General features: G+C 50.7%; 4 protein-coding genes and 1 long non-coding RNA gene across 7 annotated transcripts; 2 read left to right on the forward strand and 3 right to left on the reverse strand.

Annotated features, from left to right (window-relative positions):
• Positions 1-538: 538 nt before the first annotated feature.
• DARS2 (aspartyl-tRNA synthetase 2, mitochondrial) lies at positions 539-31,155 on the reverse strand. 2 transcript variants are annotated; one of them, XM_078865660.1, is made up of 18 exons: positions 31,074-31,129; positions 30,804-31,030; positions 26,728-26,827; positions 26,222-26,288; positions 25,381-25,482; positions 24,160-24,255; positions 23,592-23,715; positions 22,705-22,751; positions 21,554-21,660; positions 20,848-20,917; positions 19,165-19,344; positions 18,812-18,919; positions 11,548-11,610; positions 9,889-10,041; positions 7,591-7,815; positions 5,886-5,996; positions 4,134-4,209; positions 539-2,826 (listed from the first exon to the last, which is right to left on the reverse strand). In XM_078865660.1, exons 2-18 carry the CDS (start codon positions 31,018-31,020, stop codon positions 2,651-2,653), a joined length of 2,022 nt encoding a protein of 673 aa, XP_078721786.1. In that variant the 5' UTR covers positions 31,021-31,030; positions 31,074-31,129; the 3' UTR covers positions 539-2,650. The 2 variants fall into 2 exon arrangements, with proteins under 2 accessions (XP_078721786.1, XP_078721785.1); XM_078865659.1 differs by having other exon boundaries at positions 30,804-31,155.
• Positions 31,156-31,295: 140 nt separating this feature from the next.
• On the forward strand, positions 31,296-68,416 carry CENPL (centromere protein L). The gene is made up of 7 exons (XM_078865213.1): positions 31,296-31,365; positions 59,991-60,154; positions 60,515-60,766; positions 60,923-61,180; positions 62,066-62,212; positions 65,684-65,812; positions 67,400-68,416. The coding sequence occupies exons 2-7, from the start codon at positions 60,017-60,019 to the stop codon at positions 67,469-67,471; spliced, it is 996 nt and encodes a 331-aa protein (XP_078721339.1). The 5' UTR covers positions 31,296-31,365; positions 59,991-60,016; the 3' UTR covers positions 67,472-68,416.
• Positions 68,417-81,530: 13,114 nt separating this feature from the next.
• On the reverse strand, positions 81,531-83,903 carry LOC144937774 (uncharacterized). Its single transcript, XR_013637777.1, has 3 exons — positions 83,611-83,903; positions 83,181-83,367; positions 81,531-82,315 (listed from the first exon to the last, which is right to left on the reverse strand). It is a non-coding gene; the product is annotated as an uncharacterized LOC144937774 (long non-coding RNA).
• An 8,611-nt stretch (positions 83,904-92,514) lies between these two features.
• PDSS2 (decaprenyl diphosphate synthase subunit 2) lies at positions 92,515-106,340 on the forward strand. Its single transcript, XM_078865661.1, has 8 exons — positions 92,515-92,851; positions 95,047-95,196; positions 100,261-100,459; positions 100,964-101,038; positions 101,571-101,735; positions 103,202-103,330; positions 104,017-104,052; positions 104,288-106,340. The coding sequence occupies exons 1-8, from the start codon at positions 92,547-92,549 to the stop codon at positions 104,441-104,443; spliced, it is 1,215 nt and encodes a 404-aa protein (XP_078721787.1). The 5' UTR covers positions 92,515-92,546; the 3' UTR covers positions 104,444-106,340.
• Positions 106,341-107,897: 1,557 nt separating this feature from the next.
• IMP3 (IMP U3 small nucleolar ribonucleoprotein 3) lies at positions 107,898-119,249 on the reverse strand. 2 transcript variants are annotated; one of them, XM_078865662.1, is made up of 7 exons: positions 118,450-119,249; positions 116,810-116,917; positions 112,235-112,309; positions 111,241-111,320; positions 110,367-110,418; positions 108,928-109,000; positions 107,898-108,159 (listed from the first exon to the last, which is right to left on the reverse strand). In XM_078865662.1, exons 1-7 carry the CDS (start codon positions 118,602-118,604, stop codon positions 108,133-108,135), a joined length of 570 nt encoding a protein of 189 aa, XP_078721788.1. In that variant the 5' UTR covers positions 118,605-119,249; the 3' UTR covers positions 107,898-108,132. The 2 variants fall into 2 exon arrangements, with proteins under 2 accessions (XP_078721788.1, XP_078721789.1); XM_078865663.1 differs by having other exon boundaries at positions 118,468-119,246.
• Between the last annotated feature and the right edge of the window lie 13,301 nt (positions 119,250-132,550).

A 132,550-nucleotide genomic window follows, 5' to 3' on the forward strand; every position in this document is an offset into this window, starting at 1 on the left:
GCGACGTCAGCTCCCAGCAACCTGCACTGCCTTCCAATGGCTCGAGTCGAATGTTCTCGCTCTCACACACGCAGTCCTAAATGACTTGCTGAAACCTCAACCTCAAACATCACCTCGGGCCCTATGCTCAGTTTTCAATTTACAGCCCTTTTGTCAACCCACTGCTGGATGAAGGCCTCTCCACGCCGTGCCGGTTGTGTTGGGTTGAAGGGGTGCAGTAACCGGCCTTGATACATAATTGAACTCTGGTTGCCGGGGTTCGTAGTGCATGCTCAAACCAGTGTGCCACCACCCCACTCCACCTCAAGTCTCGATGTAGCACCACGGACTCTTGAGATCCTCTTGAATGGCAATCGTCTCAAGTCCCCAGACGCTTCCTTAGTTGAGAGAGCCAGGATTCTGCAACTTCCTGCCAGTTGTGATGAATATATTACTGAAACCAAAGGCAGACTTTTTGGAAGCAATGCAAGGCCGTTCTGTTAGCCCGCATTTGCGATTCAGACGGTGCTTGACTTGTGTGTATGAGAGTATTGCAAGGTTCTCTGGGCGACCACAATGAAGGCAAAATATGCCAGGAAAAGAACAGAAATGCATAACTCGTGTTAACCATTTTGTTACAGTATGTACATTTATTATTAAAAAGGCCTTACAAAGTACAATGAAGCTGTGAAAGACAGCCCACATTTGCCCGATTTTAAACCACAAAACCCATCTAGAAACCGTTTATCAGAAGTTCCAAGCTAAGGTCGGAGGAAAAATATGGGAGCATTGTCCAGCATGTTCAGCGCCTCTGCCATCCCTAACTCGTACCAAAAATGTACTTTAAAAAAACTCATCCAATTAGATCTCACATCTAAACAGAATAATACTAATGATCACCTCTACATTGATATGGCGCTTGCTGGCATGGTCCAGCAACGCAAAGTGCCTGACATCACATTCCATCTCAAACATTTGAAAGGGAACCCCCAGTGGCAGCTGCCCCTGTGTGGCAGGTGACTCATTACCAGACTGCCCCCCCCCCCCTCCACTGAAATTAGTCTGCTAGTTGAAGGTGACTGTGTGCTGTGATAATTCCAATTTCGTAATTTGTGGATAAATTAGCTAATTTTAACCACGATGGCAGCACACAGTGGCCCTGCTCTCTTCGAATGACATCAGATGATTTATTAGATGGTCCACTGTTTACACACCAGCCATATTCACCAGGGCGGCCTGTTGGGTTTGGACCACAAAACCTCTGCAACAAGGGGGGCAAACATGCTATAGATGTGTTGTCATGGTTTTGCCACTAACTCAACCATTTATTTCTGCTATGAGACCTCCTTTAGCAGTGGCAAAATATAGTAATAGCTTTTTACCCTTTCAACTGGTACAAAAACTGACACCTTTATACAAGGCATCATGTTTGCAATAACCACGTCTGTAGCCACCAGTCACAGCAGGGGGCTTCACCGCTCAGAACCTCATCGACGTTGGATGGTCAAGGGTTAACAATGAGAATTTAGGCATGAAACTACCACATGCCCCGAGCCAAATAAAATACCAGTAATGTTGGGACTACTCCAACTACAGCGCCTACAGATGCTGATGGTATTTAGGTGCTGTCTAAATTAAAATCGTTCTGATTAAAATAATATATTTTGGAACATTCTAAATTCATATTCTTTGGGTCTTTCGGTAAGGCCACGTACATAGAAAAAATAATAAAAATATCACAACGTTTCGATCGCAACACAAGCAATCGTCATCAGGTGAAAAAATAGCGAGAGCTGCTGAGGCAGGATGTTATAAAGGTTTGAGATGGGTGTAGCCCAAGGGTCATAAGCAAAGTGGGCGGGGCGAGTGATGACATTTTCAAGTAAATGTAAGATCGCAGAGCTGAGCTACCTCCAGGACGATAAAGCTGCGGAGGTGGCCATTGTATTGTGAGAGACAGCATGTCAATGTAAGATCGTAGAGCCACCGCAACATCAAGGAAAATAAGCAACGGTGGCTGTGTTAGTGAGACATTTAACCTGTTAATGTAAATACATTTAACCTTTTGTTTGCATTTTGACTGCTTGTGTTGTGATTATTGCAAACATGATGCCTTGTATAAAGGTGTCAGTTTTTGTACCAGTTGAAAGGGTAGAAACCTATTACTATTACCATTTATTTCTGCTTTCGTAAATTTTCACGTGGAAATTAGCAAGAGTCCTCTCTAGTTCTTCCTTAGTGGCCAGCCCAATAATGATTAAAATGTATTCTCCTAATCTATGCCCTGTGTTGTTTGAAATATTCCTTCCTTTTCACCGATGTAGACCTAACACCTGTGCCACTGTCTCAATTGCAGCCATTTAAAATCCTTCCCATAGCATTTGCGGTTCTGAGTCGAGTTCTGCCAAGTGCTGGTTTGATTTCCGTCACTAGTGTTGCCAATCTGAATTGCGTCGCCCTTTGGGGATCATCAACTCCACTGTTTGAGTGTCCGCGTGCATCTCGCGCTGGTTTACCTGCTAATTCCTCACCGCATTCACAACTTGCTTGCCATCTGAACTAATTTCCCCAGCCCTGCACACCTTAATTTTGAAAACCCTTTCCTCCGTACCCTTTTAGTGGTCATCACACATGGTCTGTCAGCGGCCTTAGCGTTAGAGACCGGCGATGTTCACCGCCCGACTCCATTTTCAGAGTTAACCTTTATGTGGTACTGTGCCAGCTCCTCAGCGGAAATTACATCTGGGGCACCGCTCATAAGGTCGTGACCACGGAAGGATTTGGGAAAGGCGATGACATCTCGAATGCTGGCAGATCCCACGACGATGGCCACCAGTCGATCGAGACCTGGGACGGAGACGCGGGCAGTCGTTACTCAACACGGTTGAAAACAAACTGCACACACCAAATCACGCGCGGCCGAGCGGACTGCATCAAAAAACATTGCTGTGATTAAAGCACGTGCGTTAAGTGGTTTGGTCCGTAATTGCAGGGTGTTTTGGATGCAGAACCCGTTCTTCCTTAACTATGCTATTCCAACCACAACACATTTACACCTGCAGACGGGTCTGCTTATGGACACGTGCCAATTGAGGCGATCACTTCCTGCACCACATGGTGGCCAATCGGGCGTGACCAGAGCTAAGGTCCCATACTGTGTAATCCCTTCTTGCAATTGTTGCTGCATATTTTATATCTAACGAGGAGATTAAATAAACCCACTGAGATGCACAAAACACCTTTGCCTCGAATGCAAGGGTGACCTGGGAGCACGACACTCTGGGAGACCTGGACATTATCATTCTCTCCGCTCTCTTGTCAATTCGTTGGGATTATCGTCACCCTTGGGTTTGCTGTCGCCAGGCAAGCAGCTCCCCGCTTATGAGGAGAGACAACGGGTGGATTGTGCCGTGACGAGCAACCGAGCGGCGCCGTGACCGGACGGATGGCTCGGCGCTACAGTGAACGGCACGCAATCGGAAGATTGCGGAGTTCAATTCCTGGTCGGGGATTGAATCCGGCCAATCATCCCTCCGTGGTAGATAAAATAACTACCGCGGTGCTTGCCTTTATGGGTAGATTCGACCCCCACCACTGGAATGTGGAATTTCCACTAACGGCCCGGGAGCTGTAAACGGGAGATTCCTCAATGCCCACATGAGCAGGACATGGCTGCCACCTCTCTGACGGGGCGCGTCTGCTCCGCACACACTGCTCCGCACCACAGGTTTCTCCAGTTTCCCTGACGCAACTTAAAACCCCCACAACAATGGAACTAGTGTTGGCCACACATCCCCATGCTGAACAACGATCTGAGAGTCACTCATTTAGGATTACTTGTCGCAACATCGCCCCCCCCCCCTGGTGCGAAAACTTGGCAGGTATTCTGAATATTCCTCTCGGGACTCGGCGAGACTTTCCGTGGTAAAACAAACATTCTGTATAGTTGCACAGTCGTCCCTCGGTTCATGCGACGACTGGATTTGTTTGGCTGCCGTCAGCCGAGAGAGGATGTACGATTGCGTTGGGCAGGGAGGTACGAGACGCCATCCCCACCTTCACCCCCCCCCCCCCCAATCATACGGCACGCCAGATGGGGGGGCTGCACGCGAGTGAATGCGACGTTCCGCGTCGTCCCGGCACACGGAGCTTACCCAAGGCGATGCCGCCGTGAGGCGGCGCTCCGGACTCCAACGCCTCCAGCAGGTGCCTGAGCAGCTCCACGTCCTCCTGCGCTCGACCACACGGCAGTCGCACACAGCCACAGCAGTCAGCCATAGCAGTCACACACAGTCACACACACGCAGTCACACACGCAGTCACACACACAGTCACAAACACAGTCACACACACAGTCACACAGTCACACAACAACAACAACCGCCATTCGCCACTAAGTGGCGGTGACGTCACCACGACGCTTGTGCCAGGCCAAGTGCACCTTGAAGCCACGTGAAGTGTCGAACGCCCGTTGGCAGGAGGTCACGGAGCAGTCTCACACACACAGTCACACACACAGTCATACACACAGTCACACACACACACAGTCACACACACACAGTCACACAGTCACACAGCCACAGCAGTCGTGCTCACACTCCCAATATAGGACCAGAGAGTGTGGGAAATTGTTGGTGGGTTCTGGCTGCCTTCCTTGTCTGTGGTTTCCCATGCTTTTGCATGAAAACCGTATTTTGACATTAAATTTGAATGAATGACATCAGAGGATATGCAAATAAGATTATTGTAATTAACGGAACAGTATTTACCTAGGTGGAATTACATTTAATGGTAACGGCCATCACAATGCATGCATGTCACGTCAAAACCGCCTTCACACCCATGGCAGTGTGTGGTAAACACAGCCATAGAATCCGGCACGGCACACCCACAGGCAGAACCTGGAGCCAAAACACAAAGTGGGCGTGCCGCCGTGACGTTGCCTCTGGGTTGAGTCCCTGCCGTGCTGCTCGCCAGCCCGCACACTGCGCATGGAACAGCCCCGTCAGGAGATGCAATCCTCCAGGCCGGCTCGCAGGAACGAGAAGCGCGCGAGGAAAGGGTGCTCGCACCGCGACGCTGGAACACGCGGCGCCGGTGAGAGCGTTTTATCGGAATGCCTTTTGTGCCGGACCACGCGGCAGCGGGCCGCACGTTGCTCCCCTGGCCAGAGCTCCCGGCCGTCGGACCCCGCATTTCTCACTGCACCATGGCGCACAGGGCCACGGATCATTGGATCCGTATCAGAGGCCGCCGTACGTCCCTGCTCACGCAGCACGGGGCCCTCCAGGCGGCGGAGTCGTCCGAGCAGCCCGCGGTGGAGTGATTCCCATGGCAGAAGCGGCAAACAAAAGCACGCGGCGGTTTGCCATCGATACCGCCGAACCTCATCACCGACGCGTTCTATGCTCCGCCAGATTCATCAGCTGCTGCACAAGATGGCACGTGACCTCCCTGACCTGCCCTGACAGTCTCCCACCATCCGGTCTTAGGTCTTCCCCTACGACTTGCAGAGACCGCTCCAACAGTTGACTTAAGAATAAGCCTTCCCCGTCACGTGCACGCGCCTGACCCAGCGCAATCGTATCGACAGCACTCGCCAACCACGTTCACCTTGCAGACGTCCGCATTGCTTAATCCCATCTTTCCAATACACTTCCAGCCTCAAGACACCTGGGCTCAAATGCCAACAACTCTTTTTCGGATCCAGATCCTCAATGCATAAAGTAACAAATAAAGCAAGCACTTCTGCAGCATTCAGTAAGTGAATAAATGTGGCAAGCCCACTCCTGTACTTAGATGAATACTAACAGCAGTAGCTACCAAAACTGGTCATTTCAGACAGTTAAAAGGGGGCACATGAAGGCCCGGCCGTGCCCTGCGTGCTCTCCCATTCTGGGACCGACCTTGAGCACGTCGTGCAGGACGTGCTTCTGCAGAGCGGCGTCGTGGATGCGGATGGAGCCTCCGCCAATTTCGCTGCCGTTCAGCACCAGGTCGTAGTGCTGACCTCTCACCTGCAATGGCAGAAGTCGCACCGTAGCCATGCCATCAGTCGCACAACGGAATCAATATATCGATCGGACCTTTTTTCCAGTATCAAGAATGATGCTGACAAAAAAGTCCCATAGATATAGCTGCTCGACCCAAGCAAGAAATGCTCCGATACCTTGCATTGTCTCTGCACTGTTCGCCTTTTGGTGTTCTCTGGTCTGACGCTGGTGACACGAGGCGATAAAGAAGGCTCTCTGGTGGAGCCCAATCAGTTTCAAAGACAATGCATATATTTTCACATTTGTTTGCATTTTTTGCCACAAATGTGTGGTTAATGCAGACTTGATGCCTTGAAAAAGGTTTCTATTTGATGTTTAAACATGTTAAGACAATTCCTGTCTTATTGCCAGAAAGGGTAAAATCTAGGAATCAATGTAAAGTTTAACACATAATAATCGTGCCCATTATAAATATCGATGCGCTCTTTATCGTGTAATTTGTCTCATATGTCCTGTCTAGCTCATTCCCGCTTGGTGGAGCGGCGACGTGGTGGTCCGGCGGTAGCGCTGCGTTCACCACTCGTCGCACAGGTTCAACGCTTCAAACCCAGCGGCCGCGCCCCCCATTATTCCTGCAGTGTGAAGTAGTCACCGTACAAATACTACGCCGCCACCTGCTTCTCAGCGGACGTTAAAGATCCCCTCACGTTGTTTACAAGGGGGGAGCCCATCGAGTGCCGGGGTCTGGGGTCCAAATTTGCCAAATAAAAATAATTCAACTGCACAATTACCCAGTTGCTCAATTGTGATGGCACACACGGCAGCAGCGACCATCACCCCCTACCGGTAGCAGACCCACACCCCCAGCTTGCTCGTGCAAATGAGACGCATCCTGGTCAATCAAAATTAAGTTGAACTTGTACCATTAGTCTGAAGGTAATGCCTGCATGTTACTTTGTGGTGAGTTGAGGGAAATTCCTCAGACGAATCCTAACTACGGTGTTACGACACTGGTGATATCATGGTCGTCGAACTGAACATGCAGTTCCTCTGCACACGCAATATTTATCAGACGCCGTTGACATCCGTTCTTACAGAGCTGCGTCCCAGCCAATGCGTTCATCACGCTTTGATTCATTCATTGATTCACGATTCTTATGCTCGTAATACGACCATTGAATCATGCGTCGAAGAATTCAATCATCTAGGGCAACAGGCTGGCGGCGTAGTGATGACACTCGCGCCGCACAAGAAGCACGGCCTGGGTTCGATTCCCGACTCAAATGCCTCTCTGTGTGGAGCGTGTATTCTCTCTCTCCCTGTTCTGAATTAATTTCAGAACAGGGAATTTTCCAGTTTCTTCCCATAGCTAAAAAAAACCCACAAACACTGTGACTGGCATTGGTGAAAAAAACATCTCAATTCTAAAAAGTTACCAGCAAGTTATTCAGCTGGGAATGTACACAGCAACATCGCCCCCTAGTGTGTGAACTTGGCAGCAGAAGTCTCCTGAAGCAAGAGTCTTGAAAGACTCGGTGAGGCTTTCCTGGGTTAATGGTATTTTACAAAAAATATATTGAGTAATACGTGGGTGTGCTTTGCAGGGGCTGGGACGTACATCCTGAGGCCTGGCGTAAATGAGGTCCGCGTCGTCCGGGTGTGGAGCTGTGAACGGGTGGTGAGCAGACTCCAGCGAGCCGCTGCTGCGCTCCTCCTCTCGTGGCAGGAAGAGAGGGAAGTCCACAACCCACAGGAAGCGCAAGTCCTTGGGGTTACGCAGCACCTGCCCCTTCGCTTCCAAGATGTTGGCACATTTCAGCCGCAGCAGTCCCAGCGCCAAACACTGCCGGGAGACGGAGACCAGAACGAGGGGCGTAAACATAAATGAATGTGTCAGGTGGTGGCAGGTTTAATGTGTCGTTAAATCCGGCACCACTCGACACAGCCAGCCAATTAGTAAGTTTTGTCACGTAAACAAAACATTAGTAACGTTTGTTTAGTGACACATTTACATTTTAAGCGATCTAATACACAAACAAACTTTACTAATTGGCTGTGTCAGGTGGAAGCGTGTTTAACGACACATTTATAGTTACACAATCGAACACAAAAAAACTTTTATGATGGATAACATTGGTTGCGAAAGCATACTACGTGTTGATCTATTATTAGTCTAGCAGGCTTGGGTGTTTAGGCAAAGAGAACATAAAGCGGCTCGGGAAAATGAACATTCGTCATGAAAATAATTTGGTTGTGTTTGCTGCGATTCCTCTTTGCTTCACGGCTTTACTTAGTTGTCATAGAATTACTTTTGTCATTGGTGACCGACACGAGCCACACTATATCCTGCCCACTCGAGTTCTCACCCGGTTAAACAAAATATACTTGATACTTTATTTGTTGAAATATTGGTAAATATTGATATTCAAATATGTTGAACAGACGCATCGGGTTTGTACCACGTGCAAATACTGAATTAGGAAATCTGCCAAACATTCAAATGGCCCTCTTGAAAAAGCACTGCCACTCAGATAAATGTGAATGTCTACATCATAAAGCGGCTGTTCAGTAAGTGCGCGAGTGCCTAAGAACTAGACCGCTCCACAAATCCCAATGACTGAGGAGTTATTCGAAATCTTGTGCTATTTATCAGAATATTTATTTATTCTGGAAGAATCCGATGAGCTATAAAAGCTCTCTTTCACAGATGCCCAGTAGGGGCACTGAGTAATAACGTTACAACAACAAACAATAAAAAAACATAAGTAGTGCAAAGTACAAGAAAGGTAAGCAAGTCACCCAAACACATACAAGTAAAACTAAACCATCCCCATACTCTCCCTAATCTCCCCCCATTAACACAACTGATGTGCTTGCGTCCGGGGATGGAATTCCTTTCCAGCTCAGACCCCGCTTGCTTGCCCATCGCCACATATATAACCTCTTGTTGTAACAGCTCTCTCGCTGGTTCAGCAGCTCCACTGCTGGATTATTTTTCCGCCTGAGGACGACCGCTTGTGTTGCGATTGAAGCGTCGTGATTTATTATTTTTGGTTTTATTTAATTTTATTATTTTTCTACTTAAATTACTTTACCGAAAGAACCAAAGAGTATGCATCCCCATACTACCAGGCAAAACCCTATGAGATATTAACTTATTTTTGAGAAGTTAGAAAAGATCTTTGATGGATAATGCAACTAATTCGGCCAAATTATTAACAGCCCTTGCGTTGCTCATCTGCTCTACCATTTACAATAACCTTGCACACGCAACACAAGCCCATGTAAGAATTATACGACAGAAATGCGTGCGTTCTGTCAGCATCAAGGAATTTACATGAAATGTTAAAACGATGAAATTGCGATGGAGAAATGCGTGAGGGCTAAGTGAAGCTGAGCAGCGGTTGTGGTCTCTAGAAGACGCACGGTCAGTTGCTCACAAGCGGAGAGAGCGGGAGCTAGGGACCACCATCTCCACCGCCTGGCTCAACACCGCCCCTGCAGCTTCACCGAACAGGAAACCAGTCTCAGTGCGTCCACTCACTACAGCTGTCTAATTTAAACTAAAACACCCCACATCTCATATGCAAGCTTTCACGACCACTTTTGTTTGGGGGGGGAGGGGGGCCTTGGCCGACACCCGTTAACTAAACCTGAGAACCTACTTTATCTACTTTGACGTTGCATAGCTCCCCAGATTCAAACCGACAATCTCAGCAGCGCGGATTCACTTGGACATCGCCCCACCTCGGCCGAGGGCTTGATAATCTTGGATTTAAATTCAAACCGTGCGGGTAAAGGCGGATCGCAACAGTCCAGCGCACGGTGGTTTGTCGCGTGGCACGAGATCATTTCCTACAGTTGCCAAACGTTTTGATTCTACAGCTGGATTGTGCCAGACACGGTGAATACGTACCACAGAGAGTGTGTTTCCTGCAGCCACGATCACGACATCTCCTGGCTGAGCCCCGGTGAGTCGAGATATTTCCTCCTTCTCCGAACTCGATACAAACTTTGCCAATGAAGACTTCCAAGTGCCGTCAGCGTTCAATGTTATCACATTCACCCTCTGCACACAGACATGGGCAGAGAAACCCACAAAAGAAAAATAATTCATTGCATGAGGATGATGATGATGTTCCAGAATGAGTTCGATTTCTTCTGTAAAGCACTTGTTTTTGCTCCAATTGTTGTTTGGTTGTTTTTGCTTCGATTTTTATTCACTTCACAATTGTACTTGTGTTCACAATTAGCTTTTTATACTGGAAGAATCTGATGAGCTATGAAGCTCTTTTTCCCAGACATGCAGTAGGGGCGGGTAAAAACGTTACAACAACAAAGAATGCAATAACACGATAGGAGTGAAAAGTACAAGAAAGGTAAACAAATCACTCAAACACATACAACTTAACCATCCCCATCCTACCAGATAAAGCCCACTGAGGTATTAACTTATTTTTCAGAAGTGACCTGGCCACAAATGATAGCTCAACAAAGTTGGCTGGCCATCATTTGGACATTTATAGCACCTTGGTTGACCCAGGTCATTCTTGCAAATTAAAACTCTATCGTGGCACCTCGAATCCCCAGGTAATTAAACGAATTGACTTGAAATTTGAGGCATCACACCTGAAGAGCTAACCACGGCCCTGAGCTGCATAACATGAAGAGAGCCCCTGGACTTATGTGAAATACCGTATTTTTCCCGCATATAGCCCGCATACGCATATAACCCGCATACGCATATACCTCGCAAAAATAGCGTTTTGTGTAAAACAAATTTCAGATAGTCCGCATCGTCATATACCCCGCATGTATTCATATCTTTAACGTCGTTACCGCAGTTTAATTTCATCATATTAATACAAAGTTTACATTTGTATAGTGCTCAGCTAATAGCAGCGGCCAAAGGGACTCAGCAATTATGATTCCACGTCTGGTAGACGCTTGTTAAGGCCCTTCCTATTGTGCAATATAAACATTGTACAAACAAATCGAATAATTTGAAACGTGATAACATGTGCAATTTTAGTGTTAGTGGTTTATTCAGCAGTGCTTTAGTCAAAGGTAAGTGTTGCATAGTGGATAGTCCTACCATGAAAAAATGTAACGAGTTAAGACAAATCACGGCCAAACAGCCACAGGAGCAATCAGATGTTTAAAAGGTTCCTCTACTATTGCCCACAAAATAGACCTAACCACCACACACTCTAGGATAGTCTACTGGGTATCAGTTTTGCTGTGAAGGAAGTGTTTTAAACTCCGGTACAGGTGTTGATGGCAAAATAAATTAACCTTTGTACTGGTCGCCTTTTGATGTTCTCTGGTCAAACAATGGTGAGACAACGCCGTAAAGAAGGCTGTCTCTGGTGTAAGCCAATCAGTTTCCAAGACAATGCATATATTATAAGAGCATGGTTGTTTTCATGTTTTGTTGCCACAAGTATGTGTGGTTAATGCAGACTTGATGCCTTGCAACAGTGGTGTTTGAACATCTTAACACCTCCTGTTATATTGCCAGAGAGGGTAAAAGCTATTCACATTTTTCATCATAAATTAACCTCTTTGTTAGTACCTGGCCAAACTGGCTCTGCGCCGTATCCATGAACATTTCAATATCTTTACGGTTCAGGAAATCCTGCAAATACAAACATGAAATACCAAGCGTTAATAATTATTCTGTGAGTGAATCAGAAACAATATTTTTAGGATAGGCCACGTAATGATCTGGCCAAATCTGTGTGGTGAAGACCCTCCACCACATGACAACAGCAACAGCAAAAGAAACTCTCACGGGTTACAAGCGTTTAACAGCGCGCCGATTATGATTGTGTCAGCTGCCAGCCGGTTATTGTAAGAGCGATTCTCAAAACCAGATTTAGCAGCTGTGGGATATATTTGAGTGCATGTGTAAATGTCACTCCTGACACGCACATGAGAGGAACAAATAAGGTACAGGGACAAATAAACATTGAAACTCCTCTCTACAATTGCATTGCTTCAAAATTAAACCGTGATGTGTTAATTTCTATAAGATTGTCTGTGTGCATGTGAGAGTGTATATGCGGCGGGCGTGGTGCTGGCCACCAACCCCCTCGTGTGCCGTGCCAGCCTTAATAGGTGCTCGCTAACAGCACTTGCCCCAAAAGTATGTGAAGGCTATACGAGGGATCTTTGTCTCTGTTGTGTTCACAGTTGGTGCATCTGTAATGTAGTAACTTGACGGGAGACGACCTTACGGGTAGCACACTCTTTATTAACACCAACTTATTACACGGGTGGCTAACTGCAGCCTAACTCACAGGGTTCCCCTGGCTACACCCACACGGGCTCTTACGCCCCGTAGCTTCTCGGAACCCACCCGGCTGGGGTATCCGTCTCGACTCTGGGTCCCACAGCCTCGTCCCACATGGACGTCAGACCACGGGTCCCACAGTCTCGCCTCCGAGCCACACAGGGTCCCGGCCCTTACAAGGACAGCGGGACTAGGGGTCTCAGGGCCCTACCTCTTCAACTCCGTCTTCGATCTTCAACTGGTTATCAACTCCCCGAGTGCTCCTGCGCGTCCCCCTTTATAGTCCCTCATGCGGACGTCGCTGAGAGCACCCACCCCAGTTGACCAATCACTGCGCGCTGCCCACGATCCTATTTCCCACCTTGTGTCAGCGCGCACAACCACGCACCCTGCGCCGCCCCGTGATCTCTCACTGTCGGCGCGCGTCAACACCACCACTACATCACCCCCTACCACATAGCTCGCAGCCGACCCGGCTGCTATAAAAAAAATATTTATTACCCCCCCCCCCCGTGTGTGCCCCGTAACACAAGCAACAATCACAACAACACAACACAACAATAACTCCGCCATCCGCAAGAATCAGAACATGGCACCGCAACAACAAGAACAATATGTACAATATGTACAACCCGGCGAGCGACAACAATAAATGTGTATGCAAAAAAAAATTACTCGTGCAGCGTCCCTTCATTTCCGAGCGCCCCTTGAACGGGACACTATACCGGGCAGAAGAGGAACGCGGCGGCGAGCTGCAATCTCGGGCCCTCCCCTCCTTTTTTTTTTTCATGAAAAGTGTCGTGTCTTAGCACGAGACCGTCTGGCCGGTCCGTCGTACGGCACCAGACGCGGTTGACCGTCCGGTGGTGCCGGCAGTCCAGGAAGGCACGGGGCAGGCATCGGAGATCCGCGCGTGCCTCGGGGTTCCGGTTCACGACGGTCAACAGCCGTCAAGTCCGAGACACCTGGGAGTGGGTCAGGTGGAGACACGTGAGGATCAGACTGCGACACATACCCCCCCGAGTCGACGGCCACATCACACGCTCGGTCGTTACAGCACAAAAGGAGGTCATGCGATGCCGTGAAGGGTTTCAGCCGGGAGGGGTGTACGTACCAACGGCGTTTTTCCCATTTAATCTGGATACTCTGGGGTCGTGCAATACGCACGATTTCCACGGGTCCCCTCCATGGTCTCAACAATTTAGGGGACGTAGCCAACGGTGCATGTGGGCAGTGCAGCCAGGCCTTATCGCCTGGTTTCCAATCGTGCGTATACACCTTTCGTGCATGCAATCTTTCGTTAGCGATCTGGCGAGACCTTGAATTCAACCTCGCAGCCTCTCGCGCTTCAGCCAGTTTGGCGATATTAAATTTGATGTGGTCGGCCAATTTAGATTTCGCACGTGGCTGGAAAATCCCCAGTTGGACATCCATGGCCGGATCGGCCTCCCGCCCATACATGAGAAAAAATGTGGAAAACCCCGTCGCCGCATGGGGGGCCATTCGATAGGCCGCGAGTACCCCAGGTACCTGTAAGTCCCAATCAACCTGATCGTTGCAGACCTGTTGGCACAGCATAGAAGTAATCGTCCTGTTTAGACGTTCAACCATTCCATCAGTCTGCGGGTGGTACGGGGAGGTACGCACTTTCTTCGTACCCAACAGGTCGCACACCTCGCGCAACAAAACGCTCAAAAAATTCTTTCCTTGGTCCGTCAGCAAGCGTTCGGGGGCGCCTTTGTCCAAAACATAGCCCTGGACAAAGGCGTCCGCCACTGCCGCAGCCGACTGGTTGGCGAGTGGCCACGCCATGGGCCATCGGGTGAAGTATTCGACGCCAACCAGCAGGTACTTGTTACCCCTAGGTGTAGTGGGAAAGGGCCCCAAGATATCGAGCGCAACCAGTTCGTTCGTGCGCGAAACCTGAATGGATTGTAGCGGTGGATTAGCCGCTATTTGTGGCGGTTTTCTTTGAGCGCACCCCACACATCCCTTGAGGATGTTTGCCACGTCGCTCCCCATACCCGGCCAAAAAACGATCGCTAGCAATTCACGACGTGTTACACAGTAGCGTTGTTCCGCAGGTGACAAAACTCTGCTACCGTAGGCGACCACCCGTTCGACCCCCCCGACCACCTGTGAGAGCACTCCCCCGATACCCGTGTTACTGGCATCCGTGTCAAGCAGGAACGGTTGCGTGAAATCGGGGTAACACAAGGGAGGAGCCCGCACCAAGGCGTCCCGAAGGGAGCAGAACGCAGCCTCCTCTTCCGGCCCCCAGTGAAACATTACCCCTTTAGCCGTCAAAGCGTGTAGGGGCCTGGCTATGGTGGCAAAATGTTCGACAAAACGGCGGTAGTAGGAGGCGAATCCTATGAAGCTGACGCAGTGCGTCTTAGCAGGGTCTGTAGAGATCCCTGAACGGCCAACGATATGCCCCAAGTACCTGACCGATTCCCGAAGCAGGTGACATTTAGCCGGTTTAAATTTTAATTTAGCGGAACGCATCCTGAGGAACACCCCTCTCAATCGCTGGAGGTGCTCCTCGAAAGTCCGGCTGAAAACGATGATATCATCGAGGTAAATCAAACAGGTGTCCCATTGGAGTCCTGACAAAACCAATTCCATGAGCCTCTGGAACGTGGCGGGAGCGGAATGTAAGCCCATGGGCAATCGATTGAATTCAAATAGGCCTCCTGGTGTCCAGAAAGCGGTCTTTGGTTTCGATTCCTCATCGAGGGGCAATTGCCAAAATCCCGAAAGCAGGTCAAGCGTCGAAAAAAACTGTGCTCCCGCCAAGGCATCCAGCGATTCATCCATCCTGGGGAGTGGATACGCGTCGGCCATGGAGATTTTATTTAGGCGGTGGAAATCCACACAAAACCGCAAGGACCCGTCCTGTTTTTTAACAAGGACGATGGGAGCACCCCACGGACTGGAAGAGGGCGAAATGATGTCGGCAGCCAACATGTCATTAACAGCCGACTGCACATGCTCCTTCTCGGCTGGGCTGAGCCGGAAGGGATTCTGCCGAATAGGGGCCGCGTCACCCGTCGCTATGTGGTGGCGCAACAGGTCCGTGCAGCCAATATCGTACTTGTGTCTGCTAAACACGTCAGCGAATTCGAGTAGCAGGCCCCTCAACGCTCCCAACTGCACACTAGACAAGTTACTAGACCCAGCACACAACGAGTCCAACCATTCTGTCCCCTCCTCCAATGGAGGATGCGTATCGAGGCTAGAATCCGCATGTGCAACGAGCTGTTCATCGACGGGTAGCGGCGCCGCGTGAGCCAGCACCATGCCCTGTGTAATTACAGCTGGCCGCGATCCCGTATTCAGAACCATAACGAACGGATCCCTGTCCGCCCGCACCATGGTCTGAGCTACCGCTAAGTCGAGGCCCCCAACAGCTCTGTTTGACGGCCCCAACAGAACACCTTGTTCCGCCGCATCCACCCCGAGGGGTTTTCGCAATCGAAGGGGTACCAACATTTGCGATCCCGGGGGCACCCGCGCAGTCTGAGTTGCCAGCGCCTGAACCGTAGCACAAACCGTGCGTATTTTGGTAGGACTCGTTAAAAATGCAACCCGCCGACCCGATGGAAGCTCAATGCAGGCCTGATCGACGAGAATTTTAATGGGCATTTTAGCCAGAAAGTCCGTACCCAGTAAACAAGGAACTGCCAGAGATGATGACACAAAAATAGGACCCGCCAATTTGATATCGCCAATACAAATAGTCGCCCGAATCTGTCCGATGATTCCCAAAGAACCCCCGTTGGCCGCGTAAAACGGTACGTCCACCGGAAGAAGGGGTCGACTTTGGACGGGGAGGATGTTATAAATAAGGTCCGAAATGATAGTGGCCGACGCACCCGTGTCCACCAGCACCCGGACCTCAACCCCGTCAATAAAACCCGTTACTACGGACGACCCGGCCGACGCAGCCACTATCCTGTGGGCCAACTCGGACCATTTGACTGCTCCCGGGCCGTGTACGAACCCCCCTCGCCGAACCGAATCCCCGGTACCCATACGCGGTCTCCCCACCGCGAAGCGGCGACCCGAGTGTGCCGTGTATGTGGACCGAGCGTGTGGGGTGCCGCGACTTGCCGGGGTTAGCTGGGACGACTTGGGGCCTTGGTCGTCGTCCGGACGTGGTCCCGTGGCGCGCTGACGCGGAGCCCGGCACCCGGACGCGACGTGACCCCGAAGGCCGCAGTTGTAACACATGACAAGGGACGTCGTAGGTTTCGGTTGCTCCAGCTTGCGGGACGATCGTATGGGCGAACGACCTCCCGATCTCCACTCCCCCGGCCTCGACACGGTGAAGGCCTCCTCCCGAGCCATAGCAGTCTGAGGCTCGGCAACCGTCGCGGCAGGTGTCGCGATCCCCGCCGATGCACAGACGACCGCCCGCTTGCGCTTGAGGACCTCGTGTGCGTGGATACCTGTAGCAACCCCCAAGGAGCAGATGTCCATTTCGTCCGCCGTATTGATGGGGACTCCCAGGTCGTGAGCCAACGCCAGCAGCTGCTCTGTCACCATGGCGTCCTTCCCCTCCTTGTCCATACGGGGAAAAGCGGCGTCCGCCAGGGCGAGCAGCGCCGTGCGATAGGCAAGCGTAGTTTCTCCAACCATCTTACGCCGTTCGTAGAACTGGTGGCGACAGGTCGAGGGCGGTCCGAACACCTTAGCCATGAGATGTAGTGCGGCCTGGAGCGTTGAGCGGGACGACCTCGGGGCGGATGTGAAGGCCGCAAGTGCGTCGTCATCGAGCATCGCCGGCAGCGCGCGTAGGGCAGTGGTGTCGGACCACCCCGACATCTCTTGATGTGCGAGGAACCTTCGTTGGAAGGCCCCCCAGTCGCCCCCGTCTGCCTTGAACGCCGTCAGCGCGGGCAGTCTTTGTTGGAAGACCTGGTCGTCGTCCTCCGATGAATGCTTTTCCCGCGCGCCGCTGTGGTTGACGAAAATGTCGGCTCCGTCGGCAGGCGCATGGTGGAGAGTTTTGGCGCGCGCCGATGACGCGGGCTGTGTAGAGTGGAGGTCCCCGACCACGTGGTGTCCACACTTCCCGCCAATCGATGGTGGACCCTCAAAAATGGCGCCAACTTCAAAACTTTCGGCGCGGAGCGCGTTCTGGCGGGATCCCTCCGGCCGCGCTCCCTCCTCCACCCTCGTAGTCGTCCTCCCGCCTGCTGAAACGGTGATTTCTGCCAAAATTGAAGTGGCGGCGAGCAGCAACTCCGCCAGGCGGGAGTGTGCATCCTGTAGGCCGGTGTCGGAGGCGAGCGGAGCATCGGCCATCGCCGCGAAGTGCTGCATCGGCGGCAACTCTTCGTCCTCGCCTTCCGAGGCTTGTGGCTCCGGTACGTCGTCGTCTTCCCGATCTCGCTCGTGGGTACGGGTAGTCTTCCTAGTATCCATCCTTTTGAAGACAGGTTTACTTCTGACGCCAGTTGTAATGTAGTAACTTGACGGGAGACGACCTTACGGGTAGCACACTCTTTATTAACACCAACTTATTACACGGGTGGCTAACTGCAGCCTAACCCACGGGGTTCCCCTGGCTACACCCACACGGGCTCTTACGCCCCGTAGCTTCTCGGAACCCACCCGGCTGGGGTGTCCGTCTCGACTCTGGGTCCCACAGCCTCGTCCCACATGGACGTCAGACCACGGGTCCCACAGTCTCGCCTCCGAGCCACACAGGGTCCCGGCCCTTACAAGGACAGCGGGACTAGGGGTCTCAGGGCCCTACCTCTTCAACTCCGTCTTCGATCTTCAACTGGTTATCAACTCCCCAGGTGCTCCCGCGCGTCCCCCTTTATAGTCCCTCATGCGGACATCGCTGAGAGCACCCACCCCAGTTGACCAATCACTGCGCGCTGCCCATGATCCTATTTCCCACCTTGTGTCAGCGCGCACAACCACGCACCCTGCGCCGCCCCGTGATCTCTCACTGTCGGCGCGCGTCAACACCACCACTACACATCTACCAGTCACGGTGGGTTCGATCTCAAGCCTGACGCCTGCTGTACATTTGGAGTTTGCGTGTTCTCCCCTTCGTCTCGTGTTTTTTCTCCGGGTCCTCCGGTTTTTCCCTCCACATTTAGAAACTTGCGTTTCCACTTGATAAGTCACTTTGTTGGGCTCTCATTTCTGAAAAAGAGCTAGATAGCTCAGTGGGCCTTAACTGCTAAAATAAAAAGTTTAGTTTGGTCGTCTCAGTGAATCAACCCATGGCACCTGAGGTCTATCCCGTGACCTCCTGCCAGCGGGCGTTCGACACTTCACGTGGCCTTAACATACACATGGCCTGGCACAAGCGCCGTGGTGATGTCATCCCCACTTCGTGGCAAATAGCGGTCGTTGTTGTTGTTGTGTGTGTGTGTGTGTGAGAACGCACGTGTGTGGACATGAGTAATGGCGGACTTAAAGCGGTTCCCGACAGCCCCAAATTTCTCACGGAAATTTTACGCAATTTCATGAGCATAATGCTCGTGTGGCACGACAGCAAGAACAAGTTATAGCTTACGCTGCCACCCGGCACACGCAGGGCACGTGCGCTGCACTCCTTCCCTGCCAGTGCCGCTTGCAAGAAGGAGATCTGGGTGCTGCGCAGAGCTTCACTGATGTTCACCAACTGTTCAATGGACAGCAAATAAAACAACACCGGCTAAATGCTACTCTAGACGATAACACAAACGATGAGAAATATTACACATTTGTAGCGATCCAATTTTTAGTGACCAAAGTTGTGCAGTTAAAAAAAAATGAACGTGTGCATGATACCAGGTCACCCTTTTCACGTGCCTCCGTGGGTTTATTTCATTGCTGGGGTTAAATAAAGGATGGGACAAAGGCAGGCACGAGAGTTCTGCAGCTGACCTGCATGTCGAATCTGGTATCGGGCTTGTCGGTGCCATATAGCGCGATGGCCTGCTGGTACGTAAGCGCGGGGAACGGAGGTGGCGTGCCCATCAAGCCCCTGGGCAAACTGTGCACCAGCAGACCCTCCACCAGCCTCTGAATGTCTTGCTGCTCCACGAACGACATCTCGATGTCCACCTGCCAAAAACAGACATTTGTGCCCATGAGGTTTCAATCAGCCACATGACCTTCTGGGAGTGAATAATTTCAGAACCATTGGTTTAATCAGTGTCTCATCAGCAAATCAGGCTTGCTTGTGTGGTGACTGACTCAGAGACACTAAGAGTAGGAGGCACTGTTTATTAACAGCCTTAACAGTTCACACTTCGTAACTACAGCTCCCAGTCAGGACAGCTGGCAGACTGCCTGACTGACGACGCCGAGATGGTGAAGACTGAGACAGCGACAAAGACTCCAGCAGCACGACAAGATCCCACTCCAAACGACAGCCCCAAGCTCTCGCTCGGGGCCTCCTTTTATGCTCCCAGCGGTGGCCTCGCTCCGCCCCGGCCATACCCACTCTCTAGAAACTACTAGCGGGTTCCCGGGCTTCCCCCACGTGCCCCTTTTGTAAAATTTCCCCTACATCCCTCTCTCTGGTCTATCACGTGGCCTGCTGTCAGTCAGGGCTGCTGTAACTGCAGATCCCCTTCCCTGCCAGCAACAAGCGCTAAGCTTCTAAGTGACAGATTCTATGTAACGACACTTGCACCAATGTTGATGGACTGACAGAAAGTTTGCAGGCAAGGATCCTCTCTGTTAGACATGAGTTCCATAGAAAACAAATACAACAGGTGACACCAATGAACTTAATATTTTCAAAGATGAGCAGCACCTTGATTTACAAGTTCTAGTTTATTGTATGTTGAACTTATGTTGTACTGTACATAACCAACCGTGCTAATTGGAGGTACGTGGGAAGGACAACAAACTAAGCACAAAAAGCAGTCCTAATGAAGTTTTCAATCAAGATTTCAAAGTGCATAGCTCCAGTAGCTTCCTAATATCGGAAGAGCGATCCAGACGGCCGCAGAAGCGCATCTGAAAGTGAACGATGCAGTGACCGTCCTTGGTTGATGGCTAGCCAAAAGCCGCTATGAGGATGACCAGAGTTTGCATGATGGTTTATGCTCCTTGATGAGATCAACAAGGTATTGTGGTTCATTTGTGGTAAGCACTTGCGACCTTATAATGTTGCGACCTTGTAATGTATTTACTGGGCAACCAGAAGCGAATGCAGCTAGCAGTGGAGGACTGCTGCTGCTGCCGAACGTTCGTGGACCCAGCGGCCTCCGTAAAGGGGCTGATGGCATGAAAAGTCTGAAGAGTCTTGTGTCGGTGAGACTCATGTCCTACCCCAAAGGCCCAATATTTAAGAGTGACATTGGCAAGACAGGAGCAGAGCATCATTCAGACGCTGTATTTCCGACAGCCCTGTTCGTCACCTGAGGACGGCTGCTTGCGTTGTGGATGAAACGTCGTGAGAATTGTATTTTATTATGTTTTATTTTTATTATTTTATTATTTCCCTTCTACGTGACTTTACCGAAAGAACCAAGAAGATTGGCAAGACACACAAGGTAAATATGATCAAACTAAAGATAACCCTTTTTGTACACAAGGCATTGATTTTGGATTCACCTGTGTGAACTCGGGCTGCCGGTCCGGTTTTGAGCCTTCATCTCTGTAGCACCTTGCAATCTGGAAATACCTTCACACCGCACGACGCAAACGGACAGCGCGCATGGACACCGCGGCGTGCGTTCAGTTGCAGTCGACGGCGCCCACCGGGCAGCAACACCCACGTGGTGTCTGCAGCCATGAGGTTTTAGTTGCCACCGAGGGACTGGTAAGCACTGACGCAGAGCAACCGACTCAAAGCGCCACGAGTTTAAAATCCCACCTGGGCACCCCCCACCCATCCCTGCAGGGTTGGTACAATGGAGTGCCACTCTTTGGGAGTCGTCAACAGCTATCCCATCAGGAGGGCAGCCCCGGCCATGAAAATGTGATGATTACTTCACTAGCCCATGGGCACTTTAACCAGTCACTCTCGTGTGACCGGGCATGAGCCACTGGCAATAAAAGCGTCTTCGTAATGCGGGTTACAAAGCAAGCGCAACACACAGTCCAACCCGGTCAAACACCGCCAGACAGGAAATATAAATATTACACACGTACATTAGGGGTGACACTTTGAGCAATGACTGGTCTTCATAGCACATGCTATGAAGAAGGGCCGATTGCCTGAAACGTCACGTGTTGAATATTTTGACGATTTACTCAAAAACGAACGCCAGCGCCACGCGAGCAGCGGCTGAGAGTTCCCGGTGTGGGCAGCGCGCACCTGTCGATCCCCCCCACCATGAGCAGCTGCTTGAACTGCTGGGGGCTCTGCGGCAGGCAATAGAAGCGGCCGGGCTCCCGGGACGGCACCACGAATTCCTTCGCCCCCTGCGCCAGGCAGCGTGCAAGCGAGCGGGGCGAATCGTACGTACAGGTTTGCGCTCGACACAAAGGTAAGCACTCGCATCCTTGTGCGCAATGGAGGTCACACAATAATTAAGCGAGTGATTCGCCTCCTTCACACGTCAGTCCCTCCGCGTAAAGAAATGAAAGTGTGATTAACGCATCACATCAGCTGCATGACCTACTGGGAGTGCATAATGTGAGCAGCGTTTATTCAATACAAGAAAGCTCTCGACCGGTTTCAACATTCAGTGCCACACCAGGAGAGTCAGGCTTAGTCTGAACCAATGCTGGCGAACTGCCAGATGTTTACAGGCAAGGCCGCTCTCTGTTAGATATGGGTCTTAGGTCAACACAAAATCATTTAACACATAAAACAGGTCTAAAGTTTGCTTGTGTTGAATCAATGCTAAAAATAATGCACTCCCAGCAGACTGTGTGGCTGATGGGATGTGTAGTATGTATTTATTCACGTGCAGGGACAGGTATGGGAGGGCAGGAGTATTGCCTGCTTATTGCTTGCTTCTCATATTCACCACAACTGACGGTCACGATGGTTGCGTTCTACATAATGGGCAGGCGTTCATTACAAATAAAGGCCGCGGTTTTCCTGGTGCCGAGAGCGAAGGGTGGAGACGTTTCCGGCGACTCGCCCTCATCGTTGAGATGTGCTCGCTTTACGTCGGCCCGTCTACCATTGTTTCGCTACAAAGTCGCCAATCAACTACGACCCACATACGCATTTAACGTCACGTGGTCTCGCTCAGACGTCACCGCCAGTGGGCACAAAGGGACGGCGGTGAACTTAAATTTTGCCGTGGACTGTTCCCAGTCAAGTCAACAAGAATGTGATTCAGTTATTTTCCTCATTATGAGCTTGTAAACCCCACAACACGACTAACATAATTAACTCCTTACCCTTTAAATGTCGAGGTGACCCCTATTGTTACAACGGATATGCATCGAAGACAAAATATTTATGACCAAAATAAGTATGAGAAGTAGGTTCCCGTCGAGTTGAGGACTCACCCCCGGTGTTCTCTTGAATAACGTCGGAGTTTCCACGTCCACAAAACCTAGGTGGAGAGATCTCCATTCCGTCACAGCCACAAGCAACTCCCCCGTAACACAAACGGACTCGCAACACACCAATAACACCAATAACAATACCAAAACCAACGCTCGCCACTAAGTGACGGTGACGTTACCACGGCGCCTGTGCCGTGTCAGACACGCAAACACTTTTAAGAACGTAACAACAACACATCGTAAAAAATACAATTCTGGCAAAATATTTTTTCAAACAATTATCCCATGGAACGACAATGTATCAGAACTTCAGAAGGTCTAATTATATTACGTGGTTTAATCTGAGCAGATGACTTCATAACCCACTCCACTTGAAGAAGTTATCACATAATTCTTTGTTTATTGGCCACATCAATAGATTGGAAGCACTAAGGTGATGCCACCTCAAGCAGGTCATACAAACAAGTAAGATAAAGAAAAATGCGTTTCGAGTATTTTGCTGCGAAACATTTCCAGATGATAAACCACTTTGTTGAGCTATCATTTGTGGCCAGATCACTTCTGAAAAAGATTTATATAACTCAGTGGGGCTTACCGTCGTAAATTAAAACATTGTTAAGTTTATATATGTGGTCTGGGTTCGTGTACTAAGACATATTTAATTCACACCAGCGACAGGCGCTACGTGTCGTAACGGATTCGCGTCGAACTAGGACCCACACACCGAACGAAGAGTTTGCTTTCACCCAAGATTCAAATGCGCCGAGATTGACGGAATGTGTCGGTGCACCTGCGAGATGGTTCCACATTGAAGCAGCTCTGCGTGTGGCCGTGAAGCGGCTTGAAGGCACCGCTGAGATCGCTCGCCCAGCCCCATGCATATTTACCGTGGATATTGCAGAGGTAATCCCGCATCCTCATCACCATGTCCGAGCGCGTCCTCAGGTTGTGCTGCATCTGACTGCTGCGCAAATCCAAGTAGCGGTACTTCATTCTCAAGGCTTCAGATTTCTGTGACACAAAAAGTAGCTGTTAACAAAGACAACGTCGACTTATTTTTCTTTAAATACGTAATGGTTAAGTTACAGGTGTCATGAACAATGGGTCAAAACCATTTCCTATGGCCTCCACCTTCACATTCTCCACAGTAACAACCAAGATGTCCAGAAAATCTGGATTGGCATTAAAGGGTGGCCCTGCTAATGTGACTCTGCATGATGCAACGAGTCAATAATTTGCTTGTATTGAACCAATGTTGCTGAAATTATGCACTCTCAAATCGGCGGTGCGGCTGATGGGATGAGTAAAAAATTACTTTGATGTGGATACGTGAAGAAGGTGTCACGGCTGCTCGTTTGCGCCTTGTGACTATTGCAAGGCAGGACGGGACAGAATCGTGTATCGTTGTCTGCCATTTATGTCATCGTAACGAATAGGTGCAGGTGTCGGCAAGACCTTCGTAAAGTCATGTATTTCGAAGGGGAGAGTCTTGCTGCGGTTGAGAAGGCGCGCCCCCTGTACCTTCACCTCCACCGCCCCTGTCGCCATGTTCTGTCACACACGGCGCGGCGCCTCCGTTACCTCGCTCCACGAGCCTCACACCGCGTGACTGTTCGAAGAGTAAAGGCAATCGTGACCAAACATTCACGCATTTCACATAAACGTGGTCACTCGAGCACTTTTGTTAGTTGGCGCTCAAAGCAGTGTGAACAGTAGAAATGCAGATACCGGAGACCATAAACATGGTAAGTCATGGGGTGGTAATTCAAACCATCCAAGGACGCCATTCGCATGTTAATTTACTTGACAGCAAAACCCACACAGCAGTAGCAGCAGAATTGCCCATCGGAGCCAACACAAAGCAACCGGCTGTGGCCATAGCAAGAGACTTAATGCGTAGGGAGGTTTCGTTTTGCGGAAAGCCTCACTCGCCTACAGGAAACAGTAATTAAAATCCAACACTTTCTGTGACTTGTGATAAACCCGGCACAACAGGAGAATGCGTGCAGGCTTGGGAGTCCCCATACTCTAGAGGTAAGCCCTCTCCATATGCAGGCTCCCAAAGGCACAAGGCAACAGTGAACATTCATGACTGTGCTGTACAGAATAAGAACAAAACTGGTCTACAGTTGTCTCTTCGCTTCACTGCTGCCTAAAGGGACACGCACATTATCAACACTTTTGAGTTGGTGGTCTAGACAAAACTATGGTCGACCAAATCAGCTATTTTGAGCTGGTGGTCTGGACAAGGCTGAGAGCATTGCACATCTAATGTGGCCGTCACATGGCAAATGCGCAGAGTGTATGGACGGACGTCGTGCCTCCATGCTGCGTGAGCTGCACCTGTGCGTGCCGCCACTGATGTTTGTGTCTGAGGTGCACACATTCTCCTCCCGCGATGGGGTTTCCCACCGTGCACACAAAGGGCTGAGTTTGGATTATGAGTACGGATCTAGAAGTGTATTAGACAGACGCACCGCCCAGTCTGCAATTTGAACGAATATATACTAAGGAAACCTGACAATATATTCAAAATGTTAGAATTATGCGAATTACTTATTTGTCAGATTCGACGCTGCGGAGAGAAATAACGACACCTTTGCACGGGTTCTCAGGTTACGTTTTTTTCGTGGATTTGCTTTTCCTGACAGATGGAACACGTGCTGCGAGACTCACGGGGTTGCTCTGCCCAGGCGGACGACGGACAACGACGCCGCTGACACTCACCACCGACTCCACGGGCACCTCAAACAGGCACAACCTGAGGGCTGAGAATGCCTGCATAACACATTTGCAACACATCGCATTGTTAGAAAATGCAAATGGGAACCCATCATATCAGCAGTCATCTGCGTGGCCTCAACGTCACGCTAACTGATAAGAGGCAGAATGGCTAAACGTCACTGTAACAACAAGTGCATTATTGATTATTCGGCATGCAATCATCAGGCTCCCAACATTATCCGGGGGTCCCGGACCAATCTGGCAAAACCGGAAAAAAATACTCCAAAGGCTGTAACTAGTCTGGCGATCGGCACTGTGTGTGACGGCGATCGGCACCATGTGTGTGACAAAAAAAGTAGCTATGCTTGATTTTAGTGTCAAATATTATGCATAGTACATTTTACACTACATACAAATTAAACTATTAAAATACTGCACGTATATACATCACCCCATGCAGAGTCTTCAAGATTGAAGTGGTATGGTATAGTAAATACAGTAGCTTTTAAAAGTGGGATGTTTATTTGTCTATTTGTATGTTTATTTATGCCAATGGCATGTAGTAAACAAATTTAAAACACTAAAATCCATAATACAACATCTAAAAACATGTCATGCAAGAATATGCAAAAATAAGCAATTTTGAATAATGATGATTGATTATCTGGCGTTTTTTTAAATCCGGCACCCTTCCCCCCCGAAGCTACCAGATAACTGGTGATCTCCTGTATTTAGTAGTGACAAGAGCTGAAATTAATCTCTTTAATGCACAATCACATCTTGTGTGGCTCACCTCTCCCTCGGGCACCACCAGCTGGGTCAGTCCTTGGAAATCCCTCAGCACCACAAACTGCACGTTTCTGTTCAACGCAACATCCACGATGAAGACAAGCCATCCACCCATACCGTGAGCTGTCACCCGGCAACAGTCGCAACAACAGAGCTGTTATGCTATCCTTACCTAGTTTAGAGATTCACATTTAGTTTGTTAAACACAGACGATGCAAAACGATCAGCCTTGTAAATCGAGTCCTCGACATGGGTGGAGCGATCAACGGGCGACGTTCAGAGCAACCACGGTAGTAGCGATGAAGAGAGATAAGGAGGTGACTGACCGCCGGGGTGAGTGACTTAAGTAAATTAGTGAGGGTCGGTTCATCAGTCAACCTGACGGAACGCGCTCAAGTCGTTTTCAGAAAGGTGAAACACGCACGACAGGGTGGAACATTACGTGAAGAGTCAAAGTTTCCTCGAAGCTACTAGTGGTCGTTTCAAGCAGTGGCACTTGCTGCTACTCACCTCTGGTACTGAATCCACCCGAACAGAGTGACCTCCTGACCCACGTGCTCCAAGCCTAGCTCGCCGCACGTATGTGTCCGTCTCAAGAAGCTGTTGACACCTGCAGGTTCAGTAGCAGACACAAGGTGCGTACATTTCTATACAATTCACATCAGAGTGTTTTTTTGCTCAAATGAGCATTTAGGTGGGGGGCTCATCCCCTGTGTAGAGCCCTGAGCAAGTGGTGGAGATTACATATTCCTATGGTGAGAGAAAGTTTATCCAAATGACGATCACTGTAGAACAACGATGCGACGATAAAAGTTACAAATTCCCAACGAGGCAGGCAAAGCAAACGGGCTCTCACCGAGGCTACACAACCACCAGGAGATCTTTTTTTCTCAAAATGTGCTTGGAGTAATAAATGCCACAAGATCATTATAATGAATTTTATATTTATATACGGCGCTCACTCAAGGCGCTTGACATAAGTTGACAAAACGACAATTGAATGTAGTTGACAGGGGCGTTACTCTACGTGAATTGAGGAACGAGTGGCAGCGTTTGAGATGAAAGTGTTCATCAACAGTCCAGACATCACCGATGATGTAGTCATTTTAAGAGCCAATGGTAATTAACTCGAGAACACGACCAAATAACTTGACGAAGGCACAGGTTATAATATGATGGGGTTCAAGATAAATATTGGCAGAACCTGACAGAATGAGTTCACTGGACGTTCATACAATGACCATTTAGTGGAAACCTGGAGTGTCTAAAATAACCACGCGCTCTGTGTGTGCGTGACTACATGGGCCTGAACCACCTTAAGTGCGGCACGCAACCGTGAATCGGCGTTTCGAATGTCACTGGCTGGCTTCAGTGAAGGCGAGAATGTGCGGCAGGGTGCAGGAGGAGTCGGCAAGACGCTCACGGGCTGATCAGCGCCGCCTCGCGCTCGTTTAGAAAGGGCCTCTCACCATAGTCACAACCACAATCACACACACACAGATAACACCCCCCACACACACACACAGGGGTAACCACCCCCCCACACACACACAGGGTAAACCCCCCCCCCCACAGGGTAACACCCCCCCCAAAGGGTAACACCCCCCCCCCCCCCACATGGAAAACACCACACACACACACACACAGGGTAACAACAACAACCGCCATTCGCCACTAAGTGGCGGTGATGTCACCACGACGCTTGTGCCAGGCCAAGTGTACCTTGAGGCCACGTGAAGTGTCGAACGCCCGCTGGCAGGAGGTCACGGGGCAGACCCAGGTGCCACGGGTCGACTGACCGAGATGACCGAGATGACTGGCTGATGGACCACCTGTGCCCCCTACTGTACCAACTCGCTGTGCTTTAGCCACCCGGCGCTCCGCTCGTTGTTGTGAGCGTCGCTCCTCCGCCCTCCGTTGTTGTTGGAGGGCGACTGCCTCCAACGAGCCTCCTCCACTGAGGCCGATCTTGACACCGCTGGTACCAGTCATCGGCAAGTCCACTCAGCTCCACGTCTTCCTGTACCACATCACTCCATCTCTTCTGTAGCCCGTGCCGCGCCCGTTTAGCCCCCTCGATCCGGCCGAACAAAAGCTGTTTAGGCATGCGGTAGCTGGGCATGCGGGCTACATGACCCAGCCAACGCAGCCTTGCCTGCCGGAGGAGCTCACCGATGGGACTTTGCCCAGATCTTTCAAGGATTTGTGAGCTCCTCACACAATCCAGCCTGGTTAAACCCAGGATGGATCGTAGGCAGGCCAGCCTAAATGTTTCCAACCGACGAAGATGCTCCATTAGGGGGGTCCACGTTTCGCAAGCGTAGAGAAGGGAGGGAATGACCGTGGCCGAGAAGACCTGAAGCTTCGTGCGGAGCGACAGACCAGGTAGCTTCCACACAGCGTTACGCAACCGATGAAAATATATTGCCGCTCTACTGATTCGGAGTGAGTCCTCTGCTGATAAACTGGAGCCGGTCATAAGCACACTGCCCAGGTATGGGAAACTCTCCACCCTCTCCACAACTGCCCCATCACCGATTGGGAGTTGTGGGGGTGGAGTGTCCGATGGTACAAAATACCCAGGCAGGTGCTTAGTTTTGGTGGGGCTGATGGAAAGGCCCCACCTCCTAGTGGCACGCTCCAGTCTCAGCAGCAGCGTCTCCAACTCCTCTTCTGAATGAGCAGCTATTACCAAATAATCGGCATACATAACGTGGTTGACCAATAGGGAGCCATCCCTTGATCGCACCCGGGCGTCGATCAGTCTCCCATTATATCTGTACCAAACGGAAATTCCCCCGGTACAGCTATTGAAGGCTTCATGAACTACGCAGTCGAAATAGATGTTAAATAATGTGGGAGCCAGAGGACATCCCTGTCGCACCCCAAGGTGTACAGCGAAAAGCCTCCGACTCCCGGCCACGTAGTTTTACCCGGGCCCGCTCACCATCATGAAGGTCCTTAATGATCATGAGCAGAGGGTCAGGGACTCCGAAAGCATGAAGAACAACCCAGAGCCCAGGCCTACTGATGGTATCATAGGCCTTGACCAGGTCAATAAAGCAGAGATGTAGGTCTTGTTGGAATTCCCTACACCTCTGCTGTAGCAGACGGACAGAAAATATGGCATCTGAAACCGCATTGGGGTTCCGCAAGCCTCTCCTCAGCGTGCCTAGCAAGGCGATGTTGAATATTCCTTGCCAGGAGCTTTCCCGGCACACTGAGGAGTGAGATGCCCCTGTAGTTGTTGCAGTCTGTGCGGTCCCCCTTCTTAAAGAGGGGGACCACCAGGGCATCCTTCCAATCCTGCGGTACCCGTCCAGCGGTCCAGACTGTTGTTATGATGTCATATAGGGCAGTCTGTGCACAAGCGCCACCCTCCCTCAGCATTTCGCTTGGGAGATCATCTCTGCCCGGTGCCTTTCCTGGTCTCAGACTCCAGATCGCCTTCAGTACTTCCTCAACAGATGGCACCTCAGCCAGCCACTCACAGGGGGTGACCTCCTCCAATATTTGAGGCACCGCAGCCTCAGCAGGGTTATCCCCACTTTGTGCCATGATGTTTTCCTGGCTGAGAGATTTTCCCTCCCCCAGGACCTCACAGAAATGCTCAGCAAATCTGCAAACCTGTTCCTGGGGGTCGGAGATTGGATCACCGTTTTTTCCCCTAATGATGGTAATAGGTGTGGCGCTGCAGGTTACTTTTTTGATGGAGTTAAATAGTGATTTGTGATCGCGGGCCACTGAGGCAGATTCCATCTCCTCAGCAACCCGCGACCACCACCCATCCTTGCAGCGCCTTACGGCTCTCCGAACCTCCGAGCGAAGGCTGCGTTAAACCTCCTCATTCTCTGACGTGGGATGCTGTAGCCGATGAGAGTGGGCCTGTCGCTTTTTCTTAATTAACCTGAACACCTCCTCTGTCAGCCAGGGTTTCTGGGGAGGTCTGGACCGCGTACCCAAAGCAGCCATTGCAGCTTCATGAGTCACAGTCTTAAACCTCGCCCATTTACCCTCGACATCAGGTGGAGTGGGGGACGATGCCAACCCCAGCTGCAAGCGATGATGAAATTCTCGCTTGCAACTTTCATCAGCTAACTGAGACCAGGCCACTTTTGGTTGGAATGGGATCCTGGGTGTACACCCACCACCGGAGTGGAAGAATGGCAGGCGCATCTTACAGATGACTAGTCGATGGTCAGAGGGCAGATCAGCTCCACGGTAGGTCCTGGTGTCAAGGACATGGACTCGCATCCCCCCCCCCCCACACACACACAGGGGTAACCCCCCCCCCACACACAGGGGTAACCCCTCCCCACACACAGGGGTAACCCCTCCCCACACACACAGGGGTAGCCCCCCCCCTCCCCACACAGGGTAACACCCCCCCCCCACAGGGTAACACCCCCCCCCACAGGGTAACACCCCCCCCCACAGGGTAACACCCCCCCCCCCCCCCCACAGGGGAAATCCCCCCCCCCCCACAGGGGAAACACCCCCCCCCCCCCCACACAGGGGTAGCCTCACGCAGCTGTCAACCTTCATCCCTTACCTGTCACCCCTCATGTCTCACCTCACACCCTCACCTTTTTGCGTGGTCGCCTCGGCGGCGGTGCTGCTGCTGCAGCTGCTGCTGCTGCAGTGCAAGCTGCAGGCCGCGGCCCGAGCCCAGCCACGCGGGGCTCCCGCGCGTGCGGCCAGGACCCTCAGCCCGGTCCCCGCAGGGAGACGCCGCCTCGCCCTGCACGCGGCCCGCGAGCCGGGCAGACTCGCGGCGACCCAACAGCGGAGCGCGGCGAGCATCGCGCTCAGCCTCGCACGGATCCTCACCACAGCCCCACAGAGCTCCACACAGCCTCGCACGGATCCTCACCACGAGGCTCCACACAGCCTCACGCAATCTCGCACCCCTCCTCACCACCGCTGAGCTCCGCCGGCTCCGCGTGACACCGCTGAGCCCTTCGGGTCGCCTCCCGTGACCCCCACGCCGCCCTCCGTGACCCCACGCCGCCCCCCACCCCACACGTACGGCTCGTGACGTCACGTCCGGGCCGAGACTCCTCGCGCTACTTCCGCCTCAAGATTCCGCCCGGACGTGACGTCACGAACGCGCGCGCGACGGTTTGAGCGGAGGCGGCAGAAGACTCCGTGAGTAGCTCTCTGATACCACCACCAACACTCACCACCAACACTCACCACCAACACCACTAACACTCACCACCAACACTCACCACCAACACTCACCACCAACACCACTAACACTCACCACCAACACCACTAACACTCACCACCAACACCACTAACACTCACCACCAACACTCACCACCAACACTCACCACCAACACCACTAACACTCACCACCAACACTCACCACCAACACTCACCACCAACACTCACCACCAACACTCACCACCAACACTCACCACCAACACCACTAACACTCACCACCAACACCACTAACACTCACCACCACCACCAACACCACTACTACTCACCACCAACACCACTACTACTCACCACCAACACCACTAACACCACCAACACCACTACTTCTCACCACCAACACCACTACTACTCACCACCAACACCACTAACACTCACCACCAACACCACTAACACTCACCACCAACACTCACCACCAACACCACTAACACTCACCACCAACACCACTAACACTCACCACCAACACTCACCACCACCACCAACACTCACCACCAACACCACTAACACTCACCACCAACACCACTACTACTCACCACCAACACCACTAACACTCACCACCAACACCACTAACACTCACCACCAACACACTAACACTCACCACCAACACCACTAACACTCACCACCAACACTCACCACCACCACCAACACTCATCACCAACACCACTAACACTCACCACCAACACCACTAACACTCACCACCAACACCACTAACACTCACCACCAACACCACTAACACTCACCACCAACACCACTAACACTCACCACCACCACCACCAACATTCACCACCAACACCACTAACACTCACCACCAACACCACTAACACTCACCACCAACACCATTAACACTCACCATTACTACTCACCACTACTACTCACCACCAACACCACTAACACTCACCACCAACATTCACCACCAACACCACTAACACTCACCACCAACACCACTACTACTCACCACCAACACCACTAACACTCACCACCAACACTCACCACCAACACCACTAACACTCACCACCAACACCACTAACACTCACCACCAACACTCACCACCACCACCAACACTCACCACCAACACCACTAACACTCACCACCAACACCACTACTACTCACCACCAACACCACTAACACTCACCACCAACACCACTAACACTCACCACCAACACTCACCACCAACACCACTAACACTCACCACCAACACTACTAACACTCACCACCAACACCACTACTACTCACCACCAACACCACTAACACTCACCACCAACACCACTAACACTCACCACCACCACCAACACCACTACTACTCACCACCAACACCACTAACACTCACCACCAACACCAATAACACTCACCACCACCACCAACACCACTACTACTCACCACCAACACCACTACTACTCACCACCAACACCACTAACACCACCAACACCACTACTTCTCACCACCAACACCACTACTACTCACCACCAACACCACTAACACTCACCACCAACACCACTAACACTCACCACCAACACTCACCACCAACACCACTAACACTCTCCACCAACACCACTAACGCTCACCACCAACACCACTACTACTCACCACCAACACCACTAACACTCACCACCAACACCACTAACACTCACCACCAACACACTAACACTCACCACCAACACCACTAACACTCACCACCAACACTCACCACCACCACCAACACTCACCACCAACACCACTAACACTCACCACCAACACCACTAACACTCACCACCAACACCACTAACACTCACCACCAACACCACTAACACTCACCACCAACACTCACCACCACCACCAACACTCACCACCAACACCACTAACACTCACCACCAACACCACTAACACTCACCACTAACACCATTAACACTCACCACTACTACTCACCACTACTACTCACCACCAACACCACTAACACTCACCACCAACACTCACCACCAACACTCACCACCAACACCACTAACACTCACCACCAACACCACTACTACTCACCACCAACACCACTAACACTCACCACCAACACCACTAACACTCACCACCAACACACTAACACTCACCACCACCACCAACACCACTAACACTCACCACCAACACCACTAACACTCACCACCAACACCACTAACACTCACCACCAACACTCACCACCACCACCAACACTCATCACCAACACCACTAACACTCACCACCAACACCACTAACACTCACCACCAACACCACTAACACTCACCACCAACACCACTAACACTCACCACCAACACTCACCACCACCACCACCAACATTCACCACCAACACCACTAACACTCACCACCAACACCACTAACACTCACCACCAACACCATTAACACTCACCATTACTACTCACCACTACTACTCACCACCAACACCACTAACACTCACCACCAACACTCACCACCAACACCACTAACACTCACCACCAACACCACTACTACTCACCACCAACACCACTAACACTCACCACCAACACCACTAACACTCACCACCACCACCAACACCACTACTACTCACCACCAACACCACTACTACTCACCACCAACACCACTAACACTCACCACCAACACCACTAACACTCACCACCAACACTCACCACCAACACCACTAACACTCACCACCAACACCACTAACACTCACCACCAACACTCACCACCACCACCAACACTCACCACCAACACCACTAACACTCACCACCAACACCACTACTACTCACCACCAACACCACTAACACTCACCACCAACACCACTAACACTCACCACCAACACTCACCACCAACACCACTAACACTCACCACCAACACCACTAACACTCACCACCAACACTCACCACCACCAACACTCACCACCAACACCACTAACACTCACCACCAACACCACTACTACTCACCACCAACACCACTAACACTCACCATCAACACTCACCACCAACACTCACCACCAACACCACAAACACTCACCACCAACACCACTACTACTCACCACCAACACCACTACTACTCACCACCAACACCACTAACACTCACCACCAACACTCACCACCACCACCAACACTCACCACCAACACCACTAACACTCACCACCAACACCACTACTACTCACCACCAACACCACTAACACTCACCACCAACACCACTAACACTCACCACCAACACCACTAACACCACCAACACTCACCACCACCACCAACACACTCCACCAACACTACTAACACTCACCACCAACACCACTACTACTCACCACCAACACCACTAACACTCACCACCAACACCACTAACACTCACCACCACCACCAACACCACTACTACTCACCACCAACACCACTACTACTCACCACCAACACCACTAACACTCACCACCAACACCACTAACACTCACCACCAACACCACTAACACTCACCACCAACACTCACCACCAACACCACTAACACTCACCACCAACACCACTAGCACTCACCACCAACACTCACCACCACCACCAACACTCACCACCAACACCACTAACACTCACCACCAACACCACTAACACTCACCACCAACACTCACCACCAACACCACTAACACTCACCACCAACACCACTAACACTCACCACCAACACTCACCACCACCAACACTCACCACCAACACCACTAACACTCACCACCAACACCACTACTACTCACCACCAACACCACTAACACTCACCATCAACACTCACCACCAACACTCACCACCAACACCACAAACACTCACCACCAACACCACTACTACTCACCACCAACACCACTACTACTCACCACCAACACCACTAACACTCACCACCAACACTCACCACCACCACCAACACTCACCACCAACACCACTAACACTCACCACCAACACCACTACTACTCACCACCAACACCACTAACACTCACCACCAACACTCACCACCACCACCAACACTCACCACCAACACCACTAACACTCACCACCAACACCACTAACACTCACCACCAACACCACTAACACTCACCACCAACACCACTAACACTCACCACCAACACCACTACTACTCACCACCAACACCACTAACACTCACCACCAACACTCACCACCAACACCACTAACACTCACCACCAACACCACTAACACTCACCACCACCACCAACACTCACCACCAACACCACTAACACTCACCACCAACACCACTAACACTCACCACCAACACCACTAACACTCACCACCAACACCACTAACACTCACCACCAACACTCACCACCACCACCAACACTCACCACCAACACCACTAACACTCACCACCAACACCACTACTACTCACCACCAACACCACTACTACTCACCACCAACACTCACCACTACTACTACTCACCACCACTACTACTACTCACCACCAACACTCACCACCACTACTACTCACCACCAACACCACTAACACTCACCACCAACACTCAACACCAACACTCACCACCATCACTCACCACCAACACTCACCAACACCCACCACTACTACTCACCACCAACACTCACCAACACTCACCACTACTACTCACCACCAACACTCACCAACACTCACCACTACTACTCACCACCAACACTCACCACCACCAACACTCACCACTACTACTCACCACCAACACTCACCACCAACACCACTACTACTCACCACCAACACCACTATCACTCACCACCAACATTCACCACCACCACCAACACTCACCACCAACACCACTAACACTCACCACCAACACCACTACTACTCACCACCAACACCACTAACACTCACCACCACCAACACTCACCACCAACACCACTACTACTCACCACCAACACCACTAACACTCACCACCAACACTCCCCACCAACACCACTAACACTCACCACCAACACCACTAACACTCACCACCAACACTCAACACCACCACCAACACTCACCACCAACACCACTAACACTCACCACCAACACCACTAACACTCACCACCAACACCACTACTACTCACCACCAACACCACTAACACTCACCACCAACACCACTAACACTCACCACCAACACACTAACACTCACCACCAACACCACTAACACTCACCACCAACACTCACCACCACCACCAACACTCACCACCAACACCACTAACACTCACCACCAACACCACTAACACTCACCACCAACACCACTAACACTCACCACCAACACCACTACTACTCACCACCAACACTCACCACTAATACTACTCACCACCACTATTACTACTCACCACCAACACTCACCACCACTACTACTCACCACCAACACCACTAACACTCACCACCAACACCACTACTACTCACCACCAACACTCACCACTAATACTACTCACCACCACTATTACTACTCACCACCAACACTCACCACCACTACTACTCACCACCAACACCACTAACACTCACCACCAACACTCAACACCAACACTCACCACTACTACTCACACCAACACTCACCACCAACACTCACCACCAACACTCACCAACACCCACCACTACTACTCACCACTACTACTCACCACCAACACTCACCACCACCAACACTCACCACTACTACTCACCACCAACACTCACCACCAACACTCGCCACCAACACTCACCAACACCCACCACTACTACTCACCACTACTACTCACCACCAACACTCACCACCACCAACACTCACCACTACTACTCACCACCAACACTCACCACCAACACCACTACTACTCTCCACTACTACTCACCACTACTACTCACCACCAACACTCACCACTACTACTCACCACCAACACTCACCACCACCAACACTCACCACTACTACTCACCACCAACACCACTAACACTCACCACTACTACTCACCACCAACACTCACCACCACCAACACTCACCACTACTACTCACCACCAACACTCACCACCAACACCACTACTACTCACCACCAACACCACTATCACTCACCACCAACATTCACCACCACCACCAACACTCACCACCAACACCACTAACACTCACCACCAACACCACTAACACTCACCACCACCAACACTCACCACCAACACCACTACTACTCACCACCAACACCACTAACACTCACCACCAACACTCACCACCAACACCACTAACACTCACCACCAACACCACTAACACTCACCACTAACACCATTAACACTCACCACTACTACTCACCACTACTACTCACCACCAACACCACTAACACTCACCACCAACACTCACCACCAACACTCACCACCAACACCACTAACACTCACCACCAACACCACTAACACTCACCACCAACACCACTAACACCACCAACACTCACCACCACCACCAACACACTCCACCAACACTACTAACACTCACCACCAACACCACTACTACTCACCACCAACACCACTAACACTCACCACCACCACCAACACCACTACTACTCACCACCAACACCACTACTACTCACCACCAACACCACTAACACTCACCACCAACACCACTAACACTCACCACCAACACTCACCACCAACACCACTAACACTCACCACCAACACCACTAACACTCACCACCAACACTCACCACCACCACCAACACTCACCACCAACACCACTAACACTCACCACCAACACCACTAACACTCACCACCAACACCACTACTACTCACCACCAACACCACTAACACTCACCACCAACACCACTAACACTCACCACCAACACACTAACACTCACCACCAACACCACTAACACTCACCACCAACACTCACCACCACCACCAACACTCACCACCAACACCACTAACACTCACCACCAACACCACTAACACTCACCACCAACACCACTAACACTCACCACCAACACCACTACTACTCACCACCAACACTCACCACTAATACTACTCACCACCACTATTACTACTCACCACCAACACTCACCACCACTACTACTCACCACCAACACCACTAACACTCACCACCAACACCACTACTACTCACCACCAACACTCACCACTACTACTACTCACCACCACTACTACTACTCACCACCAACACTCACCACCACTACTACTCACCACCAACACCACTAACACTCACCACCAACACTCAACACCAACACTCACCACTACTACTCACACCAACACTCACCACCAACACTCGCCACCAACACTCACCAACACCCACCACTACTACTCACCACTACTACTCACCACCAACACTCACCACCACCAACACTCACCACTACTACTCACCACCAACACTCACCACCAACACCACTACTACTCTCCACTACTACTCACCACTACTACTCACCACCAACACTCACCACTACTACTCACCACCAACACTCACCACCACCAACACTCACCACTACTACTCACCACCAACACCACTAACACTCACCACTACTACTCACCACCAACACTCACCACCACCAACACTCACCACTACTACTCACCACCAACACTCACCACCAACACCACTACTACTCACCACCAACACCACTATCACTCACCACCAACATTCACCACCACCACCAACACTCACCACCAACACCACTAACACTCACCACCAACACCACTAACACTCACCACCACCAACACTCACCACCAACACCACTACTACTCACCACCAACACCACTAACACTCACCACCAACACTCACCACCAACACCACTAACACTCACCACCAACACCACTAACACTCACCACCAACACCACTAACACTCACCACCAACACCACTAACACTCACCACCAACACCACTAACACTCACCACCAACACTCACCACCACCAACACTCACCACCAACACCACTAATACTCACCACCAACACCACTAATACTCACCACCAACACCACCAACACTCACCACCAACACCACTAACACTCACCACCAACACTACTACTACTCAGCACCAACACTCACCACTACTACTACTCACCACCACTACTACTACTCACCACCAACACTCACCACCACTACTACTCACCACCAACACCACTAACACTCACCACCAACACTCACCACCAACACTCACCACCAACACCACTAACACTCACCACCAACACCACTACTACTCACCACCAACACCACTAACACTCACCACCAACACCACTACTACTCACCACCAACACTCACCACTAATACTACTCACCACCACTACTACTACTCACCACCAACACTCACCACCACTACTACTCACCACCAACACCACTAACACTCACCACCAACACTCAACACCAACACTCACCACTACTACTCACACCAACACTCACCACCAACACTCACCACCAACACTCACCAACACCCACCACTACTACTCACCACTACTACTCACCACCAACACTCACCACCACCAACACTCACCACTACTACTCACCACCAACACTCACCACCAACACCACTACTACTCACCACTACTACTCACCACTACTACTCACCACCAACACTCACCACCAACACCACTAACACTCACCATTACTACTCACCACTACTACTCACCACCAACACTCACCACTACTACTCACCACCAACACTCGCCACCAACACCAACACTCACCACTAACACTCACCACCACCACCAACACTCACCACCACCACCAACACTCACCACTACTACTCACCACCAACACTCACCAACACTACTCACCACCAACACTCACCACTACTACTCACCACCAACGCTCACCACCAACACCACTAACACTCACCACCAACACCACTACTACTCACCACCAACACTCACCACTACTACTACTCACCACCACTACTACTACTCACCACCAACACTCACCACCACCAACACTCACCACCAACACCACTACTACTCACCACCAACACCACTAACACTCACCACCAACACTCACCACCAACACCACTAACACTCACCACCAACACCACTAACACTCACCACCAACACTCAACACCACCACCAACACTCACCACCAACACCACTAACACTCACCACCAACACCACTAACACTCACCACCAACACCACTAACACTCACCACCAACACTCACCACCACCAACACTCACCACCAACACCACTAATACTCACCACCAACACTCACCACTACTACTACTCACCACCACTACTACTACTCACCACCAACACTCACCACCACTACTACTCACCACCAACACCACTAACACTCACCACCAACACTCACCACCAACACTCACCACCAACACCACTAACACTCACCACCAACACCACTACTACTCACCACCAACACCACTAACACTCACCACCAACACCACTACTACTCACCACCAACACTCACCACTAATACTACTCACCACCACTACTACTACTCACCACCAACACTCACCACCACTACTACTCACCACCAACACCACTAACACTCACCACCAACACCACTACTACTCACCACCAACACTCACCACCACTACTACTACTCACCACCAACACTCACCACCACTACTACTCACCACCAACACCACTAACACTCACCACCAACACTCACCACCAACACTCACCACCAACACCACTAACACTCACCACCAACACCACTACTACTCACCACCAACACCACTAACACTCACCACCAACTCCACTACTACTCACCACCAACACTCACCACTACTACTACTCACCACCACTACTACTACTCACCACCAACACTCACCACCACTACTACTCACCACCAACACCACTAACACTCACCACCAACACTCAACACCAACACTCACCACTACTACTCACACCAACACTCACCACCAACACTCACCACCAACACTCACCAACACCCACCACTACTACTCACCACTACTACTCACCACCAACACTCACCACCACCAACACTCACCACTACTACTCACCACCAACACTCACCACCAACACCACTACTACTCACCACTACTACTCACCACTACTACTCACCACCAACACTCACCACCAACACCACTAACACTCACCATTACTACTCACCACTACTACTCACCACCAACACTCACCACTACTACTCACCACCAACACTCGCCACCAACACCAACACTCACCACTAACACTCACCACCACCACCAACACTCACCACCACCACCAACACTCACCACTACTACTCACCACCAACACTCACCAACACTACTCACCACCAACACTCACCACTACTACTCACCACCAACACTCACCACCAACACCACTAACACTCACCACCAACACCACTACTACTCACCACCAACACTCACCACTACTACTACTCACCACCACTACTACTACTCACCACCAACACTCACCACCACCAACACTCACCACCAACACCACTACTACTCACCACCAACACCACTAACACTCACCACCAACACTCACCACCAACACCACTAACACTCACCACCAACACCACTAACACTCACCACCAACACTCAACACCACCACCAACACTCACCACCAACACCACTAACACTCACCACCAACACCACTAACACTCACCACCAACACCACTACTACTCACCACCAACACTCAACACCACCACCAACACTCACCACCAACACCACTAACACTCACCACCAACACCACTAACACTCACCACCAACACCACTAACACTCACCACCAACACTCAACACCACCACCAACACTCACCACCAACACCACTAACACTCACCACCAACACTCACCACCACCAACACTCACCACCAACACCACTAATACTCACCACCAACACCACTAATACTCACCACCAACACCACCAACACTCACCACCAACACCACTAGCACTCACCACCAACACTACTACTACTCACCACCAACACTCACCACTACTACTACTCACCACCACTACTACTACTCACCACCAACACTCACCACCACTACTACTCACCACCAACACCACTAACACTCACCACCAACACTCACCACCAACACTCACCACCAACACCACTAACACTCACCACCAACACCACTACTACTCACCACCAACACTCACCACTAATACTACTCACCACCACTACTACTACTCACCACCAACACTCACCACCACTACTACTCACCACCAACACCACTAACACTCACCACCAACACCACTACTACTCACCACCAACACTCACCACTACTACTACTCACCACCACTACTACTACTCACCACCAACACTCACCACCACTACTACTCACCACCAACACCACTAACACTCACCACCAACACTCAACACCAACACTCAACACTACTACTCACACCAACACTCACCACCAACACTCACCACCAACACTCACCAACACCCACCACTACTACTCACCACTACTACTCACCACCAACACTCACCACCACCAACACTCACCACTACTACTCACCACCAACACTCACCACCAACACCACTACTACTCACCACTACTACTCACCACTACTACTCACCACCAACACTCACCACCAACACCACTAACACTCACCATTACTACTCACCACTACTACTCACCACCAACACTCACCACTACTACTCACCACCAACACTCGCCACCAACACCAACACTCACCACTAACACTCACCACCACCACCAACACTCACCACCACCACCAACACTCACCACTACTACTCACCACCAACACTCACCAACACTACTCACCACCAACACTCACCACTACTACTCACCACCAACACTCACCACCAACACCACTAACACTCACCACCAACACCACTACTACTCACCACCAACACTCACCACTACTACTACTCACCACCACTACTACTACTCACCACCAACACTCACCACCACTACTACTCACCACCAACACCACTAACACTCACCACCAACACTCACCACCAACACTCACCACCAACACCACTAACACTCACCACCAACACCACTACTACTCACCACCAACACTCACCACTACTACTACTCACCACCACTACTACTACTCACCACCAACACTCACCACCACTACTACTCACCACCAACACCACTAACACTCACCACCAACACTCACCACCAACACTCACCACCAACACCACTAACACTCACCACCAACTCCACTACTACTCACCACCAACACTCACCACCACTACTACTCACCACCAACACCACTAACACTCACCACCAACACTCAACACCAACACTCACCACTACTACTCACACCAACACTCACCACCAACACTCACCACCAACACTCACCAACACCCACCACTACTACTCACCACTACTACTCACCACCAACACTCACCACCACCAACACTCACCACTACTACTCACCACCAACACTCACCACCAACACCACTACTACTCACCACTACTACTCACCACTACTACTCACCACCAACACTCACCACCAACACCACTAACACTCACCATTACTACTCACCACTACTACTCACCACCAACACTCACCACTACTACTCACCACCAACACTCGCCACCAACACCAACACTCACCACTAACACTCACCACCACCACCAACACTCACCACCACCACCAACACTCACCACTACTACTCACCACCAACACTCACCAACACTACTCACCACCAACACTCACCACTACTACTCACCACCAACACTCACCACCAACACCACTAACACTCACCACCAACACCACTACTACTCACCACCAACACTCACCACTACTACTACTCACCACCACTACTACTACTCACCACCAACACTCACCACCACTACTACTCACCACCAACACCACTAACACTCACCACCAACACTCACCACCAACACCACTAACACTCACCACCAACACCACTACTACTCACCACCAACACCACTAACACTCACCACCAACTCCACTACTACTCACCACCAACACTCACCACTACTACTACTCACCACCACTACTACTACTCACCACCAACACTCACCACCACTACTACTCACCACCAACACCACTAACACTCACCACCAACACTCACCACCAACACCACTAACACTCACCACTACTACTCACCACCAACACTCACCACCACCAACACTCACCACTACTACTCACCACCAACACTCACCACCAACACCACTACTACTCACCACCAACACCACTATCACTCACCACCAACATTCACCACCACCACCAACACTCACCACCAACACCACTAACACTCACCACCAACACCACTACTACTCACCACCAACACCACTAACACTCACCACCACCAACACTCACCACCAACACCACTACTACTCACCACCAACACCACTAACACTCACCACCAACACCACTACTACTCACCACCAACACTCACCACTAATACTACTCACCACCACTACTACTACTCACCACCAACACTCACCACCACTACTACTCACCACCAACACCACTAACACTCACCACCAACACCACTACTACTCACCACTACTACTACTCACCACCACTACTACTACTCACCACCAACACTCACCACCACTACTACTCACCACCAACACCACTAACACTCACCACCAACACTCAACACCAACACTCACCACTACTACTCACACCAACACTCACCACCAACACTCACCACCAACACTCACCAACACCCACCACTACCACTCACCACCAACACTCACCACCAACACTCACCACCAACACTCACCACCAACACTCACCACCAACACTCACCAACACTCACCACTACTACTCACCACCAACACTCACCACCAACACTCACCAACACTCACCACTACTACTCACCACCAACACTCACCACCACCAACACTCACCACTACTACTCACCACCAACACTCACCACCAACACCACTACTACTCACCACCAACACCACTATCACTCACCACCAACATTCACCACCACCACCAACACTCACCACCAACACCACTAACACTCACCACCAACACCACCAACACTCACCACCAACACCACTACTACTCACCACCAACACCACTAACACTCACCACCACCAACACTCACCACCAACACCAATAACACTCACCACCAACACTCACCACCAACACCACTAACACTCACCACCAACACTCACCACCAACACCACTAACACTCACCACCAACACCACTACTACTCACCACCAACACTCACCACTACTACTACTCACCACCACTACTACTACTCACCACCAACACTCACCACCACTACTACTCACCACCAACACTACTAACACTCACCACCAACACTCACCACCAACACCACTAACACTCACCACCAACACTCACCACCAACACCACTAACACTCACCACCAACACCACTACTACTCACCACCAACACTCACCACTACTACTACTCACCACCACTACTACTACTCACCACCAACACTCACCACCACTACTACTCACCACCAACACCACTAACACTCACCACCAACACTCACCACCAACACTCACCACCAACACTCACCAACACCCACCACTACTACTCACCACCAACACTCACCACCAACACTCACCACCAACACTCACCACCAACACTCACCAACACTCACCACTACTACTCACCACCAACACTCACCACCAACACTCACCAACACTCACCACTACTACTCACCACCAACACTCACCACCACCAACACTCACCACTACTACTCACCACCAACACTCACCACCAACACCACTACTACTCACCACCAACACCACTATCACTCACCACCAACATTCACCACCAACACTCACCACCAACACCACTAACACTCACCACCAACACCACTAACACTCACCACCAACACCACTACTACTCACCACCAACACCACTAACACTCACCACCACCAACACTCACCACCAACACCACTAACACTCACCACCAACACTCACCACCAACACCACTAACACTCACCACCAACACCATTAACACTCACCACCAACACTCAACACCACCACCAACACTCACCACCAACACCACTAACACTCACCACCAACACCACTAACACTCACCACCAACACCACTAACACTCACCACCAACACCACTAACACTCACCACCAACACTCACCACCACCAACACTCACCACCAACACCACTAATACTCACCACCAACACCACTAATACTCACCACCAACACCACCAACACTCACCACCAACACCACTAACACTCACCACCAACACTACTACTACTCACCACCAACACTCACCACTACTACTACTCACCACCAACACCACTAACACTCACCACCAACACTCACCACCAACACTCACCACCAACACCACTAACACTCACCACCAACACCACTAACACTCACCACCAACACCACTACTACTCACCACCAACACCACTAACACTCACCACCAACACCACTACTACTCACCACCAACACTCACCACTAATACTACTCACCACCACTACTACTACTCACCACCAACACTCACCACCACTACTACTCACCACCAACACCACTAACACTCACCACCAACACCACTACTACTCACCACCAACACTCACCACTACTACTACTCACCACCACTACTACTACTCACCACCAACACTCACCACCACTACTACTCACCACCAACACCACTAACACTCACCACCAACACTCAACACCAACACTCACCACTACTACTCACACCAACACTCACCACCAACACTCACCACCAACACTCACCAACACCCACCACTACTACTCACCACTACTACTCACCACCAACACTCACCACCACCAACACTCACCACTACTACTCACCACCAACACTCACCACCAACACCACTACTACTCACCACTACTACTCACCACTACTACTCACCACCAACACTCACCACCAACACCACTAACACTCACCATTACTACTCACCACTACTACTCACCACCAACACTCACCACTACTACTCACCACCAACACTCGCCACCAACACCAACACTCACCACTAACACTCACCACCACCACCAACACTCACCACTACCACCAACACTCACCACTACTACTCACCACCAACACTCACCAACACTACTCACCACCAACACTCACCACTACTACTCACCACCAACGCTCACCACCAACACCACTAACACTCACCACCAACACCACTACTACTCACCACCAACACTCACCACTACTACTACTCACCACCACTACTACTACTCACCACCAACACTCACCACCACCAACACTCACCACCAACACCACTACTACTCACCACCAACACCACTAACACTCACCACCAACACTCACCAACAACACCACTAACACTCACCACCAACACCACTAACACTCACCACCAACACTCAACACCACCACCAACACTCACCACCAACACCACTAACACTCACCACCAACACCACTAACACTCACCACCAACACCACTAACACTCACCACCAACACTCACCACCACCAACACTCACCACCAACACCACTAATACTCACCACCAACACCACTAATACTCACCACCAACACCACCAACACTCACCACCAACACCACTAACACTCACCACCAACACTACTACTACTCACCACCAACACTCACCACTACTACTACTCACCACCACTACTACTACTCACCACCAACACTCACCACCACTACTACTCACCACCAACACCACTAACACTCACCACCAACACTCACCACCAACACTCACCACCAACACCACTAACACTCACCACCAACACCACTACTACTCACCACCAACACCACTAACACTCACCACCAACACCACTACTACTCACCACCAACACCACTAACACTCACCACCAACACCACTACTACTCACCACCAACACTCACCACTAATACTACTCACCACCACTACTACTACTCACCACCAACACTCACCACCACTACTACTCACCACCAACACCACTAACACTCACCACCAACACCACTACTACTCACCACCAACACTCACCACTACTACTACTCACCACCACTACTACTACTCACCACCAACACTCACCACCACTACTACTCACCACCAACACCACTAACACTCACCACCAACACTCAACACCAACACTCACCACTACTACTCACACCAACACTCACCACCAACACTCACCACCAACACTCACCAACACCCACCACTACTACTCACCACTACTACTCACCACCAACACTCACCACCACCAACACTCACCACTACTACTCACCACCAACACTCACCACCAACACCACTACTACTCGCCACTACTACTCACCACTACTACTCACCACCAACACTCACCACCAACACCACTAACACTCACCATTACTACTCACCACTACTACTCACCACCAACACTCACCACTACTACTCACCACCAACACTCGCCACCACCACCAACACTCACCACTACTACTCACCACCAACACTCACCAACACTACTCACCACCAACACTCACCACTACTACTCACCACCAACACTCACCACCAACACCACTAACACTCACCACCAACACCACTACTACTCACCACCAACACTCACCACTACTACTACTCACCACCACTACTACTACTCACCACCAACACTCACCACCACTACTACTCACCACCAACACCACTAACACTCACCACCAACACTCACCACCAACACTCACCACCAACACTCACCACCAACACTCACCACCAACACTCACCACCAACACCACTAACACTCACCACCAACACCACTACTACTCACCACCAACACCACTAACACTCACCACCAACACCACTACTACTCACCACCAACACTCACCACTACTACTACTCACCACCACTACTACTCACCACCAACACTCACCACCACTACTACTCACCACCAACACCACTAACACTCACCACCAACACTCACCACCAACACTCACCACTACTACTCACACCAACACTCACCACCAACACTCACCACCAACACTCACCAACACCCACCACTACTACTCACCACTACTACTCACCACCAACACTCACCACCAACACCACTAACACTCACCATTACTACTCACCACTACTACTCACCACCAACACTCACCACTACTACTCACCACCAACACTCGCCACCAACACCAACACTCACCACTAACACTCACCACCACCACCAACACTCACCACCACCACCAACACTCACCACTACTACTCACCACCAACACTCACCAACACTACTCACCACCAACACTCACCACTACTACTCACCACCACTACTCACCACCAACACTCACCACTACTACTCACCACCACTACTCACCACCAACACTAACCGCCAACACCACCAACACTCACCACCACTCACCACTACTACTACTCACCACCAACACTACTCACCACTACTACTCACCACCACTACTCACCACCAACACTCACCACCAACACTCACCACCAACACTCACCACTTACTCACCACCAACACTCACCACCAACACTCACCACCACTACTCACCACCACTACTCACCACCAACACTACTCACCACTACTACTCACCACCAACACTCACCACCAACACTCACCACTACTACTCACCACTACTACTTACCACCAACACTCACCAACACTACTCACCACTACTACTCACCACCAATACTCACCACCACTGCTCACCACTACTACTCACCACTACTCACCAACACTACTACTCACCACCAACACTCATCACCAACACTCACCACCACTACTCACCACCAACACTCACCACTACTACTGACCACCAACACCACCAACACTCACCACCACTACTCACCACCACTACTCACCACCAACACTACTCACCACTACTACTCACCACCAACACTCACCAACACTACTCACCACCAATACTCACCACTACTACTCACCACCACTACTCACCACCAACACTCACCACTACTACTCACCACCACTACTCACCACCAACACTAACCACTACTACTCACCACCACTACTCACCACCAACACTAACCGCCAACACCACCAACACTCACCACCACTCACCACTACTACTACTCACCACCAACACTACTCACCACTACTACTCACCACCACTACTCACCACCAACACTCACCACCAACACTCACCACTACTACTCACCACTACTACTCACCACTACTACTCACCACTACTACTTACCACCAACACTCACCAACACTACTCACCACTACTACTCACCACCACTGCTCACCACTACTACTCACCACTACTCACCAACACTACTACTCACCACCAACACTCATCACCAACACTCACCACCACTACTCACCACCAACACTCACCACTACTACTGACCACCAACACCACCAACACTCACCACCACTACTCACCACCACTACTCACCACCAACACTACTCACCACTACTACTCACCACCAACACTCACCAACACTACTCACCACCAACACTCACCACTACTACTCACCACCACTACTCACCACCAACACTCACCACTACTACTCACCACCACTACTCACCACCAACACTAACAGCCAACACCACCAACACTCACCACTACTCACCACTACTACTACTCACCACCAACACTACTCACCACTACTACTCACCACCACTACTCACCACCAACACTCACCACCAACACTCACCACCAACACTCACCACTTACTCACCACCAACACTCACCACCACTACTCACCACCACTACTCACCACCACTACTCACCACCAACACTACTCACCACTACTACTCACCACCAACACTCACCACTACTACTCACCACTACTACTTACCACCAACACTCACCAACACTACTCACCACTACTACTCACCACCAATACTCACCACCACTGCTCACCACTGCTACTCACCACTACTCACCAACACTACTACTCACCACCAACACTCATCACCAACACTCACCACCACTACTCACCACCAACACTCACCACTACTACTGACCACCAACACCACCAACACTCACCACCACTACTCACCACTACTACTCACCAACACTACTACTCACCACCAACACTCACCACTACTCACCACCAACACTCACCACCACTCACCACCAACACTCACCACCAGCACCACTACTCACCACCCTCGCCTGTGGGGCCAATGTGTTCTCTCTGCCTTCCACAGGCACAGCTGCCCCCTACCTCACCAACATAATTTTGAAATATTCGTTATCTACACAAAAACATTACTTAACATTTCCAAGCTGAGTTTTTTAAATATTAGTTTTAGATCTACATGAGTTTAGCGAAAGAAGCAAGAAGATTGCACTTAACAGTGCCGTGATGAGGCCAAGTCCCGTGCAGAGCCCGCGGCCTCGCCTAGATTGCCCAGCCGGCCGAGGTGACACCTTGGCCGGCTGGGGCTGGGCTGCTACCCCCCCACCCACGATCCCCCTCACCCGCTCTGCAGTAGTATCTATGGCCTATAGTAGTAGCATATACCGACTCTATAGTAGTAACTGCACGCATTGGGGTGGGGGGGGGGAGAAGAGGACTTCACACTGAAGAATTTACCTCGCCGTTTTCTGTCTTTTTATTGCATTTTTAACACGAATGAGAATTTCCCCCCTCAACCGATGGCGCGCGTGTGCATTGCTCGGGGCAACCCCCGGTCAGCTTTGAGTTCTTTGGCGTGCGCTGAGCGGCTTAAATAAATAAAAATAAATGGCTTTAAATGGTTAATTTAACTACTTTAAAGTTGACGGATGTGAAAGTGAAATTGGTGCTGCCTCACCACGGGGCTTATGGCGTGGTACCTGGCTAGTTTTTTTCGTAAACCCCACGGTTTGCGAGCCAAATCCTTTGCAGGTTTCGTACACAGACAGACGGACAGACAAAGAATGACGTTTATAGGTAAGAAGATTCAATTGTAACATTGTCTGGCAGCACCTATGAAGGCCAGAACTTCACACGAGGGAGTGGGTGGCCAGCACCATGCCAGGACGCCTTTGACTCCCCAGTGGCGATGTTTCCACACTGCATCAGGTACTCATTTGAGGCTGAGTCGACCTCGGGGAGGCCGAAGACCCATTCAGATAATCCGTCACTGGTCTTGGTCATGAGTGGGACTCAAACTCTGGTCGCGGGTTGGTAGTGAAGTGCGCTATCCATTGCCCTGCCACCACACACACACACAGGGGGGCACACGCGCACACTCACTTTCACACAAAGACAAAGATCCCCCATATAGCCTTTAAGACTGTTGGGGCAAATGCTGTTAGCGAACACCGATGAAGGCCGGCAGGGCACAAGATGGGGTGGGTTGTGGGCACACGAGGGGCTGGGTGGTAACACCACGCTCGGCCGCCTTTGTCTCCCCAGTGGCGATGTTTACATACCACACCAGGTACTCATTTGAGCAGGAATCGAACTCGGGTTGCCAGGTTCGCAGCGCACTAGCCGCTATACTACCACTCTGTCTGCACACGCTCACTTTCACACACAAAAAACAAAGATCCACCTATAGCCTTAAAAGACTGTAGTGGCAAGTGCTGTTAGCGAGCACCTATAAAGGCCGGCACGGCACACGAGGGGGTGGGTGGCCAACACCATGCCTGGCCGCCTTTGTCTCCCTAGTGGCGATGTTTACACATCGCACCAGGTACTCATTTGAGGCTGAGTCGACCTAGGGGAGGCCCAGGACCGGTTCAGAGAATCGTCACTGGTGTTGACCATGAACGGGAATCGAACCTGGGCCGCCAGGTTCATAGCACAGCGCACTCACCGCTTCACTACCGCTCCCCACTTTCACACACACACATGTACACGCGCACACTCCCAGCGGGATTCAGTGACATCTCGCGGAGGATCTCTCTGCTGAACAAAATAGTTATGCGGTTTAGTTCACAAGTGCGAGTTCGCAAGTTGATGCTAAACAAAAAATATATCTCAAAAAAAGCATGTTCGGAAGTGCAGATGTTCGTAAGTTGAGTACTGCATGTGTAGGGGTGTTAGAGAGAGAGCCCGTTATGCATGGCAGTTTATGGCAAACAAACACAGTGGGCGGGGCTACATGAGTGCACGGGGAGGTGCTCTCTACGACGTCCGCGCCAGGCACCCTGGGGGGGGCTGATTCGGAGTTATGATCCCCCGGGGCCCCACCCCTCAGCGGGGGGTTGGGTATAAAAGGGGATGTATCGGAGGGCTCGGGAGTCATGTTAAGCTAACCAGTGAAGACTGAAGACGTCTTAGCTAGAGCCCTGGACTCCCCTGGTTCGCCGTCCTTATCAGGGCCGAACAGGACCGAGCCAGCGGCGTGGTCCCGGGATCCAGAGCCGGTGCTCTTGTCAAGAGCTGGTCTGGGACTCAGGGTACCGGGCCCGACTTACTAGTGTCGGGCCAGACAGCCTCCCCTAGCCCGTTAGAGGAGGACTAGGAGGCAGGCTAGAAGTAGCTAGTGCGTGTATCCCCAGCTAGCCGGGTGAGGGGGAGTTGTATGCCACAACCGTGCTGTGTGTAATAAACCCGTGTGCCTCCAACTCCGGCGTCCAAGAGTCGTGAACTCTACTACATCTGGTGTCAGAAGTAAAGATCTACGAACATGGACACGCGCCGGACAGCTCGAGTCAGGGTACCGGAGGGGGAAGACACCATTGCAGTCGGGGAGCCCGGGACGGCTGAAGAAAACACGGAGCAGTCGGGGCCGGATGCGTCCACACCGCAGCAACAGGTGAATGGGGAGCCGTCGACAGAGGGGCTGAGGCAGGCGCACGCTAAGCTGGCGGAGCTGCTGTACGCCGCTGCCGCCATGCTGGACCACATCACACAGCTGGGGGCTGCTGGACCGCCACGGGGCGACGGCAGCCGGCGACCACAGCGCCTTCCCGCCATTTCGACGGAGCACCACTTTGAAAATCCCGCCATTGCCGCAGCTGCTGGTGAGGGCGTGGCCGGGTTGAGCATCGAGTCCAACGGCGGGCATACAGTACCTGCCGCGTCATCACCAACGGACGGCACGTCACCACGGGTGCGACCGGCGATGCCATCGGTTGTTCGCGCCGAGGCAGAGCCGGGTGAGGGGGACGGGGGAGTGCGACCTTCCGCGGCAGCCGTTGCCTTACATCAGCAACTACCTCCACTCAAAGAATTTGTGGGCGAGGAAGGCGACTGGGGCGGCTTCCAGCGGCGCTTCCTCGCTCACCAGGAAATGGCGCAGTGGACGGACGCCGAGGCTCTCCGCGCGCTGCCGGCACTCCTCGACAGCGACGCCCTCGCCACTCTAACATCGGCACCGAAGGAGAGGCGCTCCACGCTGCAGACGGCGATGCAGCTGCTGGCTGCAGTCTACGGTCCGCCGTCGGACTGTCCGCAACTCTTTTACGATCGCCAGCGGGGGGCAAAGGAGTCGCCACTGGCGTACCGCACAAGCCTCCTGGCACTGGCGAAGGCGGCCTTTCCACGGATGGACAATGAAGGTGTCGATGCCATGGTTACGGAAAAGATTCTCCTGCTGGCGGACGACTTGGATATCGTCATCGTCGCACAAGACGACGCGGAGATGTGCTCCCTCCAAGCGGCACGACTCCTCCACGCAAACCTGCTCGCGCAACGACGGAAGGCCAGCAAGGCGGCGAGCGGGCGTGCCGTGGCTGCAGCCACCCTCTCGGCGGAAGAGATTTGCGCCATCGACCATCAACGGCAGCAGGGAGCGGGAGTACGAGCGGACCAGGGCGGTTCGAGCCATCTCGACCATCCATCGTCGTCGCCAGCGCTCCCGCGCTGTTACAACTGCGGCATCCGGGGCCATGTCGCCTCGGGGTGCCGCTCTCCTCGGCAACGCGGGACGACACCTCGACGGGACGCCGGCCCTCTTCCCAAGCTCCATCATCATAACCCGGCGAGTCGCGGCACCCCTCATGTTTGGCCCACGCACACGCCCGTCACACACTCAAACACCGCAGCGAATGGGGGGTCGATATCGCGCACCATCGCACCAACACGCACCACTCTGGGTACTCATATCGAACCCAGCCAGTGGTCCGTGTTGGCCCATCGTGTTGTAGCCGCATCGTCGGGGTCGTCTGCCGTTGTGGGGCACATCGACGGGGTTGAGGTGCGCATCCTGATCAATACGGGAGCATCGGCGACCATTATTTCGGAATTGATTTACAATATTCTCCCTGTCCAGAGCCGTCCTTTGATGCCCGTTAACGTGCCATTCTATGCTGCTAATGGGGGCTCACTTGGCATCATTGGACAAATTCGAGCCCAAATTTGTGTCGGGGATATTAAATTGTCTGGGCCGATTTTTGTTTCCTCCTCGCTGGCGGTTCCGTGCCTGCTGGGGACGGACTTCCTGGCCAAAATGCCGATTAGGATATTAATCGACCAGGGATGCATTGAGCTCCCGTCGGGCCGACGCATGGCGTTTCTGCCATCCCCCATTACGAGTCAGACGGCGTTCGCGACGGTGCCGGCGTTCGTAGATAGAACGGTGCGCGTTCCTCCGGGGGCACAAATGTTGATTCCCTTGAAACTTCGGCGGCCCTTCGCTAAGGGCATTGGGGCCCAGGGGGTTCTGCTGGGGCCGTCTAGGGCCGGGGTTAGTGGACCTCATTTACTTCCGGCCCAGACACTAGTAAGAGGGGACGGAGACCCCTTCATCGCGATCCTCAATGTGGGCTCGCAGACGGTGGTGGTCCCACAGGGGACCGTGCTTGCTCACGCAACGCCGGTGCCCTGTGAGGAACCCGTCGTGAATCACGTGAGCGCTGTCCCTGCGCCGCGACCACATTCGGACAGCGATGAAGGGTGGCTCAAGGCGCTTTGTGCGGGATCGACGGACCTGTCAAATTCAGAGCGTCAACAACTTAAAACACTACTGCGGGAATTTTCCGACGTTTTCAGTCGGGACAAATACGATTTGGGCTGCACTCATCTGCTGCGTCACCATATTGATACGGGTGACAGCGCGCCGATATGCCAGAATCCTTTTTGGTTAAGTCCCGCCGAAAAGGACCATGTCAAATCGGCTGTTGATGACATGTTAGCCGCTGACATCATTTCTCCTTCCACCAGCCCTTGGGGAGCACCGATCGTCCTAGTTAAGAAACAAGACGGCTCGTTGCGGTTTTGCGTTGATTTTCGGCGCCTTAACAAAATTTCGGTGGCCGACGCATACCCGCTTCCACGGATGGACGAATCGCTTGACGCCTTGGCGGGAGCGCGATTCTTCTCCACATTGGATTTACTTTCGGGATTCTGGCAGCTTCCTCTGGACGATGATTCAAAGCCTAAAACTGCTTTCCGTACACCGCACGGCCTGTTCCAATTCAACCGGTTGCCGATGGGACTCCACTCAGCGCCGGCAACTTTCCAGCGTTTGATGGAATTAGTTTTGGCTGGATTGCAATGGGACTCGTGCTTGATTTATTTGGATGACGTTATCGTCTTTGGTAAAACATTTGACGAACATCTCCAGAGGTTGCGGGCGGTTTTCCAAAAGATGCAGGCTGCTAATTTGAAATTCAAACCCCAAAAATGTCATCTGTTACGCGAATCGGTGCGTTATTTGGGACACATCGTGGGACGCTCAGGTATTGCTACTGATCCCGCCAAAACGCAGTGCGTCAGCTCCTGGCCAACTCCCACCTCGGTGGGAGAGGTCAGGAGTTTAATTGGCTTCGCGTCCTATTACCGACGGTTTGTCGCGGATTTTGCGACGATTGCGAAACCCCTACACGCTTTAACGTCAAAAGGGGTTCGGTTCCACTGGGGACAGGAGGAGGAGGCTGCTTTCCGCTCCCTTCGGGACGCTCTGGTGAAAGCTCCTCCCTTGGTTTACCCCGATTTTTCTAAGCCCTTTTTGCTTGACACCGATGCGAGCAATACGGGTATTGGGGGCGTGCTTTCCCAGGTGGTTGACGGCGTGGAACGGGTGGTCGCGTACGGTAGTCGGGTGTTGTCTCCTGCGGAGCAAAGATATTGTGTCACCCGTCGGGAACTGTTGGCAATTGTCTATTTCATCCAACAGTATCGCCCATATCTGTACGGTCGGCATTTCACTGTCCGCACAGATCATGCGGCACTACAGTACGCCCTGCGAGTTCAACAACCATCGGGACAATTGTCTCGATGGTTGGATATTCTCCAGGACTTTGATTTTGAAGCCACCTACCGTAAGGGCGTTCGCCACACCAATGCGGACGCTTTGTCGCGCATGCCAACCACCTCCGAATGTGCATGCCTCCTGGGGTCTGGACGTTGCAGGCCTCCGGGGGACATATCGGTTCCGGTCTTGGCGGCCGCCGACGACGACGAAACATTGATTACTAATTCGATCGCACAACAGGGAAAAGATTCCCTGTTGGGGTTGCCCGTCACTGAATGGGGGCGCCTCCAGATGGAGGATACCTCCCTCCTCGGGTGGCGTCGTCGCGTCGGCGGTGTTGGGCGGGGGAGGGGTGATGCCGACGCATGGGAAATGGTGCAAGGTCTGCTGATGCGTTGGGACGGGAAATCCCGTCGACACCGGCTGGTGGTCCCTTCTGGGTTGCGGGGCAAGGTGGTGTGGGCCGCTCACGAGCGCCTCCTACACCTGGGGACCCAAAAGACCCTCGCCTTGCTCCAACTTGATTTTTTTTGGCCAGGCATGACGAGGGATGTCGGGGATTTATTGGGGTCATGCCCTCGGTGCACGCAACGAAAACCGCCAGCACGGGAGTCTAACCCACCCTTGCAATCAATCAAAGTGTCCAGAATAAACGAGCTTGTCGCGCTGGATATTTTGGGCCCATTCCCCGCCACCCCCAGGGGCAATAGATATTTGTTGACTGGTGTGGAGTATTTTACGCGCTGGCCTATGGCCTGGCCCCTTGCCAACCAGTCGGCAGCAGCCATCGTGGAGGCCTTTGTTCAGGGATACGTCCTGGACAAAGGTGCTCCGGAGCGGCTGCTGACCGACCAGGGCAGAAATTTTTCCGGCAAACTACTCCAACAAGTCTGTGAGCTCCTGGGCACGAAGAAAATTCGTACCTCCCCGTATTACCCGCAAACTGACGGGATGGTCGAGCGTCTGCATCGCACCATCACGTCAATGTTGTCACAGCAGGTTTCGGACTCACAGACCGATTGGGACCTGCAAATTCAAGGGGTCTTGGCGGCATACCGAATGGCCCCCCATGCAGCTACGGGATTTTCCCCCTTCTACCTCATGTACGGCCGCGAACCTGACCCGCCTGTTCGTGCCCAGCTGCAGATCCCCGCGCCGCAGGGAAAAACTAAATTGGCTGACCATGTAAAATTTCATCTGGCCAAATTAACAGAGGCACGGGATGCTGCCATGCAAAACTCTGACCTCCGTCAAAAAGCGAATGAGCGGCTCAGACTGGGTCGGGCGCACATGCTGCAGTGGAAGCCGGGGGACAAGGCATGGCTGCACTGTCCCCAGGTGCCACTTGCAACCTCCTCTAAGCTGGTGCGGCCGTGGCGGGGCCCTGTGGAGGTGGTCGAGGTTTTGCGCCCGCAGTGCGTGCGCATCAAATGGGGGAAGCGGCGGTGGTTCGTGCACCCCTCTAGATTAAAACCCTTCGTTGCGGTACACATCCCCACTTCACACACGCGTGGCCAAACATGTGGGGGGTCGACCGACTCACTGGGTCCGTCTCCGTCGCTCTCATCTAATGCCTTGCCGGCTGTGCCACCTCCAGGTGCATCAGGAGTGACGGGCTCACGCCCGATCACCCCTCCTGGGGATGCCAAGGGTCACGCGGCGTCGGATGAGGACTCACTCCAAGACGGACAGTTGCCACCTGACGGTCCGCCACCCGGGGTTACCCCGTGTGAGGGGCTCGCTGCAAGGACGCGCGCTAAAATGCGCAGACTGTTGTGAGGCCGGAAGATGTGTACATAGGTTGTGTTCATTGTGTGTTGTGTGAGTGGTGTGTTCCCTGCTCATTGGATGTACATATGTTGGGTTCGCCACGTGTTGTGTGTGTGGTGGATTCCCTGCAAATTGTATATAGGCTGTTTTTACGGAATTCGTATTTATTCGGGGTGGGTGCTTCGGGTTGTTTTCTCTTCTCGCTGTTGCGTTCTTGTTGTGTTCTTGTTGTTGTTCTTGTTATTGTTGAAAAATAGTGAGGTACACGCGCGGTCAGGGGGTAAATGCACTTTTATTGTCATTTTTTGGTATGTTGGCAGCCGGGACGGCTGCAAGCTATGCGGGGGGGGGGGGGGTGATGTAGGGGTGTTAGAGAGAGAGCCCGTTATGCATGGCAGCTTATGGCAAACAAACACAGTGGGCGGGGCTACGTGAGTGCACGGGGAGGTGCTCTCTACGACGTCCGCGCCAGGCACCCTGGGGGGGGCTGATTCGGAGTTATGATCCCCCGGGGCCCCACCCCTCAGCGGGGGGTTGGGTATAAAAGGGGATGTATCGGAGGGCTCGGGAGTCATGTTAAGCTAACCAGTGAAGACTGAAGACGTCTTAGCTAGAGCCCTGGACTCCCCTGGTTCGCCGTCCTTATCAGGGCCGAACAGGACCGAGCCAGCGGCGTGGTCCCGGGATCCAGAGCCGGTGCTCTTGTCAAGAGCTGGTCTGGGACTCAGGGTACCGGGCCCGGCTTACCAGTGTCGGGCCAGATAGCCTCCCCTAGCCTGTTAGAGGAGGACTAGGAGGCAGGCTAGAAGTAGCTAGCGCGTGTATCCCCAGCTAGCCGGGTGAGGGGGCCGACACCCCCTCTAGAGTTGTATGCCACAACCGTGCTGTGTGTAATAAACCCGTGTGCCTCCAACTCCGGCGTCCAAGAGTCGTGAACTCTACTACACATGTAATGAGAATGTCAACGTGAATTATTGTCATTCATAACACTGTTGTCATTCATAGCAATTCAGGCCGTCCATGGTTGTGCAATGGAAAACAGACAACCAAATGTGCACTTTGCAACGAGTGAAGATAAGCAAGAGAATTGGGTCAACATAAAAAAACCTACACCGTTTGGCCAAACTCCAGCCAGCCGATTGTTGCGCTCTACCAACAAGCCCAGATTGGTAAGTTAAGTATAAAAAATCACAACGTTTTGATCGCAACACAAGCAACCAGCGAAACGTCGTACTCAAATTGTAAATGTTGTGGTTTCACGCTTCAACACACCGGTGGGCTAAAGCAGTGAACTATTTGTCTTTTGTCAATGTGACACTTTTTTACTGATTGGCCGTGTCAGGTGGTGGAGGGTTACGACACATTTATAAATAACGCGATCTAAACTCAAAAACGTTGATGATGAATAGTATTGGTCGCGAAAGCTTACGTGTTAAACTGAGGTGAATATCTAGTTTTATTCTAAATTATGCAAGCAAATTAATTTTGATTGCAAATATATTTTTTGTTTCTTCGCAACACTTATCCAGCATCCCGATGATCTGCCAAGGCTGCAGTCGTTGCTCAAGAAATGGCTGCATGTGAGTCGTGTGTCTCCGCTATTTGGGTTCAGCCCCACGTGCCTGAAGAAGTATTCACAAATGCTGTCTGCACACCTCCAAGCAGAGCAGCGAAAGGGCGTGCCGGTGGAAATGGGCGAGCACCATACTGGGCATGCCCTCCTCTCTATTTTCCCAGGCCTTGCCGTTACCGGCAAAGAATCTGAAGCTGTTTGCATACAGGTGAGATCACAAACTGATCACTTTGATAGGTAACCTTTCATCTACACTGCATCATTTCACAATGTCATGATGTCAACAGTCCATTTGAATGTGATGATGCAGTGATAGTGAAAGTTTTTTTTTAATTGCTTGCCTTGTCTCTTCTGCGTGTTTTAGGTGTTTAAGAAAGAAAGCAAAACCAAACAGAAGATCGTGTGGGAAGGGGTGCTGTGCTGCACAGACGCAGATGTCTCTCTGCTGGCATCAATACCTGCCGAGTTTACCTGCCTCCCACTGATGCTGTGGTATGGCCCCAAAGGTGTAGGTATGCAGGTGGCTGGCTGGTTGCAGAAAACCTTTGATTGTCGGGTTGGAACCCTGACCCTAACATCTCAAGACCTTGCCTGGATGGTGACATTGTGGATCATGAACGAGGTGGGATTCTGAAAATTGCCCAATATTTATTTGTGCCTCACATTTTTATGTCACCCTTATATGATTTTACTTTTACTGGGCTGGTTTTGCGTTTAGTTGTCATGGCAGTTGACTTCATTGTGAGGTTTGTAACTTTTGCTTAATTTCCAGTTCTTTAAAGTTCATGATTCTGGTCATTTTCACGAGAAAATTGAATAAACATTTCTTCATATGTTGAGTAACTCTGGCATGATTGCGTTTTCGCAGTTTTATTTTGCCAATGGGAACGCAGCCTTTGCCATTAGTGCCACAGCCATTTTCACATTCGGATGATGAAAAAACAAGGAAAGTTTTTCCCCTTTCTGGCAATAAAACAGGAGGTGTTAAGATATTCATACACCAAATGGATACCTTTTGCAAGGCATCAAGTCTGCATTAACCACACACATTTGTGGGAAAAACATGCAAACACGCTCTGATAATGAAAAATAAGACTAGGTTTTACCCTTTCTGGCATAAATGATATTGGCAAAAAGGTTCCATGATATGCTCTGATAATATATGCATTGTCTTTGCAATTGATTGGCCTACACCAGAGACAGCCTTATTTATGGCCTTGTCTCACCAGTGTCAGACCAGTGAATGCCAAAAGGCGAACAGTACTAAGACAATGCAAGTATCAGAACACTTATAGCTTGGGTCGAACAGTTACATCGATGGGACCTTTTTGCCAAGTGAGCTCTTTCCACCGAAATATGGCCGCGTAGCCATGCTCGAGCGCGAGCTTTTGCGTTCACGGCCGCTGCTGCTCTTCAGCATTCAGGTGCGAGCGAGGACATGTGCACAAAGCTTCGTGGTCTCCGCGCGGAAATGTAGGTGAATAACATTTTGTGCTGATACTTTTAGAGCAAGGCGACAAACTGCACTGAGCTGAAGTGGACCGCGCCGACAGAGGTAAAGGAAGGCCTCACCATCTCGATGTCCATCCACCCGACAGACGCTTTACAGCTCTGGGAGTGCATCCACATGGGAGGGAACGAGGTCACGATGCAGGTACACAGCGCAATGTTACCTGTGCATCACTGCATTTTGGAGTGTTTATACACTTTCATGTGTAATATGTTTGGTGATTTGCTCTTTTTTTTTCACCTGGATCAGTTATATTTTTTTGTAATTTTTATTTTCAGTCATTCAAATACCAATTTTTTTTCAGTTTAACAACTTCTGCCCCTCTCCTTCCTCTTACCGTGATGTTTGCAAGGGGCTCATAGTTGCACACACACCACATACATGCAAATTGGGTATCCTGATCTGTCTTTAGATTTGGTGCATCCCAGATTGATGATCCAGCACTCACTGATTCATTCCACTCACACGGTCACCGCTGGTCGGTGACCTCCTTATTCTTCTGTCACTATCACAGGTTTTCCTCATATTCTTTGGGTCTTTCGGTAAAGTCACATAGATAGGTTCAAAGAAAATAACAAAGTAAGAAAAAACTACGACGTTTCGATCGCAACACAAGCGGTCGCAACACAACCGGTCATCATCAGGACACACGCTTGTGTTACGATCTAAACGTCGTAGTTTTTTGTTATTTTCTTTTAACCTATCTACGTGACTTTACCGAAAGACGCAAAGAATATGAATTCCTGCAGTCACGAAAGCTTTAAGTCCTCACTTTATGCGGAAGATGCATTCCAAAAATGGGCATATAAAGCGAAACCGCATGAGACAGCTGCCTATCGAGCAGCACATACAGTACACACAATGTTGTCTCACGTCCGATCGTGTAGTAATTTAAAATAAATAATAATTACAAGGCTTTACATAATGCTTAAGTTATGGAGACAGCCTGTAAAAACAGGTGAGTTCTAAGACACGACTTAAAAAGTGTGATTCCCAAATTAAACGGGGAAAGGAATTGCATGTGTATATATGTTGACCTTCTTTTGCACATTATGTAGCCAACTGCGAATGGGAGGTGTGGGGGAAGGACAACAAGCTAAACACAAAAAACTGTTCTAAAGAAATTAGCTTTCGATCGAGATGATTTTAACGTTCATAGCTCCAGTGGCTTTCTAATATCGGAAGGAAGAGCGTTCCCGTTGACCGCACAAGCCATTCTGAAAGCGCGCGATGCAGTAACCATCTTTGTTCGATGGTGAATAAAAATCCGCTGCGAGGATGACCAGAGTTCGCGTGATGATGGTTTATGCTCCTTGATGAGATCAGCAAGGTATTGTCATTCATTTGTGGCAAGCACGTTGTGTGTAATGAATGCGACCTTATAATGTATCGTTTGGCAACCAAAAGCCAATGCAGCTTCGCAAGCTGCTTGGACGGACACGGTCGGATCTTGCAGTACACGCTGCAGCTTGATAATGTTTTTCCCAGACGTCTCGTAGAGTAGTGAGTTGCAATAATCGAGCCTTGTCGATATAATCCCACATGCCACCGTGTTGGCTATGTCATGCCTCAATAGTGGTCGAATTTGTCGTAGAGCCCTCATACAAAAATGACAGGACCTGACTAGATTTTGCACGTGGCGATTAAATTTTATTTTGGTAAAGTTTTTTGCCGAGGTTCTTTAAATGAGTAGAAAACTGAATCCTGGAGTCTGCGACCACCACTCCCAATCCACAAATGTTTTCTCCTGAGCCTTAGTACCAACCAGCAGAACCTCTGATTTGCCTGGATTAATGAGCATTTCGTTTCGTGCAAACCTCACGTGCACCGCTCACGTGTAATCTTTGAGGTTACCGAGGCTCTCTGCATCTTACTTTGACTTGACTGCGGGGTACAATTGTGTATTGTCAGCATATTGATGGAACTTGATGTCATGCTATCGTGAAGATGTTGAAAAAAGGAAGGGCTCGAGGACAGCCCCCTGTGGTGCGCCAACTCGGCACGGCATAGGCGATGACTGTTCGTCACCCAGCTTGACGACCTGTAATATAATTCACCCATGTAGATATGACTCAATCAGACCCAGTGCTGTTCCCGATACACCGAAGCTTGTTTTCGTAGTGAAATATATTATTCATTAATGAATTAAAACCACATATAGCAAATTTTGGGAAGAAATAGGTTAGCCATATATATGCGAAATCGCACAACCCATATCCGTGTAAAGCAGGGAAAATCTATACCATGTTTTTTGTTCCAAAAAACTTCACTTGTCGATTTCTCCACCCACGTTGAGGACTCAATCTACTAAACTGTTCAACCACCACACAGCAGGTCACAATATGCTCACTCACCTACTCGCCACACTACAGGTCTCTTCACTTCTTTCTCTGCTCCCCCCCCCCGCACTGCCCCACTTTGGAATTCCCTTCCATCGTCTCTTTTCCACAAGTTTTAATAACCTTGCTCATTTCAAGTAATGTGTAGTGTGGTGAAATGTGGCGCACACTGTTGGCCGAGGGCAACCGAGGACAAACACGTGCGCGTGTGCAACATAACGTTGCACGGGCAAACCGCCACCTAATTTGGGAGAGAAACAGGTGCAGACGGGTCAGCCCGGGGTTGCACGCTGACACCGGAGGTGTTGCCTGGGAGACGTGCTATAAGGGGTGATTGATGGCCTGACAGGCGCTAGCCTGTCTGGCCCTAAAGAGACACAAGGGAGGAGCTGGACAATTGGGAGGGGGATATAAGGACGTGTGTAAGAGTGGAGCGGGAGTTCGTGTTGCGGGGAGCAAGAGAGAAAAGACGTCTCGCTGCTTCCGGAAACGGACCTCAACCCTCACGAGTTGCCAGACGGGGGATGGTTGATCCCCCCGCCCGGGTCGGATGAGTGAGTGGGTCTGAGGGAACGGAGGCTGTGGGAGCGCTGTTGTGTGCAAGCCTCTGTGTGAGCGCTGCTGTGTGCAAGCCTCTGTGTGAGCGCTGCTGTGTGGAAGCCGCTGTGTGAGCGCTGCTGTGTGCAAGCCTCTGTGTGAGCACTGCTGGGTACAAGCCTCTTGTGTGAAGCGCTGCTGTGTGCAAGCCTCTGTGTGAGCGCTGCTGTGTGGAAGCCTCTGTGTGAGCGCTGCTGTGTGCAAGCCTCTGTGTGAGCGCTGCTGTGTGCAAGCCTCTGTGAGCGCTGCTGTGTGTGGAGCCTTGAGTGCGGAGCTGCTCAGAGCAAGAGCTGCTGTGTGCAGGTTAGCGAGGTGTAGCATAGATAAGAGTGGGAATTTGTTAACAGAAGTGACCGTAGCGACAGTGATAGGAGTGCCTACAACTGGTGCAAGAATAGGCTAATAAAGTGTAAGCAGGTGACCTGTTACAACGTGTCAGTCTGAGTGATTTTACAAGACACTACAAATGTATGAACTCTCGTCTCTTACAACTTTGATAGGTGTGTTGTTGCTGGCCTTGTGACGTTTTGGGCCTTTAGGCCTGCATTTAGCAGCTGTGCTAAAAGTAAAGAACTGCATTGATTAGTATGCATATTGAAGTGTAGGTTTCATAGTCACACTCTTTTCATACAATAGAGCAACTTGTATTGAATGGGTGATGTTTTCTGCCGTGCTCCAGGAGGTGTCGAACTTCATGAATGGGATCGAAAGTCACTTCTACAACCACTTCCACATTATCTTGTCTGCCATGTCACTGGCTTACATCGGCACCTCTGCAGCCTGTGCTGCTCGAAAGGGGAAAATCAAGGTAAAGCGATCATTACTCATTGCCAACTGTTTGCCTTTAATTATAGTTTATTTGCCAGTAAAATAAACACAAAAGATCTACACCAGTTATTCAGCTTGTATAAACATTGTTTTTAGTTTAGACATTTTAAATGATATTACGTAAAAACCTGAATGATGCCTGTGTGAGATAAATATTTATTTTTCGTAGTTTTCATTTCTCTAAGGTTTCTTGAATGTCGCGTGTAATCAACATATTTCTTGAGTTGGCTTATAGATGTGAGCCTTCAAATGTAAATGTATACAGGAGACCCTTTAAAACCATGGGGGTCACATTCTTGGAAAGTGCCGTGGAAACCAAAACCGCGATGTTCAATACTTAAGCCTTACCCAAATAATGGCGTCAGGTACACGGCAACCAGCAATAGACACGTCACAATTGAAATAAGTACTGTACTGTATGCCAAATAAAGTAAAAACTAAATAATTGAAGTAAACATGTGAAAAACCCATACAAAAACTTTCCTAGACAATATAAATATTGTACTTACGGGTCGCCGAGTTCGGTGAGTGGGGAGCAGTGACGCAGCGGTTAGTGCGCTGCGCTACGAACTCGGCGACCCGAATCCGATTCCCGCCCGCACCCAACACCAGTGACGATTATCTGAACTGGTCCTGGGCCTCCCCTAGGTCGACTCAGTCTTAAACGAGTACCTGGTGTGATGTGTAAATGTCGCCACTCGGGAGACGAAGGCGGCCGGGTGTGGTAACCGGCACAACACACGTGTGGGTAATGGCCTTCATAGGTCTTTGCTTTCGGGGGGGGGTCTTTGCTTGCATGGCAAATGTTGAGGTGCCACCGACTCCCTAGCCAATGATACAGTATTTCTGTGTAAAGTATACCCGCGAAAGGCCAAAACGATTCCCCGCAATAGCTAAATTGGTATCCAGTGAGGTTGCCTGCAATAGGTTGAAACCACGAACAATAAACCCCCGATATTCAGGGGTCTCCAGTACATGTATCTGGTGAGTAGGGTGAAATAGATGAGAAAATATTTTCGATGACACTAAAGGTGACGCAACACGTGCTGTTCAATTACTGTATTGATGCCACCATTAGTTGCTCTCAGTATGCTGAACACGCGTAATGCAGGAGAGATGTGGCCCTCGATTCATCACGTAATTCAATTGTAATTTTGAGCTGCCGTGGTGTCATGGTTAGGTTGAAATCCAGAGGTAGCGGGTTTGATTCCATCTCTCGGTGTAGCAGCTGCAACAATGGGGGGACACATTTCTGAAATTCTCCCATTGCATCTGTCCACCCAGCTATGTAAATGTTTCTCCGAGTTGATTGGCAAGTTGTGTGCAGTGAGGTAAAGTATGGCTATGCATACATCTTCCAACGCGTCCGGTCAACGTGATACATCGAGGAGTTGGCTTGAATGGGAGTCCCTTCTGCCAGTCGAGGCATGGGCAATTTTAGGGCTGCACTTTTTTATCCTGTGCGATCAGTGTCACCTGTTTACATGTGGCTATGTCTCGTTGCATTGAACGTTTGGTATTGAGAACTGTTTTGCTGCGTCATGGTACGATTGGTTGCTGCTCGCAGATGCTGACGGTCGGGAGAATGCACGAGGTGCTGCGCTTCCTCACAGAACTTGCTGTGCCACACGGACAGTGACCTCTTCGTGGCCCTCTGCACGGAAACGATCGGGGGGGGGGAAAAATTCTATTCAACCACAGACATGTTGTTCTTTTTCTCACAAAGATTGTTATTTTTATTTAAAATTACAGAAAAGGTCAAGTATGAAGTTAGGTTTCTGTGCGTATATTACAGTGCTGAATATAAGTTTTATGGTATTGGGTTTTGACAGATACCAAGTACCTGAGTGTTTTGTCACCTGGAATTTTTTTTTCCTGCACACCAGTCGAAAATCATTTTATCGCTCATGCTGATTGCTGTTGGCAAAATAGCATGATATGTAAACCAAGAACAATACTCGAATGTAATTAGAATTGCATTATTGTAAGGTTTAACATTTTTGTGATTTTTTTTCATATATATACTAATTCACATAGCTTTAGTCAGGCGCAGTTTTTGTTTAGTGATTCATGGTTTAACACATTAATAAGTACCCTGACTTACCACCTCTACCAATTCCACCACAAGTGGCTTCTACCCATGGGAGTTTAATGACCGAGGCCACAAGGTCTAAAGGATGTGAGAGATTGGTGCACTTCACCCACAAACTTCCAAGTTAACTTGTTTCAGAAGTAAAACAGTTCAATCCCCACAATTCATTTTGTTGCCGATTAATGCCAACAAAACGGAGCCTTGGCATTCCTCTTTAGACAAAACCCTGACACACAGACACGTGTGTACACTTGCATTTGCAGATACGTTCTCATTTCTCAAAAAACATACTGGGGAAAAAAAAACTGGATATTTTTGTTGTATTTGGGTTCCAGATCAAAATTTTTTTTACAACTTACAAGAGTACAATATATACATTTGATGGTTAAATGTCTCGGTAGTCTTCACATTTCAAATATAAACATTGAAATATAAATTTGCCATATTTTTGACATGAATATGTTTTATTCTTTGGGTCTTTCGGTAAAGTTACGTAGATAGGTTTCTTTTTAACCTATCTACGTGACTTTACCGAAAGGCCCAAAGAATATGAATTCCTGCAGTCACGACAGCTTTAAGTCAAGATGAATATTTTTTTATTTGTGAAGGTTCTATGTTTTTACCCTTAATTTCGTATCATCTTGATTGTCTTCTTAATGGATGATTATTTTTAAACTTAGATAATAAAGTGATGTCTGTGTCAATTTGTTTAAGTCATTTTATATTACAACTAGCGGGAAGTACCTGGCCTTGCCTGAGGGGAAATATATTTCAAAACTGGTCTTAAAAACATAAAATATACATACACAAGTGGAGTGCAGTAGAACCACGTGAAGACGAATACTATAAGGGCTGTTGCCGTTTATTAAATAACTGTCACACTCGACATCCTACGCTCACACCAGTGTAGGTGCACTCTATCTCGGTCCTTTACCCCGGACACTGAATACTATTTGGGTCCTACCCTCGGCTACCCCTTGGGCTCTCTCGTCTGCCCGGAGCAGGGGTTCCGCCAACTACACGACGAGGAGGGAGAGACCCCCTGCAGCATATCCTTACCCTGGCTCCTTATGACGACCACGCCTTCGTCACGGGGTCCCCCTTAAGAACCGCTTGGGTGGCTCCTCCCCCCCAGCTCGGACCCACCTTTGTTTCCGAAGGTACCCCTTACATCACTCGTGATGTTACGTCATCCTTGACTGTCAACCCGCTCGCACCTCCTATTCGCCCCCTCATTGGTTACTCAAAATACTCCTACTTCCCTGCCCATAAAAAAACCCAGCCGTCCCGGGGTTGACGGCAAACAGCCAGAAAACCATCAACAACAACAATTGCAACAATAATATCACTGGAGGTGATGAGGCAGGGCCGTCTGCGGGGGAATAACAAGGGTGTTAAGGCAGAACGGCAAGTTGGACGGAAGGCCTTCATTCCTCAGTCCATGATGCCGACCACACCGCCGGTGACGACAGACGTCTGTCGATACGGGGCGAGGAGGAGGAGCTCAGCGGAACAGAGCGCCTCTGGACCATGTACGCGACGCCGGTCTGCTCCCACGAGCAGCATCCAGCTTGTGCGCGAGCGGTGCGTCCTCGGCCGTCGTTTCCCCTACGAGGATGCCACCGGCAGCTCCTCGGGAGCTAATCGGAGGCGTCCTGTGGGCGGAGAAACAGCTTTTTCTGCACCGTATCCCGGCCTGGGTGGCCAGGCTCGTCGGACACATCAAGCACTGGCCGCTCCTGAAGTGGGGATGATACATCGGGACAGGGCAATACATATCTCTTCAAGCTGGATGGGTGAACAATCCAGTGACGGCGACCGAATCGGATGCGCACACACTGCCCGGCGGACCTCCACGACCTCAATGGGACCCTGCCAAGGGCGATGTAGTTTAGAGGACGTCCCTATGGGTACTTGTGTGTAATGCAGCCATGCTTTATCCTCCTTCCTCCACGGAAGCCCGGATCCCTGGTGTTTCTACAACCGTTCATTAGCTGCTTGCTGATTGGCCGAATTGCCTACAGTGGCCTCCCGTGCTTCCCGCAACGCGTGACTCTCATCGAAGCTGGTACGGCGGATCCCTTTTTAGACGCGCCCATGCCCAGCTGTATATGCATCGGGCGTTCGGGATCCCTTCCGTACATTAAATTGAAGGGTGAAAATCCCATGGAGGCGTGAAGGGCCAACCTATACGCAGCGAAGATGTTCGGAATAAACAGATCCCAGTCCGACTGGGTCACGTTCACCTGGTGGCACAGCATGGACGTGAGGGTGCGATGTAAGCGCTCCACCAGTTTATCGGTTTGAGGGTGGTAGGGCAAGGTTCTAATTTTCTTAGTGCCCAGGAGTACACAGACCTCCTTGAGCAGTCGGGAAGAAAAATTTCGACCCTGGTCGGTTAGAAGCTGCTCCGGGGCTCCCTTGTCTAACACGTAGCCATGCAAAAAGGCATCAGTGATGGATGAGGCCGACTGATGATGTAAGGGCCATGCCATGGGTGGGCCAGCGTGTGAGGTACTCCACCCTGACCAAAAGATACTTGTGTCCCCGCTGAGAAGTTGGAAATGGGCCTAAAATGTCAAGGGCCACACAGCAGTACATAGCGACTTTGGTGGCACCTGCTTTCACTACAGCAGTGCATACTGACTGTGGCGGTTCCTGCTTTCACTACAGCAGTGCATACCGACTGGTGATACCCGGGATGACTACAGTGCATACTGACTGTTGTGGTACCTCCGCGTGCTCGCGCTTGCGGGGGATTTGGCTCTCGGACGGTGAGCTTAACGTAGAAAAAAATTTGACAGGCGGCACGCCCTAAGCCCCGCGGTGGGAATAGGCTATTCCGTTTTACCATCTGTAAACTTTAAAGTAGTTTAATTAACATTTTTGTGCCGTTTCTATTATTAATTATTTACTTATTCGTCGACCGTACCAAGTGATGACAATTGCATGGGGTGGGGCGGACCCTGCCAAGTCATGCGCGTTCGCTCCAGCTCACGGGGACATTTCATTTTACGCGTTTAACATGGAATAGATATACACATCACGCTGTCGATTTCTCTTCACAGTGTCATGTCCTCTTTTCCCCCCACCCCAATGCGTGCAGTTACTGATATAAAGTCCTTAGATATTAATGTAATATTATTAAAGCGGTTACATAGTTATATTCTGGCGAGGGCGGGAGGATGGTGGGGTAGGTAGCGGCCCAGCTCGCAGCCTGGCAACGTCTCACCTCCTCCAGCTTGCCAATCTAGGCGAGGCCGCGGGCTCTGCACGGGACGAGGCGTCACCACGCCAATGTAAAGTACAATTTTACTGAATCTTTCGCTAACAACTCAGGTTTTCTTGTTTACTATTATTAAACAAATATGTTTACAAATATTACAATGATAATGTTTGTGTGCACATAACAACTCTGCTTCATTCTTTACTATTATGAAACTAATAAGTTGCCTAATACTCTATTACTATTATAATGTTCGTGTGCAGAAACTACGTGCGTGTGCCTAAAGTCGATGTCTGTGTGTATGAGTCCATATGTATTTGTGTGCGTGGTAAGTCGATGGGTTTCTATGTGTGTGGGTCCATGTCTGTGTGTAAGACCATTTGTGTGTCTGTCTTTTTAAAACGGACAACGCCGCGTGTGTGTGTACGTACAAGTGTTTGTGTGTGTGTGTCAGTCCATTTGGTAATAGCTGCTCATTCAGAAGAGGAGTTGGAGACGCTGCTGCTGAGACTGGAGCGTGCCACTAAGAGGTGGGGCCTTACCATCAGCCCCACCTAAAACTAAGCACCTGCCTGGGTATTTTGTACCATCGGGCACTCCACCCCCACAACTCCCAATCGGTGATGGGGCAGTTGTGGAGAGAGTGGAGAGTTTCCCATACCTGGGCAGTGTGCTTATGACCGGCTCCAGTTTATCAGCAGAGGTCTCACTCCGAATCAGTCGAGCGGCAATATCTTTTCATCAGTTGCGTGACGCTGTGTGGAAGCTACCTGGTCTGTCGCTCCGCACGAAGCTTCAGGTCTTCTCGGCCACGGTCATTCCCTCCCTTCTCTACGCTTGCGAAACGTGGACCCCCCTAGTGGAGCATCTTCGCCGGTTGGAAACATTTAGGCTGGCCTGCCTACGATCCATCCTGGGTTTAACCAGGCTGGATTGTGTGAGGAGCTCACAAGTCCTTGAAAGATCTGGGCAAAGTCCCATCAGTGAGCTCCTCCGGCAGGCAAGGCTGCGTTGGCTGGGTCATGTAGCCCGCATGCCCAGCTACCGCATGCCTAAACAGCTTTTGTTCGGCCGGATCGAGGGGGCTAAACGGGCGCGGCACGGGCTAGAGAAGAGATGGAGTGACGTGGTACAGGAGGACGTGGAGCTGAGTGGACTTGCCGATGACTGGTACCAGCGGTGTCAAGATCGGCCTCAGTGGAGGAGGCTCGTGAAGGACGCTACTGGGCAGTTGGAGGCAGTCGCCCTCCAACAACAACGGAGGGCGGAGGAGCGACGCTCACAACAACGAGCGGAGCGCCGGGTGGCTAAAGCACAGCAAGTTGGCACAGTAGGGGGCACAGGTGGTGCATCAGCCAGTCATCTCGGTCATCTCGGTCAGTCGACCCGTGGCACCTGGGTCTGCCCCGTGACCTCCTGCCAGCGGGCGTTCGACACTTCACGTGGCGTCAGGGTGCACATGGCCTGGCACAAGCGTCGTGGTGACGTCACCGCCACTTAGTGGCGAATGGCGGTTGTTGTCAGTCCATTTGTGTGCGTATCTGTCGCTGTGTGTGTGTGTTAGTCCACATGTGTGTGTTAGTCCATACGTGTGTGTTTCACTCGATGTTGTGTAAGTCAATGCGTGTGTGTGAGTCGATGTGTGTGCATGGCTCCATCTGAGTGTGTAAGTCAATGTGCGTTTGTGTGTCTATGTGTGTCAGTCGATGTGTGTGTGTTAATCCATGTGTGTGTATCTAAAGTAGATGTCTGTGTGTCACAGTCCATATGTCTATGTGTGTGTAGGGCAATGTGTGTGTCAGTCTATGTATGTGTGTGTAAGTCCATGTGTGTGTGTCTTAGTCGATGTGTGTGTGTAAGTACATGTGTGTTTACGTCAATGTGTGTGAGTCCACGTATGTCTGTGTGAATCGATGTATGTGTGTGAGCCGCTGTATTTGTGTACGTCGATATGTGTGTGTAACTCCATGTGTGTGTATCTCAAGTGGATGTCTATGTGTGTGTGAGTCTATATGTGTGTGTGAGTCGATGTGTTTGTGTGTGAGTCGATATGTGCGTGTGTGTTAGTCGCTGTGTGTGCATGCGTCCATGTTAGTCAGTGTAAGTCCATTTTTTAGCGTGTCTGTAGGTCCATGTGTGCGTCTTAGTCCATCTGTGTGCTTTATAGACCTGCTCAAGGCCTATGACACCATCAGTAGGCCTAGGCTCTGGGTTGTTCTTCGTGCTTTCGCAGTCCCTCACCCTTTGCTCACGATCCTTAAGGACCTTCCTGCTGGTGAGCGGCCCCACGTCAAACTACGTGGCCGTCAGTCAGAGCCATTCTCTCTACACCTTTGGGTTTAACAGGGATGTCCTCTGGCTTCCACATTATTTAACATATCTTTTGACCACGTAGTTCGTCAAGCCTTCGATGGCTGTACCAGAGGAATTACCATATGATACAGATACAATGGGAGGCTGATCGATGCCCGTTTGCGGTCAAGGGATGGCTCTCTATTGCTCAACCATGTTATGTATGCTGATGCTTTGGTGATTGCCTCTCACTGCTGCTGAACCTGGAGCTTGCCACTAAGAGGTGGGGCCTTACCATCAGCCCCACCAAAACTAAGCACCTGCCTGGGTATTTTGTACCATGGAACAATCCACCCCCACAACTCACAATTGGTGATGCAGCAGTTGTGGAGAGATTGCCGAGGTTCCCATACCTGGCCAGTGTGCTCATGACCGGCTCCTGTTTAACAGCAGAGGTCTCACTCCAAATCAGTCGAGCACCATTATCTTTTCATCGGCTGCGTTACGCTGCGTGGAAGCTACCTGGTCTCTCGCTCCGCATTAAGCACCAGGTCTTCTCGGCCACGGTAATTCCCTCCCTTCTCTACGCTTGCGAAACATCTTCGCCGGTTACAAACATTTATGCTACCCTGCTAACGATCCATCCTGGGTTTAACAATATATGTGTGTGCGTCTAAGTCGATGTGTTTCTATGTGTGTGGGTCAATGTCTGTGTGTAAGTCTCTGCCTTTTTCGCCCGAGCAATGCTGGGTACTTACCGCTAGTCTAACCTATAACTCATTTTTTGTCTGTCCGTCCATCCATCTGTCTGCGTACGCTCGCTTGCGGGGGATTTGGCTCTCGGACCGTGAGGTTCGCCGAGATTAAATTTTGCCGGTGGGCACGCCCCCGGCCCCGCGGTGGGAATAGGCATTTCCGTTTATTCGTTCCTAAACTTTAAACCAGTCCGATTATCGATTTAGTGCAATTCCTCTTTATTTATTTATTTACGTTTGCCGACCTGCGCGCGACGAATCGTTGTGAAGGAATCGAGGGTTGTAGATTACTTTAGAATCGGCCGATTCCCTTTTTAACAAACTGCGTGTCGCCAAGTTTGCTTAACATTTCCAACAGACACACACATTTACACATTTAGCTTTTACATTTAACATTCAAAACGTCAGCATGTACTGCTGTCATCATAGGCAAAAATATATACACCCTCACCCCTCTCCCTTACCACTCTCCCTCACTCACCCTCACCACTCACCATCACCACTCTCCCTCTCCACTCACAGTCACCACACACCCTCACTGCTCACCCTCACCACTCACCATTCACCCTCACCACTCACCCTCACCATTCGCCTTCACCACTCACCGCTGACCACTCACCCTCACCACTCACCGCTCATCACTCACCACTCGCCCTCACCACTCACCGCTCACCACTCTCACCATTCACCCTCACCACTCACGCCTCACCACTCATGCCTCACCCTCACCACTCACCACTCACCCCTGACTACTCACCGCTCATCACTCACCCTCACCACTCACCCTCACCACTCACTTACCACTCACCCTCACCACTCACTCACCACTCACCCTCACCACTCACACTCACCACTCACCTCTCACCATTCATCCTCCCCACTCACCACCACCACTCACCCTCATCCACTCACCCTCACCACTCACCCTCACCACTCACTTACCACTCACCTTCATCATCACTCACCACTCACCCTCACCACTCACCCCTCACCCTCACCACTCACACTCACCCCTCACCACTCACCCTCCCCACTCACCACCACCACTCAGCCTCACCACTCACCCTCACCCCTCACCACTCACCCCTCACCACTCACCCTCACCACTCGCCCTCACCACGCACCACTCACCCTCAGAACTCACCACTCACTGCTCACCACTCACTCTCACCACTCACCACTCACCGCTCACCACTCACCATCACCACCACTACTCATTGCTCACCACTCACCACGCACACTCACTCTCACCACTCACCCTCAACACTCACCACTCTCCCTCACCCTCACCACTCACGCTCACCGCTGACCACTCATACTCACCACTCACGCTCACCACTCACCCTCACCACTCACCCTCACCACTCACCATTCTCCCTCACCACTCACGCTCACCACTCACACTCACCACTCACCCTCACCACTCACCATTCTCCCTCACCCACACCACTCACGCTCACCACTCACCCTCACCGCTCACCCTCACCACTCACCACTCATCATCACCCTCACCACTCACCACTCACCATTCACCGCTCACCACTCACGCTCACCACTCACCGTCACCACTCACCCTCACCACTCACACTCACCACTCACCCTCACCACTCACCACTCACCCTCACCACTCGCCCTCACCACTCACCCTCAGAACTCACCACTCACTGCTCACCACTCACTCTCACCACTCACCACTCACCATCACCACCACCACTCACTGCTCACCACTCACCACGCACACTCACTCTCACCACTCACCCTCAACACTCACCACTCTCCCTCACCCTCACCACTCATGCTCACCCCTCACCACTCACACTCACCACTCACGCTCACCACTCACCCTCACCACTCACTCACCACTCACCACTCACACTCACCACTCACCTCTCACCACTCATCCTCCCCACTCACCACCACCACTCACCCTCATCCACTCACCCTCACCACTCACCCTCACCACTCACTTACCATTCACCTTCATCACTCACTCACCCTCACCACTCACCCCTCACCACTCACCATTCACCGCTCACCACTCACCACTCACCGTCACCACTCACCCTCACCACTCACCGCTCACCATTCACACTCACCACTCACCCTCACCACTCACCACTCGCCCTCACCACTCGCCCTCACCACTCGCCCTCACCACTCACCACTCACCCTCAGAACTCACCACTCACTGCTCACCACTCACTCTCACCACTCATCGCTCACCACTCACCATCACCACCACCACTCACTGCTCACCACTCACCACGCACACTCATTCTCACCACTCACCCTCAATACTCACCACTCTCCCTCACCCTCACCACTCACGCTCACCCTCACCACTCACACTAACCACTCACGCTCACCACTCACCACTCACCCTCACTACTCGCCCTCACCACTCACCATTCTCCCTCACCACTCACGCTCACCACTCACACTCACCCTCACCACTCACCATTCTCCCTCACCCACACCACTCACGCTCACCACTCACCCTCACCACTAACCCTCACCACTCACACTCACCACTCATTATCACCCTCACCACTCACCACTCGCCCTCACCACTCACCACTCACCACTCACCCTCACCACTCACGCTCACCACTCACCCTCACCACTCACTGCTCACCACTCACTCTCACCGTTCACCCTCACCACTCACCCTCACCACTCACCCTCACCACTCACCACTCTCCCTCATCCTCGGTGAGTGGTGAGGGTTAGTGGTGAATGGTGAGGGTGAGTGGTTAGCGTGAGTGGTGAGGATGTGTGGTGAGTGGTGATTGGTGAGAATGAGTGGTGAGGGTGAGTAGTAAGGGTGGGGGTGAGTGATGAGGGTGAGTGGTGAGGGTGAGTGGTGAGCATGAGGGGTGAGTGGTGAGTGGTTGGTGAGTACAGTCAGTATGCACTGCTGTAATCATAGCAGGTACCACCAGTCAGTATGCACTGCTGTAATCATAGCAGGTACCACCTCAGTCAGTATGCACTGCTGTAGTGATAGTAGATACTGCTATTATCTCGGCCTCGCCGTGCGCTGCGTTGCACCACTAGTCGAGTAGATAACCATGTGTTCAATAAACCCTCGGAGCCAGGATGACCGTCCAACTCCGATCGTCATTTATTGATTGTAACAGGTAAAACTGGTGAGAAAACACAGATACAGCATCTGTTATAATTCGGAAACACCCACACAATGAACACCACAGCATCAGAACATTGTCTCAGATAACAATAGATCCTGGAAGGACCAGGCCCCCACATTACCCCTGAACAACTAGACAAAGGCACAAGCTGGTGCGTTGCATACAGGCACATAGTGTATTCATCCCACTGCACCCCAAATGTACAGCATTACACTTAACACTAAACTGTGGATGAGATACTTCGTCATCACTCTCAGGATCGCAACATAGGCACAAGTCTGACTCGACCTACTAAATCACAAGTAACATCCACAATAAGGAACGTCACAGGCTTCGTTACTAACTAGGCCTCGTATTTACTACAACAACTTAACGGCACCATAAAGGCATTTACATTGCTATAACGGTCATTCCAACATTACAACAGCATTTCCAATATTATAGGAATATAAATGCCTTTATGGTGCCGTTAAGTTGTTGTAGTAAATACGAGGCCTAGTTAGTAACGAAGCCTGTGACGTTCCTTATTGTGGATGTTACTTGTGATTTAGTAGGTCGAGTCAGACTTGTGCCTATGTTGCGATCCTGAGAGTGATGACGAAGTATCTCATCCACAGTTTAGTGTTAAGTGTAATGCTGTACATTTGGGGTGCAGTGGGATGAATACACTATGTACCTGTATGCAACGCACCAGCTTGTGCCTTTGTCTAGTTGTTCAGGGGTAATGTGGGGGCCTGGTCCTTCCAGGATCTATTGTTATCTGAGACAATGTTCTGATGCTGTGGTGTTCATTGTGTGGGTGTTTCCGAATTATAACAGATGCTGTATCTGTGTTTTCTCACCAGTTTTACCTGTTACAATCAATAAATGACGATCGGAGTTGGACGGTTATCCTGGCTCCGAGGGTTTATTGAACACATGGTTATCTACTCGACTAGTGGTGCAACGCAGCGCACGGCGAGGCCGAGATAGTAAAAAGATAATGCTTCTTAAGCTCCCACAATGGACAAGTGCAGCTGTGATCTCACTGAGATGCGATGCGTGCCGCCATCTTGACTTATCTGTGTAATGGCTGACGCCCGCGTGGTACAGTGGAAATCTAACATCGTCACTTCCTGGTCACGTGACCAACATTAGCATAAAAAAACAGGAACTTCCTGTGAACACACGCTCCACATCTGCCGTGAGGCAAGACAGCTATCGAGTTGGTAGATCATGCTATATTGAGTTAGTAGATACTAAAACAGTCAGTGTATACCACGACAGTCCGTTAATACTGCTACAGTCAGTATATACTACTATACAGTCAGTACATACTACTACGGTGAGTAGCTACTAGAGTCAGCAGATACTACTATACAGTTAGTCGTTACTACTATAGAGTTGGTAGATACTACTGTAGGCCCAGTCAATACTACTATGGTCAGTAGTTACTACAGTCAGTAAATACTACTACACAGTCAGTGGCTACTACTGACTCAGTAGATACTACTGTAATAAACCTCTTGGAGACGGCTTGTGGAATCGGTCCTTTTATTTCACTTCTGCAGTTCACAAACATTCCCCGTTGCTGGCAGGCAACGGGAAGTGGGCAGACAGCCCACCAGAGACGCATCGCCACGTGGCACCCGGAGCCCACTTGCGCGTGGCCCCTCTCTCTCTTCGTTCCGTGTCTGACCACGTGTCTCTCCTTTCTCTCCTTATTTAACGCCTGGGTCACGTGGTACACTCCAGCCAATCCTCAATAGCCTGCGCCGAATGTTCCAGATTCCCCATCAACTCCCGGGACCATGCCCCTGACTTGTCTTCCCATTGGCTGAGGCCAAGACCAGCAGAACCAATCACCTAGCTGACATCCCGTGATCACGCCGAGGCCATGCTCCCAGGCTCTCCCCCCATTGGCTGTAAAGCGGGACCGGCAGAGCCGATCACCACGTGAGCCCGACATAGGCTCTTATTACACTACTGTACAGTCAGTAGATACTACTACAGAGTCAATAGATACAACTTCCTCTGTTGTATGTAAGGTGTGTAGGTATATATACCTACGCGGGGGTAAATATATTTTTTGAGGGGGGGGGGGGTCCACAATTTTCGGAAACCTTTTACATCAACTATTTACCCCACACTTTCTGTAACTTTTTGGACTTGTGCAAGCCTCTTATAATTTTGTTGGTAGAGAAATGTATGTGTAAGGTTTTTAAGAGAAGTCTTGAAATATATTTTTCACCCGGGCAACGCCGGGTACCTCCCGCTAGTAAGAAATAAAGGGTAAGGAAATAATCCTTTCCAGAGTATAAGAAATTATATTTTATATGGTATATATATTAATGGGGTTGTATAAAATATTTTAGACACTACTTATTACTAAAATGCATACATAAAATAAATGCATAAATATAAAATAAATTTCAATAAAAATAAAATGTAACATCACTTTACCTTGCTGAGAGGAGTTCATAGCCGACGAGGATGGTGGTGAGGAAGGGGAGGAGTCATGAACGGGGTCTACGCGGGTACGCGGTGACTCATCCCGACCCATACAAGTTCTAGCAAGCGCATCGTATCCCAAGCAAGAGGTCGTATCCCAAGACATTTTTTTCTCGTCAAAACACGACGTATACCAAATTCGACGTAATCCAAAGCGGTCGTATACCGAGGTATGACTAGTATCTCCTGAGCCAGTTGTAGCTACTGACTGGATAGTAGTATTTACTGACTGTAGTGACTACTGACCGTAGTAGTATCTACTGGCCCTAAAGCAGTATCTACCGACTCTATAGTAGTAACGACTAACTGTATAGTAGTATCTGCTGACTCTATAGTAGTGTAGTGGAGTAGCAAGTGGAGTAGCAAGCGGTATGCACGCATGTGCGAGTTACGGGCAGTGAGGTCGGATCTGGGAGGAACAGGTGCGGCGAGAGAGAGCAACGGAAAGGAGACGGCTAATGAAGATGCATAGCGGTGATTGGCTGGCTGCAAATGCAGGCACGGAACAGGCGCCATGTTGACAGTAGATTGAGGTGATAGCCACGGGTGTGAGGCGATGGTAGGTCGCCAACTTAATTAATGAGTTAATAAGGACGGCGATATATACGGGAGCGTGAGAGAGAGGGAGTTGAGTTGGTCGGAGTGCAGATGAGGAAAGACAAGAGAAGCCCCAGGCCCCGCTCTCCACACCTCGCCCTCTCCAGCGGTGATGGCTTAACCCCCACTGGAGGCAAGGGCGAGGTAGGAGAGGCGAGGGGAGAAAGGCTAGCGGTAGAGAAGCTAGTGGAATCCTAAGTGTGAGCGTGTTGTTGTCTCGTGATGTTCTCGATTCCTATTGTTCATGCTTTTTATTGAGAGAAAAGGATTTTGGTCTCCTCATCCATCAGACCCTCGCACACCCCCCGAGCTGCAAATCATCCCACGATGTGACACGGCCTCGAAGCTTGCGACTGCCCTGGCATTTTTAATTTTTCTAATGGCAGCGCTCATATTCATTCTCAGCTGGCTCCGAATGTTGGGGTTGTCTACCGTTGTTGCTGTCGCTGCGGCTTTGCGAGAGCTCTTCAAGAGGGATGATGACGAAGAGTGATTCGGCATCTGGGAGCTGATGCTAGTTTCTGCCTCTTATCTCTGACCCAAGTGGCCACTAGCATCCATTATTTGGGCGGGAATCATTGCAGGAGGCTACCTGGAGCTGCCTGAAGTTGGGAGACTTGAACAAGAATACATGAGCTTGGGAAAAAAAGAATGAGGGAATTCTATCGTCTAAAGGAAGAAGCAGAAACGTTACGTGCAGGTGGAGAGCGTGGGAGGAATGTATGTTGAAGTTCTTTTGCACCGTACGTAGCCAACCATGCTAAAAGGAAGTGTGTGGATAAGTGGGTGTGTTGTTGTGACGTGCGGTGTGGAAGCAGTCTGGTAAGGCAAGTCGTCAACAACGGTGAAGGAATCAATGAGTGACGTTTACTGATAAAGAGTAACGATTGGAGTAGCAATATTCGAGTGTGGAGGAGGCAATCGACTCAAGTGTTCAGGAAGTTTGCAGTACAAAATATGTTGTTAAATAAGATCCGTGGTACACAATTATCTATTTGAAAATAGGTTGGAATGCAAAAACGTTAATTGCGGACTTAGGTCACTTACAAGGTTGATGTGAATATATTAAAAAACAGGTAAAACATTACATTTTTTGACATTTTTAATTGTTGGAAATATGACAATAACCCCAGCACATATAACAAATAAACATGTGATTACAGATTTTTTTTTTTTCCCGGTTATTACATTTTGACTAAAATAACACCTCTAACACACGTCACAGTACCGGCTCCAAGACGATGTACGTCAATTATCTGTCAAAGCGTCGACTGCGTTACTCGTGCATAGGTCAAACCAAGCGGCAAAGTCGCTGTGAGGCTAATCACAAACTCTTTAAACTATGTTTTATCTTAGCAGGTAAGGCCCACTGAGCTATATAGCTAATTTTTAGAAGTGACCTGGCCACAAATGATAGCTCAAAAAAGTGGCTTATCAAGTGGAAATTTATAACAGCCAAATACTCGAAACGTTGAATCTAAATGTGGAGGGAAAAAACGAAGGACCCTGAGAAAAATCCACGTGACCACGGCGAGAGATACACGCAAACGCTGAATACACAGCAGGCGTCAGGGTCTGGATCAAGCCCACAACCGCATGTAAACCAGGCGAGGTAGTCAACATCTCGCCTCTGCAGCGCCAGCATCAATCATCGGCGTTGCTCGCCGCGGCCGCATTTGGCTGCTCGGGAAGTTTGCCTGGCAGTTCGCGCGCCGCCCGCTCCACTTGGGTGCCAGGGTCCTCGCCGGCGGCGGCTTGCTTGGTGCGTTGCAGGGCAGCCTGCTCCAAGAGCAGCGGGCGGTAGATGTAGGTGCCACTCGCAACACCCAGCACCATCACAAACATCACCTCCATCACGCGCCGCCGCCGCATCATCATCATCCTGCACGCACAGTGCCAAGCGCGTTACTCTCACAGGGCACTTCATTCGGAGGTCAAAGCGAGTTCAGCGCGTTACTCTCACACACTGGGGGGAGGGGGGGTTAAAACGAGATCCTTCTCTCACGAGCGTGGGAGTGGTGCTCATCTCCCGTTAACGGCGCCAGAACCAGTGGTGGAAATGCCAGGTTCCAGTGGTGGAAATGCCAGGTTCCAGTGGTGGAAATGCCAGGTTCCAGTGGTGGAAATGCCAGGTTCCAGTGTTGGAAATGCCAGGTTCCAGTGGTGGAAATGCCAGGTTCCAGTGGTGGAAATGCCAGGTTCCAGTGTTGGAAATGCCAGGTTCCAGTGGTGGAAATGCCAGGTGCCAGTGGTGGAAATGCCAGGTTCCAGTGGTGGGGGCGAGTCCTATCGACAGGACAACTTCCTCAGGAAGTGGTGACGATGGGCTGAGTCACCCCCAGCCAGGATTTGAACTCAGTGGAGCAAAGAGATTTACAAGTGAGCAGCAAAATAAACGTAGATATATTTAACAGGTAAACACCATACAGGACAGTGTGATTACCGTGTTGTGAATATTTACAGTGATTCCACTGCTCACCGCTTCCCAGTGCATTTGTGAATCTGCCTGCATGTTTATGTTTTCAAGTAATATGTTAATTTGTGTAAACGACTACTTAGTCGTGTAAGTTCTCGCGGAATGTACGCAATGTCCCCTCTGCGTAAACCCCGTATGGGATGGAGCGTTGGAACGACGTCTCAGCCGACGCAGCGCCGCCTGAGGCTTGCGCAGTCGCCCCGTGCCCGGCGCCCCGTGGCCCGGAGCACGGGGCACGGGGCCCTCCACGCGGGACGCAGCTTCTACTCACGGCGCCACGGGCGGAGCGCGGCTCCTCTCGCTCGCGCCGCCAGTCGCGCCAAGGCCCGAGGCCACGTGGAGGCCGCGTGGAGGCCGCTAGGAGACCTCGTGGAGACCGGGTGGAGGCCGCGTGGAGCGTCGCCGTCGAGACGAACCTGGCTGACGCCTCCGCGCTCAGCAGCAGCAGCACCGTAGAGCTGTCACCCACACAGACAACAGCCACCAAGTGGCAGTGGCGTTACCACGGCGCTTGTGCCAGGCTCGGTGCACGTTGAGACCGTCACGTGAAGTGTGGAAAGCGCGCTGCCGGGAGGTCACGGGCAGACCCCTGTGGCGTTCTGGGTTGACTGCTCCCCTCTGTACCGTCTTACTCGCACATACAGTATCTACTGTACATACAAGAGGCACGTTTGGGACAAAAACTGTTCGCCAACACTTACGAAGAACGGCAGGGCACACGGGAGGCCTTGGAGGTCAGAACCGCGCACGGGGCCACCTTTGTTTCCCCAGTGCTGACGTTTACTACACACACCGCACCAAGTGCTCGTTGAAGGCCGAGTCGACCTAGGAGGAGTCCCCCAGACACAATGGGAGCGCGCTCACTGCGAAGCCGCCGCCGGGAGAGGTCGCGAGGGCGACGCCCGGAACGTGAATCGGGCGGCGAGATGCGGGCTGCTGCCGGGTGGCCGTGAGAGACGCGATGCGCCCTCCTCCTAAACTTCAGCTGCTCCCCGCATTACACTGGACACCCACATCAAAGATACACGTACCCGAAATACAATCACAAAATACGCCTCGGTGGATAGATAAATGTGTGAAACCGTTGTGAATGTTTGTGTAACAGCTTCAGTATCACGACGGGAGAGCAGCGACACGGTGGCCGGGAGATGTTGACTCCCTCGCCTGGTACACAGGAGGTCGGGGGTGCGATCCCGACCCTGACGCCTGCTGCTGTATACTTGGAGTTTGAGGGTCTCCCTTTTCCCGTGGGTCGTGTGGGGTTTTTTTGTTTTGCCTCCACATTTAGAATTGATATCACACAATTAGAGTAATTTGGCTGCTATAAATGTTCACGTGATAATCCACTTTTTTTTAGTTATTTGTGGCCAGGTCGCTTCTAAAAAAAGAACTGTATAGTCCTGTGGGCCTTGGTAAAACATTTTTTTTTAGTTCAGTATGATGTTGGCTATCCGGTCCAATTGGATTAATTTGTTTTATCACAAGCAGCTTCCACTCCGATGATATACACCCCTCTTCAGGCGTCTGCCCCTCCAAATAACAGACGAGCACAACATGTGTTCTTACAATCATCAGCCGCACGACCTTCTGGGATTCACACCATTTCAGCAGCGTTGGTTCAACACTAACAAAACGCTGGATCGGTATTGGCATTTGCCGTCTCGTCGGCAGTCAGGCTTGCTTGAACGAATACTACGAGTCTATTCTTGCGTATGATGGCAATATGTTCAGAAGGTAAATGCCAATGTTGAGATCTGCCGCGAGCCACGAGAGGGCTTCAGGGGAGAGAGTTTGTGTTGTATTGCTCTTTCTACTCCATTTGTTGAGGTCTAAGTGATGATTCGGAGGCAGATCTTCGTTTAAGGGCTTGCGCCGGTTATTTATTAAGGGTTTAGACAACTTCCCCAGGGGTAGGGGTCCTTCACACGAACCTTCACTCGGCCTGTTCCTTAGCTCGGCTAGCTCCGGTCTCTCTCCCTCGAGTCGGATCGGGGGATTAGCGAACACCGACCGACCGGAGAGAGTAGCACCTCCTATGACTACCGCCGGCTTCTCTCTCCAGACTCCTCGAGCCCTGGCTTGGCTCTTCACCCGTTCACCTTCCCGGGCTCCCACAGTGACCCCGCTCTCGTTACGGGGTCCCCCTTAAGTACCTAGAGGCGACATGACGTCATCACCCCGCCTAGCGCGCAATGTGTCTAGACCACTGGTTTACTGCGTGGTCCATAGTTTGGGTTGATCACCGAAAAAACCAAAGAGTATGGTCACAACCGCACGGTAGTGCGGCTCGTCTTTAATTTTCCATCCATGAAGGAGATGTGTGCATCGGCCTGTAGATGTTCTGATGCGGTTCATGGTAACAGCACCAGTGTCTTCAAGGAGGAATGTCAAAGCCAGGAGGAGAGTGCGATGATGTTTGGGTCTCGAATGAGGTGTTTATACTGGTAGGAACGAAGTGGACCAGACCACCAATAGATTAATGTGTCCGTCCGTCCGCGTCCGTCCGTCCGTCCGCCCGTCCGTCCGTCCGCGTTTGTCCGTCCGTCCGTCCGCGTCCGTCCGTCCGTCCGTGTATCAACATCGCCCCCTACTGCAAACACTTGGCATGACCCTGTCCGACAAGATGGCCGCCCGCTCCCCCTGCGATCTGTGAATTAAACAAGATGGCCGTCGCTTCCGGCGCATCACGGCAAAACTTTAAACTTCGCTTCAAAATTACTTTACTGAAACGCAGCACGTTTATTTAAAAAAATACTTTACTGAAACGCAGCACGTTTTTTTAACACAGAGACAAGAAACATTTATTAACACAGAGACGAGATACATTTAATCGCCTTATTTGTGCACGAAAAGCACGGCGCGAGGCCTAGTGCGGCAGGCTTCGCGAGGCCTAGTGCGGCAGGCTTATTAACACAGAGATGAAACGCAGCACGTTTATTTAAAAAAAAATTACTTTACTGAAACGCAGCACGTTTTTTTTAACACAGAGACAAGAAACATTTATTAACACAGAGACGAGATACATTTAATCACCTTATTTGTGCACGAAAAGCACGGCGCGAGGCCTAGTGCGGCAGGCTTCGCGAGGCCTAGTGCGGCAGGCTTATTAACACAGAGATGAAACGCAGCACGTTTATTTAAAAAAAAATTACTTTACTGAAACGCAGCACGATTTTTTAACACAGAGACAAGAAACATTTATTAACACAGAGACGAGATACATTTAATCGCCTTATTTGTGCACGAAAAGCACGGCGCGAGGCCTAGTGCGGCAGGCTTCGCGAGGCCTAGTGCGGCAGGCTTATTAACACAGAGATGAAACGCAGCACGTTTATTTTAAAAAAAAAACTTTACTGAAACGCAGCACGTTTTTTTAACACAGAGACAAGAAACATTTATTAACACAGAGACGAGATACATTTAATCGCCTTATTGTGCACGAAAAGCACGGCGCGAGGCCTAGTGCGGCAGGCTTCGCGAGGCCTAGTGCGGGAGGCTTATTAACACAGAGATGAAACGCAGCACGTTTATTGTTGTTGTTGTGCATATTGGCAGTGGTGCCTGACTCGGCTGAATCTGCAGCCCAGCAGCGGCAGAGCAGAGGCAGCGAGAGGCCTCGTCGCTGCTGCTATTCACTCGCTTATAGTTCTACCGTGTTCACTACATCTCTGTCGTGTTCACTACATCTGCTGTGTTCACTACATCTCTGCCGTGTTCACTATCATCTCTACATCTCTGTCGTGTTCACTATCATCTCTACATCTCTGTCGTGTTCACTACATCTCTGTCGTGTTCACTATCATCTCTACATCTCTGTCGTGTTCACTATATCTCTGTCGTGTTCACTATCATCTCTACATCTCTGTCGTGTTCACTACATCTCTGCCGTGTTCACCACATCTCTGCCGTGTTCACCACATCTCTGCCGTGTTCACCACATCTCTGCCGTGTTCACTACATCTCTGCCGTGTTCACTACATCTGCTGTGTTCACTACATCTCTGCCGTGTTCACTATCATCTCTACATCTCTGTCGTGTTCACTACATCTCTGTCGTGTTCACTATCATCTCTACATCTCTGTCGTGTTCACTATATCTCTGTCGTGTTCACTATCATCTCTACATCTCTGTCGTGTTCACTACATCTCTGCCGTGTTCACCACATCTCTGCCGTGTTCACCACATCTCTGCCGTGTTCACCACATCTCTGCCGTGTTCACCACATCTCTGCCGTGTGCTGCAATCTTTGATTATTTAGCTGCTGGCTGCATGTCTGGTGGCGATGCTACCGTTATAGCAGCACCAACTGCGGTTCGTTCTGGGTCCATGGAAACGACGCTTTTCACTGCGAGTTTGTAAAGGGTTCCAGCAGCAAATGCGGTCTCTGTTTCAGCAAGCATATTTTCAACGTGGGCGTCCAGACAACCATTGGGGTCTTCAAAGTCGTGGTTGTTTTCGGTATCCATGTCGTGCGCGCGAATAAAAACTCGAAGTGCCAAACAAACACTGCTCAATGTAGTACTGTTATATGAATATGCCAAACGCCCGTTTATTCAACGCTATGTAGACGACATAAAATGCACCAAGGTGCCGTTTATTCCCTCTATTTTATTTCACCTTTATACTAGTAAATGCATTCGAGTTTCCCCATCTAAGGTCAATTAATCTCAGATGTGATCGTTTGGAAATGAAAGACTACGAGTCTTTAAATCTCACAGCGTTTCTTGTCAAAACAAACACTTTTAATTAACGTTACACTAGAATACAGTAATTTTTTCTTTAACTCCTCTATACCCGGTCGATATCCCTGTACCGGTACTAAGTATTATTCCTACCAGCCCACCCCGCAGGGTCCTGTTTCTGTACGTTACGCGTTCCACTCTGTTCATCAGCAACAGCAGCTTTTGCTGCGTTTTTCGGGATCTGGGTATTATTCTAGAATGGTGCCGACACGAACCCCGGAAGGGGGATCGGAAATCGAGTCGATGGCGAGGTACATTTGTAGTGTTGCAGCGCTAACTGGCGGCCACAAGTGGCAACTGCGGGTGTACCAACAGTTGCATATGTAATAGGTAATAAACTGAAGGAAGCTTGCTTGAGGCAACACGTTTATTACAACTTGTCAAACTACAATACAAAGGGGGTAACGGCCCCTTCCACCTGATGTGCTACGTAGTCGGCTAGCTCGCCTCTTTCGGCTAAACTGCCGGGGGCTTGAGTCTTCTCTGAAGTCTTCACTGGTTATAAGCTCGGAGCTTCACTGGTACATCTCAAGCCTCACCCTAGCCAGGGGTTCGGCTTTGCCTACAAGGCTAAAGGTTGATCTTCAGTCTTCAGCCAGACGATACTGAGCTGAGCCGTTCAGGGCCCTGGCTTATATACCGGGTCCCGGCTCACTCCGCCCCTGGCCTCGCCTCCCTTCCGGAACCTTCTCGAAGGCCCTGGAGAATGACCTCATCCCCCAGTCCCCTTCTGGGGGCCTGGGGTCCCAACCGTTGGCCCCGGTGCTCCCCCCATGCAACTGCACCTCCTAGGGCCAACTGGCCATCATTACTCTTGAGCAGGTCTGGTCTCCCTTCTGCTCTCTAGTTTCAAGTTTCATTTATTTGGTATAGTCCTGTGAGCCATGCGGCTCTTAAGTCAGGTGCAACCGCAACAAACAAAATATGAATGGAGAACATCTTAAAGCGACGACGCGCAACAGAAACATCCTGGATAAGCCAAAAAAAAACCGCTGTGTGCAAAAATCCCAGTGTGATGCAAGTCAAACAATAACAACCATAATACAATTTAGATTCCCCATATGTTTTCGAAATCACCAAAATAACGCAATAAAAACAATGTAACAACAGTAATCATAAGAACTGTGATTTAAATTTAACAATAAACGAGATATATAACATGTACGAACAAACTTTGCAGCCATAGCTGGCAGCATGACACTCCCAGTGTATGATGTGTGAGTCAGTGGTAGTGTGAGTCAGCGTATGATGTGTGAGTGAGTCAGTGTATGATGTGTGAGTGAGTCAGTGTAAGATGAGTGAGTGTATCACGGCCTCCTCCACGCCATCACGGCCTCCTCCCCTCGGCTCCCTCGGCTCCCTCGGATCTGTCGGCTCCCTCGGCTCGCGCCTCTCGCCCACCGCACGCCATCACGGCCAAGAGGTTGCGTCGTCACAGGAGCTTCTCCTCGGCAGAGAGATGCGGGAGCCGCTGCCTCTTGCGGGGCCACCGAGGCCGCACGCACGCCCTGCGCCTCATCCCTCATCCTCCGAGACCGAAGCGGCCTCGGAGCTCGAGCTCCGGCCGGACCAGGGCGAGCCGAACCCTGCCGCCGAGCCAGGCGAGACCGAGGCTCCCGAGACACCAGGCCGCAGTGCTGGGACTCCACCACGACCATTGTCACCCCCTAACCCCTCACACACTCATTCTCTCACACACTTCCCCACACACTCACTCATTCCCTCACACACTCACCCCCTAACCCCTCACACACACTCATTTCCTTCCACACTCCCTCACACACTCATTTTCTCACACATTCGCCACTCGGGTCGCCTCCTCACTCGCTATCCACAGCGAGCGAGGAGGCGGCTAGTACTGCCGACTATGAGTAGTGGCGATCGTGACCAACCATGCCACTACACATATAAGGCGCAGACAGTATACACGGGAGCGTCGGCAGAGGGGAGGAACTGGAGCGAGGGTCATTGAGGGGATCTATCTGGAAGCTCCGGGAACCTGCTAGAGAGTTCCAGAAAGGGGGCGTGGCCAGGGCGGAGACGGGTCATGCTGGAAGGATAAAAGGGGGTGTGAGTCGGAGCTGTTTGTGGGAATCGGGGTCGTCTCGTCGTGGAAGTCCTCTTCGCCGTCGCCATTGTCACTGTCGTCCTTGTCATCGCTCGACGTCGCTGCTGCTGGATAGTCAGCCAGCTATCTAGGCAGTTAGCGCCGTCGTGCTAGATGATCAGCGTTGTGTTATGTGCTAGTGACTTGAAATAGTGTGATGTACGAGTAATTAATAAAGAAAGTACCTCTACAGTTATTATCTCCGGAGTCCTACATTACACATTTGTAATGACTGAAATGAAGAAGCACTCACCCCAAGCAAACGTGCAGCCAAACTGTCTTTCAAAAAGTAGGCCAAGGCCTCCTATTGGCAGACAGAGGCCTCCTCGATTATCGGTCGGGAGGGAGGGTTTGAAAAGATTGGAGGAAAGATTTAAGCGGGAAAACACGGGAAACAGAGTGGGACCCGGAAGTGACGGTTGGGAACCGTTGGAGGACGGGGTTTGGCTGCGGTAAAAACGGTGAGGGAAAGTTCGAGAAAAGGGGCTCGAGAAAGATAAAAGGGGAAAGCATGAGGAGAGGGGACATTCGAGAGAAGTGACGAGCTTCAAGGTCAAGAACAAAGCCCGGGCCTAGTGTTGTTCAAAGTTCATTTATTAGGTATAGCCCTGTGAGCCATTCGGCTCTTGAATCGGGTGCAACCGCAACAAACAAAAAAACATGAACAAGAAAACATCTTAAAGTGACTATGTGCAAACAGAAAATCCAAGAAAAGACAGCAAAATATTGCAGAAAAAGCACCGTACACCAACCCTGTGCAAATATCCCAGTGGGATGCAAGTCAAACAACAACAACCACAAGACAACTTAGATTAAGGCCATCAGTCTAACTCTGTACTACAACAAACAAACATGGCCAAACCAAATAACTTTTCGAAAATCACGAAAATAAAGCCATAAAAGCAATGAAACAGTGGTCATAGGAACTGTGACAGAATTTTCACAATAAACGACGTAAACAACATATACTACCAAACTCTGCAGCCATAGCTGGCTGCATGAGTCACTCCACAACAGTAGGAGCATCAGTCGGATTATCAACATTTTTCAATGCACCTTTAAGATCAGCACACTAAATCAAAACACAGATCATACTTTGCATACTTTGCAGCGATCATCCGGAGCGAAACATTGTATTTTAGGCCAATAAATTGCAGTGGCAGCTAGGGGTGTACAACTCCTCTAGAGCAGTTTTGATTGAAGATCTCATAGGTAGTGATTCAAGTTGCAGTTTATTGGCAATAGCATTCCAGACCCTGGGGGCATCAATAGCAAAGGCCCTTCCTCCAGTATTTGTACGGCAATAGGGAATGTGAAGCTGGTAAATGAGAGAAGAGCTTAGGTCAAATTTGTTCTTTGAAACAAAGAGGAGATTGTTACTGTCTATAATAAACAAACTCCCAGGATAGGTCGTCAATGATGGGTGTTGTTTCATCATTCGACCTCCTTTTCCAGTACCAAAATATAATAAGTGTTTTTCCCCTTTTTTTCTGGCAACAAAACTGAAACCTTTTTACAAGGATTCATGGCTGCATTAACCACAATACTTGCAGTCAAAATTCAAACAAAAAACATACTATGTGCATTGTCCTTGAAACTGATTGGTCCACACCAAGGTTTCAGTTTTGTTGCCAGAAAAAATGGGGAAAACCCCTATTATTACATGGGTGTTGTTGATAAGAAAACGGGAAAACTCCTTTGTGGTTTGCACGTCTGTATATATTTGGTGGGAGAATGTTCACTAGAATAGACAGCCAGGGAATTGTCGGTTTCAGTGTTCCAGTTATGATGAGTGCAGCATCTTGACTTATTTAATTGTGCATCTTGTAGTAGTTCTGTGTCCTGTACGATCTCCCGGTACGCAGTTCTCTGCCACTGCATAGATCGTTGAGGTGGCAGCCTAGGTCGCTGAAATGATGCACTCCCCGAAGGGCTGATGAGATGCGTGAAAACATGCTCGTGTTTCGTACGTGGAGAGAGAGAGGGGTGAGTCGTCTGCCCCCGGTACTCGGTGCCTCGTGGATGTTGTCGGCTCCGCCCGGGTCGCGCTGTAACAGGGTATTAATGAATCCGCGACAGAATGATTCATTAAATTAATGTGGAGGGAAAGCAAATCAGCGTCAATGGGCGGCCGAATATGGAATTTTTGGATCCACAAATCGTCTTTATCGATCCAGAAACCACGTGACAGAAATAACTTCACCGATTTTAAAACAAATCGCCCAGATGACTGCTCCAACACAGACACTTGGATGGCAGTTTTTGATCTTTGGATCGTAAGAAATCCGATTCCCGTTCCAGTATGGTACTTCTTATCAGAATCAGAATATGTATCTACAAAGGTCTTTTTCACATATGTCCAGTCGGGGCGGTTAAGAACGTTACAACAACAAACAATACATAAGAAAGGTAAACAAATCACCCAAACACATACAAACAAAACTCAACCATCCTCATCCTACCAGACAAAGCCCACTCAGGTATCATATGGCCAAAGCCACGGCCAATTACTCCATATCTGGGTATTTTTGTTTACATCATGTATAAATAAATCTATCCCGGATTCTACAGCCTGACACAGCGCACGCGGCGCTGCTGACCTCTGAATTTTGACCCCCGCTGCTGCCAATTATTTCGTGACGCCCTTTTGGAATAGCCCCGCCCATCACACCCACCAGCCCCGCCCGCCATACCCACGACCCCTGCCCACCACAGCGACGAAGCCCCGCTTCGCGCCGCGCTCTGATTGGCTGCGGGCGCCTTCGCGGAAGCCGCCTTCACTCGGACCATGCCGCTGCCGCCGCCGCTGGCGCTGCTCGCGAGGCCGCGGTTCGGGGTCGTCGCGCTGCAGGCCCTGGGGGCGCGAGCGCACTCGGGGGGAGGAGCCCCCCCGGGGGGGGGTTTCGTCGCGGGGCCCCCCGCCGCGGGGCCCCCCGGCGCGTGGCAGAGCGCGGTGCACGCGGCCCGGCGCGAGGTCGGCTACCCGGGGTCGGTGCTCGGGCTCCGCGCGCTGCTGGGGGACGGCGCCAGCCACGCGGCCGGGAGGGCGGGGAGGCTGCGGCGCGCGGGGCACCCGTTGCTCAACACGGCCACGTCGGTACCACACCAACACACAACGACCCCCTGCGAGTAGCACCTGTGAAGGCCGACGCGGCACACGAGGGGGTGGGTGGTGTTTACACACCGCACAAGGGACTTACTTGAGGCCGAGTCGACCTAGCGGAGGTCCAGGACCCATTTAGACAATGGTCACTGGTATTGACCGGGAGCAGGAATCGAACTCGTGTCGCCGGGTTGGGGGCCGTCCATAAATGACGTCACGCACCTGGGGGGGGGGGGTCAGACATTTGTGAAGATGTGTGACGAGGGGGGGGGGGTGAGAAATGCGACGTCACATCAAAATGCGCAACTTTATGCGCAACTTTAAATTAATAGTTAAATATACCTTTTTCATAAAACATTTCTCCTACAACATCAGAGTGCAGCGCCACATTAAATACGCACTACTATGACAATAGTTTCAAACGATTTGAAGCATGTTTTATTTTCAAAATGGAAATATGATTTGGGGGAGGGGGTAGAGCTTTGTGACGTCATATGAGGGGGGTCTGACTTTGTGTGACGCCGTGTGCGCGAACCACTGCACCGCTCCCCAACGTCACACAAAGTAACACTCGTAACACCAACACCCTCTCCTCAACATGGCCACGTGAGGATAGCGCAGCATAGGCAACACACGGACACAACACACGGACACAACAACACACGTTTGGGTGGCGTTGCACTCAGATGCTGTTGGGGTCCCTGACCCTTTGCTGGGTCACGGGTGATCGTCACGGTACGGTAGCGGCAGCAGCTCGGGTCGCGATGCTGGGTGGCTGCCGGTCAAAGCTGTCCACATACACATCGTGGATATTCTCAGCGATGCAGGAAGGCACTGGAAGATGAAATGTTTGTTTTGCTGTGGCCTCCTCCATGCGCCGTGTCCCCGAGGTAGCCAGCCCTCGCGTCGGCCTTCAGGGCACGTCGCCATGTGTGGGGTGTCCACCACCACCACCACTGGCCCCTGTCTGAGGAGCTGCACACTGAGCCGAGCCGTGGAGCCGGGCGCAACAAGTGATCCTTATGGCGGTACCCCGGGGGGGGGGTACCAAATAATACTAAATGGGACACTTTTTTCCAGGGGTGTACTTAACTCCGCGACTGGGGTGCCAATCCGAAATCAGTGCCACTCCGCGATGTCGAAACGAGCGAGGACGATTGCGCTGAAACCCTGGACGCTCGCACGCACCACGGTGGTGCATCGTGTCCAGCTCGTTGAGATGAGTCGATTGCCGCATCGCCGACCATCAACAGACTAAACATGACTGCATCACGGACATTGTGCGAGAGCCGGGGTACTATGGTACCCCGAGGTACCGCCATAAGTTTCAAGTGTCTGTGCTCACATTCGAGGCCCTGATTTGCAGCCTCTGGTTTTGGGAAGATGGCTTCTGCGAGTGCGGCGTCTCATTGTCTTACAGTATGACAGCTGTGTGGTTGTGCTGTAGTGTGTGACTGCTGTAGTGTGTGACTGCTGTGTGGTTGTGCTGTCGTGTGTGACTGCTGTGTGGTTGTGCTGTAGTGTGTGACTGCTGTGTGGTTGTGCTGTAGTGTGTGACTGCTGTGTGGTTGTGCTGTAGTGTGTGACTGCTGTGTGGTTGTGCTGTAGTGTGTGACTGCTGTGTGGTTGTGCTGTAGTGTGTGACTGCTGTGTGGTTGTGCTGTAGTGTGTGACTGCTGTGTGGTTGTGCTGTAGTGTGTGACTGCTGTGTGGTTGTGCTGTAGTGTGTGACTGCTGTGTGGTTGTGCTGTAGTGTGTGACTGCTGTGTGGTTGTGCTGTAGTGTGTGACTGCTGTGTGGTTGTGCTGTAGTGTGTGACTGCTGTGTGGTTGTGCTGTAGTGTGTGACTGCTGTGTGGTTGTGCTGTAGTGTGTGACTGCTGTGTGGTTGTGCTGTAGTGTGTGACTGCTGTGTGGTTGTGCTGTAGTGTGTGACTGCTGTGTGGTTGTGCTGTAGTGTGTGACTGCTGTGTGGTGTGTGACTGTGCTGTAGGGTGTGACTGTTGGGTGATGTGTGGCTGTGGGCTGTGACTGCCGTGGTAAGTATGTGGAACCTTTTTCACACCGTATGTGCTAATCGGAGGTGTGGGGACTGGGGTGGTGTGTGTATGTGCTGTGAATGTGGGGTGCTGTGTTGGTGTGGGGTGCTGTGTGACTGGTGTGTCTGCTGTGGTGTGCACCCACAGGGGCTTGGTTTGTGACAGCAGCCAGATGGTTCAGATGCGAGGCCTTGTCGTGCTTCTCATGTCCAAAGCGGCCGGACCCAAACCCAGCAAGCAGCCCGACGGCAAGATCTCCTCCGATCCCGAGGTGATGGTAGACGGCATCTACCCAAGGTAACGCCTTGATAGGCAACATCTCTACGTGTGTGCACAATGCGTGTTGAATGTATTTGTTGCGGTATGAATGTATTTGTTGGTCGGCAGAATTGCCATGGGAACAGTAATTGGTAATGGGAAAATGTCAAAACTGGGTGGTTTTTAACTTTTGCCGACAAAACTGGATCCCAAATGTCAAAACTGGGTGCACCCTGGGTGGCCAAAAACTTGAGTTTTGGACACTCAGGGTGCACCCAGTTTTGACATTTGTCAAATACACTTGATAATTGTATACTAGCACAGTGTGCCAGAACCCCATTCATCCAAACACTTGGTATTTGTATACTGGCACACTGTGCCAGCACCCCATTCATCTAAACACGTGGTATTAGTATTCTGGCACAGTGTGCCAGCACCATATAACTACACACACTTGATATTTGTACGCTGGCACAGTGTGCCAGCACCCCAACGACCAACATTTCAAGCTACGGCTCGGACTCGGAAGTGAGCTCGGGGCGGGCTTGCGACCAGGCGGGCGCACTGCCACCTTGCTCACATTCGAATGGCAACCCTCCACCCCAAGAAGACTTTTACCACGCGCCGCGAGGCCATCCACGGCATCCAAGACTTTGCTTTGCAACAAGGCAAGCGCGCGGTCCTTGACCTCAAGCGAAGCGGCGGACGACACGTTGCCATCGTCTGCTCTAGTTCAACACCTTGTTCCTTCAAGGTGAAGCTGACGAAGCTCACGGGGGAACGACGCGGCTTCCGCGTCTCGGCGCTGTGCACGGATCACCACGGCTGCACGGGCACTACCAAGATCACGCAGCGCCAAGTGGAGGCGAACACGACAGCCCGTTCGGCCTTTCGCGCCAACCCCCGTACCTCCGCACCGACTGTCATTGCCCAGGTCGCCGACGTTGCTCGCGTCATTGTCCCGACCCGGATGATGTACCGCGCCAAGGACACGTGCATCGCGGCGAACGAGAGTGCGGCCCATGCAGGCTTCGAGTTCATCAACTCGCTGGTGGAGACGTTCGGCAAGCTCAACGCGACGACCTGCAGTGTGCGAGAAGACGCGGGCATCTTCTGGGGTGCGTTCATCTGCAACCCGATCGCACGCTCGTTGCAGCCAAGTCTTCAACGCGTCGTCGGCATCGACGGGTCGCACATGAAGGCGCGCGCCTACAATGGAACCATGCTCGTCCTCGTTGGGCGCGACGGCAACAACCGCAACGTCCTTCTCGCCGTGGCGCTGGTGCCGTCCGAGACGGCAGCGGCCTACGACTGGTTTCTCAACTGCTGCATGACCAACGACATCGAGCTCGACGGCACGCCGGTCTTCTGCGATCGTGGCACGGGCATCCTAGCCTCCGACTGGAAGGACCTCATGCTCATCCACTGCACGCGGCATTTGATCTGCAACGGCGTGGACAACATCGGCTCCGCGTTCACGCCCGACCTCCAAGGCATCATCTACGATGCCCAAGGGTGCGCCTCCGAGGCCGCGTTCCGCAGCTCCTTGGGCTGCTTGGGCGTAGCTCTGCCTGCGGCGGCCACGTACTACAACAAGATCGACCCCCACACGTGGGCGCTCTACCCGCACCTGCACACGACGCCATTGTACGGCTGGCGCACGACGAACTTTGTGGAGTCCACGAACAGCGAGGCCCTGCCGGCTCGCGAGATGGACCCCTTCCACTTCCTCATGCACCACATGGAAGACATGATGACGACGGCCTTTGCACACCGCAGCGACGCCGAGAAGTGTGCCGCTCAAGGGCGTGTCATTACGCCGTACGCTCAAGGACTCATCGACGCTCAGCAGGCGTTGGCCCCGAGGTACAAAGTCTACGAGAGTACCTCGACGCGTGCATACGTCAAGGATCCAGACGCCTACGCCTCTGCCAAGCGCCGAGTCGATCTCAGCTCTCGGTCGTGCACGTGCGGGTACATGAAGCAGATGGGCTTGCCGTGTCGGCACTACATTCGTGCCCTCATGGCGTTTGGGCGGATGCCCGAGCTCTACGACACATGTGCGGTGTGTTACCAAGTCTCTGCCATCAACACGACATGGACCTCGGTTGCCGGTATCGAGCTGCCCATTGCCGAGGAGCTGCAACGTGACAACACCATGATGCCACCTCCTCGCCAGAAGAAGGCTGGCCGCCCGAAGAAGCGTCGGATTCGCAACCGTGGCGAAGGTGGCCCATTGGGCCTCACGCGGTGCTCCTTCTGTCGCGCCAAGGGCCACAACAAGCGCTCTTGCCCGTCGAAGTAGTTATATATATGTAACAAACATGTTTTGTTCTAAGTGTGCAGCACCATACTTCTCGACGCAAACACTATCTACCGTTGTTCTACTGTAGTAGGTGTAGCATGCAAGCTGGCACACTGTACCAGTATACAAATGGCAAGTTCGTGTATGTTCGCGAGCTGAAAGTGTTACTGTAGTTGCAAGCTGGCACACTGTGCCAGTATACATATGGCAAGTAAGTGTTACTGTAGTAGCGAGCTGGCACACTGTGCCAGTATGCAAACGGGAAGTTTGTGGTGCAAGGTATGGAACATGAGCCACGAGAAACATCATTTGGAACGCTCTAAATCTGTGGCGACATATGGATGAATAACGCAAGGACCTAAACGTGTACAAAATGATACATTAAATCGTACACCTTCTTCACCCAGTTTTGACATTTGTCCACATTGAACATCACCCAGTTTTGTCATATCAAAAAGCACCACCCTGTTTTGCCTGTCGTTTTCCAAGACCACCCAGTTTTGACATTTGGGATCCAGTTTTGTCGGCAAAAGTTAAAAACCACCCAGTTTTGACATTTTCCCAATTGGTAATTGAAATTCGGTTTCGGCGCCGAAAGTTGGCAAATGGCCTCTTCAGGCATACTTTTGGTTTCGGCCGAAAATCAATTTTTAACTTTCGGTTTACTTTCGGTTTCGGCCGAAACTGATATTGACTTTCGGTCGTTAACCGAAGATCTATTTTTAGAATATAATGCTAGTGCTACGTCTATCACTCTGCCTATCGGCCGGTCAGTCGGCGCTAGGCAATCCTATGCGATAGGCTGCAAACACACACGTCAGCAGCAGCAGCTTGGGAGCGAGGTTACAGCCGCAACCACGGTCTGCTAAACCGGTCAACAGACGGCAGCCTGCATTTCCATCCGTAGGTGGAGTCTCTTTGGCGGGACGACAACAAAGTGCCTCTGTTGTCTGTTCCCAGCCGCCTGCCCGCCTTGGCTTATGTGTATTGCGTTCGCTTCAGTCTACACGCGTGTTTATACCGAGATTCGAAGTCTGACAATATTGATATTCAGTAAGTTAATAGTTCTGTAGCGAATTAGTTATAACGACATTACGAATCTGAGTGAAGTAGAAAATTAAAGTTAATAAACGGAGCAGTTAATCACCGTCAAGAATGTCGAAACACGCGGTGTGGGATTACTTCACTAAAGTTGATTCTGGTGCAAGCAAGGCGCAGCAACCTGTTGGGCGAGAATGCGGAAAAACTGTTGTTTCTTAACTACAACATTCGTTTGTTTGGATATAATTATCTAGGTAAGTAACACCTAAAGATTTTATATTTAGCTACTCTTACTGCAGGCTCTGAATAATTAGTTCTAGATTTATTTTAAATTAAAGTAGCATTGCATCATGACATATTTAATCAAACTTGTGTTCGGTAACTTCGGTTATATACCTTTCTGTTTCGGTCTCGGTCGAAAGTGAAGTTAAATCTTCTTGGTTCTTTCGGTAAAGTCACGTAGGAGGGAAATAATAAAATAAGAAAAATAAAACATAATAAAATACAATTCTCACGACGTTTCAGACGCTGTCTTTCCGACAGACCTGTTCTTCACATGAGGACGGCTGCTTGCGTTGTGGCCGAAACGTCGTGAGAATTATATTTTATTATGTTACATTTTTATTATTTTATTATTTCCCTTCTACGTGACTTTACTGAAAGAACCAAAAAGATGAATCCCTGCAGTCACAAAAGCTTTAAAGTGAAGTTAAACTTTCGGTTTCAGCTTTGGTTTAGGCCGAAAGTGAAGTTAAACTTTCGGTTTCAGCTTTGGTTTTGGCCGAAAGTGAAGTTAAGCTTTCAGTTTCGGCTTCAGTTTTGGCCGAAACCAGAAATTTAGTTTCGGTCAGCCTCTAATGTGTACATCCTTTCAAGGAACCGTTTAAGATTTTTTGACATCACGAGGGAGAATTGCCTGTCTGGTTCGTTCATCATAAACATTGAGATTGAGCTGTGACTTGATCGCTAAAGAAGAATAACCATGCCAACTAATTGAATCGTTAATTGAAGAGGCTGCTGTGGTTCATATGCACAGTACATAACATCCCATGCTTATCAAATGCAAATTATATTTTATTATTGACTGCCACGATGCAAAAACATCTTGTTGTATGATTTGACTTGTAATATTTGTGTGTAACTTCCTTGAAATAAATAAATAGTGCACCACCCTCCCATATCTGTCACTTCATATGAATAAAATATATTTTTTACACATCGCATCAGCTACACAGCCTTTGGGGAGCGCACAAATTCAGGAGCACTGGTTCAACACAAGCAAAACTCTCAACCGGTTTCGACATTCGTTGTCTCTTCAGTAGTCAGGCTTGCTTTGGACTCATTGCTGGTGAAGGGAATACCTTATTGGAGCTGTGCACTGTTGAAGCTAGATTGAAAACGAATTTCTTTAGAACTGCTTTTTTGTATTTAGTTTGTTGTCCTTCCCTCATACCTTCGATTAGCAGTTGGTTACGTACGGTGCGAAAGAAGTTCAACATACGTGCACACACAAGACTCAAATAGAGACCCATAGTTTTTTTCGTACCGTACATATCTATGTGTGCACCGTACGTATGCGTGTGTCTGTTGAACTTCTTTTGCACCGTACGTAGCCAACCGTGATAATCGTGTGTACGGGGAAGGACAACTATGGGTCTCTGTGTATGTATCTATGTTGAACTTATGTACAGTGCGAAAGAAGTTCAACACATTCCACGTCGTCGTTGTTCTAAACGCTTAGTGTTTTCCATGCACAGCCAGCGCAGCTTGGCGGAGATTGCCGAGCTCATCCACACGGCGTTTGCCGTGCACCGCGGCATCGTGGATGTCGCCGCCATGGTACTCAGCGACGACTGCCGCGACGACATGGATTTTGGGAACAAGATGGCGGTGCTTAGCGGCGACCTCCTGCTTGCGAACGCGTCCACGGGGCTGGCGCGCCTCAACAACACGCACGTGAGCGCGTGGCGCTCGCCCTGTTGCTCTGGGTGTCGCATCACTTTCAAGTTTCGTTTTGTGTCGAACTAAGACTCGTATCTAGCGGAGGGTCCTAGTTGTCTATTAACATCTAGTTATTTTGCTGTGCCTTTTTACACCTGATGAAGGAAGCTTGTGTTGCCTCCGAAACGTCGTGATTTAATTTATTTTCATTTATTATTATTTTATTTTTATTTCTACCTACGTGACTTTACCGAAAAAAACCTAATAGCATGAATCCTTGCAGTCACGAAAGCTCAAATCTAGAATCAAGTGTAAGTTGTTGATGAGACACTGAATTTCAAAACAGGTCCCAAGTTTTTCTGGCGTTGTACTAATGCTGCTGAAATTATGCACTCCCAGAAGGCTGTGTGGCAGAGGCATGTTATCGTGGTTATTTATTTTGTTGCTTTAAAAGATGTGCGCCATGACGAGACAAGGTCTGCAGTTAGGATGGTGAAGACGATGCTGTGACGTGTGCAGGTTGTGGAGTTAATGTCCAGCGCGATTGGAGACCTCGTGCAGGGGTTGTTCTATGAAGGAAGTGGAAGCGAGGAGGTGAGTGGGACACACAGGGCGGCAGTGTGGCCCCGTGCTCACACTCACGCCTCACAGCAACAAGGGCCCGGGTTTAATTCCCAACTCATGCGCCTTTCTGCGTGGAGTTTCTATGCCCCCTCCCCCTGTTGTGCATGGGCTTATCTGGGTACTGTGGGATGTTGCAATGTACCATCTTAGTGCTGAAAAATTACCTGCAAATCGCTCAATTCGGATTACACACAGCAGCATCACCTCGAACTGCGAAAACTTGGAAGGACCCTCCTGAGAGTTAGGCTTTCCTTTGTAAAGTGTAATAATAATTATTTGTAACTCGCCACCGCAGCAGAGTTCATTCGCTCTCGGAGAGGGAGGTGCGAGGAGGAACCAAAGGGGGATTAAGGCAGCCAGGCGATCGGCCATGGATAAATTCCACCCCCCGCCCCAAGCTCTGCGGTCCTCTATATATGAAGGTGGTATCAGACATTGAATGTGTGTTACATGTGGGAGGAAACGAGAGCGCGCGTATAATAATGTTAAACGTGTGTTTCAGGTTCCAGAGAATGCCAGTGTCTGTGATTATCTGGACCGGACCTTCCTCTCTCATGGTGCCTTGCTTGCCAAGAGCTGCCAAGCGACGCTCGTGCTGGCCAATCAGAGCGCTGAGCTGCAGCGGTCCGCGTTCAGCTACGGCAGGGACATGGCGGCGGCACACCAGGTGCGAGCAGCGCAGACGCGTCACGCATCTCACACGGCCGCCTACCTGTCATCCCTTGTGGGCGATAAAATTAGTTTGTATCATTTTGTGGGAAGTCAGCAGCGGTCGTGATTATGGAGAGATGGAAATCCCACATCGCCACCACCACCACCAGGGATGAGTATGGGCCACTCTCGCTTGAGCATCCAGATTTGGAGACCGCTTGGCTTTTGGGTTCACTCGTTATGGTCGCGCAGCACACCTTGTACATACGGAAATGGTCACGTACCCTTCGTATACTCTCATAACAAGCACGCGGCATGCACGTACAAACCGTGTAACCAAGTGCCATTCATCGCGTGAGACGTGATTCTGAAGCACTCTGTGGGATGAACTAAACTCCTAACAGTACACATGGCCGCACAGGGGGTGTGTCAATGAAATACACAAGGTGATATATTCATAGATACCCCACTGATTTTTTTTACGAACCCTCTCTTCTCAACAGCCGAGTAAATATTGTGAACGTGACGGCTCAGTAGCTTACACAGGAGAGGGTTAGAGATGTAGCACGTGTGTTGAGATTGGTAGGAGGCTGCACGTAAAGGCTGTGAAATCAAATATAGTTTTATGTTGGTAGAGTATCTATAAATGGATCACCTTGTCACTGTCTCGCACGGTGAGTTAGCAGTCGTGTGGCTGGGAACATCGTGTTTTCCCGTCTCCGGTAACTGGCTTGAAAAGCAACGGTGAACCGTTGCCCCCTGGGTTTGCTGGAGGCAATGAACGATGTCTCTTGCCATGAACATCGCGCGCGACAATCGGTACCGACATTCCGCTGGAAATGGTTCCCGCTTTACCGCTTAGTAACCCTAATTTACATGTGTGTGCACATGTGTTTGTGCGCGTGTGTATAGCTCATCGGATTTCTCCAGTATAAATATTCTGATGTGCGTGTGTATGTGGACTGCAGCAGTTAGCACGTTGCACTACAAACCAAGTGGCCCGAGTTAGATTTCCGCTTACGGCCAACGCCAGTAACAATTATCTGAACCGGTCCTGGGCCTCCCCTAGGTTAACTCAGCCTCAAATAAGTACCTAGTAAACATCACCACTCGCGAGATAAAGGTGGTCGAGCGTGGTGCTTATCACCCACCTCCTTCCCGTACTTGCCAACAGCACTTGCCCCAACAGTCTGTTCAGGTTATATGGCGGATATTTGTCTTTTTTGCATGCGTGTGCATTGGAAGCAGTAGTGTAGCGGTTAGTGCGCTACGCTATGAACACGGCGACCCGAGTTAATTTCCCACACACCGCCAATACCAGTGACGATTATCTGAATTGTTCATGGGCATCCCCTGGGTCGACCCAGTGTTAAATGAGTGCCTGGTGCCATGTTGGCTTTCATAGGTGCTACATGGTAACAGCACTTTCCCCGACAGTCTGTGTAGGCTGCACAGGGAACCTGTGTCCGTTTGTTTACGCAGCTGAATCTGGACATGCAGCCGTTTATTGGGGTGGACAATGATGCGGTGCACTTCAGCTTTCACTCCGCGCCGGCGATCCTGCACCAAGAGCGAGTGGGAACAAGAGCCTGGCAGAGCGCCGTCAAGAAGGTATGCAAGCATGCGTAGAACGCCGGCACACGTGCGAGTGATAACAAAATATGAATTGCAACATATAAGGAGCTAGCCGCACAGCACAGCGAGTGGTGTTTCTGCTGTAAAATGCAAAAAAAAATATTAGTGTCGCAGTGTAGAATATTCGTAACATTGTGAACAAGCGGGCAATATGCGTCCCCCACTCATCCGTTCCTTCACAAAAAGTATCAAAGTAGGTTTACTTTTAGAACTGCTTTCTATGTTAAGTTTGTTGTCCTTCCCTCACATCTCCAATTAGCACGGTTGGCTATGTATGGTGCAAAAGAAGTTCAACATACATATGTATATCCCGTCAACCTCACGGCCTTCTGGAAGTGTGTCATTTCAGTGGCGTTGGCTCATTACTTGCAAACTCTGGACCGGTTTCAACATTCAGTGTCTAATCAGTAAAGCCACGCTTGTCATTTTATGGATTGTTTTGATTTTAGATTGCTCTGTCGTCCGTCTGCGTCTGTCATATCTGATATTGTCCCGGTATACTTTTGAGGGAGAGAGGTGTTTACCTTGGTCGGATCTTGCCCAGCTAAAGATGCCTCTGGCAATGTTGAGATGTGCAACGTTCATCATGGGGGGCTTGTGGCAACGCGCGTGGGGAATGCACGCCATCGCCCACTCATGGGACTTCTGCCATTCTCTTCCAGGCCACAGATGCCTCGGGACGCATTGACTTTGGAAAGGTGGGAATCGCTTCGCGTGCAATATATAGCTACACACACGCATTGATATTTAAACACAGTTGATGAGGACAAGGCGCAGACGCCCAAAATGTCAAGCGACCAGCAACTGTGCCACGTGCATGACGCATTTGGCGTGTGCCGTTTGTGTATGCTGTACGTGTGTGCTGTACGTGATGCTCCGATACTGCGTGCACGACACGTGCCGTGCGCGACGCTCGCGTTGTGTTGCATGCAGCTGGCCTCCTCCCCGGATGTGCGCCAGTCTGTGCTCGCCACGTCCCAGCTCTGCCACCTGCACGGAGAGCGGGCTCTGGCGGCGCTGGCGGCGCTGCCTCCGTCTCCGGCGCGCGACGCCCTCACCACGATGGCGCACGCCGCCTCTGTGCTGTGAGATGACGCCGCCCTCGACGTCACGGCCGACCCCACCCCACGCGTCTAACTACGGCGATGTCCGGCTCGAATGAGCAGAGGCGGTGCTCGTCTCCCGTTTACGATCCCGAGCCGGTGGTGAAATTCCCAGTTACTATGGTGGGGGGTGAGTCTCTCCACGGGACAACCCCTGTTGAATTCCCTACAAAGTGGTACATGTTTTTACGATGGGCTGAATCATCCCCAACCGGGATTTGAATTCTCAACCCCCGCTCGCTTGTGCGCCGAGCCACGTGGCTGGACTCCCAAGCACAATATAACATTTGACAAGGCCCTATGGCTGTAAATGAAACATATAACATACACAAATACGGGAAAACCTTGCACATGTCTGGAACACGGGGGGGGGGGGGGGTTATGCTGCTACGGTGTGAATTAATCGACTGAGAACGATTTACAGTATTTGCCATGTGTTTGTGTGATAATATAACGCACTCAACATTCACAATGGCACAACACAAATAGGGTGCCGCGGTGGCGAGATGTTAACTGCCTCGCCTGGTTTCCAGATCGTTGGTTCAATCGCGATCCCGACCGACGCCTGTATATTCGGAGTTGACATGTTTTCCCTGTGGTCACATGGATTTTTCTCCAGGTCCTCCAGTTTTTCCCTCCACGTTTATAAACGTGCGTTTAAGAGTATTTTGCTGCTATAAATTTCCACGTGATAAGCCACTTCGTTGAGCTATCATTTGTGGCCAGGTTGCTTCTGAAAAGAGCTACACAGCTCAGTGGGCTTTACCTGGTAAAATAAAAAAAATGGTTTAGTTTAAAATGTTGACATTGTCGCATGATCCAGCCGCCTGGTCGTTGAGGACTGTCAGGTGCAGGCCTAGATGGCGAATCGTTAACGTTCAAGTATCGGTGTCAGTGGCGAGCATTGGGCGTTAAGTGCCGCTCGCTGTGCGTGAAAAGGAATCGAGCTGGGGGTTTTGTGTCGAGGTTAAATTGAAAAATAAAGTGTACGCACTGCAGAAATAAAGAGCAAATCACCATCCCTTAGTACAATACCAAGGTTGGAAATCTTGTAGAATTAATTCAACAACGGAACGGGGGAAGGTGATTTCATACCCAGGAACGCTACTCTATTTTTCACCATAAGGTCTATTATATATTTGTTAAAGATGGTTTTGCCCAACACGGAATATTCCAGGAATGTACCCCCCCCCCCGTGTTTTTTCGTGGTCTGCCTGGACTCAATGTGGTGAGATGGTTATTTTATGTGCTCGGACAGAGACTTTTTGAAATCAAACACTTGTAAAAGTACACAGCTAATTGTATTTTCTATGTTCTTAAGCTCATGGTAGAACCCTACGCAGCATCACTTAAAATCTGCTTCGGACACTAAAGGTCTCAAACTGTTTGTTACAGCCTCATATTGCAATACATGACACTATACATAACTACTATACACGACACTATTGTTCCAGCCTCAAGTCGGTTCTTTGCTGTCGCCCCCTCAGTGTGGAACTCTATATCCCTATGCATATCCGCAACATTAGGCAGCCCTAAGCTTGGCTCCGCGCCTCTGAGTTCTTGACTTGTACACAATCTGGCGTGTTAGAAATGTCATCATTATTATTAAGGCCTGGGTACAATGATGCAATTTGAGCACGATTGATGGTATGCGATGGTGTTTTGCGCTGTCCATGGCATCCCCACCGACACATACGTGGTTACGTTGCTAAGTTGGCACCGTGCCGTCTCTCTTTACGCGTTTGAGCCCAGTTCTCAATTTTTGCAGTTGGGGCATAATCGCAATAAAACTACCAATCGGTGGACGAGTTTGAGTCATGTGACCACGTAGAGGAGTCTCTCTTCAACGTTGTGCGTGCGGCAGTTAGCAAGCCGTGTTATGAACCCAGTGACCCGAGTTCAGTTTAACACGTCGGCTTTCACGACCAATATTCATAATAAAGGTTTTTTTTCGGTAAAGAGTAATCCCTGCAGTCACGAAAGCTCCAAATTAAGATTGAACCACTTCTACGGGGAAGTTTTAAGCTTATCTTTTTTCTCTCTCTCTGGGTTTTTTGTTTTCTCTCTCTGCCTGTGTCCTCTCTTTGGAATTTTCACACTTAAATTCTAACTTAGCAATCTTTGAAATACGTAATCAACCAGGCTATGCGTTAATTGTGTGTTGACCGACTCCCTGTGTTGCATTACATTTCGATATTTTGCTAGGTTATTTAATTTTAGTGTGTCTCTCCCGTTCACCTAATTTTCAAGCTTGCGTACCCCGTACCACACGTCGTCGTACTCATTGACATGCTAATTTTTTCTTTGCCCCCTCCTCTCTCCGCCCCCGCCCCCCTCTCTCTATTTAAGGCCCCGTCACAGAGACGATCTCCTCTCTTTGTGCCGATACGTGTTCTCTCTCTGTGTATCTTTGTGATATCTGTCTGCTTATATGTCTGTCTAGAGTTTTCTGGTTAGATTTTTGTTGCTATTTATTTTATACCTGATGATTGCTTGTGTTGCAATCGAAACGTCGTAGTATGCTATTATTTAATTTATTATTTTATCTTTATACGTGACTTTACCGAAAGAACCAAAGAGTAATTAGTAAGGGATTTGTCACGTAAACAAAATGCCAAATAGTTACCAGAGTTCACTGCCCACTCACGGCCAACACCAGCCACTATCTGAACCGGTTGTAGGGCATCCCCTAGGTTAAGTCAGCCATAAATGAGTACCCTGGTGTGATGTGTAACGATCACCACTGGCAAGACAAAGGCAGCCAGGCGTGGTACTAGCGATACTTGCCCTAATAGTTTAAGGCTTTTATGCTTGCGAGACTTGGAATTCGAACCGTGTGTGATCGACATCGCTCTCGCTGAAGGTATGCCTTCAGATAAGTCGTGTAATGTATACGCAACTGCGCACAATTTTGTGAGTTACTTATTGCCGATTATGGACTCAGACTATTGTCCCATCATCTAATCGAGTCCCTGGCACAATAATATGCTACACTGACAGTGGTGGTCGCAAAAACCCGATTTATTACTAATAAACCCCAATGATCTGATCGAAATTAGGGATTTCAATCAGATCATTGGGGGGGCACGTGCCACCCCCCCCCCACTGGCTCTGCCAGTGAATAAGGCCATAACCCCTAAACCGCATGCACAAACAAAAACCATGAAAACAGATGCAGACACTTGAAGCACAAATGGAAAATTAAAAACGTTTCGGCTCGGTGTAAGGTGACTGCGATCGCCGAGAACTAAACCATGGGACATCTAACGGCTGCAATTCACTAACACGAAGGGGGCATCGCAGCGCTACACTCGGCTGCTTCAAACGCAGTTTGGCTCCACCACCTCAATGTAAAACTATAGCTGTTGCTCTTCATCAACACCAGCCATACCAAGAAGACCAGATTGGTGATACTGAATCTGTTGCACAACAAAAATCCATGACGGTTTTCACACATTTATTAACCATTTAAAACCGCAAAACAAAGTTATAGAAAATATTTAATTCAGTCTACCATGTCAGGTTTTATGAACACGGTGGTGTAATTATGAACGAATCCACGACAGTATCTTGGCCAGCCTCCTGCTTTTGTAATGGAAGAGTTAAGGTGGCCAACCAGGTGTCTCCACATCGCTCGCAGGGCCAGGAATCGTGTGGTGACGGCAGCCCCCCGCTTCACCCGACCAGGTCAAAGTCGTCTCTCTGCGGCGAAACGAAAGCATAGCACGGCCATGACGCGGCTGACACCAATTGCTCAACAGCCACCACACCCGAGCTATTGAGCGGCAAGCTTGTATTCTCCACTACGACGCTCGTGATTATGTTATTACGTGTTCTATGAGACCCATGTTGAACAGAGAATCCTCGCCTATAAACACCTGGTAGTTCACCAGCATTGGTTAAAGTAAGCGCGACTGCTGATGAGACAATGTCAAAAACTGGCCCAGTTTGCTTGCGTTGAACCAATGCTGCTGAAATTCTGCACACCCAGAAGGCCATGTGGCTGATAGTATGTTACGGAGGGACAGATATGTGAAGGACACGTGTTACATGCTTAGTTATTTAGCTAACACCCTGGGGTCACGCTGTGCATGACTGGGAGTTTGAATGTCAATACGTATGAGTGACCATCGATTTTCCTTTGACTAACGTCGATCTTCAACAATGGGCACGACCATCCACTCTTTAAAATCTATGACTGTACGAGCCGCCTGGTTTTAACGCATTGAAAACATCACAGCGCAGGCGGTGAGCGTCTTGAGAGAGAATGTGGATGGCTGTTGCTGCAGGCCATGATCTCTGGTGAGCGTGGGCTGTGAGGCCATATCTCTGGTGAGCGTAGGCCGTGAGGTCATGGGCTGTGGCCATGGCTTTGGCGAGTGTGGGGCGTGGTTTGTAGTTCAGGCTGCAGTGGGGGTAGTGTTGGCTGTAGTGGGGGCGGTAGTGCAGGAGAAGTGTGGGAGGCCGTACCTCTTCGTTGTAGTCCATGAGATGGCGCCGGATCTTGGACGAGTCCACCCACGTGACGAAGTCCTCCATGCTCCTGGGATGCGGTGCACACGCAGACGCACACGCAGATACACACCAGCTCACTTCCACACAGCTGCCAAGCCACGGCCCGACGACCCAAAACGCCAAGCGGCCAGGAGCAAATGGCATAATCGCAGTTGTCATTCAAATAAGAGCGAGGTTGTTGCAAGAGCTTGGAGACAGACGATGGGAGAGGGAATTCCGAAGTAGAGTGGTGCAAGGGAAGAAGCAGAAAGAGGGGTGAGGCGACCTGGGTGAGTCGTTGGGTGAATGGGTTAGTGACCAGCTTCGTGGTTGAGACAAAACATCATAATAGGTTTTTACCCTTTTTTTGGCAACAAAACAGGTGTTAAGATTTTAAAACACCAAACTGAAACCTTTTACAAGGAATCATATCTGCATCAACCACAATGCTTGTGGTCAGAATGCAAACAAAAAACACTGATAATATATGCATTGTCCTTGAAACTGATTGGTCCACACCAGAGACCGCTTTCTTTTGAGCCTCGTCTCAAATGGTGTTACACCAGAGGACGCCAAAAGGCATACAGCCCAAAGACAATGCACTATCAGAGTAATGAGAGCTCGTGGCGAGTACCTACATCATGGGACCTCCTTATCCAGTACCAAAATATAATAGGTTTTTCTTCTTTATTCTGGCAGCATCTTAACACCTGTTTTGTTGCCAGAAAAAAGGGGGAAAGTGGACGAGTTTGATACTGGCAAAGGAGGTCCCATGATGTAGATGCTCACCCCGAGCTCTCATAACTCTAATAGTGCATTGTCTTTGGGCTGTACGCCTTTTGGCGTCCTCTGGTCTAACACATTTTGAGACGAGGCTCAAAAGAAAGCTGTCTCTGGTGTGGACCAATCAGTTTCAAGGACAATGCATATATGATCAGAGTATGTTTTTTGTTTGCATTCTGACCACAAGCATTGTGGTTAATGCAGTCATGATTCCTTGTAAAAGGTTTAAGTTTGGTGTTTAAAAAAAAAAAAGTGGAAACACCTTTCATCTTAACACCTGTTTTGCTGCCAGAAAAAAGGGGAAAAACCTATTATCATATTTTGGTACTGGCAAAGGAGGTCCCATGATGAGACAAAACAGTCGGTGTTCGGTACTCTCAACGTGGGTGAAGCGACCAATGGTCATGCGTTCCGAATATTTGGCTGCTTTAAATTTCAACGTGATAAGCCACTTCATTGAACGATCATCTGAAAATGAGCTATATAGCTCAGTGGGCCTTGGTAAAAAAAATGTAACCACGGAAGTGGTGACAGGTGAGTGACCGCTGGTGAGGAAGTGAGAATTGGATCCTCGATCCAGGACTGATGTGGTGGCAGGAGCGGGGCCGGCCCACCTGCAGTTGCGCGCTCACCTGGTCACGAGGAAAGCCGGGTCCATCACCACTTCCGTCCCAACTCGAACGTCTGATCGTTCCTTTAACGGAAACATCTCACGGCAAATGTGTCCCGAGAGCGTTCGCTGCAGCGACGACCACTCCACACAGACGCGCACAAAAGTCTCGTGGATCACAGGGACAGCTGAGAACCCCCACCCTGACTCTAGATTTGAAGCTTTCGTGACTACAAGGATTCATATTCTTAGGTTTTTTCGGTAAAGTCACATAGGTAAAACATTTACTTGATACAGCTGTCGTGGCTGTGACGGTTCCACCTGAAGACGGAAGCTTGTGTTGCCTCCGAAACGTCGTGATTTTTATTTTATTTTGATTAATTTTAATGTTTTACCTACGTGACTTTACCGAAAAAACCTAAGAATACCCCACCCTGACGTCATCTCGCGGAGGATCGTGGCGTCGACAGACAGCACCGTGGGCCGCTCGCAGTGATTACCGTGGCTAACGCCGCGGTAATCACTGCTGCTGCCCATATGATTCACGACGAACGTCAAAGATACGCTGACCTCATTTGAAATGAGGCCATTTGCATGCCGGCATCACAGTCTAAATTTTACAAAATGAAAAAATAAATACCAGCAAATTGACTCAAATGGGACCTCACACACACAGCAGTAATCGTCGCCCCCTACTGGCAGACGACAGCCAGGTGTCGAGTCTCCTTGTGCCACAAGGATAGCTCCCATTGGGGGTGCCCTTTAAACGTCGGAGACGAGATGCGGTGCAAATCGCTGGGAAACGCCCGGCGTATGGGAGGGCGGCGCCATCACATGCCCGTCTCCAGTGACACGCGGTGTGGCGCACCACCACGAGCGCTCGCGACAGAGGATACGTCCCTGCTCGATGAAGGTGACGGCCATCTTGAGATTCTGGGCCATCCTCAGCTTGATGATGATCGTTGGCAACCGCCGCCTACGCTCGGAAAAAACGAGGGGATTGAGCGGAGACCTTTACTAAGGGGCAGGACCCTCCCAGAAAAGGGACTTGTGGGTGAGGCTTTCCTGGATATACAAGCATCATGATAACAAGACAAATCTATTCATCTCTAACACCGCATGGCTCTACAAAACGCGCGGCCTGCACCAACTGAGCGTGCTGTTGAAGCGCAGTGCTTCCCGTGGAAGCACGGTGCTTCCCGTGGAGGCACGGTGCTTCCCGTGGAGGCACGGTGCTTCCCGTGGAGGCACGGTGCTTCCCGTGGTGGCACGGTGCTTCCCGTGGAGGCACGGTGCTTCCCGTGGTGGCACGGTGCTTCCCGTGGTGGTACGGTGCTTCCCGTGGAGGCACGGTGCTTCCCGTGGTGGCACGGTGCTTCCCGTGGAGGCACGGTGCTTCCCGTGGTGGCACGGTGCTTCCCGTGGTGGCACGGTGCTTCCCGTGGTAGCGAGGGGTCGCCGGAGCTCCATGTCAGCCGGGTTCCCGAGCGGCTATCGCCACGATCCGCTCCCCTTCGGTCCTGACCTCTTTGAGCCCCACAACGGAGCCCTCCACTCGTGGAGGAGGAACCCACCTTGGGTTCCAGCATAGGAAACGACCGCTCTCCCCAACTTCAAATAATAATCCGTGCGGCTGATGGGTTATTTTAAAAATGACGTTCCTTTTTTATATGAAGGGACAGAATACAAAAAGAAAAGGTGTAGTAGTAAGGTTTCTGCATAATGATTTCAGTGTCGTGCCGGCCTCGCGGCATCTTCACGGCACAAACCTCTGGATCGGCGCAATGAGCAGCCTCGCGGACTAAGCGGTCGCGATGAAACCGGCGTGGAGGTGTGGTGGCGGTGCGGTGGCGGTGCGGGGACGGTGCGGGGACGGTGCGGTCCTCGTACCGGCAGAAGGAGCTCGCCGACACGTTGTCGCACAGCTGCAGGCCCTGCCTGGTGGGGATGATGCCCATGGCATACCTGAATGACCCAACAAACAAGCAGAACGGCATTCGCTAAAAAAACGTAAACACGCAAGACGGCGACGTGGTGGCGGCAATGAGTTAGGAAGCAGGTGGTGCAGATTTTGGACCCAAGAGATTGTCATGAATCAGTGTCTTGTACGAATGTACACTGGCCCCACACACATTTACACTGGCAGTATGTGAGCTGCGTTCGGCCAACGCCGGCCCTTCCCCGGCAGGGGCGAGTCACGGAGGAAGATGCGAGCGATGTAAACAAAAACATTTGTAATTGCGCACTCTAATGTCCAGTCCATCACGAATGCACGTCCCTGAGCAGGAGTGGAGGCTAAATAAAGGCGGGCGCGGTATAAATACCCAGTGAGCGCGAGACCCGGGGCTGTGCTGTGGGACGCGCGGCATCAGCACTCGGCACTGGGAACTTGGCACGCGGCACTCAGCACTCGGCACGCGGAATGTGCGACTCACCACACCGCACATAGCACGTAGCACACAGCACGTAGCACACAGCACGTAGCACACCGCATCTAACACACAGCACGTAGCACACCGCATCTAACACACAGCACATAGCACACAGCACGTAGCACACAGCATTTAACATACAGCATCTAACATACAGCACGTAGCACACAGCATCTAACACAGCACTTAGCACACAGCACGTAGCACACAGCATCTAACACAGCACATAGCACACCGCACATAGCACACAGTGAGTGAGTGTGTTTGCTGGGTGAGTGTGTTTGCTGGGTGAGTGTGTTTGCTGAGTGAGTGTTTGTGTGCTGCTACCAGAGAATCTAGCCATAGCCAGAAGGGGGAGTGTAAGAGCCAAGTGGAGGACTAAAACTATTTAAACTTTTAATTTTACCAGGTAAGCCTCATTGAGCTATTTAGCTCTTTTTTACAAGTGAGCTGGTCACAAATGATAGCTCAACGAAGTGCCTTATCATGTGGATATATATAGCAGCCAAATACTCTAAACGCAAGTTTCTAAATGTGGAGGGAAAAACCGGAGGACCCGGAGAAAAATCCACACGAGAGACGCAAACTCCAAATATACAGCAGGCATCAGAGATCGCTAATGATGGAGCAGGGTGAGAGCCAAGTGGTGGACGCGAGTGGTGGAGCAGGGCAAGTTGATGGCTGTAGATGATTCTGGTGGACAGCTGGTGCTTGCACCCAGCTGTCCCTACTGCGGCACTGTCTTTTATTGCACGTGCACCAATTTAAAACTTTCCTCTAGCAGGCAATTATTTAGCTACGTCTCACCATCAACCTCAATTCTTAAAAAAACAGCCCCACTTCTTTTCACTCACCTCCTCGGTGAATCATCATGACCCCGGTGTGCATTCAGTAATTGACCGCAGGTGAAGTGCAATGCGATGTTATTCCACAATAATTGTAATTGTTTCAGAGACAGCAAGAGGAAGGCGTGGATTGGAGAATGACCACGACCGAGAGGCATCGCGTCGACCCCGGAACAAAACGGAGTGCGTTTGGGCGCAGGGCTCATCGCCAGAAGCGACGATGGCCGGTGACGAAAATTATCTCAACCTCCGAGAGCGCGGATAGCGTGCATGTGCGGTAGAGTGTGAGGGGTGGGCCAAGAGCGTGTCCGGTTATGTAGCTCCTCGGAGCGCACGTTAGCACCGAGGAGTTTTCCCATTTTCAAACACTACTTCATCAATGCGGAATTTTGACAAAAAACAAGAACCTTTTTAAGTTTCCTTCAAGATTAACAACGTTCACGCTCTGCACGCCTCCCTGCGGCCTCCTCCTCACTTTTGTCCCAGGGTCGTACGAACGGACATTCGGCTTAAAGTAAACAGTGGGAGCGTTTCAGGGCCCGTTTAAATCAACCGCTGCTAATGGTCACTCGGGCATTTCCCACGCCCCCACGGCAGCTTTTATTCTCATCAGAGCCGGAGCGAAGAGCTGCTCAGCACATGGGCGAGAAACTAGACGCCGCCTGCTACTACTGCTGTCCAAGTTGCAGCTCACTCAACCTCGCCCGCCTGCTTCTCCCCTCCCTCTTCCTGCCGTCCTCCCTCACAGCCGCCACCCCCCCCCACTACTCCCACCAGGGGCCACAAATCACACGGAGAGCAAGCCACACAGAGAACCAGACACACAGAGAACCAGCCACACAGAGTCAGGGGCAAGTCACACTTCAAACACTCGTTTACCCCCCAGCATAGTCTCACGAAGTCTCACAGATGTGCTGCTTGTAAGCGTAGCGTATTATCAAGTGATGCTACTACACTGTTTAACTGCATGCCTATACAGGCCACCATACGTCGATGGTGACTAACTGTGAGCAACCAATAACAGGTATTGGGATTTATTGTACTCAAAAAGGGCAGGATGTGCATGCACACATGCATGCGCATTGTGCATGCACATTATGTATGTTGATTACCCTATGAATAACTCATCCAGTAATATATATCCATTGTACTTTAAATGAAAACATGAACCCCTCCACTGGCCTTCACACCTGATTGGTTCACAAGTGATGACATCACGTATCCCTCTATTTAAGACCGAAACAGGATTTCTCCACAAATTTCGCTGCCGCCTGATAATGCTGGTTGTAATTAACGGCGAAACGTCACGGTACTTGAATGGTAAACGTTGTGGGTTTACTCTCTAACACACCGGTCTGCTTAAGTAGTAACTAATTGCCATGTTTTGTTCACGTGACAAACCTTACCCATTGGCTGTCAGGTGGTGGTGGTCTAAAAGACACTTTTATATTTATGCAATCAAACACAAAAAAACCTCTCGAATGATTTCTACACGTAATTAGAATTGAATAATTTGAGGGTTTATTATTAAAAATTTGGACCACGATTCCGGCACACAATGACTACTCTGGCGAATGAAGTCATGTGGATCTGTAACGCCGGATTCAAACCGTGATCCCCTGCAACAAGCAGTGAACGTGCTTCCGCAAGGCCGCGTCACCACAAAGGAACACTCAACGATTCAACCAAGCCCCGACTGCTGATTTAGAGACACTGATAGTTGAACCGAGTCTTGAAACGGTGCACTCCCAGAAGTCCGTGTGAATGATGGGTTGTGCAGAAAACAATACCGTCGGTTTTTACGTGGAAGGACAGACATGTGAATGAGGCGTGCTGTCCATTTATTTGTTACCTGGGCAGCAACCCCTCGCCAAGCGTGGACTTGCCAACCACGGGATTCATGTACACACACGGTTTATTATCTGTATACCAATGTATCAACCTCGGCCTGGAAATGAGTATCTACGGGTAAGCACGGTGTTAAGGAAGTTACGTGACGTGTATTAACGTCATTGTAATGCGTGACGTCATTGTCTGCTGACGTCGTTCTATGCATCTATAACACACACGGGGGGGGTCCGCAATACAGTTACATGGTTCTCCTCTGTGCTGCCACACCACCCGTGCGCCCCCCCCCCCCCCCCCCGTGGTGCTGCTGTCCGTCTAAATTTCGATTTAAAGCTTTCGTGAGTGCAGGGATTCATCTTCTTGGTTCTTTCGATAAAGTCACGTAGAAGGGAAGTAATAAAATAATAAAAATTCAACATGTGTGTTTCGGCCACAACGCAAGCAGCCGTCCGTAGGGACGGCTGCTTGCGTTGTGGCCGAAACGTCGTGAGAATTATTTTATTATGTTTTATTTTTATTATTGTATTACTTCCCTTCTACGTGACTTTACCGAAAGAACCAAGAAGAAGGAGCTGTCCGTCTGTTGGGTTGCAATTCTCGCAGTGCATCGATCGCATAGCAACTGCATATTTTGCTTGTGTTGATGGTCATTCACGTTAATTTTGCCCTTAATGGTGGGGCCCGAAGCGTAAGGCGAGTGGTGAGGGTGAGAAAAAGGCCAAGAGAGCAAGAAAAGGGATGGGTTTTGCAGAGAAAGAAGTGTAAGTGTTAGATCGGCTTGTACGTGGTGAGAGTGATGCGTCTGTGAAGGCGAGTCTTTGGGGTTAATGAGTCGACAATTAGAACTGTTTAAAGGAAGTGATGTTGCGATTATGGCTCGTGTTGCTGTGTTGTTGGTGAGGCCACCGTGCTTCTCCGCCTGCCCACTCGTCTGTCATTGATGATCCGGAGAGGGGAAGGTTCGGCTGAGGCCCTCCTCTTTCTAACCACCCCTTCCCCCATCATCTCATTGTCATCATCGATCATATAAATGGAATATACAGTTAATGTAATGTGTATGTTATTGTCATTGAGTAATGTGCTGCATTTTATTCGGTGTTTATTATTTAATAAACAGGCAACTCGGTTGAATTGTGACGAGCCTGACCGTGGCTGTCGTTCTGAATAACCCCGTAGTTCCCATAGGCCCCCCCTGTACTTCAACTGCGGATTTGCCTACCGCAGCCTTTTCCAAGTATCTAAACCCCGCAGTTGGCAAGGAATTGTTATTCTCCACACGACGCTAACAATGACGATGATGGTGGTGGAAGAGGAATGCGTTGCGCAGTAGCAGCACTTACAGCTTGTCGAGGAGGCGGTTCGTGCCTTCACTGCGGAACGGATCGGCCGGGTCCAGCTCCTTGAGCTTGCCGGCCAGCGTGCGCACCTCGCGGCTCAGCTTATTGTACCTGCACAGCACAACATCGCACAGCTCGCCAGCGCTCACGACACGGGCAGAGACCACGGTACCTGCACAGCCAAAGATCTCCTGTGGTGTGGCCTTAATAGACTGTTGGGGGAAGTGCTGTTAGCGAGCACCTATGAAGACCGAAACGTTACACGATTAGGTGGGTGGCTTGCACCACGCCCGACCGCCTTTGTTTCCCTAGTGACGATGTTTACTACACACCACACCAGGTACTCATTTGACACTGAGTCGACCTAGGCGAGGCCCAGGATCGGTTAAAATAGTCACCGGTGGTGGCCGTGAGCGAGAATCGAACTCGGGTCGCCGGGTTCATAGCGCAGCGCGCTAACCACTGCACCACCGCTCCCACCACACCACCCACCACCCCTATCACACACACGCCACCCCCATCACCACCATCACACACACGCCGCCCCCATCACCACCCACCACCTCCATCACACACACGCCACCCCCATCACCACCCACCACCTCCATCACCACCCACCACCTCCATCACCACCCACCACCTCCATCACCACCCACCACCACCCACCACCTCCATCACCACCCACCACCTCCATCACCACCCACCACCTCCCATCACACACACGCCACCCCCATCACCACCCTCCACCTCCATCACACACACGCCACCCCCATCACCACCCACCACCTCCCATCACACACACGCCACCCCCATCACACCACCCACCACCTCCATCACACACACAACGCCACAATCCCGTGCCGTCCGCCACGTGTGTCCGGCCTAAGCCAGGTACTCATTTGACACTGAGTCGACCTAGGCGAGGCCCAGGATCGGTTAAAATAATAGTCACCGGTGGTGGCCGTGAGCGAGAATCGAACTCGGGTCGCCGGGTTCATAGCGCAGCGCGCTAACCACTGAACCACCACCTCCCATCACACACGCCAACCCCATCACCACCCACCACCTCCATCACACACACGCCACCCCCATCACCACCCACCACCTCCCATCACACACACGCCACCCCCATCACCACCCACCACCTCCATCACACACACGCTACCCCCATCACCACCCACCACCTCCCATCACACACACGCCACCCCCATCACCACCCACCACCTCCATCACACACACGCCACCCCCATCACCACCCACCACCTCCATCACACACACGCCACCCCCATCACCACCCACCACCTCCATCACACACACGCCACCCCTATCACCACCCACCAACTCCATCACCACCCACCACCTCCATCACCACCCACGCCACCCCCATAACCACCCACCACCTCCATCACACACACGCCACCCCCATCACCACCCACCACCTCCCATCACACACACGCCATCCCCATCACCACCCACCACCTCCATCACACACACGCCACCCCCATCACCACCCACCACCTCCCATCACACACACGCCACCCCCATCACACCACCCACCACCTACATCACACACACAACGCCACAATCCTATGCCGTCCGCCACGTGTGTCCGGCCTAAGCCTCCCCGTGCCCCCCCATGTTGCCTGTCCGCCCGCCCGCACTTGGTGTAGTCGTCGCGGCGCTGGATGTGGAAGCGGCGTAGTGCTCGCAGCTCCTTGCGGTCCGCGTCCGCCTCCCACGAGATGAAGTCGACTTTCTTGAGCAGCTTCTGCTCGTGAAAGCGAAGCTTGCGAACCATGGCGGCGGTGGAAATAAACACTCAAGCACACACACACGTGCCTCACGCTCTCTCACACACACGAATACACGTGTCTCACGCTCTCTCTCACACACACGAATACACGTGTCTCACGCTCTCTCTCACACACACGAACACACGTGTCTCTCTCACACGAACACACGTGTCTCTCTCACACGAACACACGTGTCTCTCTCACACGAACACACGTGTCTCTCTCACACGAACACACGTGTCTCTCTCACACGAACACACGTGTCTCTCTCACACGAACACACGTGTCTCTCTCACACGAACACACGTGTCTCTCTCACACGAACACACGTGTCTCTCTCACACGAACACACGTGTCTCTCTCACACGAACACACGTGTCTCTCTCACACGAACACACGTGTCTCTCTCACACGAACACACGTGTCTCTCTCACACGAACACACGTGTCTCTCTCACACGAACACACGTGTCTCTCTCACACGAACACTCGTGTCTCTCTCACACGAACACACGTGTCTCTCTCACACGAACACACGTGTCTCTCTCACACGAACACACGTGTCTCTCTCACACGAACACACGTGTCTCACGCTCTAACACGAACACACGTGACGCGTCTCTCTTCCTGCCCGCTCGGATCGCCCACCGCGCCACGTGACCGCGCAAGTGAAACCCCATTGGCTGGTTTTCCGCGATATGGCGATATATCGTACGATATGTAAATAACCGCCTCCTGGTCATATATCGTACGATATGTACATACACACGATGTCGCGAAATTTCGTACAATTTATAAATACAGAGACCGATCTTGGATAAACCCAATAACTATGGTCTGTGTTTTTGCCGCATTGTCACTCAAACCATCAAACTCACCGCCACCCCATCCATCACACACAACACACTCCGATATACCTTCTCAAACAATGGAACATCCCATATTGTGTTCATTTTATAATATTCTACAAAATCATAATATCGCTCGTTTCATAAGAAAGATTACAAAACACGTCGAGAAGCTATCAAGAATTATATTCTTGATTAGATGAGGTGTTGAAACCAATCCTGGTCCCATTACTGCCACATTTTCTCCATCACTCATATTTAACTCAATAGATTTCAAAAACATCGTCTTGGCATTGTCCATGTCAACATTCGAGGCCTTATTTTAACAATTCAAATTTTAATTCAATAATATTTGCTCGGACATCTTCTGTCTGTCTGAGAAATGGCTTACCCACATATAACTCCTCGCCTCGTAGAAATTAAATGGTATAATATATTCCGATTTGCCAGACAATCAAGAGGAGGTGTGGCAATACATGTAAAAAACGACCTACCTTACATTCAACTTACTATTGTGTCCTACCCGGACTCTTTTGAACGTATCACACTCATCATTCTTTTAGAGATAACCAACATTTGACTCTGATGCGTTGATATAGACTACCAAATAATAAAATATGAAATTAATCCCTCGACAAAATTGTCAACCATTCCCATAGGTGACCTCTTGATCATAGGGGAACTAAATTGGAATTGGTTAAACCTACCACATGATGCATTCGACTTTAGAAACCAGTACCATATAAATCAATTGATTACTTCAACTACTAGACTAAATATAAAAAAAACTCCGATCGTTCGTCCATACTTGATATCCTACTAACAAATTCACCCAGTAAATTTTCAAAAGTGGGAGTCTTAGGAAACCATCCCAGTGACCATGCCATTTGTCATACAAAATTACTAAAACACCTCATAAATTCATTATGAAACGGTTTGCAAAAAGATTGACCCTTCAAGCATGTATACATGACACTCTCCATTCTGACTTGGATACGGTGAGCAAAATCCCAGTTTTTGAAAGTGCTTAGACATATTTTAAGAACTAGTTCCTGGGTCTTAAATGTATTTACGCGATCTAACCCCAAAAAACCTTTATTATGGATGATATTGGTCACGAAATCCTATGTGTTAAACAGTTCCTAAAGTTATTGAACAACATGTCCCCTTAAAAAGTTCAGAATAAAGGTTGAGAGTCCACCTTAGTTTGATCCGAACATCTCTGAATTAATGAAAACTATATAACCTGGTGTTATATTAAAATAACCTCCATGATTAGATTAACTACAGAATAATAAAACGTAGACGTACTCCACAAGTAAGAAACACTAAATTATCTTACTACCACTAAAGAACTATTAAATTCAGAAAAAAATCCAATACTTTTCTGGCAAAAATTCAACTCAGTTGAAAACAAAGGAAAGCTAAATATTACTTCAAATAAACTCTTATTGGATGGCAATGGAACTGTAAAAAAAAACCAAGACATTGTGAATGGATTCAATTATTATTTTGGATGAGGAAAGCATATATTCGACAAAAACACATCAGAGTAAAATGTATCCTAATACTGTACGCCACTGTTTACATCACTTATGTGTTCCTCTTCATCCACCAACCCTCAAAATGTTCGTGAAAGTCATCGTCCATACTTCTCGTTTAGTCCCATATCTCAACTGGATGTATTTTAAACCTCTCAGTTACCGAAGGTACATTTTCACAAGAGTGTAAATCCACTCTTATTTGTCCAGTATATAAAATGGCTCCATATAAAATCCTAATAATTACAGACCAATCTCTATTCTTTCACCAGTGACTACAGTATTCGAAAAATACTCAAATTACAAATAAACTCCTACATAAAAAGGCACAATCGCCTTCACAGTAAACAGTCTGGTTTTCGACAGGATTACTGCACTACCATAGCAAATTATAGATGTGTTACATTTGCTCTTCAGTAACCTGGTTAAAAGCCACTATTGCTGTACGGTGTTCCTAGAGTTGTCAAAAGCCTTTGATACTATTGACCATCATATTCTACTCACAAGAATATATGTTTTTCGGGTAAGATCGCGTAAATATAAATGCGTCGTTAAACCAGCCACCACTTGACCAGCCATTTAGTAAGGTGTGTCACGTAAACAGAACATGCCAATTCGTTACTAGTACAACACACCGGTGAGTTGGAGAGCAAATCCACAACATTTACAATCCTCAGATTATATTATAAATGTTGTGGTTTGCTCTCCAACACACCGGTGTGCTGTACTAGTGTAGTGTCCTCCATCCTCCCGGCGTGTGTGTGCATGTGGTGTGTGGCGCACACACTCAGTCAGAGACGAGGTAATCTCTTTCTTTATTCCTCTATCTTGTTCACACCACCAACTCCGGCCTCCTCTCTCACGACCACGCTGCTGTACAGCCCGGCCCAGACACAATCCTGTCCGCGTTGCACCGGCGGCATCGATCGTGACAGCCAACTACTGTTTGGCCGCGCAATGATCGGGTGAAGGCGGCAGCGACGAAGGCGGCGGCAACGACAGCGACGACGAGACGAGTCCACTCCCCGAACTTGCAGCCCGGAGCTCTCGCTCTTCGCTGCTTATATTCTACTCGGCGTGTTTTGGTTCTGCCCTAGCCGCACCTCCCTTCTCAAACCCACCAGAGGGTTCCAGGGGCCTCCCTATGAGGTCTACCGTGACCCTTGCCCCAGTTTCTCTGCCCTGCCGGTACACCCGTGTATATGCTCAACGGCGTGTGCGCTGACTGTCCACCGCAGTTGCTGCTGCTGGACAGCAGTTGGCACTGTGTCACTACATCACCCCCCCCCTCCGTAAAAAAAACAGCCATCCCGGCTGCCAATACAGCAGCCGCAAACGGTAGACAGGCAGAGCAACCCCCTACTCTCGAGGAACACCCCTAACACCAACGAACTGAACAAAAAAAACGAAGACATTTTTTTTCCCCACAATCCTGTTACAACCACGGTGCTCCCGCGAATCAACAGAAAACTTCGCTACCACCCCAGTGCCCTCCGCGAACCAAAGCGACGCCCCCGATCTCGCGAATTGGCAACCTCCCTCACAGCGCGGCGCCCCCCTCTGCAATCTGCAACACTCTACTCAGCACGGCGCCTTTTTCTGTGAATAGGCAACATTTTACACAGCACGGCGCCCCCCATCCGTGAATCAGCAACATTTTACACAGCGCAGCCCCCCCCCCCCCGCAATTGGCACATCCCCTTAGCTCCAACACCTCCTCTCCTTCGGATCCCCTCCCAATGCAAGGAAGTGTCCCCCCAAACCGGGTCGCGTGATCTTGTCCATAGAACCGGTAACCCCCATCTCAGGAGCGTCTTGCACCTCGGCTTCCAGGGCATGGCCCCTCACTGCTCGGCAGCACCCGTTCGTATCCGGTCCCCGAGACCTCGTATTTGGCGATAGGCCTCAGAGACCCGGGTCCGTCGGGGCTTTGGTCGACTTTGCTGATGGGTCAAAGGGTGTGGGTGACTCTGCTGGTGGTCCTCTGTCACCCCGACACTCCACAGGAATGTGGCCCGACCAGCCACACATGAAGCACCTGGGCGTGCGTTCCCAGGGCGGAGGGAATTTGCCCTGCCGTGGGTCCCCCCGTGGGGATCCTCTTGCTTGCGTTCCCCGGCCACCCACCGCTGCCATCATGTCTTCCATGCTCCATGCCACAGCCTCCCATTTTACCCGTTGCTGGTGTTCTTCGAAGACTTGTATCTTCCGGGCCACCATTGAGGATCACATTTCTGTGCCGACGGCAGAGGGCAAAGCAACCCTCAGCTTTCTTGCCAGCTCCCGCAGCCTTTCCGCCACCCGAAGGTCGAGCGCCCCCTCACCCAGAAGTGGGTATGCCTCCCGTCCCAACGCCAGCAGCGCTGTCCGGAAGGCGTAGGGCGTCTCGGCCTCCATCCGCTCCCTCTGGAGGAATCTTGTGCGAGCCTTCCATGCCAGCTCAGGAGCAGCCTCTTGCAGTTCCGTCAATCTTCACACCTCCTACACGTGTTCCCGCACTCACCTCAAAATGGCGCCCGCTGGCAATGGGAGGTCCTCCGAGGGCAAAATGGCGCCCACTATGTGCACGGTCCCTCGTCTAGAGCCCCTTGCTCTGACGGAAGCTCCAGCTGGGTTATCCCCGCTCCCCTTTACGCCGTCACCCGGGGTGTGTTGTTCGCGCCATCTCACACCCCTCTCCATACTGCGGTCCTCTGCCATGCCGCGTGGTCGGCGCGTGACCGCAGGAAAATCTCAGCCGCTCTCCGGGTCGATGTGCAGCTCCCGCTTTCTACGTCGACTTGCAGCCGCTCTGTCTGTCGATGTGCAGTCACTCTCGCCGTCATTGCGCAGCTGCTCTCACCATCAATGCACAGGCGTTCTCGCCATTGTGCATAGCCGCTCTCCCCACAATTGCATAGTGGCTGTCCCGCAGATGTGTAGCCGCTATCCCCATAGATGCGTAGCCGGTCTCTCACAGATGCGTAGCTGCTGCCACGCCGATCTGTGGCGGCTCATTCGCTGCCCAATGGGGTTCATAACCGGGGTCCCGGGGCTGTCGGAAGGATGACCGTCTCACAGTCCTCGTCCCGACAACACAACAGGTGGGTTTTTTAATATCCCACTTCTGACACCAAATGTAGTGTCCTTCTTCCTCCCGGCGTGTGTGTGGGTGTGGTGTGCGGCGCACAAAGTTAGTCGGAGACGAGGTAATTGCAGGAGGCACCGTCTCTCTCTTTATTCCTCTTGTTCACACCATGAACTCCGGCCCCATCTCTCACGACCACACTGCCATACATCCCGGCCCAGACATGACCCTGTCCGTGTTGCATCGACGGTGTAGACAACTACTGTTTGCGCAATGATCGGGTGAAGGCGGCAGCGATGAAGGCGGCGAGGACAGCGACGATGAGATGAGTCCACTCCCCGAACCGGCAGCCTGGAGCTCTCGCTCTCCGCTGCTTATATTCTACTCAGCGCAGCTTGGCTCCACCCTAGCCGAGCCTCACTTCTCAAACCCACCAGAGGGTTCCAGGGGCCTCCCTATGAGGTCTACCATGACCCTTATCCCAGTTCCTCTGACCTACCGGCACACCCGTGTATATGCTCAACGGCATGTGCGCTAACTGTCCCCCGCAGTTGCTGCTGCTGGACAGCAGTCGGCGCTGTGTCACTACACTAGTAACACATTGGCATGTTCGGGTTCAACGACACATTTATATTTAAGCAATCTAAACCAAAAAACCTATATTATGGATGATATTGGTCACAAAAACCTACGTGTTAAACTACTCACAAGAGTTGGTCAACTAAAAATTTCAGACAGTACAATGAAATAGTTTAAGAGCTACCTCTTGGACCGTTCTCAAAAGGTAAAATAGTGATAGAATCTTGTCCACAAATAATAAAATAACAAAAAGTGTTCTACAAGGTTCCATGTTGGGTCTAATTCTGTTCTCATTATATTTAAACAATCTTGGACTCAACTTAAACTACTCAGAATTAAATATCTTTGCTGATGACACTGTCATGCTTGTGTAGTGACATAGAATCGGTCACTTAGCAGCATAGCACTGGTGGCTGGCAGGGGATCTGCCGCTACAGCAACCCTGACTGACAGCAGGTCACGTGATAGGCCAGAGAGAGGGACGGTAGGGGCACATAGAGAACCTGCTAGTAGGTTCCAGAAGGGGGACATGGCCGGGGCGGAGCCAGGCCACGGTGACAGTATAAGAGGGATCCCGGGAGGGGATCTCGGTGCTGTTATTTGAAGTGGCGGCGTCAGTCAGGCAGTCTGCCAGCTGTCCTGACTGGGAACCATAGTAACTAAAGTGTGAAATGTTAAGGCTGTCAATAAACAGAGTGCCTCCTACTCTTAGTGTCTCTGAGTCAGTCACTGCACTGGTGTAATGCGGGCGTAAACGGCCTCGCGGATATGACGTCACGGGGGGGAGGAGTTAGGTCACGTGAGAGAGAGGGGTGAGGTCTTAAGGGAGAGATACCGGAAGAGACGGAAGAGTGTTGGGGATAGAGACAGAGTGAGGCCACGCAGGGCGGAGGTTGGAGAGTGGCGAGATCGCCACACGCAGTAAGACTCGGCACCGTCGGCCAGCGGTGACCGAGCACGGAGGAACGGGGAGCAGCGGTGGAGTTGCAGTGAGAGCAGCCGGAGGACTGCACAGGGGACCTGCAGCGGAGCTGCAGGAGCGGAAAGGCTACGGGAGCGAAGGCAGCTGTCGAGCTGCCAAGCGGGGAGGCTCTGAGCGAGGGCCGTGTGGGACAAGTGTAAAGAACCCAAATAAAGGACAACGGAGACAGACCCAGTGAACGAGTCCTTTATTACACTAGTATCAGGTAAATCTCCAAACAAAGTAAAACAGAATCTCCAACACGATTTCGATTGAATTCAAAGTCAATTATGCCTAATATTGCTCCTAAATCCGAAAAAAGCGACGATCATGATATTTTATTCAACCAAAATCTAATTAATTATCTTCACGTATTACAAACATCAGAAACAGCATTATTGAACAGTCCTTCAAATACTTGGGTTTACTAATTGATTTAAAATGTTATTTCAAACCCCATGTTGATCACTTCTCAAAGAAAAGAAAAGAAAAATTGGGTTTTATAAAGAAGCAAACATTGTTTTTCCTTTCGATTATGCTTGAAGTTATTCTACAACTGTTTGACTACGGTGATGCTGCTTACAGATCACCTACTAATGAATCAATAAACAGACAACCTGCTTTATAATTATGCACTTTGCACTGGATGTACCATACAGGACCCACCTTTGTGACTTCTACTTAAAATACAATCTTACATCACTTGATGCAAGAAGAAATCTACATTGGGCCCTGTTCATCCATAAAATCATGATTGGAAAATATGCGCTATTACTTGTGTAGGGACATCGCGGATGTCACTGTGTGGTTCCGGCTCTCGCGAGGCACAGCGTGCGATGCATTGTCATCGCGGACACCCAGTAGGTGGGTGTTATACCAGCCCTAGAGGGAGCTTGGTGAGCGCTGGGATAGCACAGTTGCACCATGCGTGGCATGTAGTGCTGACTCCTACAGGAGGGAGTGTGGGAGTGTCAGCCATTGGATGAGGTTACTCTAGGCCATGGCACTCTGGTTGACCCTGGAAGGCACGTGACCAGTAAGATCTACACAAGGGCCCCAGGAGGGGGATTGGGGGTGGTCACGTGTCAGGGTATGATCCTATGGGAAGGGTCATGAGATGACCCGAGGTTTCTCAAAGGTGGTCGTGGCCAAGGGCGAGGCCAGCCACGACCCAGCAGCATATAAACCGGGTCCGCACAGGGATTCAGCGTTGCTGCCGTCACCTGAAAATCTACAATCTACGTCCAAGAAGAAGTCACCAAAACGTGGACGAGGACTCCAGCTAGGGTCCTGTCCGTTGTAGCTACTCCCAGTAACTAGCGTAATTAGCCTGGTGGTCCACCACCATAGGTTATCTGGTAAAGGGGCAGTAACCACTTTGTGTTATGTATTGGTATTAATAAATGTGTTGCCTCCAAGAAGTACGTCTGCGACTCAGTTGAATCCACTACTACTGGTGTTGGAAGTGGCCATACGCTAATTTTTCTTTACTTAGCAAGCTGTAGATTATGTCTACGCGCCGCAGACTACGTACCAGGATGTTGGACGATGAAGATGAAAACGAAGATCTCATCCCGCAAACAGACCCGACGGGGAAGTTGCTCCAGGCTGCACATGGTAGCATCGCGGAGCTCCTCCACGCCGCGGCGTCCATTCTGGTGGCATTCCTCATCATCCCGCCATGTGAGAGGGCCACGTTGATGCAAGCCTTCCACCAGATGGCGGCCATTTACGAGCCGGCATCCAACGTGCACCACAAGTTCGCTACGCGAAAAATAGGGGAAACCAAAACGTCCCTTGCCTAACGTAGCGCACTTTTGGTGCTGGCAAAGACTGCCTTTCCAAGGATGGACCACGACGGAGCCGACTCGTTGGTCCTTGAGAGACTGCTGGCTTTGGCGAAGGACCTCAACATCATCCTGCCAGCTGTAGACGACGATCTTTTGTCCATCAAAGTGGCGAGGTGCATTCAGGCTCACCAGCTCCTGCAATAGCACAATGGGTTAGTGGCGTGTTCCGCGTCCCACAAAGGGCCGGATACACTTGACAAAGTGGAGCCCGTCACAGCCTGCACATCGACCCAGAGTGGAGGCGGGCTAGGGGACGGCATGGTGCGGCGGGCGGACGACCAGCGATGGCGGAAGACATCTCCTCGTCCCGGGAGCAGTTCTGTCGTGTGCTACAGCTGCGGCCTGCCGGGACACATCTCGTCGGGCTCTCACCAACCACGACGGCATCTCCCCGGACCACGGCCATCATTCGCCTGACCGTCCTTCGCTCCACTGCACCCTAAGGTGAGTCGCAACACATTCCACACTTGGCCGATAAATCCACCTCACCCATCTCGTGCGTTCGGGGTTCGTTCCGGTCGCGTGTCGGGGAGGAAGGATCCTGATGTTGATCGGGCCGGTCGGACGCTCCGACAGGGTCAGTGGTCGGAGCTGGCCCATCGAGTGGTGGTCGCGACCAACAAAGCTAAATACAACATTTCTGACTCTGTGCGTTTCACCCTTCAGCAGCTTTCCGAAGAGCGGGAAGCCTCTAGGGTTAATTCTGATTTGCGCCAATTGGCCAATGAGCGGCTGAGGGGTTCCCGTGTTTCTACACATGAGTGGGCGCCTGGGGACAGAGCCGGTTGCACTGTCCACAGGTATCGGTAGGTACGTCGCACAAATTGTTCAAACCTTGGAGAGGGCCGTTTGATGTGATTCGGGTCGTTCGGCCACAGTGTGTCCAGATCCGCTTGGGGCAGCGGAGTTGGTTTGTGAATCCCTCGCACCTCAAGCCTTTTATTGCGCCGCGTGAGTTCGTTCCATCTCCACACCGCAGGGGCCGAGTGTCAGATGTGCCCGGCGAGCTTGGGTGTGTGCCCGCTGAGGGTGGTCCTCAGGGGAGTCGTGCGATCCTGTCCCCAGGTGCCGCGCATTTGACGTCCCCAGCACCACCACCTGCGCCATCTCCACAGGATTCGGGAGAGGAGAACCCGTCGACCTGGCCTACTGCTCTTCGTGAGGAGCCGGGCTCGACAGGACAATTGCATATTCCACCAGGGACCTCAAAAGAGAGCAAGTCCACCTCCCCTGGATGCCCGGCCACGAGAACTCATTCTAAATCTCTTCGGGTTTCGTGATCCCCACGCACACACACTCCCACTCCCTCAGTTGGTTATTGCACTCGTTAAGCCGTATCGGTTATTGGCTGAACCTAACCCTTATTGTGCTTGTGGGTGTTGTTACACGGTGAGGTGGGAGGTGTTGGCGATGAAGGGGATTCTGAGCGTTCGCGGTTCACTGCACTGTTTTTTTTCCCTCTCGTGTTGTTCTGTACTCACACCCTTTTTCCCTGTTGTAATGTACATTTGTAGGTAGTGTAAATATTGTATAGGTGGGTTTGGGTATTTAATTGATAAGTGTTATTGTTAATTGTTGAGGCACACATAGCGTTAATCACTTTCTTTTCTCACTTGTATCACCTTACTCACTTAGATCATTTTAAGGGGGAGTTAACAGCCGGGTCGGCTGAGTGCTACAGAGAGGGGGGGGGTGATGTAGTGACATCGCGGGGCACGGCATGCGATGTATTCACATCGCGTTCATCATGTATGTAGCAACATCGTGTATGTCACAGGTTACCCTTGGCCATGGCACTCTGGTTGAACCTGGAAGGCACGTGACCAATACGATCTACACAAGGGCCCCAGGAGGGGGCTTGGGGGTGGTCACGTGTCAGGGTAAGATCATATGGGAAGGGTCAAGAGATGACCCGAGGTTTCTCGAAGGTGGTCGTGGCCAAGGGCGGGGCCAGCCACGACCCAGCAGCATATAAATTGGGTCTGCACAGGGGACCGGGGTTCCGCATTGCTGCCATCATCTGAAGATCTACGATCTACGTTCTACGTCCAAGAAGTCACCAACACGTGGACGAGGACTCCAGCTAGGACCCTGTCCGTTGTAGCTACTCCCAGTAACTAGTGTAGTTAGCCTGGTGGTCCACCACCATAGGTTATCTGGTAAAGGGGCAGTAACCCCTTTGTGTTATGTGTTGGTATTAATAAATATGTGTTGCCTCCAAGAAGTACGTCTGCGACTCAATTGAATCCACTACACTTGTATGAATGTGTAGTGACTTCCGAGACATGACGTTTAGAGGGCTCCTTGTTAATTTCTCACACTTTACAGGCACAATCACTGAGCAACATATATATTGAGCTATGCATGGCTGACCCACTCGCACAACCACATCGCTGGCTTCTAACTATATAGCTGGCTGACTAATACGGCGACGACGGCTATGGGAGCCATGCAGCGGATCGGCCATGCGCTCGGGCGATTGAGAAGAGATGACAGTGAAGACAGCGACGGCAGCCAGGACCCGAACCCCCACAACAGCCCCGAACCTCTGATTACACCCCCCTTATATACTCCTCGGCGTAGCCAAGCCCTGCCTCCGGCCACGCCCCCTTCTAGAACCTTCGAGCAGGTTTCCGGAGCTTCCTGACTGATTCCCGCCTCTGACCTTAAGCGAAGTTACACCCACCCTTATGGTTGGCTATCATATACGCATCCATACCCGTAATTATCCCTCCTGGTCACTCCACATATATGTTGAACTTCTTTCACACCAAACATAGGCAACCATGCTAATTGGAGATGCGGGGAAGAACTTTCTAAGCACAAAAAATCAGTTCTAAAGAAATGAGTTTTCAATCTAGATGTATAACTCCTATGCCTCTCAAACCGTGCGATGTGGTAACTATCTTTGTTCGATGGCTAGCCAAAAGCTGCTGCGAGGATGACTGGAGTTTGAGTGATGTAACACAGGTATTGTGGTTCATTTGTAGCAAGCAATTTGTGTGGAATGAGTATGACCTTATAACGTATTAATTCGGCAACCGGAAGTTAACGCAACTCGGCGAGCACAGCACAGATGTAACGGTGTAAATAGTGCAGGAGACGGTTGACGGAGGCAACACGTATTTATTTATAACACACTACAGTAACAGTCAGCTATACAGCCTAGGAACACAGCCTACGGCTAGCGTGCCTGACACCGGCTATGCTCGCAGGTCCTCCGGCTATGTATTTCCTAGAGGAGGCTATCTGACCCGACCTAGCCAGGGTATGGGTCCCAACCACTGGCCCATCGGACCCAGCCCTGATAAGGACGTCGGGCCGGGGGTTCCCAGGGTCTCACCACTGAGCCACACAAAGTCCCGGCCCTGATAAGGGCGGCAGGGCTAGGGGTCCCAGGGTCCTACCTAGCTTGCCCTGTCTTTCTTCTTCACTGGCTCTTCTGCTCCAACGACTCCTCGAGCTCTCTCGCGCACCGCCCTATATACCCAACTTCCCCCTGAGGGGCGGGGCTGTATCCGGACGTCGATGTAGCCACCCCACGCACGGACCGTGATGTAGACACCGCAACGTAATGGCTTGCTACACCCCGGTACGTACCACCTCTACACAGACATGGTCGGATCTTGCAGTACCCGTCACGACACATGTCAGAGAATTTTGCACAAGCTGCAGCATGAGGCCTTGGTCAACGGATGGAGTCTGTCTCCCCATGGGAGATTCTGACCTCCAGCCCTCTCCCCTCTCCCCATCTCTCTTTTGCCATCTTCCACCGTCGTTGAACTTGGAATCTGGCTGAGTTGTGTTGTGATTCTCCTCCTCCTTCCCCGGTTCCTCTATCATTCTCCGCTCGCTTCTCCCCAGTAGCGCGCGTTGGGGGTGGGGGGTTATGGGGAGGACTGTTGTTGCAAGCAGAGTTCCCCCTCTCCCCTCCATCTCTCCTGCCGCTTTGCTCACCTCCATCCCTTCACCTGCCTTTCCCTTTGCGCATTAGTTATCATGTCCCAGTTCAGTGCAGTATGGAAATGTCTCATGGCCCTCGTCCATCTCCGGGAAGAATGCCTGGCACGGGTCCCCTCGCCCGACCCCCGTTATTAGCAACAGATCTCCCGGCAGTGATTAAACTGAATATCGTTTTTTTAAACGTGAACGGCCCGAATCACTTCGTAAAAAAAACGTGTCCTAAAATTTCTAAATGTGCGGATATAGCTTTCATACAGCAAATGGACCGAACTCAACTAAGAAGCCAGTAAACTAAGGAGAGGCTAGGTTGGTCATGTGCATCATGCCATATACACCTCGGGCAGTAGGGGGTAGCCATCTTAGTCAATAAAATATATCAATATCTCTCCTGAGTTGCTAGTTTTCGATCCTCAAGGCAAGTATCTCCTTCTATCTGGCAAGTTATGAGATAGGGAAATCACCTTACTAAATGTCTACAACCCACCTCGCCATTAATTCCAAAATGTTAACATCGATTCCTGTGTTGATTGAGAAGAGAATGGGCAAGATTGTTGTGGGAGGGGCTGGAATCTGGTACTGGACCCTACCCTCGACAAATCCCATGTTACTGCATCGGACCAAAATGCTGCAAAAATTCTCTTCACCGAAAAAATTTCCAACACAACTTAGTCGATCTCTGGAGAGCACTTAACCTGACAGAAAATGATGTTACCCATATCTCTAAAGCACACAGTAAACTGTGCAGAATTTACTACTCCCTGGTCTCTAAGCTGCTCTTACCACAACTCACGAAAGCCAAAATCCTGGACATGCAACTTTTGACCACGCCCCGATATTGATCCAACTAATTTTAAACCCAGACGAAGTAGTTTTTAATATCTTGTCCCAGGACAGGCAGCACTTGGATGAAGAAAACATGATGGAGGAGCTGAGGAAGGAGATAGGTGAGTTTATACAGATTCATTTGGCTCCGAACCCCCTTCTTCTACCCAGCTAATCTGGGATTCTCTTAAAACCTTCATAAGGGGCTCATTAATGGAAAAGGGTGCTCGCAGAGTTAAAAAGATGAATACAGACAATTGGAGCTGAAGGAGGGTGTCACTGCTTTGCATGCAAAGTTCCTGATGACGACCGCTTGTGTTG

This window comes from Lampetra fluviatilis, chromosome 20, assembly GCF_964198595.1.
Source record: "Lampetra fluviatilis chromosome 20, kcLamFluv1.1, whole genome shotgun sequence".
Classification (NCBI taxonomy): Eukaryota; Metazoa; Chordata; class Hyperoartia; order Petromyzontiformes; family Petromyzontidae; genus Lampetra; species Lampetra fluviatilis.

What these genes read in the sequence shown, in the direction of transcription:
- IMP3 (XM_078865662.1), bottom strand. Translation starts at nt 118,604, where the DNA reads ATGGTTCGCAAGCTTCGCTTTCACGAGCAGAAGCTGCTCAAGAAAGTC. An exon ending in CACCTTCATCGAGCAGGGAC is followed by an intron (nt 110,419 to 111,240) that starts GTATCCTCTGTC and finishes AGGAACGATCAG; the next exon opens with ACGTTCGAGTTGGGACGGAA. An exon ending in CCGGCTTTCCTCGTGACCAG is followed by an intron (nt 109,001 to 110,366) that starts GTGAGCGCGCAA and finishes ACCGCATCCCAG; the next exon opens with GAGCATGGAGGACTTCGTCA.
- PDSS2 (XM_078865661.1), top strand. Translation starts at nt 92,547, where the DNA reads ATGCCGCTGCCGCCGCCGCTGGCGCTGCTCGCGAGGCCGCGGTTCGGG. An exon ending in GTAGACGGCATCTACCCAAG is followed by an intron (nt 95,197 to 100,260) that starts GTAACGCCTTGA and finishes TTCCATGCACAG; the next exon opens with CCAGCGCAGCTTGGCGGAGA. An exon ending in ACATGGCGGCGGCACACCAG is followed by an intron (nt 101,736 to 103,201) that starts GTGCGAGCAGCG and finishes TTGTTTACGCAG; the next exon opens with CTGAATCTGGACATGCAGCC.
- CENPL (XM_078865213.1), top strand. Translation starts at nt 60,017, where the DNA reads ATGGAAAACAGACAACCAAATGTGCACTTTGCAACGAGTGAAGATAAG. An exon ending in CATTGTGGATCATGAACGAG is followed by an intron (nt 61,181 to 62,065) that starts GTGGGATTCTGA and finishes TGATACTTTTAG; the next exon opens with AGCAAGGCGACAAACTGCAC. An exon ending in CTCGAAAGGGGAAAATCAAG is followed by an intron (nt 65,813 to 67,399) that starts GTAAAGCGATCA and finishes TGCTGCTCGCAG; the next exon opens with ATGCTGACGGTCGGGAGAAT.
- DARS2 (XM_078865659.1), bottom strand. Translation starts at nt 31,020, where the DNA reads ATGCTCGCCGCGCTCCGCTGTTGGGTCGCCGCGAGTCTGCCCGGCTCG. An exon ending in ATGGTGGGGGGGATCGACAG is followed by an intron (nt 20,918 to 21,553) that starts GTGCGCGCTGCC and finishes TGCGGTGTGAAG; the next exon opens with GTATTTCCAGATTGCAAGGT. An exon ending in TCCTGCACGACGTGCTCAAG is followed by an intron (nt 4,210 to 5,885) that starts GTCGGTCCCAGA and finishes GGTCGAGCGCAG; the next exon opens with GAGGACGTGGAGCTGCTCAG.